At 41.3% G+C, this 144,179-nt stretch overlaps 1 protein-coding gene across 1 annotated transcript; it reads left to right on the forward strand.

The window, feature by feature from the left end:
• Positions 1-7,578: 7,578 nt before the first annotated feature.
• On the forward strand, positions 7,579-94,606 carry LOC310849383 (uncharacterized protein; the record flags this gene model as incomplete). Its single annotated transcript, XM_083749548.1, has 11 exons — positions 7,579-7,839; positions 7,970-8,033; positions 15,784-15,872; positions 19,821-19,942; positions 51,164-51,382; positions 52,663-52,915; positions 57,237-57,400; positions 60,381-60,540; positions 86,792-86,998; positions 92,427-92,563; positions 94,006-94,606. 11 exons carry the CDS (start codon positions 7,579-7,581, stop codon positions 94,007-94,009), a joined length of 1,680 nt encoding a protein of 559 aa, XP_083605674.1. The 3' UTR covers positions 94,010-94,606.
• Positions 94,607-144,179: the final 49,573 nt, after the last annotated feature.

The following is a 144,179-nucleotide window of genomic DNA, read 5'->3' on the forward strand; positions in this document are numbered from 1 at the left end:
GGTCCCCACCTCCCCACAGAAATCTACGTACCTGCCTCTCCAGGGTTTCCCCCAAGCAATCTGAGACTGCTCCTGCATGAAGCTCACCTCTTCCACCCTCTGCACGCCTCTTCTGAGTCTGGGAGACTGAGGAGGAGGGGAGCTTGTCACAGCAGGAGAGGGAGACACACATACTTTTTCACCAGCCGGACTCATCTCTGCCTTTTGGCATCCCCCTCTCCTGCTTCTGATTCTGGACTACCCCCTGCCACAGGCTTCCCTCAGTCACTAAGCCCTGTTACCTCCTCAGGTTCCAACACACCCTCTTCCCAGTCTTCTCCCTCTGACCACTCATTGTCATCCCACCACCAGAAGGCTCTGAGCCTTCTTCCCTTGGGAGTTCCCCTGCTGGTTCCTCCCACTATTCCTCTGTATCCAACCAGTCCATGATACCTAGGTACACCTCTGTCAATGTGCAGTAGCTTAGTGGTAGCACACCTGTTTTGCATGCGGGGGCCCTAGATTTAATCCCCCGCATCTTCAGTGTTGCCCTTCTGAAGCCCCAGAGAACTGCTGTCAGTCAATGCAGACATTATTGAGCTAGATCAGGCTTCCTCAACCTCACCCCTCCAGATGTTTTGGCCTACAACTCCCACGATCCCTAGCTAGCAGGACCAGTGGTCAGGAATGATGGGAATTGTAGTCTCAAAACATCTGGAGGGCCGAGGTTGAGGAAGCCTGCGCTAGATGGACCAATTGTCTGACTGGGTGTAAGAGAGCTTCTTTTTTCAATGCCATGGAATAATTAAGCCACACACTTCCATGCCCCTTGCACATGTGGACAATTTCTTGAAAGGGAAGGCAGCTCCTGCTTGCACCAAGCACTTTGAAGCTGCTGTTTTAGGTTCTTTTGACTGAAAGAGGCAGGGGGAAGGGAAGAGAAGCAACATAATGTGCCATTTAGAGGTGAAACAAAATGTCTGTTCATCAGTATTGCTATCAAATGATTTCTGATAACTGCCCTGTCAATATTTTTAGGCATTTCTGCAATATCCACAATTGAAAACATTCAGAAATAATGAATAATTATTCATTATTATTCGAAGAACAAACTTAGTTGGTCTCTAAGGTGCTACTGGATCTTTTTTAAAAAAATTATATATTTCATTCAGAAATAAAATAGAATTAAAATGGTTTAATGATGGCCCCTTCCAGAGAACCTGCTGATTAATAATTCATCCTGATTTGTTTACAGCGAGGCTAGGTGATGCTAGCTGTTTAGTGAGCATTCATCCCAATTCGTTCGTGGGGAGTTAGACAATGTTGTGTCCAGCAAGTGTTATCCTACACTTTTCAATGCAACTCCATCACTTATGGCAAAAATCTGAATCTATTTTGGGGGAAGTGGGTTTGTTGCACAAGAGCTCCCAATCAACTCAAATTGCATGGCCTGAATTTACTTTCATCTGATGAAATCCTACCTGGAAACAGCATCAGTTTGGAAGCTCCTTGAGAATGTTTTCAGGATTTGCTTCAGAAGAGCTTGCTTACATTTACCCTCTGAGATTTATGCCTGCTATTATCTGACATTGTTTGCAAAACCTTTCTTAAACTATGTTGGCATTCTTCCAAATATGCATATCATTGATCCTTCCTCTTTCCAATAGGAGGTTCCAGCCAGAAAGGATGGGAAGCCTGGAGAGATACTTCTGTTTGAACTCTTTCTCCTTCGCGGAAGCAATACTTGCATTGACCGAGTTGTGGGCTGGGGAGCATTTCCTTTGTGTAATAACAATTTGGACACAGTGGATGGGAAGTTTAAATGTCCTTTCCTCAGAGGCCACTACAACTCTAAAATTGATAGGTTCCAAAAAATTGAAAAATGGATTTCTTCTGACTTGGATCACTGGCTGTGCAACCTCTATTTCCAGGTTGGTAGGAAACAGCATTCCTAATCTGCATCCACCCTTACAGCAAATCTCTCTACCTATTTGTTATAATATAGCTTTAATGTTATTTTAAGGTTAAAAAGCAACATTCATGTGAAACAGTTTCCTTCTTACAGCAATGATGGAAGGGATATGCTTTAGCAGTGCACCTTGAGGGAAGCCCGTCTTTCTCAGCCTTTACACCAGAGGCAGTCAACTTGTTCAGAAACCAAAGCCCTGTTGAAAATATGTTGTGGCTATATTAGGCTGTAATGCAATATTTAAAACTGTAAGACTTGGAAATTGCTTTCATACTTGAACTTCAAAGTCGGTTTTAAAGGACCCATTGAGGCTTGTGGCTGTGGGGGAATAATTGGATCGTTGGATTCGCAAATTGACGGACAGTTGTGTCTTTAAATTATTGCACTGCACACTGAGAGCATTTAGAACAGGAATTATGTGAATTAAGAAGAAACTAATGACTGGCGGACCCCTGCAGTGGGTGTTTCCACAGAATTGTAGATCAACCTTTTTGATTGAAAGTTTGAGAATATTAGAAGAATAATTTTGCATATGGCTGACCTATTCATATAACAGGGTTTTCTCTTATCAGATAATTAAACTACCGCGGTATTCAGATGAGCAGAACAAATATGAGGCAGCCCTACAGTTCTCTTCAGACCTTGCATATTCAAGCATTGCTGAGGATAGAGTCTTGAAGAAGGAAACAACAGGCGGACTACAAGATAATGGACTAAAAAGTTCATGCCTACCACACTGCCATTCAATATGTTCTTTTGCCTCACTTCAAGGTTAGATACTCTTTGTTTTTTTTTGTTTTTAAATAAATCAATATCTCTCAGGAAACAGGAGACATATCAGGTATCCTTTATTGTGAGGGACACGTCACCTTGGTTTTCATATTTTAAAAATTCTCTTCCACCTTCACTCAGTGTTGGGTGTTAGAAAATTTGACCGACTCCAGCTTTTCACTTATTTAGTGCTCAGAGAGTAATGAAGTCATGGATAATTGTCTGCACTATAAAGGCAGTTATAATGCAGTCTCTCCTTTTCCATGGCTAGCGCCTCAGCCATGCAAAGAAGGGAGCCACATCTGCTGTGGTAGAAAGCACCATTCTCAGTTGAGTGACAAGCTTCATCCAAGTGGTAAGATGATCAAGGATGGGAATGGGGAACCTGATGTCCTTGAGATGTTGCTGAAGTCCAGCTACCATCAACCCAGCCAGTACAGGCAGTGGCTGGTGAAAGTTCAAGGCCACCAACATCTGGAGAGCACCAGGTTCCCTTTCTTGATTGAGGTCAGCCTTCCCCAACTTGGTTCCTTCCAGGGACTACAACTTCCCTCAGCCCCCACCAGCATGTCAATCGTCTGGGATGATGGGAGTTGTAGTCCAACCATCTGGAGGACATCAGGTTGAGGAAATCATTGGACACGAAGGCCATGATGTGTCCATGGATTTGAGAGTGGGAGAGGGGTGATTGCCACCATAAAATACCCAAGGGCAGTTTCAGTAGGCATCAGGGTCTTCATGCTTTATTATGTCTACATTAGCCTGTAAATGCCCTAGTTTTGAAACTCATGTACTTATGCTGTATGATATTTGTTTAAGTGTCAGCTCTCAGCCTCCCATCTGTCAAACTCTGAATGCTCATGCTCAGAGTGTACTCCAAGAATACCAGGAACCAGACAGGGATAGTCGAAAATGAGGTTGTGTGTGTGAGAGAGGGGGTTCTTGCTGTTTTCTACTCTAACCCAGGAGCTGGCTTTCAAAGACCTTTAATCAGTATATTTTCCCAGTTAGATATATAATCCTTCCCTGAAAGTACATGTGTATGTATTGCATATGTTATGCTACGCCATGTAAATGTGCAGATATAGATGCACAGCACCGTAAGATAATTCTGCGACTGACATCCATGTGCAGTTGTGCATAACAAAAGATGTGCTGAACATTGAAGCCTTACACCCCCCAGCTTGCAACCACTGACACAACAGAAATCCTTCAGAATAATAATCATTTGTATTTATTTATTTACTTGGAGCCTTCTTTAAAGATATTATTAGCTGTTAATATCTCCCTGTGGGTTTGTTTTCTAATATATATCAGTGCCGTGCTACAGTATGCTGTTTCTGCTGGTGATATGTTGCTAAGAGATTTAATAATGGGCAAACAAACACAACATGTGGTAATCCATTTCAAATTAAAAGTTTATTAAACACCAGCTTGATGACTTTCTGGCTATTTACAATTAAAGGAGCAAACCTTAGGGAACTAGGGACCACGTGACGAAATGTACAGCGTTGCCATTTCCAACAGAACAAATGCATTTATGATCTGCAGCAAGCTGTTGCCCATTGATAGATCTTATAAATACCATCTTTAATCTATTAGGACACAACATAAAACTTTGCTAATTCTAAGATGCAAGTCAGAAAATGTACCCAGTAAGAAAAGTCTTTTGCAAATCAGGAGGGTACTTATAGTCTTTAACAAGATTCTCTGAGGTGTTAGAACAGTCCAGTGCTTTTTTTGGAAAAAAGTTTAGGGGTACTCTCATTTTCCTACTCATATTGAAATACTGCCCCTCAATGAGGCCAAACTTAGATTCACAAAATGTTTAGGGGTATGCGTGCCCCTGCACCCCCCCCCAAGAAAAAAGCACTGGAACAGTCTTATAAGAGACTAATCACTATATAATTTGCTTCATAATGCTGGCGGAAAACATATTTCGATACCTACATAATCTTATTTTTATGCTGCCTTTCCACAGTTCAAACCATGCTCAAGGAGGTTTACAATGTGAAAAAGTACATAACAAAATAGTCATAAACAATAAATAAAACATCAGAAAGCTATCATGTTTAAAGAGAAGTGAAGCAGATCCTTCAGGAAAATGATTTTTAAAAAACAACAACACAGGGTAATGTTTAATGTAAGGAGTGGGGTGGTGATTATTCATTTCTTATCAAGACACAACACAATCTGAAGGCAGCCTTTTTGTGAAATTCAACATGGGCTCCAGACTAGATTCTAATAGCAGGTGTCTTAGTTGTGAAAAAGACATTGACAGCTCATTCACACTTGAAAGTTGGCAGTGGGGGGGGTGGGGGTGGAAAGAGATTCTATACCTGAAAAGTAATGTGGTGTTTTGCAAGGAGGAAGACGTTCGAATAATCCACTTTGCCTGTGTTCTCAAGTCTGAGCACCTTTTGATCTCTGATTCAAATTCCGTCAGGTGATGCATTTATCATAACATGAGTAATGTCATTGTCAGATGCATCTCCCTGTTGTTCCTTCCTGTTGAAATCTGAAAGCATGTCTATCCAATTAAACTGCAAGCAAGTAGCAGGGAAAATAGAGAACCAACACAAAAGCAAGGAGGTGATTTAGCAGAAGCTGATTTCTCTCACCTCGTGTTTAATAAACTAACAGACACAAATCCAGCCCAACAATTTATGCTGGAGAAATATATGTCATTAGGTTGAGTGTGACATGCGTAGGAAATAGGAGTGGACACAGTTTCGGTCAGTTTCTGTTTGGTACAGCTTCTCTCTCTCTTTTTTTGGTCTGATGGCTTATGAACACATTTGTATGCAATTTCTTTTTTAAAAAAAATAATATTTATTAACAGTTTAAAGACTATAAAAGAAAAAAAAATCCACAAAACAATACAACACAATACAAAAACAAAAACACTACATAACACTAACACAAAACATTGAATTAACAAAACAAAACAAACACAATTTAGAACACATCCAATAATTTCAATATCTTAACTTTCATTCACTTGTTTCCACGACCTCCTCACACCTCCCTTTTTGTATTCCACTTCTATTAACTGTTTCAGCAATTCCTTTCCATCTTCCTCTGTTTTCTGTCCTGTAATTTATCTTAACTTATTCTAACCTTATTTTTCCCCTTTAATACATTAAAAATCTATTTGTACTTAATTCCTTATAACATTTCTGCTAAAGCCATATAACTTCATTCCTGCATTTTTCTAACATTCATTAATTTTACAGTATTTCTGTAAATAATCTTTAAATTTTTTCCAATCTTCTTCCACCAACTTTTCTCCCTGGTCTCGGATTCTGCCAGTCATTTCCGCCAGTTCCATATAGTCCATCAACTTCATCTGCCATTCTTCCCAAGTGGGTAAATCTTGTGTCTTCCAATACTTCGCGATGAGTATTCTTGCTGCTGTTGTTGCATACATAAAAAAAGTTCTGTCCTTCTTTGGCACCAATTGGCCGACCATGTCCAGGAGAAACACATTTGTATGCAATTTCACTAATACATGCAAGAATGCATATACTCTAGTACACATTATTGGACACATTTTTTTTGGATGGAGAACCGTATCACACTGTTGGGAGACATGCTGATTTCAAAGGCTATCTGTGTTGTGGGTTCACATATTGCTTCAGGATGCATGTATTAGGTAGATCTGTCTTTAAACAGATTTCCCTCCCACCCCTTGTGTTTTTTGTTGCAAGGACCTGCTAATGTGCAAGTTCTGTCATTTTAAATTGATAATAGAAACAAAACAATAACAGTAAACATTTTTTTTTAATTGTTTATACCCCACCCATCTAGTTTGGTTTCCCCAGCCACTCTGGGTGGCTTCTAGCACATATAAAACATAATAAAACATCAGCCATTAAAAACTTCCCTAAACAGGGCTGCCTTCAGATGTTTTCTAAATGTCAGTTGTTTATTTCCTTGACATCTGATGGGAGGGCCTTCCACAGGGAAGGCGCCACTACTGAGAAGGCCCTCTGGCTGGTTCCCTGTAACCTCACTTCTCCCAGTGAAGGCCCTCGGAGCCATAGCTTTCAACTGTTCCCTTTTCTTGCAAGGAATACTATTTGGAATAAGGGAATTTCCCTTAAAAAAAGGAAAACATTGACAGCTATGCTCGGAGCTGGACTTCGGTGTCCAGGCTGGAATGTGTCTTGGATTGCAGAACTGACAGATGACAGAAATAGACTGGTAACATTTGTTTTTGTGATCTTGGGCACTTCTGGTGATTTTTTTTTTTTTTTGTAAAGGTGTGTGCATAAAGGTGCAGAAATACCAACTTGCATGCTGAAAATGGGAGAAGGAAGTGGAAGGTGGGGGAGGAGTGACTATGGAAAAGGGAAGACAAGCACAGCAGAGATAAAACCTTCCATCAAGCTCCACGCACTGGAGTGGATGGCAAGTGGCAAGAATAGCAACGAAGATCCATGATGGGGGAAAATGGAAACTATGGAAGCTAATCACATACACAGAAACATTGGATCTGAACAACCCTTTTGTGGGATAAAGCCCCCATGTGGAAACTTCCTATGACATGTCATTGTTTTTTGAGCAATCAAACCAGCCAAAGTGTTCCATTTTAAGGGAAGCACACACTGCCCATTGCAAATTAAAACAATGCATTCACATCCATGTGTACACACACCTCTTTCGCTTTAGCTGGACCACGCCAGGCTCATCTTTCTCTGGTGTCGTCGCTTTTAATGCACCCCATTTGGTTTCAGTGAACAACGTTCTCATCTACTGAAGGGGTAGTAAAAAGCTTTAAACAGTTGCGCGGGTCTTTTAATGATAAATTTGTTTTGACAGAGCTGTTTTGCAAGGGCCTGGGCCATCCCGAAGAGATGGAGGCTGACAGTGCTTTGCTGTTCTCGGAGCGAGGAAACATGTGGAAGGAATTGTTCTTTTACATTTCACAGCTTGTTATTTCCTCCGCAGGGCAACCTTTGACCTCTCCGAGAGATTCTGACACCCATAAGGGAAGTATTCCCACTGTTGAAAAGGAAGTGGGAAAGCAGTTTAATGGTGCAGAAGGTTGGGAACGGTGCGTGTCAAAAGAAACTCGGACGAAAAGAAAGGACCAGCTCTTGAAATGTTTCCAGCAGGTCAGAGCTTTTATCGCTCCGGATAATTTGCTAACACTTTGAAAATAGATTTGCTTTGCATATGTCTTTCGATTACGAAAACACACATCTCCACACCCCCAACGATACCGTCTGTCAATTATTTCACTAGGCAGGCGAAGCCACGGACAAGTTTAAATCAAATGTGAAGGATCAAACAGAGCCCTGCAGAAAAGGTACAGAAAAGACGTGCCGCTCTCTAAAACACTGTGTGTGTGTGTGTGTGTGTGTGTGTGTGTAGGCTCAATATGTTTGCAATTACAAGGTGTGTGTGGAGTGTACTGACAACATCAGATTAGAGGTGGTGTTTCTCCGACATTTTTACACCCCTTTGCATTTTATTTGGCGGTTTATATTTGCAGATCATGATGTCTCCTGCTCTCCCCTTTCTCTCCTCACACCAGTATTATTAGCAGCATCTCTTTGCTAACAGAGGCCTCCTTCCCCACATGGCTTGCCTAATTCATGATCTTAAAATCATTTTGCAGCTCAGATGAACGGAATAAACTCTCATCTTCCAGCAGCCATGGGAAAATACATTTTCAAACTATTGTGCTGTTTCTGTGTGTGTGGATCAGAACACAAATTTGCAGATTACGCCGCCTAATCCATAAACTGATCCATGCCTTTAGGCCTGTCCTGTACTTATGAGGAGTGGTCTGAGGGCTTCCTTCTGCTAACCTTTTACAGCTGCTTAGAGCAGCTAATACTTCCTCCGTGGCTTAAAAAAATATATGCTCCCAGGAAGTGACACTCCACATTATGATGTATGGTTACTTCCAATGAGCATTTTTTTAAAAGTTTCTTTTAACTGTGCGACCATGGTGGATTTACTAGCTATTCCAAGTAGCTGTAAAATGTTGAAAGAACGAAAGAACGAAAGAACGAAAGAAAGAAAGAAAGAAAAGCACAACTCAGACCTCCTTGTAATTTTTTTGGGAAGTGAGCGAGTGAGGGAAATGAGGGTAAAACCCAGTGGATTTTTGAGGATCCCCCCCAAAAAAAACAATTCACCCACAAATGGAACAAGACAGAGCTGGTTTTATGCACATACAGTGGTACCTCGGGTTAAGTACTTAATTTGTTCCAGAGGTCCGTTCTTAACCTGAAACTGTTCTTAACCTGAAGCACCACTTTAGCTAATGGGGCCTCCCACCACTACCGCACGATTTCTGTTCTCACCCCGAAGCAAAGTTCTTTACCTGAGGTACTATTTATGGGTTAGCGGAGTCTGTAACCTGAAGCGTATGTAACCTGAAGCGTATGTAACCCGAGGTACCACTGTACGTGAAATTAGCAAGGGACTGAAATAGGTTGACAACTGATCCACTGAGCCACCAGACATGGCTTGTGGGCTTCATTCAGGACGTTGGGTGACATTGCTGGTTCTGGGATGGATCTCATGTTCAAAGGGAGCTAAGAGGGGAGTATGAAGCTTGTATCAGCTGGAAAGGTCCTAGGAGAGATGACATTTATGCTCCCTAGCTGACTTATGAAGCCATTGCTGTGGCAATGCAGCAGGCTTTTCCTTATTCCACTTCCCATTCTATACAACTTCAAGGGGCCTATGGCTTCCAGCATGCAGCATGCTTCTCTGTGTCTGCTGTATATATAAGATGTAAACGTAATTACTTGATAAAACGCCAGAAGCTGCTCCTATCAATAATTCCTTATAGGCAGTGTTTCAAAGGGGTCAGTGACATTTGCTGAAATAAAGGAGTTTGCGTCCTCCATTTCCCCATGCCTAGATAGATTGTGCATGGGTAGGGTCTTGGGTTCGGGCAGATAATATCATTTTATTTATGTCGCAAAAGAAATTGGTGTCTTGTCATTTCAGTTGCTCTAGCCTGTTTTCTAGAAACTGTTCTCTAATAAGAGCCCGGTGTACACATCACATAACAAAATCCCCACCACAGGAAACAGCAGCAGAAGCAGCAGCAGCAACAATTATTGTTATTATTTTAAAATGTGTGGGTCACCTTGAGCTCCTAGGCGAATTGCAACATACAAAATAGGAAATACAATAAAAACAATCCATAAATAGAATTACATAAGAACACCAGTGGTTTGTCTGGTGCCTTCATTATATATTTTTAGGTGCCAGGCGAAAAAGTTCTTCAACCAGGTCTTTGGCTGATTAATATTCTATAGCCTTTTAAATGTGTCTGTGGGAAGGAGGGGGGGTATTGTTTTGCTGTTTTGTATTACTTATTTGGGACGCAGGTGGCGCTGTGGGTTAAACCACAGAGCCTAGGACTTGCTGATCAGAGGGCTGGTGGTTCGAATTCCTGTGATGGAGTGAGCTCCTGTTGCTCGGCCCCTGCTCCTGCCAACCTAGCAGTTCGAAAGGGCATCAAAGTGCAAGCAGATAAATAGGTAAACGGGAAGGTAAACGGCGTTTCCGTGCGCTGCTCTGGTTCGCCAGAAGCGACTTAGTCATGCTGGCCACATGACCCTGAAACTGTACGCCGGCTCCCTTGGCCAATAAAGCGAGATGAGCGCTGCAACCACAGAGTCAGTCACGACTGGACCTAATGGTCAGGGGTCCCTTTACCTTTATTACTTATTTGCTTGTTTTTAGCCTGTATTTTATTCTGTGAACTGCCCTGAGATCTTATGATGATGGACAGTATATAAATCTAATAAATAATAATAATTATATGTTTCCCCATCCAAATTACAACTCCAAGAAGCAACATTTAAAAACTGTCAGCAGAAGAAAAATGTTGACTCCAAAGCCCTTAAAAAGTGTCACTGTTAAAACTAATGAAACTGCTAAAAAACCCCAAAAAGACTAAGCCGGGGGAGACTTTGCTTGGTACCAAAAAACTGCCACAGAAGGCACCAGGTGAGCTTCCCTGGGGAGAGCATTATGTAGTCAGGGAGCCACCACTGAAAAGGTCCTTTTTCCTCACTACCATCCTCCACTCTTCCAATGGAAGACGCCTCCTAAGAAAGGCCTCTGTATATGATCTTGATATCTAAGTAGGCTTATATGGGAAGAGGCGTTCCTTCAGGTACTTTGGTCCTGAAGCTGCGTTAGATCTATAGGTTAATGTTAGCACCTGGAATTTGGCTTGGAAATGTACTGGCAGTCAGGGCATGCAAGGACAGGTGTGGAAAGTTGTGAATGCCTGGTCTTTGGTAGTAAATATGCAGCCAGATTCTGCAACTGCTGAACTTTCTGGACCACCTTCAAAGGCAACCTCACATATAAAACATTGCAGTAATCCAGACAGGAGGTTTCCAGAACATAGTTTACTGATACTAAGATATCCCTATCCAGATAGGGATGTACCTGGGGCACCAGACTAAGGTGGCAAAGTGAATTCCATGCAACATAGGCCACTTTTGCCTCCAGGGACAATGGTGGATGTAGCTCCAAATGTGATCCTCTTGGGTGAGTGCAACCCTCTGTAGATCCGATCTGGACCAAGGGAACCATCTACAAGCAGCATCTTCATCTTGTTTGGCTTTGGCCTCAGCTTGTTGGTGCTCAACCAGTCCATTTCTGGAGACAGGCACCTGCCTTAGAACATCCACCACTGTATCTGCTGAGGAAAAAAAGGGAGAAATAGAGTTGTGTGTTATCCACATATTGATGACAGCATGCTTCAAACTCCAGGTGTCCCCCACCCAGCAGGTTCTTGTGGATATTAAATAGGATTGAGAATAAGATTGTCCTCGTGGAACCCCAAGGGACCAAACATAAATCCCCGGCACCATTTTCTGGGGCCAACTGTTCAGGTAAGAATGGAGCCACAGCAAAGCAGTGCCCCAACTCCCAAATTGGATAGCTGTTCCAGAAGGATGTATGGGTCAATTGTATCAAAAGACACTAAGATGTCCAGGAGAAAAGGGTCATTCCCTTGTCTCCCATCATACTTCAAGACGTAGTCCCTTAGCTGCATTCTGGAATGTATTCAGAGGACTGTACCATGCCCTTTTACCTGATAATCTGAAATCTGCTTTTAATCTTGTAAAATCAGTGGTTTTAAGAAAATGCAGGAGGCCAAAGAATGTAATGATTTTGGAGCTGATTTACTAAAATAATTACAGCAAAGTGGCAATGTTGGATCTTTCCCCCCCATTGTTTTTCTAAGAAAGCAGAAATATTTTTGTTTGGGTATGGTTTATAATTGTCCCTAGACTTGTCAGTGGGATTTTCATTTTAATTACAATTTCTAGTGCAGCTGTTCTACTCCTTCCATCATCTCATAGTTGATAGGGCATCTAATTAGCACTTTATAGCATTTTGCGGTCAATTATAAAATGTTATAAAAAAAGAGAGAATGCAGTTTAGCAGAGACGAAGTGTGCAATTCTCGTTTTTGTTTTCATGGGGCTAATTTGCTGAGTAGTAGTGTGTATATGAGAGGGAATTTTTACATAGAATTTTATAAGCCACATTTCCTCTCTAGCAACTATGAAAAACTCCTATGATTAAAAAAAAAGTAGTCTGGAGCCGTTAGATGTCTTTCTGATTGCTGGCCCTATTAAAATCTTCTTAAAGTAATAGATAGGTTTAATTCCTCAAGCCAAAGAAAAATTATAGCATCTTAAGTATTTTCCACATTTATTATACTGATGTGCCTGTAGTAAGAACAGAAAGAAAAATCCGAGAAAGAAGCAAAATCTCTTGTATTGCAAGTTTTAAATGTACCAAGCTAAGGTTTACTTAATTAGAACCTTCAGGCAATAAAGGAAGCCTTTTTTAAATTCTGTGAATCTTAATATGCTAAATAATGCAAAGCTTCAACTCTTCAAGCATGAGACACACATCTGGCCGCTTAACATTTAAATTACGTGGGGAGGGGGAGGGGAAGAGAAATCCCTTCCACTTCTGAGGTAATTTTCTTGAAGAAAAGAATGGGAAATGTATTACAACAAAATTTAATTTCATTTCAGATTTTCATTGTGTTTAATTGCACAGCTTTTTTTTTTAGAGCATCTCTCTTTTTTTATTTATGACACATTTTCTTTTCTCCTCCTGTAATTTTTTTATTGATCTTTAATTTAAGCAGCTCCTCACAGTTTATGGCTGCTGAAGAAGTACATTGTGTTTTACCAGGAAATCTATCTAGAGTTAAAAGTAATGAGCTCAGTGATACAGAAAATAAAGGGAAGAATACAAGCTCAAAAAAAAACCTCCACCAACCAAAGCACAACCGCCCACAGGAAAATCATTCAGCAACAGTATATTCAATTTGTTTTCCTCTCCAACGTCTCACTCAGGCATACCAATCCTGTCTTTCCCCTTTCCCCCTTCATCTCCAGGCTCTCTGTATTTTGTGGAAACTCATATGAGAAATTTAGGTTTACTCAATGAATATGGATTAAACCACCCTATCATGCTGGTGCCACAAATACATTTTTAAAAAACATGTATTTGTGGTTGGGAGAGTGATGGAGAAAACACACTGAAAAGTTTGGGATGAACAAATGATTAACGGGAAGATGTACAACAACCACTGCAAAACAAATCAGGATGAATTCGGGATCAATGCTGGTTGTCATATAACGTCCCTGCAAACAAATGAGAATGAATGTTGAGTAAAGACCATGGTCTAACCTTCAAGCAAGCATTGTGCAAGCAAATCGGATTATTTATTTATTGCATTTGTACCCCACCTTTTCCTCAAAAGAGCTCAAGGTGGCATACATGGAGTGGCTGGGGCAACAAATATTATTTTTGTCCTCCTCAGTGAATCCCCACAGCTACTCTGTGAGGTAGGTTAGACTGAGAGACAGTAACTGGCCAAAGGTCACGCAATGAGCTTCATGTCAAGTGGAGATTTGAACCCTGGTTTCCCAGGTCCTAGTCCAACACTCTAACCAGTACACCACACTGGCTCAATAAATAGGTCATCTGGAAGAGTGCTCTCTCTCTCTCTCTCTCTCTCTCTCTCTCTCTCTCTCTCTCTCTCTCTCTCTCTCTTCTGTTGCTGGAGAGGCAGAAGCACACAGCAATGCTTACTAACCATGGAAGCTATGTTCTACCTCACTGTCCGAGACATTAGGCCATTGTCCTGATCCAGCAGACTAGCCTTAGGTTCTTAAGTTCTCTAAGACCTAGCTCTTTAATTAATATTTTACAGACTGACCTAATTTTCTTTGAAGAAGGAAGGAAGTGTTATAAAATGGTGGCACAACAGCACAGGTGGTGGAGGGGTTTCCCTCCTGTCAGTTGCCGCCGCCACCAGTGTCGTCCAGCAATGGTTGCTCAGTTTCTAAAACAGGAAAAACAAAGCAGGGGGAAGGAAACTCTCAAACAAAAAGGCCCCTTTCTGGGTTCTGATCTGTAGGTTTGCCTTTCAGAACTTGGGAGCCTCCTTTAGAAGTTCTTATTGAGGTAACCCGATGGTGAACAGTAATGGTGGGTGACTACTAGGCCTTTTCTGTTGTGTGGTCACAGTTATGGAAAACTCTCCTCAAGGAAGCTCACCCACCCAAGACGTTTCACTACCTAAGGCAAAGCAGTAACTGGCACCCCCCCCTTCCAAATCAAGGTGTTAGTACCCGTTACCCATCCAATGATTCTGTCACCTGAGGCAATAAATCAATAAATATGACACAGTGGAAATATGGCAATAATAGATTAAATGACTAACAATTGGCTGTCATTTCACGATACCCATGATACTTAGATGTGCACTAAGAGCTGCTTATGATGTACATTGAAAGCATCTGCCCAGTGCCAGATTTACATACAGTGGTACCTCGAGTTAAGAACTTAATTCGTTCTGGAGGTCTCTTCTTAACCTGAAACTGTTCTTAACCCGAGGTACCACTTTACCTAATGGGGCCTCCTGCTGCTGCCGTGCCGCCTCCACACGATTTCTGTTCTCATCCTGAAGCAAAGTTCTTAACCTGAGGTACCATTTCTGGGTTAGCAGAGTCTGTAACCTGAAGCATCTGTAACCTGAAGCATCTGTAACCCAAGGTACCACTGTATAAGCTAAATAAGGTATAGCTTAGGGCCCCACTCTCTTCGGGGCCCCAAAGAAATTAAAGAACAAAAGACTGGATATACATGAATAAAAAAATCATTTTAAGTTAGAGCTTAATAATTATTTCACAATTAATATACTTCTTCTTAATTGTATTTCACTATAAATATACTTCTTAATTGTATTTCAGTTCAACAATTACTTTGATAAAATACATATTTTGTTATGTGCAAATGGCTTTAGATACCTATTAGGTCCATAAATTACCATATAGCATATATTCAACACAAAAAACAGTACAATTTGTTTCTGACAAAGGACAGCTGGACATATAAAGGGTCCCATTACCTTCAGTAGCTTAGAGCCTCATCAAATCCGGCCCTGCATCTGCCCTGGGTTTGGTGGGGTAAGGAGAGGGCTAGCCTGCACAGCCTCGCCATTCCCCTCCTGTGTACTTTGAATGCATGAGAGGGGAGTTATCTGAGTTCTACTTATTCATCATCAGCAATGTCATGGGCACCAGAAACAAAACAGAAGAGAAACAAAACAGAACAGACACATGAATTTTACTACTGAAATTTGGGTCCCTTGCTAACCCTATGCCTTTGAAAAAGCATCTCATGCAATAGTTGGTTAAGTGCTGCATGTTTCTTCCCAAAACAAGCAACCAGCAAACAAACAAGCAAGCAAGCACATAATTTTGATGGGTTTAATACCTGAATCTGTTTTCTTGCATTTGTTCCAGCTCATGGACATCAGCGATAGTAGGCTGCTGTGCCTGTATTTTTGTTGTTGTCATTACTAGTTTCAGTTTGTGAACATTATAAGCAAGTGATTGAGAATTATACAGGCGGCATACTTGAGGCTAAATATATAAATCTTAAATTATTTAAAATTTGCTAATGCTGATATGATTATGGAAACAAGTATATTTTCAGCCATTTGAATTACATATTTGTTGTGCTTTCTCTGCTTAGGAAATGAGCCATATCCAATCAACTCTGGTTCGTCTGATAAGAATTGTGATCTGGTCCCAGTGAAGGAAGCTCATGGTATATATAGCAAAGTAAGAATCTATCTATCTTCTTCCTTCCTATCATCTATCTATCTATCTATCTATCTATCTATCTATCTATCTATCTATCTATCTCTATCTATCTATCTATCTATCTATCTATCTATCTATCTATCTATCATCTATCTATCTATCATCTATCTATCTATCATCTATCATCTATCATCTATCTATCTATCTATCTCTATCTATCTATCTATCTATCTATCTATCTATCTATCTATCTATCATCTATCTATCATCTATCTACCTATCTATCTATCTATCTATCTATCTATCTATCTATCTATCATCTATCTATCATCTATCTATCTATCTATCATCTATCATCTATCTATCTCTATCTATCTATCTATCTATCTATCTATCATCTATCTATCTATCTATCTATCTATCTATCTATCTATCTATCTATCATCTATCTATCTATCTATCTATCTATCTATCTATCTATCTATCATCTATCTATCTATCTATATCTATCTATCTATCATCTATCTATCTATCTATCTCTATCTATCTATCTATCTATCATCTATCTATCATCTATCTATCTATCTATCTATCTATCTATCTATCATCTATCTATCTGTCTATCATCTATATCTACAATTGCCTTATAAATTGCAGTGATTTCAAAAGGCATCCTTGACTTGCAGTGGAGTTTTTTTTTTGTGCATCTGGAGGAAAACTGCTGACATTTTGTGAACTCAGCAATGCCAGTAAAACTTTTTTATGGCTCAGAACACACCTTTTCCCCACTCTGCCAAAGACTTTGGCTAAATAAATCCCTTAACAGCTCACCAATACCTGCCAATCTTTGAAGTGGTAATTAGCTGGTTATTTTCTTTGCTGAACTTTTATGGTTTATTGGGTATTCTCACTTCTGTTTCTACCTGCTCCCTTCAAAAGGGTGTTTGGGTTTTAGAGTCCATCATAAGATGATAGTGAAACTGAGCAATTCTCTTTTGGAAAAAGGACCAACCCATCAAAAACCATTTTTAAATTCTTGTACTTTCTTTTTGCATTCCCCTCCCCCCCAAAATCGCTGGAATTTCATCACTAAACAAATACTTGTAGGCATGGTTTTCTTCCTCCTCCTCTTCTTTGACAATCACTTGTAGTCAAGTAAGATTGTCTTCCATAAACATGGTCTTAACAGTGAGTCTGTACATGACTGTGGAGGCCAATTCTGGATCCACACGTCCTTGCACAGTGTGGACATAGGTTTCCGGGTGGGAGTTGACACGGTGAGGGTTTCCAAAATGTGCCTTCCTCTCAGCTCGTTTCTCCTTTTCGCCCTGAGTTCATGCTTCTTCAAAGTCTGTAGGCATGGTAGCAAACACCTAATATTTAATATGCTACCAGATCAAAGACAAGGGACTAGGGATGACCTGTAAAGTCCTATAAACCTTGGGAAGTTAATATTTGAAGGGCTATCTTCATAAGAACATAAGACAGTCCTGCTGGATCAAGTCAATGGCCCATTTCATCCAAATCTTGTTCTCAAAATAGCCAACCAGATGCCTATGAGAAGCCTGCATGCAGAACCTGATAAGAACACCCCCTTCTTCTCCATTAGGAAAGTTCCATCCAATACAAGTCTCAAACCAACCCATTGCTTGTATGAGCAATAAACCCATTATTTATGATAATGCAGTATTATTTCATGAAGTGAAATAGTTCCAGAGCAATAGTCGTAAGTGGATGTATACTACATTATTTTTCTTCTGTTAGCTGCTCCAGGAATATGATTGAAGGGTGGTATAAACTTGAAATGAATTAATAAGTTGGTCTAAGTTAACTTATTAAATTTGGATTGTTTATATTGGCATTTGTTAGGTACCTCCAGCATTTGGAGAGAAAGCTTCATAAATAAGCATGCACATAGCTAAGCAGTTAAGTGGTGTTTATTTCAATGGGGTTTAAGTGCACCTCATTTTCCCTCTGAGTCACGTCCACTGTACTTTTAAAACAAAACCCAGAAAACAAAAGCACCCTTGCTGCAGGAAAATGTAAGAAGTTACATTTGGAGAAGGAGAGATGTTCAGAGCCTTCTAAGGGACTTCCATGCCTCAGCCTAATTACTGCTATTTTTGTTCTTCTGATGTTTTGTTGGCCTAAAGAGCAATACAGTGACATCTTATTTGATGTTGTTCAGAGCATTGCACTGTGTGTAATTAAGTTATTAACGTATTGTTATTAAAGGGCACAAAGTGCTTATGCCCATGCAATCATTGTGAGAAAGTAAAAGCTTCCTGGAGCCACACCCTCATGCCTTTGACATAAGATCTGGTTCTGAGTCATGTGCATGATCAAACACAACCCAGTGAAGTTCACGTATAATCCGTTTTAATGCCTTTTTGCTTTGCATCTTGAACGCTGTAATTCTGACTCATAAGCTTGCAGAGAGTGTGTCAACGCTTTGCACAGGCAACTAGTTTTGAAATCTCAGACTTCTTGTAGACCGGCATGTGCAACACCATGCTGCATTCAGATGACTTTGCCAAAACCTCTGATTGCCGCAGGCTCACATGCTCCCTCACATAGGTGCCAACTCCCTGGGGCCCTGGGTGCTGAGCACCCACAAAATTTCAGTGCTAGGGCCATGCACGCTGCATGGCACCCACGACCCCAGGCACCCACAGTTGCAATACCAAGTTGGCACTCCTGCTCCCTCTTCCCCTCCCCTCTTCCTCTGCAATACAAGGGAAGATACAGGATGAGGTACATCCACTTCTAACCAGAGGCAAACCATAATTTGCTGTTGCATCTGAACGTAGTAATCTATGGCTCACCCAAACTGTCGGATTATAATGAGAATTTGTTGTTGTTGTTTAGTCGTGTCCGACTCTTCGTGACCCCATGGACCAGAGCACGCCAGGATTAGGATGTGTCATTAACTAGAAGTCCTGTTTTTCTTGTATGTTAATGATATCCCATTCAAGAGGCAAAAAGGGGCAGTAGTAACTTGGAATATCTAAAACAGGAGTGAGGCTACAAAACCAAGAGTACCTGATAGAGGGTCCCACTTTCCTGTTTATATACCGTCCAACAGTGGTAGCTTGCATGGGCGTAGCCAGGATTTGGGGGGGGGCAGGACTTTTTTCGGGGGGGGGGCGAACTGATGTGATTGGTCAGTTAAGTATTTCTATTGTTCTACTTGCTCTAAAGGCAGGCAGCAAATTGTTGTAATGCTGTGCTGGTTAGGGCAGAGGTGGGGTGAGTTGGGATGGGGGCAGTCCCACAGGTGCACCTGCAAGGGCACCGCTGCCTAACCAAAGTTCCCCTGGCCTCACTTCTGCCTCACCTCATCCACAGGGCAGCAAATGCAGCACTGCTGTTGCTGAGAGAACATGACTGCCTCCACTCCCTGCTCCCAAATGAGCCACTACTGTTGTCTAGAACCAATCCCCAAACATCGCTGGACTACAGCTCCAAGCAACCCTGAGCATTGCCCAAGCTGGCTGGGGGATGATGGGCTTGCAGTTCAAGAATATTAAGACATTATTAACCAACTCCAGGGTTGCAGGTGGTTGCACTGTGGCCTAGACCAATGTCTAATGGTCTCAGCAATTATGTTATATGCCAGTCGTTTCGCAGAGAAAAATCCAGTTTCATCACTGTGCAAAGCCACTTTGTATCCTATCTGCTCTAAAGATCTATTGCCCGGGCTGAACATTTAGGGTTTTATTCCCCATTTCTTAAGGACCAAGTGACAAATTGGGTGCACTTACAAAGATGAAAGTGTGTGAGTCAATGCTAACCAAATTCCTTTGCTATTTGTGTGTTAAAACCATGGTGCTGCACTGCAGAGTTCGCTAGATTATTTCAAATATAAAGTAGTTCCCAAACAAGGCCGTTCAAACAGGAGTTGTAAAATCTCTAGTGCATTGTTTTGGCCACTTAATCTCCCTTATTTATGACTGTTATTTTTAGACGAGCCAGAATGATCCGAGCAACGTGTGTGGCCAAGGAAGTCCTGGGATCGGACTAAATGAACCAGCTTTCCGTGTAACATCTTATCTGGAGGAGTTGGAGAAACACAGATTCTCCGTATGGTGAGCAAACTGATTTTTCAGTTTGTTTTTGGTTTACTCCTGCAGAACTATGCATAACATGTTGGTTTCCCCCCTCTTTAGGTCAGGGTGGGGCGGGGGCAATAGAAGCAAAACTATCTAAGGAAACATGACAGTTGAAATAAGTGGTGATTTAGTACCGGGGCTGTTCATTATTTCTGGAATCAGAAAATACATTTCATTTCTTCTGTTGCTGGAAGTGATGCCGTTTGAATCAGCCATAAAAATGAGTTCCTGGCTATTTGTGGTTTATTAAAGACCCCTGGGCATTTCTTTTTAAAAGAGTAGCTGCACAAGTAGCTGCTCTAACCACAAGATTCTTGCCAAATCCTTATTTTATATTCTGCCAGCCTTAGTGTTTTGCCTGGAGTTTTCAGTTAGACAAAACATGCTGCCTCCTCTCTCTCTCTCTCTCTCTCTCTCTCTCTCTCTCTCTCGCCCTCTTTCCTCCTGGCTTCAGAGTTCCTGCTCCACCTTATGAGAAGCATCTTACAAGAACTCCTAGTCTCTTCAACGCTAACAATTTGTGCAGAAACATTTCCTAGACACTGTTTTTTTATTTAAGAGAGAGAGTGAAAGAGAGGAAAGGACCACTACGAGTAGGTGATGACATGCATAATAATGCCAGTGTAATAAGGCGTGCATATCTATTTCCCCAACCCAAACCCATGTTGCAAGTTTCAAAACAGAAGTGACTGAAGTGGCAAAATGCTGCCAGCCCCTTTTTCCGACTGATTTATTAGACGTGAGGTACATGCTTGCCTTGGCAGTTATGATTTCAAACAATCCCCACTGGCCCCGTGTGGAGCACTTAAGAGCACAATTAAGGCTATTGCTTTCGGAATCTGATTATGAAATGATGAGCGGGCAGGAGGAAGTTTAATAAGGAAGTAGGAGTGGGCGAATCTGTCAATTCCTGTTTCTCATTTTGTTCCAATCTTAAATTCAGATCTCCACATTTCTACATCATTATTTGTGATTTTTATCATAAAAAGATCATCGTGAAAATTCTGCAGTATTTTAGTGCAAATTTCTCTTGATATACATAATTTCCCTAATATTTATTTATTTATGCAAATCCGTTTCCCCTGATAGAATGGATTTTTGTAGACACGACTTGCCTGGAAAACTGCATTGCAAAATTCGGTGTGAATGTCAAAGGATGGCTTTGTTTCAGTTTGCGCATTGAAAGTGCTAATTATGTACATTCACTTTTAAATTCGAATGGGATCAAATCTCTGTTCCATCCCTTATAAGAAAGGATTGATCTTTGCAAATAATATTTGTTTGATAATCAAATATTATTATTTCTTATTTATGTGATTCGCCCTGCTCTAACCACTCTCTTACTTGCTCTACCCTAAATCCCACTGTTTGTCTATTGACTACTGGCCCACCTTAGATTCACCAGCTGCCAGGAAGATTGCTATCAAATCAAAAATTGGGAACTCTATTCAGTGGCCCACCCATACCCTGCTCCATCTGAGTGGCTTGTTGAATTGTCACTCAGAGCTGTTGCTTATAGAGCAGGAAGTTTCCAGTTCTAGCCCTAGCAGGAAAGCAGGGACCAGTGGCTTTGTGGGGAGGGAATGATAGCTTAGCAAAAGAGCATTGCGTGTGTCACATGTGGAAAGCTGCAGGTTTGGTCCCTGGCATTTCCAGTTACCAAAAGTTTGAGCAGCATGTGATAGCCAAATGATTCTCTGTCAAAGACCCTGGGGAGCTACTGCCAGCCAGAGCAGATAATGATGGGCTATATCAGGGTTCCTCAAACTTGGCTTTCCAGCTTTTTTTGGACTATAACTCCCATCATCCCTAGTTGCAGGACCAGTGGTCAGGGATGATGGAAACTGTAGTGCAATAACATCTCTGCACCCTAGAGACAGAGGCTTAGCAAATTGGTGTGTTGCTGCACAAAAATTCTACGCAATGCTGGGTAGCAATGAGATCAACAAAGGGCAGGCTCTAAGCTGTCTATTGTTTATCTTCTTCATTTCTCTGCTCCCGCACTGTCTCCCCAACTTGTCTCTGAAGGGCTGCTCCCTTTCTCTGATCCCAGACCTTCCTCTACTAGTTCTTTAACAATATATTATGTTAGATGATTAGAGACAAAAATAAAAATAAAAAATAATGGGGCTTTAGGTCTAGGAGCTTTTTAGGTTTCCATAAACATCAGAGTTTTAGATACTCTGAGATGCAATCTGAGCAATTTCCTTGATCTTTTACTGGAGCTGGTAAATCATTTATTGGGGTAGCCTTTTTACAAAATCCTGCTTTTAAAAAAAACCCCATAAAGTCTATTTATCATAAAATGTTGTACTACCAGCCATCTTCAAAGTGATACATGTACTGCATTAATTATCAGCTAACAATGGCCTTGAAAATGGTTTGGGCTTTTTCAGTATCCTGGCGCCCCATTATCTTTGCCTTGTAAAAAAATAAAATTGAAAATAACATAAAATTGGAATACAGGAGCCAAGAAGTGTGTATTTTAAGACAGGATTTCCCTCAAACTTTTTTTTTTATGTGATTGCAAAAACTGCTACTCTTATCACTGCCAATATTTGTCTCCATAATGCTATAATTCATAGCATACTTCAATAATATGTGAAGCCCTAAGTGGACAAGCCTTGAAATCTTTATAAAATGAGTCTGCAAACCCCAAAGGACATACAGGGCCCAATCTATTGCTCACTTACTTCACGGGCACATTGAGCTGGATCTGAAGATGAGCTCAGTGGAGTTCAGGGCCGGTACAACCATCAGGTAGGTGAAGCAACCACCTTGGGTGGCAGGAACCACAGGGGCAGCAGATTCCGGTGTAGATATTTACTCCCCCCTTGTTCCTGGTTTCATTCTTCATACCGCTTTTTGTCCCTAACAGTGAGGAGGGGCACAATTTTGTGGTTTGTCTCAGGTACCAAAATGTCTTGGGCTGCCCCTGGTGGAGTTCCACTCGCAGTGAAGAAGGTGATCTATATCTATATCTATATCTATATCTATATCTATCTATATCATCTAGCCAATTCTGCCGTCCCTCTGCAGCCCCCTGAAAAAGTGCACCAGATGACTGAGGAACTTTCCAGAACAGTGCAGGAGGTGGCTGTGGACAGTGGTGGAGGAAGGGGGTGTGAGGGATGCGGGTGTCATCGCTGAGGGGGGGGGTGACAAAATGACAAAAATATGAGTTTAAAATAATAATAATAAAAAAATTGGGCTCATGAAACTTTATAGTTCAGTCAACAAACGTAACGAAACACGGCTGGCATTGGGCGCCACACCACGGGGGCCGGCACTTACTGTGGGGCCTGCAGTGTGCCCGAGCCACACGTCTCTCCTGGGAGTGATGTGGTGGTTTGGGTGCCTGCAGGTTCCACACTCCCTGAAATGGCAGCGTGGGACTTGTGCCTGCCCTCCGCCTCTCCAACTGCCCTACAGCTGAGGAAGAGGTGGCAGAGAGGCTCCATGCAGCGCGCCCTGCCCCTGGCTGCAGGATGTATGGGCCGCACCTGGCACCCGAGTGTTTAGCTATGCCGCTGGCTGTGGAGGAGGCTGCAGGGGAGTGGGGAGCTGGTGGAAATTGCCGAACTATCCCTGTCCTCCAGTGCGGAACCTCTGCTGGGTTCCAGTTCCCTCCATGAGCAGGAGGCCTTATGCTCATGTAGGAGACAAGAGTCTTTGGTGCCCAGAAAACTCTCACCACCTCCTAGCAGAAACTCAATTCTTTCCCCATTCTCAGTGATACAGTTTATGTTTAAAAAGGTAAAAATACAGTTCAGCTATGATTGTCCCCTATATTTTCCCGGTCATAATATTTTTTTTTGAATTTTGTTCAGTTGTGTTTCTCTTTTACGCTGCCTGTGGCCAATGGGAATTGCCAGCTTGCAGCTCAGTAGCAGGTTGTGGGGGCAGCAAAACTTACCTGACCTCCCATCACTGGTGCAAGAGGGCAGGGAGGTCTGCACAGTGCAAATGCATACACGGCACCTCCTATGGCAAATAGAAGGGGAAGAAATGGAGGCAGTGAGAGATTTTAATTTCTTGGACTCCATGATCACTGCAGATGGTGACAGCAGTCATGAAATTAAAAGACGCCTGCTTCTTGGGAGAAAAGAAATGACAAACCTAGACAGCATCTTAAAAAGCAGAGACATCACCTTGCCAACAAAGGTCAGTATAGTTAAAGCTATGGTTTTCCCAGTAGTGATGTATGGAAGTGAGAGCTGGACCATAAAGAAGGCTGATCGCCGAAGAATTGATGCTTTTGAATTATGGTGCTGGAGGAGACTCTTGAGAGTCCCATGGACTGCAAGAAGATCAAACCTATCCATTCTTAAGGAAATCAGCCCTGAGTGCTCACTGGAAGGACAGTTTGTGAAGCTGAGGCTTCAATACTTTGGCCACCTCATGAGAAGAGAAGACTCCCTGGAAAAGACCCTGATGTTGGGAAAGATGGAGGGCACAAGGAGAAGGGGACGACAGAGGACGAGATGGTTGGACAGTGTTCTCGAAGCTACCAGCATGAGTTTGACCAAACTGCAGGAGGCAGGGGAAGACAGGAGTGCCTGGCATGCTCTGGTCCATGGTGTTATGAAGAGTCGGACAAGACTAAACGACTAAATAACAACATGGGTGCATTTGCACTGTGCCAACTTTGCTGCAGTTTTACCCCTCTCCCTCTCAATAAGCCACAGTGACATTGGTGATGGTTAGCTCTGCCGACTGCTCCTGCCAGAACCTCCAGAGGGGTGCCAGGTTGGGGAGGCTGGGTTAGCCATTGTCAGTGACGCAGTTCCATTAAACCATAATGTACTCAGCAGTGTATGAAATCAGTCTTGAAACTGGCACTGAAATCACAGTGCTTAAAAACCATCAGGTTTATTTCCACCTGCTTCCCATAGGGGACACATGAATCTGAGAGATTGAAGGAAAGCAAGAGTTAATTGTAAGCGCTGCAGTGCCATGGTGACATTGTTTTTAGCAAAAACAATAAACTTTCATTTTTTATAACACACAAGTGATTTGACATTGAAATAAATGCAGATGCTTCTTTGCACAGTGTATTCCCTGTTGTGTTTTCTTAAACACCTTCACATATGGTTTGCCTCATTCTTGTGAAACTGCTTGTTGTTTATGTCATACAAACAGAACAGATTGATTTTACACTGAGTAAGTAGGGAGCAGAATGAATTATCCATTGGAAGCAAATGATTGCCTGTGTGTTCAAAATATTTGAAATTAATCTTGGCTGTTTGAAAAAAAAATAATTCTTAGGATTCTTCCTGAGATCTATTTTACATTTTATTTAGGCTATGTGATGTTTTGTTTTCTTCTTTAAAAGGGGAAAAGTTTCAGTGTTTCAGCTTCGCTTCTGGCCAATTTGTTACCATTTCTGCAGATGTCCGAATCATAGGTAAAACTGCCTGAACAAGAATAAGCAGTCAGATTTGGTTTTAGTCTTGTGTAAATGCCTGTAAAGCATGTCACACTCTTAAAGAACTCTTTTTCCTGGCTGTACCTTTGACTCCCCTACAAAATTCATTCATTTTTTCATTCATTCACTTATATCAAATTCTTCCCTTGCCTTAACTTTGCTCCTCACCTCTGTATGCATGTAAACTTTATAGATGATCTCATGCACAGAATTAAGGTAGTTTTGTCAGCAATCGTAGGTTAGTAGGATAGTGATAAGAATGGTGATGGTCACTTTTTCCCCTGGCATGCACACCTAAATTTTCTTTTCCAGAAACTGCCTACACAGGACATGTGCCCTGTTCCCTATCTGCTTTATGAAGCTCTCACATGTAAAACACATTTTGATAAAAGAGCTTTTTTTAGAGAGAGAAAAAAGGGTGGGAAATAGTGTTTCCCATTGAAAAGGGCCTTATACCACAAGTCCTTTCTGCCCTTAACATTCCATAAACAAATGGGATATTTTTTTTTGCTTACACCAGTTAATGAACATATTCAGGTCTATTGGAGTTTAGTTTATGAGTTGAGTTTCTGCCATATGAACCTGGTTTATGCGCCTCTGTTTAAATAATATGCCTCAATGAACCTGTATATTCTTCTCCTTCTCCTTCTTCAATAAACAAAAAAGGGACACCCCCATTTTCCCATTGAAATGGATACTCTGAGTAGAGGGGGTCTTGGTGAGAACACAAGCAAACTCAGTCTGAGTATCTTACCAAGGCAGTTGGGGAGATGAGGATTGAGATGACCAAAATTTATAGAACTGACTGTCTGTGATCCAACATGACACAACGGATAAGGTTTCAGATATCTTGCAACTGGGAGAGATGGAGGGAGAGTGATTCTGTTGTGCAGGTGCCATATATATATAATTTATATGATGAAAGGACACATTTACCAAACGAGTTAAAGGAGATCCACAATTTTCAAATGAACAATAAAGCAGATAAGCGGCATATTTTAGTTGTGGTTCATTTTCATGGCTGAAACTATTGCTTAGGTGCATTTCAAGGAAACAAACGAATGGAACTAAGTGCCATAACTATTGTTCATGCTTGTTGCTTAATATGTACACAAAGCATATTGGGAAATAATTTGGTACCTAAAACTTTCTGCAATTCATTCTTCCCTTTGGCGGCTCCCTCCTCCCCATTCAAATTTTAACAAAGAAATATATACACTGAGTCAGCCTCAAACCGCAGTTGAAGTATTGGTGAACATGCTCCAGAGTTACCTAGACTCTCATTCCATTTCAGCTATGGACATTCTTAGGGGCCCTGGGTATGCGGAAGGTAATTATTCAGCCATCGCTTTGAGACCCTATGGATTTAAGGGGAGGGTTGTTCCTCAAGTGCATCTATGTGACCATGGAGTAAGGAGCTGACTTAGAGATGGTAGTGTCTGTCCTTAGGATGCCCCAAATGCACAGTCTGTCTTGCCAGTATGACAACAGATCATTTCGTTTACCAAAGCTAGTTCTCTGCAGTTTGTTCATGAATAACTATCCAAATTCAATGACTTCTGGTATCCCTGAAGGTTGACTTCACTCTCTCAGATCCACCAGTTAGCCACAACACTAAGTGGTACACAGCATGACCAATGGCAGATCAAGCCTGTATGAAGCTGCCATATACCAAGTCAGACCATTGGTCCACCTAGTGCAGTATAGTCTACACCGAATGGTGGCAGCTCTCCAGGGTTTCAGGCAGTGTCCTCACAAAGCCCTACCTGAAGATGCTGGGGATTGAACCTGGGACCTTCATGCAAAGCAGATGCTCTACCACTGAGCTATGGCCCTTCTCCAATTTCCTGAAGTCAGTGGATGGGACTGTAACCATCTTTAGGTGCATGGGATGGGATTAGACCTCACAAGTTCCATGCAAGTAAGTGAATCATTGTAATGAATAAATTGCTGCGCACCATCCTCAGCTTTTCATCCCCAAATTGGCAACAACTATCTGTTTCAAAGGCCCGCTGAGAGGATGGTTGACATGAGGGTTGTGATGCATTTCAGGTGAAACCAAATAAGTGATGCAAATAAACAATAAGGAACAAGAAAAATCATGTTAAGCCTAACATTTCCCTTTTAAGAGAACTACAAAACAAAAGTGCTGTAAGGAGCTTCTGGCTCTTATTAAGGGGTACAAGATTAAGCTGCAGCACTGCAAATATTTGGGGAATATTAATTTGCATGTGAGTCAGAGTTGTAGCTCAGAGTCTATTCATTATGAAGAAATCCCATTTACTGTAATAGGATTATTCCAGAGGATATGCTAGTACCTGTAGAATCATAGAACAACAGAGATGAAAGAGGCTTCAAAGTCATTTATTCCAGCTTGAGGGAGGTTTCTATTAGTACAAACATTCCTATCGGTTCAATATCATCCAGATGTTCTGCAATGTCCCATTTCACCCAGGTTAGTATGAGCTGTAAGAAGAGAGACCACGAGGAGCTTGGGGCTGATATCACCGCTCAACAGCAGATCACACAGTTTGTATGCAGATGGCTCCTGGCATCTCTATTCAAAAAGAACACAGATAGTAGAATTGGCCAGGCTGTCTACATGAGATCTTGGAGACCTGCAGAGAAGACAGCTAGATGAACCAATGGCCTGATTCAGTATAAGGGAATTTCATATATTCATGAATACTAGAAGTGCCTCCAGGATAAGTGTCTTAGAATTCACTTCCCACCAACCACCCAGACAATAGCCAATGGTCAGTTCAAGCAAGCAAGCAAACATTCACATGCTACAATGGAAGGTGAGAAGACCCCCAAAATCATCAAAGAGAACCCCTTCTTCATCTTAAATATGGCAGTGTGTTGGCAAAGAATAGGGATCCATCAAGCTGTGCTCCCCCACCAAACGCCCCCCTTGTGGTGCAGTGGGTCAGTGCACCTGCCAGTTAACCAGAAAGTTGGTGGTTCGAACCCACACAGGGACAGTTGAGGACAGGATTCCTACATTGCAGGGTGTTGGACCAGAGGACCCCTGGGGTAGGGATCCAGCTCTACCAGTCTATGATTCCAAGGGATGTGCTTTTGTACATTATCATTAGTATATCTCATACAACACCATCAGCACTCAGAGCCATCTAAATAATCCTGCAGGATCAAGAAACACCTTAGGGGCTTTTAGCTTTTTTTTTGTTTTACACCATCCCTACAGGATGATGGGCATTTCCTGAGACCAGTTGCTCTGGGCTGTGGGTTCTGTGGGCTGGATATGGAACATCTACCTGATCAGAATTGTGGACCCTCAGGAGGGAAGGGGCTTCCCTACAATCCTTAATTGGCTCTTGAAGTGCAGGTCAACAGATTTCCTTTACATTAGCTACCCATCCCATATTGTTATTTCCCCCTCTGCAGAGAGTCTTGCAATTCCTAAATATGCCCCAGGTTCAACCCATACCTCACTCCTTTCATCTTTATTTTCAGTTCTGGTCCAAAACTGATCTTGGAACACCTGACTACTTGGGGTTAGCAGGGAGCAGGAAATGTTGTTGTTGTTTTTGGTCTTTGCAGATCATCTTGAAATGGCTCTGGCAGGCAGAAGAGAAACTGGGAAGAGGGAAAGAGGATAGGCAAATGGATTATACGTACAGGATGTGTTTAAAGGCCTGCTTGTTCAATTGTGAATAAAACTATACTTTATCTGTCTCTTGATTTAACAGGAAGCCCTGCAAACTGGGAATTTGCAGCAGTTGTTCATGAATGTTACAGAGGTGTGAATTACATTCTCTAGCTGAGCTTTAAAGAGACGAGGGAGCGCACTGGTGTGATTTAGGCAGGCGGCCGGTCAGGGGGCGGAGGAGGCTCCTAGTGCTCATTCCTAGATCTTGCCCACTTTTGATTTTTAGTTTTCCACTGAGGTATAATGATTGAAAACACTCTGTGCAGTTTGCTTTTGCAGGATTTAGCTTGGCCACGTGAGAGACAAAATCCTCTGGTTCAATCATCCTTGCTTGCAGCATGCCTGAGTGCTGTTTTTTAAAAGTTGTTTTTTCTCTGAGAAACAACCGCTTCCCCCTTTAACTTTTCAATCAAAGTGTAAAAACTAATGTCTCCCTATCAGATATACTGTACATGGTGGAGCATTTTTTATAGAGCTTTAAATTAGCCTCTGATGTTTATCCTAGGCATTGCTTGCCTGTAAAGCCAGTCCCCTTTGAAATTCCCTTTACATTAAGGAAGTGCAAGCACCTTGAGCAGCTATGTATACCATATGAGATGGAAATGGTTCCCTAATTTTATTTGTTTTGGCTCTCAACTCAAAATGTACTGTCTGAGTGTTCTGTTGTGTTTTGGCACTGTTGTTTTTTTTCCTGATTGAAGTGCCCACATTCAAAATATTCTAATTTGAAGAAGCATACTACCAAATGGCTAAAAAAAAACCAGCAAAACCTTTTAATACAGAAAACAGGATGTTCGTATTGCAGTACAGTGGTATCTCGGGTTACAGATGCTTCAGGTTACAGATGCTTCAGGTTACAGACTCCGCTAACCCAGAAATAGTACCTCGGGTTGAGAACTTTGCTTCAGGATGACAACAGAAATCGTGTGGCGGTAGCACTGTGGCAGCGGGAGGCCCCATTAGCTAAAGTGGTACCTCAGGTTAAGAACAGTTTCAGGTTAAGAATGGACCTCCACAATGAATTAAGTTCTTAACCTGAGGTACCACTGTAATGATACTGGACAGAAACTAAAAGGAACTAGAAGATAAAGTTCAAGTGTGGACCCTGAGACATTCACCAAGTCCACACATAATGCTAAGCCATGCTTTATTAAACTATGGTTTATTAAACATTATGTTCTAACCTTGCCCAGCAGCTTAACTGTAGCTTGTTTACTGCCCTCAAATGATGATCTGAAGCCATGGTTTGTTCAGAGACGGATTTAGAGCAGCACGACTGATTCTGCTGACCTGAGCACGAAGCCTAGGGGGTGCCACATGGAAAAAGAACTATGACGTAGTGAATTGAGCAGAACAGAAAGCAAGAGGCTGGGTGAGGGTGCCAAACTATGGCCTCACATAGTGTGCTGCTGAAATTTGAAAGACCAACATTCGTCCCTGGTTTGTTGTTGGCTAGTGAACCTTGACTTAACTATTGCATGTTGTTATGTGTGAACTCAGTGCCTTTCCTTAACCATAGTTTGTTTCTCTTCCCAATCCCAGATGCATTCAGGCTTCCTCTTCCCCTTTCCCACCACACAGTCCACTACTGTTAGGAAAGCTCCTTATGGATATGGTTAAAAATAGGCAAAGGTTTCCTGCGTGGGTCTTGACTAATCTGAACAAAACCAAGAAACACAGTTTAAAATCATGGGGACAGGGAGATGAAGAAAGGGAATGGAACTAGGTAAAGCTGAAAAAGTTTGGCTCCTGCAGCAATTCAGAGGGTTGGAGCATCTGGGGGCGGGGAGAGTAGACCAAAGGTCACAGCTATAGGGAAAAGACTTTCTGGTGGGCATGATATATAATACAGAAGATGATCTTATTAAGGACAGGGGTGGGAAGAGTGGGCATTACCTGAAAAAGGATTCAGGTGATGAGTTACACTTGTTCTACCCCACCCTTCTAGTGCATTCACGTTACTCAGGGCAGCTTACGGTGATTAAAATCTAAGCAATCCCACAAAAGGAATACAGCAGCAGCTTAAAAATAGAAGCCGGCTCAGCAGGTAAAAGCATTTTTAAATGTGCTGTCCACTTGATGGAGTTTCAGATGTGAATTTTGGCTCCTTTGCAGATGGATCCTATGATTCAGTGCTCCAGGGGGAAGACACATCCCAGAACTGACTCAGGAGTCGTAAGGGAGATAGTTATTGAATATTGGTTAAAAGTGTTGAACATGGGACTGGAGGACCAGGTTTACACACAAGCCCATCCCCACTGCTACCTATGCAAAGCCTATGCACAACAGCCATTCCATTTCTTGCTTGAGAGATGGTCATACAGAATCTTTGCCTATGAGGTGCATGGTACCCACATGAGACCTGACATTTCCTCAATTCATCCCACCCATTTATGGAAGAACATTACTTTCAACTAAGAATGCATATTTATTCTTTTTTTCTTAACCTCTGCTTCAGTGCATTCATGACAAGATCGTATGGGTATGTAGCTGCGTTTTAACAGTTTTTTAATTTCAGTTGTTGCTTGAAGCACTGTGCTGGAAATTAGACACTTTTAGTACTTCAATTATTGTTGATTTATGCCTCGTTCTTGTAGATACAGTGAATGTAGTTACTCAAGGAAGGTTATCTAATTTTGAATGCCAAGCACCAAATCTCAGTGTACATCTTGGCAACAGCAAGAAAGACTTATTGACTTGAAATTTGTCATGCCAGCATGAGTGCCTTGTAGCATTTTCGTTTACTGCTTTGCATTAAATGGGAGAAGACAGGAAAGAAAGAAAAAGCCATTTCTTTTCCAGTCTGACACTGGACTTATCTGGGGTGCTAAATTATGTCAAGTCTTGGTTCCCAAATGGTGACCTTTGCTGAGCCCTATCTCGCCTGAGGTGAGCAGGATCTCAAGGGATCTTTCTTGAGGTGAATATGATATTTCTCTTTGTCTTTTACTTTACCTCTTTGGGTTAAATGGATTTGAATTTAGATCAAGTTCAAGCCTCCAAAAAGGAAAGCAGCTTGTTTTTCACTCTGAATTAGTTCACAGAAGTTTGCATTACACTAAAAGACACCCATCCTTTGGCACATGATTGCATATATAACCATCACTCACAGTGCAGTTCCTATGTAGTTGCAGCTTCCTGTCACTCAGCTGTCATAAAGAGCTCTGGGCTTGGGCAGGTCCATGCTATGAACTGTCCAGCTGTGTGATGTAGCCTGCCTAAATAGTTTCCCCCAATCCTAGTTTCTGTATGTCCTTTTCTTCCCCATCCTATCTCCAGGCCACAGAGGACTGATTCAAAATATTACACTAAACAGTGATATGTGTGTCAGGATAGATGAATCCGCCAATTTTGGATTTTGGATTCCCTCAATTTCCTTTTCCCCCAGTCCTTTCCACATCAGTTTGACATTTACTCTCCCCCCTTTAAGTCCTCATGAAAATTAATCATCAAATTTCTCATGATAAACATATGCTTGTATGCAATTCCTCCCAACATAACGTATTTTTAAATGTTATTTTCACCAATATATGCATTTCTACGCACACTTTGCCCTAGTATATGCATTTTTTTTGGTACACACATCTTGGCTGGAGGATTGCATTGCAAAATTAAGAGAAGCACGGCTTTTGAAAGATGAATGTGTTTTTGCCCACACATTGTTTTAGTCCATATTCACACTTCACATTTAAAGCACTATGATACCACTTTAAACAGTCATGGCCTTCCCTCAAAGAATTCTGGGAGCTGCCATTTGTTAAGCATGGTGAGAGTTTTTAGGAGACCTCCACATTCCCCTCACGGAGCTACAGTTCCCAGAGTTCTCTGAGAAGAGGGATTGACCATTAAACCACTATTGGAATTGCAGCTCTGTAAGGGAATTGTGGCATCTCTTAACAACTCTCAGCACGCTTAACCAACCGCAGCTCCCATAATTCTTTGAGGGAAGCCATGACAGTTTAAAGTGGTATCATAGTGCTTTAAATGTACAGTCATACCTCGGGTTACGAATGCTGCGGGTTGTGCGTTTTCGGTTTGCGGACCGTACCGAACCTGGAAATACCGGAATGGGTTACTTCTGGGTTTCGGCGCTCACGCATGCACAAATCCACAAAATGACATCATGTGCATGCGCAGAAGACTAAATCATGTCAAGCGCATGCGCTGTGGGTTGTGAATGCTGCGAGTTGCGAACGTGCCTCAGAAAATGCGGCCTCAGAAAATGTGAGTTAGAAAGGCCTGCCTCTGAATGTGAACTGGAACAATTTTTCCCTTATCCTCACATGTGTGGCAGATAGAAAATATATGTGCACATGTACCAAGCCACCTAAATGAACATCTCTCATTTGAGGGACATTTATTGCTCTCATCATCCTGAACATATTCCAATGTCTGTTTCCTAGCAGCGCATTTGTTTTCACTGACCTACCAAAAAGCATCCTACAGCTTTGCTAAATCATCCCCCAACCTCCAAATCTGGCTTCTTTGTATATGCCACATGTTTTTCATTAGCTTTTTTACTGTTTTCCCCTTCCTTTTCTGTAATAGCTGACACAAATTTTTCAATTGCCTGGGAAACAACAGCAACAACAACAACCCTGTTAGCTGTTGCAGGACACTATTAATAGGTTTGCCTCCAACTGAATTATATATGGGTGGCATGGCACGTTTAGTCTTTCATCCTTATCTGTTTGATCATTACTTCCAATCTGCTGTCTGAGAAATGTGACTGGCATGTTGTCTGGAGTAAATAGATGCTGCAGGTTGAGATCATTTATGCATGGCTTGAATTTTGATGAAATTTTATACTGCCTTCTGGGCTAAATATTTAACCTAAGCGATTGTCCCAATAATTTGGATGAATCAAGCCTTTTGAGATGGAAATTTTACCTTTCATTATCTCCCGTGCTGTTTACTATAAAACCTTCTGTGAGTGATAGGGAGCAAATTTAAAAAAACAACACCTAAATTTGTTTTGGGTATTTTCCTCTCTCTTTTAGTTCTATGAGTTATGAAAAATAGAGTCAAGCGGAAATATGGAATGGAAGGCTGCTCACTGATTCCTGTTGAAACAGAGGTCTCCAGCTGTTTTTGACTACAACTCCCATCATCCCTAGCTAGCACAACCAGTGGGAATTGTAGTCCAAAACAGCTGAAGACCCAAGTTATGGAAACCCTTCTCTACATGAAACATTCCCCACAAGGAAAAGCAAGCTAGAAAATTTTGCCCTGATGTGCTCGCTTTCTGTTTGCAAGTGTGTTGGTTAGTGGGAGAACATTAGAATGTTATAATTCCCAGCCAGAAGTAGGGTCTTATTTCCACTTCATTCTGCTGCGTGTACAGATCCAACCTAAGAGAATGTTACTCCTGTTCTACACCAAATGAATTTGACCCAGAACACTCTCCCATGGCTATATATTGCAGAGAAAACCAGGACACAAACAGACTCTTGTGTCCACCATTCCCAAATGCCTTAGTCACGATGCTCTGATAGGTTTCTGGCGGATATTAAATCCCTGAGGAAATATTTTTTGAAAACCGCTGTCTTAAATGGGATTTCAATGTCCATTGCAATTCTTATCTGATCCATCCTCATGGTAACCCTGTGAGATAGTTCATTAGCTGCCCCAGTCTCTTGCTGAAGAAGTCAAGGACAGGCCTGGATCTGAGCCACAGTTTCTCATGCTTTCTCTCAGCAACACTCTGTCAATTATGCTCTCTTTTCCAAGCTGTTCTCTACATTTATGCAAGCTCACAATTGGTTCTGCATGCAAATTGGGATTTACATAAGAAGCAAAGCCCCTTTTACATGTGTCGACACACAAAATATCAGACACAGACGTGCATGCAGGTCATTGATTTTTTCACCTACCATTCACTGCTAGAGATGCTTTTTGGAATACGTGGGCATAGTTGCTTTGCTATTTAATTAATTGGCAGTGTGTCTGCTTCTTTCCTTTCTTTTTTTTTTAATAGGAAGTCTTTACGCCAGAAGCAATGTTTGAGATACTGGGAACATAAGCAATTAGCAAATTATGGTATGTTTAAATGAAAATAGTTTCCTGGCCTAGCACAATGAAGAAGGCTTGCAGCCATGTTGTTTCTTCATTAAACAAAACGACAAGGTAGCAATAAGTATCTCCTATAGTATAGACAAAATTAATGACACAGCAATCATATGATAAATCATCACAGTTGGTGTGTTCTGCAGCAGAAAAACACAGTTTTGTGTCCCCATCACACAACCACATATTGAATTTCACAGCAGGTTTGAAGCAAATCAATGTCGGCATTGACTACAATTAGAGTGACTTTTCTTTTTTAAAGCATTACTAAAAGGAATCCTAGAAGATTCCTTTAATGAGTGTGGGGTTGGGCGGGGGAATACATTCACTATACAATATTTTTAAAAAACTTTTTCATTTCTCACCACTTTATGGAATAGGCAGTGCTCCTAGGCTTATTCTGGTATTCTTATTCATTCATTCATTCCAGGGACACTTTTATTAGGAAAAACTGTGGAGTAGTTGCTCCAGGCAGCAGATTCCAAAAGGGACACAATTTTCCTGTCCCAACCTCTTCCATTTTAAAAATGAGCAGAAGCCTGGGGAGGGTTTTATTTCGGCTTTTCACTTCTGGTATTGTTGTTGTTGTTATTGCAGGCAACTCCCCATTTGCAAGGGGGTTGCATTCCTGGCCCCCATGCATCAGCAGAACATGCATAAACCTGCCCTACCTTGTTACGCCCCCCAACCGCTTCCATAAACTCCAGCCCCATTCTGCCCCATTTTCCAGTTACTTCAGAGTCTGCGGTGATGAGCGTGTCTGTGGTAGTCAATCGCATGCATGTAAAATGGTCTCTGCCTGTATTAGTAATAGTAAAAAAAGATAAAGGTAAAGGACCCCTGGATGGTTAAGTCCAGTCAAAGGCGACTATGGTGTTGCGGCACTCATCTCTCTTTCAGGCTGCGGGAGCCAGCGTTTGTCCACAGACAGTTTTCTGAGTTATGTGGCCAGTGCGACTAAACCACTACTGGTGTACGGAGGACCGTGACGAGTGCCAGAGCGCATGGAAACGCCGTTTGCCTAGTAGTAGTAAAAAGTGGTGAAACTTACCTAGCCCCAGGTCAAAGCATTTAAAGCAGGCTTCTTCAAACTTGGCCCTCCATATGTTTTTGGCCTACAACTCCCATGATCCCTAGCTAGCAGGACCAGTGGTCAGGGATGATGGGAATTGTAGTCTCAAAACATCTGGAGGGCCGAGGTTCAGGAAGCCTGATTTAAAGCATGAGGATGGGCAAGACAGGTAGGTGTAGACCCTGACAGAGTGCTGGTCCACAGGGACTGTTGGCAGTGCACACCTGGCATTTTCACATCAGCTTATGAGGAAAGGGAAAGGAACATGGCACGGAGGTCAGTGCTGTGCAGCTGCATTGGCAGACCCAGTCTTGTGTTCCCTCTGACACATCCACACAGCGCTAACCTTTTTGCTGCTCCTCCCTCTCTGTCCAAGTGCAGTGATTCTGGTGTGGTGCTTAGATTTCCATCCTCCACTATGTGCAAGTTTGGTATTAATCAGTGCTCGTAAGATTAACTTTCCTTTATATTTGTTAACTGTGATTATTCTGAGGGAGACAGCATGCCCAATCGATCATTAGTCATTTTTAGTACACTGTTCTGCCGGACTCTTTCTCCCTGTGTGAATTTTTATGTCCATTAAAACATGTCTATATGTAACTTTATTGTTTCTGACACCTAAGTGTGTAGAATTTATTCTTATGAGCTGGAAGCGGTCGTTCAGCTCTGACATTTTAAGTATGACAATAATCCAAGTAATTGTCACTCATTCACTTAACTGGAGACATGTTTACTTCCTGAGAGAACTAATTAGAGTACAGTGTTACTATCTTTTAATTGCAAAAAGTGTTTGCTTTTGTTTTCAGTTTTGCATTATGCCACTGTTCTTCACAGCTCACGAACCTTAAAGAATGTTTTCGTAAATGACACTCTACTGCCACCTTCTTTGTCCCTAGAACTCTTTGATATCTGGTGGAATCTCAGTATTCAAACATCGTTCATCCAATTAGCTGAGCTTCCTCTGTTTGCCAGCTAGTCTGAGATGTTTGAAAAATTCAGTCTTTCCGAATTCTTATATGAAATGACCTCATCTGCACTGCTCGCATTAAACTGTGGATCAGAACTTCAACATCCACTGGATGTCACACTTCTCCAAATGTTGTGATGCAATTGTTGTCAGTTTAAATATATCAAAATATGTATTTAAGTAAAAATGATGAGAGAGAAAAACACATTTAGATGCTATTTTGAGAGAAAACAAATATAAATACATATTTTGTGAGGATTTTTTTAAATATAAAATGGCTGAATAATGAAGACCAGAATTTTGAGTAAAAGGATGCAAAAAGTGATATTGACTAGAAATAGGTATATCCACTCATCCCAGATCTAGTCTCACAGCAACATCACTCTGTGGAAGCAGTATCATAGCTCTCCTAGACAGTATCCAATGTATACTTACTCAGTAAATCCTATTAAACTTTTCTAAGTAAATAGCACAGGCTGTTGAAATTCCTGATGTTTGGCACATTGCTCACACCCAATGCAGGGTTTTTTTGGGGTGTGTGTGTTTCTGTTGGGCTTAATATGTTTTAGTGATGTGCCCCTCAAATTATTATTTTTTTGCATCCTGGAACAGAATCTTTCATAAATCATTCAATGGGGCTATGACTATTAGAGTCCAGAACTGTGGAAATAATGACACTTTGTTTATTACCACATTTTTTGGTTCCATCCTTCTTTCAAGGAACGGTAGTGTTCAAGTCCTAAATGACTTAGGCCCCAAATACCTGAAATACTTCCTTACTTTCAGACCCCCTTGTGTATTAAGATAGGCAGGGGGGCTCTGTTGGTAGTTCCTACAGCCTCAGAAGCTTGGTGTGTGTGTGTGTGTGCATGCAACCCAGGGCTGTAGCTAGGGGGTGATGAGGTGGGCCCCTGCCTGGGGCACAGGCAAGGGGGGGCACAAAATTGGCTAAGAATATGTCTATAAATAAAAATATCAAGGTGAAGTGCATGAGGAATTGAATGGGTGGAGGGGGGTTGGAGGAGAGGCAGAAAGAGCTAATTTGTCCATGGTTAGGGGCGCAATCTGGACGGTTCTGCCAGGGGTGCAAGATCACCTAGATACAGCTCTGATGCAATCTGGGAGAGGGCATTATTTGTGGCAGAGGTGTGCCTGGCATCTTCATCATGCAGTTTTCCGCAAAATACAGAAGGCACTCCTTTTTACCCTGGCTTTTGACACTTTTAAGATTTACAGTTTTATGTCCCACCTTATATGAGTGATCTTACGTTGTTTTAAACTGTTTTAACATTGTGTTTTAATTGTTGTCACCTGCCCTGGGACCTTAGGTTGAAGGTAAATAGTAATCATAGTAATACCCTGGGTTTTCCCCAAAACTGCTGTGTGGTCGAGCTAGTGAGAGGCCCAAAGTCATCCAATGAGCTTTGTAGTTGAGGAGGGATTTGAAACCGAGTCTCTACAGATCCAATTCAATTCTCTGTCCACTGCATGGCACTGGTTGCTGGAAGCTGGTGAATCTGCCCCTTGCAGGAACCTCTTAACAATACATGTTCCTTGAAAGCATTTCATGAGAATGCAAACACACTCCTGAAATGCAAGATTAATATCTCGTAATCAGGCTCGATTCTCCAACCTCGAGGAAGATATTTTCCCAAACAAACTATGAGAGCTGCCGGCATTTATTTCACTGAAACTTGTGTGGGTGTACTGCTTGAAGAGATGGGCTGCTGGAGTGATTATTTTTACAGCCCTCTAACTCACTCTACACTTCCTCCCTACTATTAAGAGGTCAGCAATTTGGAGACAATATGAAAAGCACATGGAAAGATTCCAGCAAGCATAAATGGGTTTGCTTCAGTTTCTGTGGAACAAGCCCTTTAAAATAAAATAAAAAGAGCACGATTAAAAGGCAATTGGCACATCAAAGCATGGAAGATACAGTGAATACACTATTAAACATCATGAATTAAGTTTTCTTTGTATCATTATGCATATCTAAGCTGCTTGGCTCTAGCTAATTCAATAAGGAGTCAAATGTCCTGATTTCGTTCCAAAAGCGGCCAACGAACTATCGCTAGGATAGATCCTAATGCCCTAACAGGGCAATGAAATCCTATTAATGTTTATTCAGACGTAAAGCCCGCAGTGATTAATGGGCTTTACCACCTAGTAAGTTTGTTTAGGACTGGAATATTCCCGATTTTTTAATATATAACTTTGAAGAGAAGGAAATAGGAGTGCTGGCTTCCCATACCTGGCACCCTCCAAGATGTTACTGGATTGTGGCTCCATCTACTTTCCTGACCATTAGCCATGCGGTTTAGACCTGATGGCAACTGGAGTTGCGGATGGAGGAAGCAGTCAGTTTTAGTTTCTCTCAGTTTCTCATTTTTTCCAGATTTAAGTTCAGTCCTCTACATTTGCAGATCAGTTTGCGGATCATTTTAAAGAAGGTCTCATGAATTAGCATTTTACTGCAAATTTCTCCTAAGATGCACGTTTACCCCTAATATAATTTCAGTTTCATGAATATATGCATATTTAGGCACACTTTCCCTTAGTATAAGCTTTTTTGGTGCACATTACTGGCTGGAGAACTGCATTACAAAATGTTTTTTAAAAAATAATATTTTCATTACATTTTCAAATTTTACCAATTCTTTTAAAATACAATCTGGACAAATCTCTCATATCTGTTGACCCCTCCAAGGTGCTCTTTTATTCCCTTATAAAGCTGCTATGTTACTTACATTTTATCCATTACAGTGGTACCTTGGTTCTCAAACACCTTGGTACTCAAACAACTTGGAACCCAAACACGGCAGACCCAGAAGTAAGTGTTCCAGTTTGCGAACTTGAGTGCCATGCTTCCATTTTGAGTGTTACACTGAGGTCTGTCTGTCATTGCTAGTTGTTTTGCATTTTTGTTTTTGCGGTTCTTTTTGTTTTGTTTTTATGACTGTGTGGAACCCAGTTCAGTCACTGATTGATTGATTGTGTGACTGCAGTACCTTGTTTATTGCTTTCATTTTATGGATCAATGATCTCATTAGAGAGTAAAATTCATGTTAAATTGCTGGTTTAGGGGTTGTTTTTAAAAGTCTGGAACGGATTAATCCATTTTGCATTACTTTCTATGGGAAAGCGCACCTTGGTTTGGAACGCTTTGGTTTTGAAACGGACTTCCGGAATGGATTAAGTTTGAGAACCAAGGTACCACTGTATAGACATTAATTCTAAATTATTAAAATATAAATTCTCACTTCTTGCTATACTTCAAATCCTGCATACGTTTTAACATAACCATGATATATTTTTTTCAATTATTCCACAAAATATTTCCATTCTTCAAGAATTTTCTCTCTCGTTTTTTTCTCTAATTCTCACAGTTAGTCCAGTTATCTCAGCATACTCCATCGTGCATTACAAAACTCAAAGAAGTGCCAGTTTCAAGCGGGAGCTGTGCTTTCGTTTGAGTATTGTTTCAAAAGGCACAAATTTAGGCCGTTTCAGCTTTAAATGCAAAACGGAATTGCATCTCTCTCCCCATTTCTAGTTAGGAGTCCAAAGGCATCTGCAGAGCAGGAGGTTGGGAAAGGCTCTATCAGCATATCACAATTCACAGGATTCATTCAACAGTTCTTGCCTTATCTTCCTGCAATGATTGTTCTTAGGGCAATCTGAACTTATTCTTTTCAAGTCCCTCCACTTTTCTTCTTTGCACTGGGAAATTTGGTGTCACATCTGACCTCCAATAAATGCCACGAGGAACTCTTGACATGTGCAGTGGTACATTTCATGACCCCTCCCACAGAAAGATGTATAAATCACCAAGGGAGTGTTCCCCCCCCCCTTTCCTCTGTATTTCTTCTTCCACTTCAAGAATGTGCTGAATCAAAAGCTCTGCAAGGGAAAAAAAAGTGTTCTATGGCTTTGCTGAATGAAAATGGAATGTATATTGGCAGCAAAATAAAAATAAAATATAGTGCCCCCCTTTTAAAAAAAAGGAATGCATTTTTTGGGGGGAAAGGGCTCTGGGAACCAAGTCTGAAGGGCAAGGGCAAATAGTTTTTGTAAGCTCCTTAGAATCAAATTCATAGCTGAGCTTCCTTTTCATTACTTTCTTTTTGAAAGAAATATTTCAAAAAACAAATAAACTCAAAAACCCACCTCTTTTATAGGATATTATAGCCCAGTTTGCATGATGGTGTCTTAACAAATAGATATCATAGAATCATAGAATCATAGAGTTGGAAGAGACCACAAGGGCCATCGAGTCCAACCCCCTGCCAAGCAGGAAACACCATCAGAGCACTCCTGACATATGGTTGTCAAGCCTCTGCTTAAAGACCTCCAAAGAAGGAGACTGCACCACACTCCTTGGCAGCAAATTCCACTGTTGAACAGCTCTTACTGTCAGGAAGTTCTTCCTAATGTTTAGGTGGAATCTTCTTTCTTGTAGTTTGGATCCATTGCTCCGTGTCCGCTTCTCTGGAGCAGCAGAAAACAACCTTTCTCCCTCCTCTATGTGAGGGAGAATATATTATATATTTGAACATGGCTATCATATCACCCCTTAACCTCCTCTTCTCCAGGCTAAACATGCCCAGCTCCCTTAGCCATTCCTCATAAGGAATTGTTTCCAGGCCTTTGATCATTTTGGTTGCCCTCCTCTAGACACGTTCCAGTTTGTCAGTGTCCTTCTTGAACTGTGGTGCCCAGAACTGGACACAGTACTCCAGGTGAGGTCTGACCAGAGCAGAATACAGTGGCACTATTACTTCCCTTGATCTAGATGCTATACTCCTATTGATGCAGCCCAGAATTGCATTGGCTTTTTTAGCTGCCGCGTCACACTGTTGGCTCATGTCAAGTTTATGGTCAACCAAGACTCCTAGATCCTTTTCACATGTACTGCTCTCAAGCCAGGTGTCACCCATCTTGTATTTGTGCCTCTCATTTTTTTTGCCCAAGTGCAATACTTTACATTTCTCTCTGTTAAAATTCATCTTGTTTGTTTTGGCCCAGTTCTCTAATCTGTCAAGGTCATTTTGAAGTGTGATCCTGCCCTCTGGGGTGTTAGCCACCCCTCCCAGCTTCTTTACAAGAATATCATGGGGCACCTTGTCAAATGCCTTGCTGAAATCAAGGTAGGCTATATAAGAAATATCAACTCTAATATTAATAATATTACTTAATATGTACTATTTTAGACTGCCATCTACATGGGCACATGTAGATGATTAATACAAGACTGCTGTATATCATAACCATAAAATGCATATTTCCATGAAATAACAAACAGATTGATATTTCTTGCATTTGCCACTGCTACGATATGTTAACATTTCCAGAAGATACAAGAGAATGTTCCCATAATCTGCCTATGTGCTTCCAGGCCAAATTCAAGGAGTTGATGTTTGAAGTCAAATCCAGTTGAGTTCAACAAACTAGCACTTAATGTGATTATAGACTAGACTGTAGGTGACTTGCTCTTTGCCACACACCAATCAGAACTCCGCTTCAGAAAACCGTGCCAGGTAAAGAGGTGATTGCATCTAATACCAGATGTCCCATCTGGGCAGGAAGATCTGAATTGAAGAAATGTTTTCCTAGATTGGTCATTGATGCCAGGGTCATATAAATGCAGTTAGAGACACTAAAATGGAAATGGGGAATTTTTGAACTACATTTCCCATCATCCCTGACCAGCCAAAGGAGGTGATTGGGATTAGAATTCAGCAACATCTGGAGGGCAAATGACTGTATATATCTTTCGAAGGGAGAATGCGACAATCAGAATCTGCAACAAACTATTTCAGGTAGGGGTGGGAGAGAGATTTGATTCAGTTCACATTAAAGGCCAAATTTATGAAAGCCACACTCCCCAACACAATATAAGAACAAAAATACAGTCATCCTTTGAAATTATCTGAATTTTGTGATGCAGTTCCCCAACGAACCAGTGTTTACAAAAATTCACATTCTAGCTAAAATGAACATATTAATGAAAACAGCATACCAAAATGTGTTGTATCGGGAGCAATTACTTGCAAAAATGTGTACAATAGCCGAAACACAAAAATGCATTTATTAAGGGAAATTTGCACTGAAACACTGATGAATTTTCATGGGGGGGTTAAGAATAAAATTTGCAAATTGCTGTGGAAATGTGGAGAATTGAATTTAAGACTGAAAAAAATGAAAAACTGGCAGAACCAAAATGGGCAGATCCTTTCACCCCTCAGCCACTTGAATTGGCTAATGAAACAAGCAGGAACTGCAACCAAATGTTGCATTCTGGAGTACTGGGGGTCGGGATTCCAGCCACTCCTTTCTGTCCTCCCTGCGCCAAGTTTTCTGTTTTTCCCCAGTCAGCATTGCATGGCCATTGTGTATATTCAGTGCAGAGTCAGCTGTTTAGGAGGGACCCCCAATACATTTCCCCAAATCCTTTTTGTTCTGCAAATCTTGGGGTTCCTCCAAGGCCACTGATACCCCCCTCTTCTGTACTGAGGTAGCATTCTGGCTACATGATCGAAAAGGCACTAATAGTCTGAGAATTGGAAACAGAGAATTGGAAACAGAGGAAGTGGTGATGCTATTCGTTTCTAAACTTCCCGGGTAATATTGTATTGAAGCACAGGACAAAGTTCTGGGCTTTGAGGCTTTGTTTCTAAGGAGGCAACACCCCAAGAGCAGTCGAGCAAGCTTGTGCATTGTCTGAATACCATAAATACAGCCAGTATCTATTGTGTCATATAACAAGCAAACAAAAAGAACACTGCATAAAGGCTTACACAGTTTCTTTGCCTTTAATGCAGGAGACCTGATTTCTGTAAACAACCCCCTAAAGGTACTCTCTACCAATCACAGCCCACTGCAAAATAGATAAGGTTCTCATTATGTATCCACCATGTCTTGATCGTAATTTCTATCATGGGTGACATTCTGGTCCAGTTCTATCAGGTACATTCTGTGTGAGTCCTTTAGAATACTGTGATAAAACCCTGCTGAATATAGGATCATTTTGCCTTAGGGAAAGAGAGAGAGAGAGAGAGAGAGAGAGAGAGAGAGAGAGAGAGATTGTGTGTCAAAGTGCGCACAGTTCAAGGTGGATTTCTCATCAGATTTTGCAGTGCTGGGACATGTTAAAAAGATTTTTTTTAAAAAAAAATCAGAGTGGTTCAAAAGGAATTAAATCTAGTTTTCAATGGCTGGATTTTCTTCAGAGCCATCAGCCCAAATTACACTCTGAAAGAGTTGACTAACTACAATAGCTCGCTATAAAATGGAGAAGAAAAACTTAATGCTGGCATTCCATGATGCATTTTAGTTTACTGAAATTTTTCCAAGCCCATTTATCTTCCTCTTACCAATTGAACTTTCCCCACTAAAGAGATACATTGAAAAGAGTTTTAAGTATAGCAAAATCTGTCATTATTCAATTGATTCTTAATAACATTTGTATCTCCTCTGATAGAGGCTCCCTCTTTACTTATTGAATACTTTAATAAAATAGCACTATTGTCTCCATTTTGAGAGACACGTCACAAGAAACATGGATAAGATTTGCATTTAAAAGCTTGCAAAATTTGCTCAAATAAATTATTCCCCCTGAACATTTGTTTCTCCCACCTACCAACAGCAAAATATTATGTTCAGTGTGGGTGAAACCAGTGTTAATGTATCTGACAATGGTTAGAGTTCAATACAAGTAGAAGAATAATGCCATGGACTCTAGGTCCTTTGGCATTTCTCCAGTATTAGAACACCAAATCATTTAAATGTACTTGGAAAGGTGTCTGGTTTTGATTTCAAGGCTGCTAATTAGGCAGAACCAAACTCATTGAGTATTCTGCTCCAATATTTAATTGCATTCACTATTTTTATTTTATTTTACAAACTTTACAATCTAAACTTTATGCTTAAAAATGAGAGCTGCTGTAGCATAGTGGCCTGGAAAGTGAGCTAAGAAATGCCAGTTCAAATCTTTCATCAGCCACCAACTCATGGGGTGACTTGAAGCAAGTCAGTTTCTCAGCCTTAGCCCCTCAGTTGCAACAGAGTATTGACAATTGTGACCTATCTGATAAGGTTGTTGTGAGAATTTATCTGATCTAATATTTATCTGTTTGCTTGTTTTATTATCTGTTAAAGGAATATATATGCTGCCTTTCATTTCAAGAAGAAATACCACAAACGCATAAAAGCAAACAGCAAAATAGGAAGTGAAACTTAATTAGGGGCTGCCACACAAACTGCAGCATGGTGGCATCCTTACAGTTTTATTATATAGTAAGCTATATTAAAAATGCTGTGGAAATATATGCAGTCTCCAGAGTTGGAAGCAACCTTTCAACAGCCATCTCATAAGTTCCAGATAGGATAGTAGAGACATAATTCCCTAGTAGGTGAGCAGCCACAAATCAGGAGAACTTATTGAAGCAACTAGGCAGAAACTACCAAAAAGAACATAGGAGGCAGGGGATAACATTATTCTACACAAGCAATGTGGCTATATTACAGTAGAAAAGGGAATGTCGACTGTAGTGAGACTTGCTAAGTTCAGTGGCTTCTTCTGCCTTTGTTATTTATTTGTTTCAATTTTTAAAAACATTTATTCAAAAGTTACAATACAGCATTCTCAGTGAATATATCCCCAAATAAGTATTTTTTAAAAATGGTTTCTTTTTCCATCTTGGAAGTTAACAAAGGTGACCAGAATTCTGGCTGTCATGGCCTAGCTAGCTATCCCAGTGATGTTTTCTTCACAGAATTGCTCTATTTTGCTGTAAAGTTCCAACTAATACTGAGGGGATCTTTCATGACAAGCAATTCCAGAGTCTCTTCCCCTGCAAGCAAAGATGTGCTTTTCCTTCACGTTGCAGCTGGTGTTTGAGTGAATAATCATTTCAGGATTTCAAACAGTATTTAGTCTAGAGGAAGATGGAAACCCCGCCCCCCAGATAAAGCAAATGTCCTTGGGGAGATAGTCTGTGTCAAAGGTAGGGAAGGTACAACATACCATATTCAAGGGATTCTCAGAGCAGAAGCAAGTCTGCTTATTGTTGTTCTTTTCCCTTCTTTTCTACAGAATGTTTCACTGTAATTTTTTAAAAAAGGAAAACGGGGAAATTCTGTAGATGGTTTACCCCCCCTAGGATATTTCATTTTGTGTGTGTCTGGTTGCCTTAAATTGGAAACGTGTTTATTGCTTTGTTGCATCTACAAGCCTCTTTCCTAGTACTCGGTACTACTTTAATTCCCTAAATAATATGTTTACCATTAGAGGTGTTTCCTGATCAAGGTCAAAACCATCTGGCCACTTAAGTACATTGCATGCAACCTTCTTGCATCCAATATCTGGTGGACTCAGTCTTAAAGAGAATTTGAAAAACAAAAAAAGGAGAGAATTTAAAATGGATTCTATAATGTGAATTTTTGTGCTGTGTGTGCGCTCACACATGCACACATTGATACATGGTTCATTGTATCCTACAGCATTCAAACATGGGTGCAAATGTTTCAGCTGCCATCTTTATTCAAAATGACACCCAACACCAAAACATCAAAGAAGACAGTCACCTTCACTTCATGCTGAGTCGGGTGGCAATATTTCAAGAGGCATTCAGGTTGGTGCAGTTGCGACTCATCACATCAAATTGGGCAACAGTGTCTTCAGGGCCATTCAGATTGGAGCAGGCTGGACCCACGATGCCACATTTAGTGAAGGCCTTCCAAATGGTGTAACAATATCTTCAGTGGCTTCCAAATCAGAACACGTTGGACCTGGTGTGCCAAAAGTCATGCCAAAGTCACATCTTGGTCTGCCATCTTTATTCAAAATGGCACCCATGATTCAAACACTCCCACTGCAGAAACCCTTGTGCTAATTTTGACAACAAAATCTTAAGAGGCAGCTGAATCTATCAAAAATGGACAAAGCACTTTCTGAAATATATAGTAGAAGATTATACCAGGTTTTCTCCAAAGTTGGTAGGGAAATATATTTTTATTTAGACAGGCCTTCAAATCAGAGCATAAGCTGATTTGAAACTGTGTTGCAATTGGTTTCTACTGCCTGTTTTATTGTTTCTAATTATGCTTTACCTGACTTGTTTTTATTGTTTTTTTACTTGTATTTTTATTGCTTTTTGAGGGAACTCCCTGGGAGGGTATGCTGACGGACTGCTGGGTGCTGAAAACTGCCCTTTCCACCTGTACAGGCCTGCCTGCTAAGACAGAAAATCACTTGTTCTCTAGGGAAGGGAGAGAAAATTGGTTCAGTTTGCTTTTTAATGAGAACCCTACCTAATTTGCACTTCCTCCCAAAAATTCATGAACAATGGCTTTTAATTCAGTCTATGACTGATTTCATCACTGTTCTATGAAAATCAGGAGAGTTGTCAGCCATCACTATTATCTCGTGGACATCAATAAACTTCTAGCCTTTCCGGTCTTTCATTTTAGAAAAGGGGAGGTAGAGAAGAGCTAGCTAGCATCATATGCCTGCCATTGCACCTTGGAAATGTTTCAGCTACAAAAAATAAATAAAAAATCTCCCATTTTAGGTCCACAGGTGCAAGCATCCCTCCCCCACCATGTTCTCAGTTGTTCCTGTATAATTCCACTTTAAGATAATTGAGTTGCCCAAGTGTAACTGAGGGCAGAATTTCTCCTTCAGGATCTTTAACAGAGTTGATGAAATATGAGCTAGAAATAACACAGCTTGAGTTTTAGATTCCATGCTGAGTTTACATGCCTAGCATTTAGGGCGGGGTGGGGGGGAGATATATACTCATAAATTGAGAAAATGCACTCTGGAACTCATTGGGATTCGGTATATATTGTGCTCTGTGATATCAGTTTAACAGGCAATGGTTTTTTCCCCAAAGTCCATTTGCACTTGAAGCATTATTTGGTGACTTGACTCTTCTGTTTTTCAGCTCAGCTTGATTTGCATTCTATCAGGGCATCTTTAGATCCTTCTTCAAGTTAACAGATGTAAGCCTTTTAAAGAAATTTGGCATAGTCCATGTCATAGCAGTCTCTAGGTCATAATCAGCAATCTGCCTTGGGCAACTAAGGAATCATGCATTCCTGATACCCAGCACCAGTTCAGGAGCTTAACCACAGTGCTCTGGATCAAATGAAGTTTCCCAACACTTCTCAAAGACAACTCAATACACATACAGCATAGAGGGATGCGGGTGGTGCTGTGGTCAAAACCACTGAGCCTCTTGGGCTTGCCGATCGGAAGGTTGGTGGTTCAAATCCCTGCAACGGAGTGAGCTCCCGTTGCTCTGTCCCAGCTCCTGCCAACCTAGCCATTCAAAAGCACGCCAAAGTGCAAGTAGATAAATAGGTACCACTGCGGCAGGAAGGTAAACAGTGTTTTCGTGAGCTCTGGCTTTCATCACATTGTTCTGTTGCACCAGAAGCTGTTTAGTCACGCTGGCCACATGACCCAGAAAGCTGTCTACGGACAAACACCAGCTCCGTCGGCCTGAAAGTGAGATGAGCGTTGCAACCCCATAGTCACCTTTGACTGGACTTACCCATCCAGGCATCCTTCACCTTTACCTTTTACATGCAACTAAGTCATGCTGTGGCAGATATGACGTATCAAGGGATGGACAAAGTATCCACAGCAGCCTAAGTCATGCAAAGGCCACCTGCACTTATACCTGTTACTACCTTGCTTCATCCAGGTAAACAGCAGTGACCCCATTATCAAGAGGATGACTCTGGGCTACTTCTATGTGCACTTAGAAGTCCCCTCTCCCTGCATCTGGTGCTTCCCTTTAACTCCCCCAACTCCTTCCTCTATCATCTGACAGCTGCTGTTCTCTGGCCCATCCAGCTGTGGTGCAGGATCAGTTCCTCTCCTGACCAGCCAGCATGCACTGGTGATGCTATCTCAGGTCAGCCATAGCCAGGCTACTTGATGGGAGTGGTGCTCATTTTCCAAGCTTGCGTTGGCAGTATTCACCCTGTGATATGAGAAGCCCTCTGTTGCGAACCAAAGTCAGAAGGGACAGAGCACACCATTGTTCTTTTTTTTAGGGGGAAAGATTTGTGCAAGTCAAGAAATTGGGTTAAATAAATAGGGATCAGTGTGTAGAAAGCACTGGTTATTGCGTGTCTTCATAGGATACTTTTAAAAACAGTAACAACAGCAACAGCAGCATTCCCCGCATGCTTCAATAGCAAGACCTTTAGGCTTTTTGTATGTTCAAAGTACAGCACCAATATAAAAATAATGCTACAAGTGTGTTGACATCCTGCTTGGCAGCCTGAGCTGCTTAGTCATTTTAATCAATGGAGATATGCACAACAGTTAGAAGTTTCCAAAGGTCAAAGAAGCGACTGTCTTTTCAGCTTTGAATCAGCAAAGATTTTCCAGTTTCTTGCAGACATAATGCCAAGCTTGCATCTGTGCGCCTGCCTTTTTTCTTTGCTTTGAAGAAACAGAGTAATTAACTAAAGGGCAGATCACACCACATTGAGCAGTAAATGATTGCACAGTGCAACTTCCTTTCTGCTTTCTCTCTCCTATGACAGCCAGTTTCAGAGCAGCTCTCAGGCTGGTTTATATATAAAAATGGGCCAATGAGCATCATAGAACCATTAAACACTTAACTCATTGATTGTGAAACAAAAATCTATACAATAGCGCTGGCACAATTATTCCCTTCTGAAATGGGCCTTATTGCTAATACAGAGAAGAAATAAGCTTTGTAATTAAAGAGCTCCTGAACTCTTCCAAAAGGTTTTTTTGTGTGTGTGCTTCTGCATCATTATCAGCATTAATTAATTTGTTTCGGGGTTTTAAAACTGTGGTGGCTTAATTTTTAACCAACGGCAAATTTTGTTGTGAGAGTGCCACTTAAAACCTTTAAAAGATCAAACAACAGCTGACTAGCCAAAGCTTCCCAATGTTATCTCTCGTTTTATGATGAACAATCTTCTATCGACTGATTTTTATAAGTGCCCTTTTATAACTGGCTTGCATTTGTGAAATCCTCATTCATTTATTTTATTACTACCATTAATTATAATTTTGAATGTTAGTTTTGGAGGCATGGAGCTCTGTATGTATTGATGGGGCCTCTGTTCCCCTCTTCAATAGCAAGCAGCATGGCTCTCCTGACCTCCCTCCAGCTGCATTGCTGCTTCACACCATGAAAGAACAAGCTGTATGGGCAAGGTGGCAGTGAGGTTAGCATGATGCAAGTGCACCAACAGGAACACAGGATTGGCTCTGTCAGCACACTTGCCCCATGCAACCTTGCTGCCACCTCTCCTTCCCCTTCTCTGTCCCAGTCTACAGCTGCATTGCAGCCAGATGGAGGTCAGCTGAGCAGCATAGCCTCATTATACCAGTTCCTCTTCCTCTTGATGGTTTCCTTCTGTCACACAATGCATTTTCAGGCTTAGTTACATACCCATTCATTCCTCACCCACTGCCATCCTTGGCAGCCACCTTTGTCAGTCGCCTAAGAACAGGCAAAGGGCGTCTCAGATGCAGAGTTTACCTTCCATGTAGGCGAGACCCTTGACACCTCTCTTTCTGTAATTAGCAACTGCTTGTTCTGTTCTGTGCCCTAAATACACCTGAATACAATTGAGCAGACTACTTCAAATACAAAGCAATGCTGGATTGTCAAATAGGTAGAGTTGGCACTTGCCTATGGGCCCCATGCTATTTAGGGGCTCCACGACAACAGATCAAAATAATATTGATTTGATATTGAAAGAAAATTACAATTAAGCTTTCTTAGTTCAATGTTCTCTCACTAGAGTGTGTGCAGAAGCCCACCTCACCCACTTCCAAGACTGCCTAGGGACCTCCACAGGGTTTAATCCAGCACTGATACAAAGTATATAAGGCATTGACAAATAATGTGCGCATTGATATTTATGGTAAGAGTCCATTGTGTTTGACTATGTTCATTGCATTGTCTTTCCTATCTCTGTCATTGCAGCTGCCATCCTGCGGTTGAAACCAGAGTGTCCACAAGCATCACAAAGCATCTCTACTTTGGTGTATATGCCATCATTTCTGAACTTGGAACGGGACACTGGTATTCCTGGGATCTGTGGTCTATTATGCTGCTAGTAGTTTTGCTCTGGTTTGCCCGACTGTATCTTCATTATTTCAGCCAGTGGGTCTTACTTCACACTATTTCAGTTCCTGTCACGAAGTAAGTATGGAAATGGAGTTACGTTTTGGAAAACATAGCACTATGCTACATAATGTCACAAAAAGAGAGGCGCAATAACGTTTGCATCACCTTTGGGTCTATAGGCAACCAGCCTCTTACTTACTTCCCATTCACTTGGTTAATTGTGAAGATTGGAATGGTGTTGTGGACTATCTGTGAAAGCTGACAGCAGAAGTATCTTATAGGCATCTCATTCAGTCTCTGTCTTCTTCCCACACTACTGAAAGGAAGACTAGCCAATAGGCAAAGAGCTTAAAACCAAGCCCTTATGGTCTGTTCTGAAACACACATTCAGGCAGCAAATCCTATGCTTGATGTTTTGATATCTTTCACAGTTCTGGATTTTTTCTCTCTTTGGTCATGACTTTTGGTAAGTGTCATGACCTTGGGGCCTCTGACTCCAGCTTAGAAGCGCTAGTGGAACCACAGTCTCCCCCACTATGTCAGAATCAATGACTGCTAAAGTAGCTGGGTCCCGTTAGTTCCTTTCATGGAAGATGAATCTGGCTACTGAGATAAAGCTGCAGCTCCTACTTAAAGTTCAGTTTGACGATGACTGCTGCTAAAGCAGTATTTCAACTCTGCAGTCTAAGACTTGCATGGAGCTGTCCAGGGTTTCCACTGAAACCTTGCCTTGCAGGGTCACAACATACCACTGCTCAAAACAGAACAATAGGACCACAGCTCCCATAGATCAGAATGTGATCTATGTGATCCCATAGATCAGAAAGATGTGCCTTCTGAAAAAGGCACTAGATACCTACATGGCCCCCACTGATTTCCAGGACATTTTTTCTGAATGTGCCTTAAGAGGCACATTGTGTGTGTGTGTGTGTGTGTGTGTTAAAAAACCCCCAACCAAATTCTGTTCTGTTATGATTGCATAACAAATCCAGAGTTGTATCGTTATTCCTCCACCTACAGGAGGTTCTTTGTTCCTGAGGATGCATGGAGTGAAACCACAGAGATGTGATTTCTGTAACATTCCCATTCACCTGTGTCACTTTCAATGTCATTCTCAAGCTCCCCCAGCCCTCATAAGCAGATAAGAGGCCTGCAGAGGGAGAAATCACATCCCCCTTCCACTCTGCTGGATCAAAGCAACCTTTCATCACTGGAGAGGCACAATGAGATACATCTTTTGGCTGCTTTCTTTCTTATTAAAATGCCAACATAAATAATTGTGTAAGTGAAGTATACCCATCAAGTAAGATAACCTACCTGTCTCTTGAACCCTCTGCTCCCTCTTTTATTTCCAGATTCCAGTTCTATCCTCATACGGTGGATTTGTGCTACCAGAACTCTTTGGTACGCACTAGTGAAGAGTTGGCCATGATTGTGGTGGGACCTTTGACCTTGAACACAGTGATGCTTCTTATGGTTCTGATGAGATGGGGCTGTCAGCTGTTGTTTGGCTCATTCCCTTCTTACTTGTCAAAGCTGATCATTGCTTGGGGACTGTGGACAATGCTAGACCCTTTGGCAGTGTTTGTAGTGGATGCCTTCCTGGGGGTAAGTCACTTAAAATAACTTTGATATGAGTCCTTGATGTAAAAGTTTGTTTTCTTCAATGACTCATCAAATGATATGAAATTCCACCCCTGGCGACAGCATACAAAAGTCGTCTTCTTTTTCCCCAAAAAATAAAAAAATAGAAAATTTTATGTTATTAATCACAGTTTTGATGGTAAGACATATGATCTCCCTTCTCCCCACTGCTCCCCAATAAATAAAACTACAACCAAAAAGATAGATTTTTAAAAAACTTTAAAGTGAAATGCTCCAATGATTGCAGCAACCTTAGAGATGACGGCAATATCATACGAAAGCTAAGGGGGGGGGGTTGTTTTTAATAAAAACTTTGACAGTTGTGATGCCAAACCTTTGCTCTCATTCATGTCTACAGCTTTTTCAGGCATTATATTGGTACTGCCTTTTTGCAAGTGGGGAAGTAAGGTTCTATGCACAATGCCACTGGATGGTTGTATGGAGGTTGTGCTATTTCTCCCCTCTCTTTTAAGGGAGAAGGAGCATAGAAGTGGGCACTAATTGCATGAGGTTGTGGGTGCATCTGCTCCTCTCCTATACAAAAAGGAGGCGCTCCCAAGGCAATCTGTGAACTGAAGCAAAAGTAGCCCTTTCCAATGCTTTCGGGAGGAAGAGAATTGACCAGTGGAATGGACCAAGCTTGGATGGTTTTAGCCCTAATCCACACATTATTCATGTGCAAAGCACCCACAGTTTCAAGCTGCATCAAGGCTGCTCTTTTCACATGCACAACCATTGTTGTCCTAGACACTGGTGCCCTTTTGGGATCGGTATGGTGGGAGGCAAGGAGACCAACAGTAAGCGGAGGCAGCTAATTCTAGTTTGCTCCCCATCCTCCTCCCTGCTCAGTTTTAAAAGAAGAAGAAGAAGAAGAAGAAGAAGAAGAAGAAGAAGAAGAAGAAGAAGAAGAAGAGGAGGAGGAGTAGTTTGGATTTGATATCCCGCCTTTCACTCCCTTTAAGGAGTCTCAAAGCGGCTAACATTCTCCTTCCCCTTCCTCCCCCACAACAAACACTCTGTGAGGTGAGTGGGGCTGAGAGACTTCAAAGAAGTGTGACTGGCCCAAGGTCACCCAGCAGCTGCGTGTGGAGGAGCGGAGACACGAACCCGGTTCCCCAGATTACGAGTTTACTGCTCTTAACCACTACACCACACTGGCAACCCTGAGACTAAGAAGGAGGAAGCTGACTTGCTGTCTCACCCCCTGGCCTGGTTTCAAGTAAGAAGGCAGGCAGATGGAGGTTGGCTTAGTGCAGGCTGAGGTTGGTGGGGCAGTGATCCAGTCACCTTAATGGACCAGCTTCCATGGGCACCAGCACTTTCCTCCAATGACTGCAAGTTGTTGGTTTCTTTGCATCTCACTTCACAAAGTGGCTTGAAGTATGAAGTCCATTGAAACAATAAAAAGGTCACCTAAAACAGCATGGAGTGTCCATGCCTTCCACATAGAATGAACATCAAGAGCATCAGCACTGTCCATCAGCACCTGACCATCAGCACTGTCCAAATGTCCAGGAGGACATGTATCTGCATGATGGCACCTGGAAGATGCTGAAGCAGGCCTTTCTATTCCACATGGAAAGGGCTACCACGGAAAAGACCCATTCTCTTGTTGAGCATGGTTGTCAGTCTGGGGACACCAACCTTTGTGCAAACAGTTGCTCATGCACAGATGCTCCACATGACTGGAACACCTAACCATGGTTATTTTTGAATATTGGCTGGCACAAAGGAGTTTGCATGCACCAGCAGCTACTCAAAGGGCAGAACTAGCACAGTAGTTTGGGGTCAGGGGTGGGATGTGAGCGCAGCCCTGCTTCAGCTTGAAACTGGATGTATTCTGCATGCAGTTAATGTATGAATAGTGCTTTCAGGATAGTCAAGGAATCAGAAACAAAAAATTGGGGGGGGGGGTCAGATTTCCCCCAGGACTCTCAGCTCAGCTTGCCAGTTGCCTCCCTCCACTAACTGCCTGGGGTCTGTGGTGGAGCCTTAGCAATGCACATCTTAAACCAGGCAGTCAGGACAGAGCAGCAGCACCCTATACCCTGGGAACCAGGTTTAGCTAGCAGATTCTTGAGCTGCTAAGACCTACACATGTTGGTAATAAGCGCCATCAAAAAACCCCAAAACATTCTTTGCCGAATTACTTGGGGAAATACTGGGCCACATCTTTTCAAATTGCTGTTGATGTCAACAGACCAGGTTTCACCCTATAGATATTGTATTTGCTCGAACATGCATTAAACACTTAGCAGAACATCAGAGCCCCTCTTCTGGTTAAAGAAAATGATGAGATGAATTTGAATAAATTGCCATCCTCTGGAGCAAGTTCAGGCAGAAACAGATCTGAGCATGGAATGTCCGTGACCACTTCTAATTTGACTTTGATAAGAGAAGTTCTGAAAAATACATCATGCTCTGCGTTGAAAGTTGCCAATATTTTCCACCAAAACTACCCGCACAAGGAACGCATTTGACTGAATGCCACGCGAAAGGGGCATATCCCATTTCAGAATGAAACCGAATCCCTTACATGTGTTTTCCATATTTGTACTTGCAATTTTGCTTCCCGCCGTTGGCATTCCTTCAGCTGCTATTTCAGATTTACTTGCCAATCAATTTATTTTAGATCAAGCATTTTAAAATGTTATGTTGTGGTAATGTGACATGAGTTATTTTAATGATCTAATATCTTTTTTAAAATTCTAAGTGGACTCAGCGCTTATGAAAGTTGACAGATTGATAGCCCTGGAAAATAGGGACCCATGTTGACTCACTTTCATTTTTAAAAAATTATTATTAAAGGGGAAAGTACAGATCACTTGACAGTGCACTCAAAAAACAAAACAAAGAAAAGCAATGACATGTGATAATAAACAGTATGAAGCGGAAACCCTTTCCTGCAAATATCTGAGGTTCTGTTTCCTCCATAAATAATTAGGCGCCAATGTGATTATATAATATTCCTTGGCTTTATTCTATATATTCTGTTTTATAGATTATGTTGGAAAGCATTCTGGGACTGTTATGTAAAATCAAGGGTGGCCCATAAATAATAAAATAAAGAGAATGATTGGTTTTGAAATGCAAGGCAAAACTTGGCAGGTCAGGAATACACCTAAGATAGAATCTAGTGATTCAGAGGCTGAGCCTGACAGAATCTGTACTGGCTTTTTAGGAGGACTGGGGCAAAAGTTCTCAAATCAGTACAATGGTACCTCTGGATGTGAAGGGGATAGGTTCCGGAGCCCTGTTCGCATCATGAGCAGAACTCAATCCGCGTTTGCGCATCTGCGCGTGTCATGATTTGCCGTGTCTGTGCATGCGCGTGATGTCATTCTGAGCATCAGTGCATGCGCAAGCGCGAAACCCGGAAGTAACCCATTCCTTTACTTCCGGGTCGCCGCGGGATGCAACCTGAAAAGATTCAACCTGAAGCAAACATAACAAGAGGTATGACTGTATTTGCAGTGGTTAAAGAGAGGGTGAAATTGCTCCCCCCCTTTTTGTATGTTTGTAGTGTGATTTGTGACACTCTCCCAGGAGTGGGGTGGAGCTGCAGTAACAGCCTCCCAGCAAGGGTGTCGCTGCTGCTTACAGGGAGGGGGAGGCGCAAGCTCAGGGTGCACTTCCGGAGCCAACTGTGTACTCCTGCCCGTGCACCTGGACACACCTGCAAGCCACTCCTGCAGTCACTGCAACTCCTCTGGTCTCCATTTGGCTGCTATTGACATTTCCCCTCCTGAGTGCCATGCAGCGATGCTATATCACATCGGCGTGTCAGTATTTGGGGACAGTGAAATGGCACATGCCAGCAAAATGAGGCTAAAAGACGGCTGGTGGGGGTCACCACCTGACCACACTGAAAATCACTGAAAGGGCCCTTCTTTTTGAGTGGCCCACAGGGGGGAGATGGGGTTGTTTCGGCCTTTGGGCCATAGTATTGGTTATCAGACAGAATATAGTTTCTTTTCAAGTCAGACCATTGAAACACTGACTGGTCAAGCTCATAGCAATTGCACAGCTTTTCAGTCCTAAATATGGACAACTCCTCCAGCAACAGGTGAGAGAAACCACTTACTACAGTGTCATGTCGCTTTAGTGTTGCTGCCAGACTTTAACTATCCCTGTGAACCACCATGCACAATGAAGTAGAAATTATAACACCACGATTACCATTGACTGACTGACTGACTGACTGACCTTCTTACTATGCTCTCTCTCTCTCTCGCGCTCTCTCTCTCTCTCTCTCTCTCTGTGTGTGTGTGTGTGTGTTTCTCAGCGTCTTCACTATGCTCCAGGCAAACCCATTGCTGACTGTGCCAAGATGTACTGGCTTTTTTTAAGAATCGAAGAATCTGGCATTCTGGGCATATTGATCACCCTACTGCTTTACACAATGCTGTTTCTCATTTCGTCTACATCCCTGTACCTGTATTTAATGAGGTAAGCTCTTCTTCCTTTTCCACTATTTCAAAATGTAAGATTCTTCCCTCTGTACCCAAATGGCCTGCCACGATTTCATCAAACAAAATGCCACAAGATGCCGGATTTGGTGTAGCAAATGTACCGAGAGAGAGAGAGATTCTTAAACTTGCTTTAAGATCAAATTCAGGCCTGTAAACAGCTGTTTACCTGGAGTGATTAAGAATAACAGCCACAATGTGCTTTTCCCCACTGCCCCATTTCAGGCTACTGATGGCCTGCAGGAGGGCTGTGAAACATGTTGTAGTCTAATACTTTTGGGGGCTAATTTAGGGGACTATCCAAACCCCAGCCATCAGCCAGCTGGGGCAGAAGGTGGGGGTCAGGATAATTGCTGAACCAGCTTGGAACTGGGATAGCAGTGAGGCCCAATGACATCATGTGAGGGTACGGGGACTAGCTCAATATCCAGTAGATCTCTACCCAATTCCAGAATGCCACATTTCATGATCATGCTAGCAGCACTTCCACCTGCCTGCACATTTAGTAGACAGTAGGGGAAGCTCTGCACTAGCTCTGCCCAATCCACCTCTCCTCCACCTCGCTGCAAGGGGGCGGGTTGGATTTATAGACTGCTGGACACAGAACTAGTTACGAATACTATTTGGGTTGTACCTGGCTAAGTCACATTCCCAGGAGACTCACTGAAATCAACTGACTAGTTGCATCCACTGATTTCAGGGGATCCTCTCTGTTTATGACTCAACTGGATCCAACCCTTTGTCCATTTGTATGCATGAAATACAAACAGAGCCCAGGTAGCGAATCAACCGTGATCCAGTTGTAAACCAACGGGCATAATATCAGTGCAATTGATGAGTAAGGTCTGTTCGCCAAAGCTTACGGCAAGTGATTTGGTGCCTAGATTTTGCTCATAAATAACAGTCCTAAATTGTCCTTAGAATGCTAATCCACTCTATTAGGTTCCCATTGACCTGAACTTCCTTTTTTAAGGTGGGTGTGGAACTGTGCATGGTTTAACATTACATGAATGTTTCTCTCTCTTTCTCTTCATTGAAAGTAGAATGGGGAGAATCAAGAGTGGAACCCTTGCACAGATCAGCTCTGGTGGGGGGGGGGGATGAAGCTAATGCTAATATCAACACAAATGTGTGTTCTAGCTAAACAATATGGATATATATATTTTTTCAGACTGGCAAATGAGATTGCTAGAGATGGATAGTTTGCACACAAGTAAATCATTTCTGTCTTTATATTATCAGAAGCGCCATTGTATCAAGCGGGGAGGAGGGAGGGAATACGCAATTTAAAACCCTACAAAGGGAATTCAAATCTTCTACATTCCTGCAAGCTGTACACAAGTCCAATGTACTGGTAGTCTAGTTAATTAGTTTTTGAGATGTTAATGCCTTCTTAATCATTGACTTAATAGTTTCGAATGGCTTCATAAGTTTTAGCTGCTGTCGTTTATTACTCAGGAAAATTAATTTAAATTAAAACATTTGTAAGGCAGATTTTTATGAGAATATTATGAACATCTTCATTGTCTGGGGAACAGGTGTGGGATCATCAAAGATTCTTTCCCTTCTGGATCAATCTTTGCATAATGTTTTACAATAAAGGGAAAAAGGTACTTCATTGGGACAATGCATCTTTTAAAATTCTTCATAACAAAATAATAAACCAAAGCATGCATGACAAAACTGGTTACATTACAGAAGCTTTCCCAAGCATTTCGCTCCGTGGAAGATACAAAGCACACAATATAATTATACCTGGATTTTTTAAAAGAAACACTTTTGTTTTATTGTGCACGGAAATGTCTATTGATAAATGCATTTCTGAGTGGCTACGGAAGTATCTTGTTGCACATTAAGATATTTAGGCTTAATGTGCACATAGACATTTTTGTATGCCTCAACTTTGCATCTTTTGCCCATTTACACTTCAACACAAATCTCACTGAAATGCTTTTTATACATGAAATTAAATCAGGACTTGCAAACTTTACCTGTTTTAGATGGCAAACAACCAACTGTGGAACTGATCCGTCAAAACTACTTCTGTTGATTATTTACCAGATTTGCCTCCCACAGGCTAGAATGAAGCTGATAATTAAGGCTGCAATCCTATGTGTAGTTTCTCAGGAGAAAGTTCCATTGAACTCAATGGAAGTTACATCCAAGTATCTATATACAAAATTGTGCCATAAGATAATTAGAACAAAGCCAAGATCCTTCCAAGAGTTTAGTTCCTCTACAGGTCTAGCTAATCTTGACAAAGGTTAGCTGCAAATCAATTAGGATATCAAGGATCAAATGGAGGAGAATGAAAGACATATGCAGATATGGTTCAACCTAATGAAAAGGGTTCAACATTTCTGCTTTCAACCATAATGATGTGAGTGAGTGAGTGAATGAATGAATGAATACATATATCTGCCTGACTTAGGAACTTTAGTCATGTTTCCCCACTCCAGTATTCAGGGAATGGAGATCCAGTTCTCTGCATGACTTATTGACTCTCCTTACAACTAGAAAAATAACAAAAAAATTCAGATTTGGCATTTGTATAATTTTGATGTGATTCATTCCACAGAGATGATAGGTTTTAGCTAATGGTGGCATCAGGCAGAACTCACTGGGGAGACCATTCTCCAATCTGGGAGCCACAACTAAAAAGGCTCCCTGAGAGATTTTGTGAGTTATCATCCCAGTCCTTGCCAGAGACAGACAGGACTCATCACCATCATAAGCTTCATGAGTGGTTTTGTTGGTCATACATTTTTTTTAATTGAATTTAAATAAAAGGAATGAGAAAAATAATAATATTGGAACTAGGTATTTCTCTTCTTTTGTTTGATGTGGTTTCTACTTCCTGTTTAAACTATAATATTGCTTCCTTATTTTCTTTTTTATTTGTCTAGATTTTGGCAGTATAACTTTTACAGTAATGAAGGGTTCTTTTTTCTGCATTTCAGGATGCACAATGAAGGCTGGTTAATGGATATATTCAAAAGGATTCAGAGTGATGAGGCAACTTTATTTGTTCCATTCGACTTGGAAATCTCCAACCAAGAGTTGAGCTACATTGTGAAAAAGGCAGAACAGTGGAGAGGAATCAATGGTGAAAAACGAAAAGTGAGTAGAATAGTATACCATCAGAGCTTTGCCACATGTTGGTTCAGGGGTATCTTTAACTTCTTTTTTCATTAAAAGTTGATTCATCTTTGAATGATATAGGGATGTTTGAGGAATTCATTTGTTAATTCTGGTATGAACTGACCCGATCCACATACCGTATTTACTCGAATGTAATGCACATCTTTCTTGGCCAAACTACATTGCAAAAATTAGGATGCACATTAGATTTGATGGTGCCAGCAAATACTTTTTTGGTTTCAAGGTTTTGAATGTTGAAGTGCACATTAGATTTGATGGCATATTAGATTTGCATAAATACAGTAGTATATCATGAAAGTTCAGAAACTGGGTTTATAAATTAGTCAGTGAAATGTCCAGTATTAAGACCAGCTGCATTAAAAGGCATGATGAGGACAAGCTGACGACTGAACTGACTCTGGGATCTGGTCAGGGAGAATCACCTAAAGGCATTTATCAGGACATGGGAGAGCAAACTGCCTCAAGGAGGCCACTTCATAGTCCACTTACTATAAATCAACACACACTTACCTGGTAGTAAGTCTAACTCACCTCAGTTGGATTTTTATCTGAGATGCACTGGGCCACAATGTTAAAGTAGTTAAGTGAACCTGTGAAAGGTTTCAGTTTTCAGGAAATCCCCTAAACATGTATACCAGCCCAGAAATTTGTTGGTGGGTTAGGTGGGACAGTGGCATTTCCATTATTTGGCTGGTTAATATGGAGGCAGTAGGAGTGAAAAACTAGTAAATGTGGGGATTCTGTCTAATAAAATAGCACTGCAGCTAAAAGGATGCAAAGTCTGTAAAGCTTTAACTGAGAAAGATCAGCAGTTTGTATAAATATATGGCCTCACTTGTCACTGCTATAAACATCTGGTGCTGTTCTAATTATTTTCCAGTTTCTTTCTCAATGAGAGTTTTGACCCTGGAAAACATAATAAAATAAAAAGGTGAATGTGTCAATTGAACAAGCAGATACTGTACACTTAGCCGTTTGTAAAGTCATTAGTGCCTGAAATTCTCCTTTGTGAATTTGGGTGCTTAATATTCTCTGGATGCTCTCTCAATGCTCAAATATTCGGTGAATATTTTAGTATTTGGAATTTGAAGGCCATTGATACCTGGTTTAAATGTTTAATATCTGACCATCAACATTTGTAGAAATCAGCATTTGTCAGTATTTAGCACCTGGTATGTAACAGGAGATTGTGGTAGTTTTCAAACTTTCTACCTTCAGGGGAAATTTTATCTTTAGGAAATGCTTTCCACACATATTTGCCTGACAAAGGACTTCAACCTCTTTCAGAATAAACTCAGTATGCACTCAAAACAAAAAAAAAATTCCTTCCAGTAGCACCTTAAAGACCAACTAAGTCAGTTCTTGGTATGAGCTTTCGTGTGCATGCACACTTCTTCAGATACAGAAAGTACATCAGTATGCACTCAGTTCACCATAAGAGCTTTCTAGGAAAGATCTAGGAGATTACAGGAGAGTTCAAGGATGTCCATATTTTTAAGAGAGGAGCAAAATGAAGCCAGGAAATTCAAGCCCAGTCAGCCAACTTCAGTTTAGATCACAATACAACCACTGGGTTGCATCCAACTATGGATGTTCATTAATTTCAATGGATCTACTCTGAGTAGGACTAGCATTAGCTACAGTTCAGCATCTGTCATCTGAAGGGCAACAAAATCCCCAATAAGAACCATCTTCTCTTATTAAACCAATCATATTAAACCTTCTTTCTACTTTGCATGTAATTATAGTTCTGTGAGTGGTATATATTAGTGATGGGCAAACTTACCTTGTCACAATCCAATGGTGCAAATTAACATGAAAACTTATTTAGTTCAAGTATTTAATGAATTCACATGCCATTGTTCAAATATGCAGTCTTCCCATAGTGGCTTACAGCATACACAAATAATATATGTATAAGATACCCCAAAATGCACTAATAATAATAATAATAGCAGGATCAATTTTTTAAAAAAATTCTTCTATTTAGCCCGAAGCTTTCCAAGTACTTTGGATGACACCAAATAATATCTTGGAAAGTAGTATGTGTACTATAGCATATGGCAGGACTTGTTCATTTCCATCTCACTGTCCCAGGACCTTAGAGTGACAGGCAGGTAATGAATGAATGAGGAAACATCTGAGCATGTGCAAAGATGGCAGAGACTAGCTGCTTTGTCATTCAGGCTATATCAATTAACTTGCAATCCAGCTAAATTTTAAATTACAAAAAGTTCATTGAATCAAAGTCAAGAATGATAAACTTTCGATATACAGCTTACAAACTGACTTAATATTGACTTTTGGCATAGCTTATAACAGATTCCAGAAAGTACATACATACATAATTTTATTTGTATGCTGCATTTCCTTAGTTAAAATCATGCTCAAGGAGACTTACAATGTGACAAAAAAAATGCTTCATTAAAAACATAAAATTGTCATAAACAATAAGTAAAACATAAAAAGTACTCAACCAAATTAAACAATTTCACAAAAATATTAATAAGATCTAAAATAAAGATACAAAAATTAATATCATAAAACAACAACAACCCAATGTCCCCTAAACAATACCCCACCAAACATTCTGTTCAGTTGCTTCAGCTTTTCGCAGCCAGGATGGTCTCTGGCCTTGCATCAGCCTCAGCTTTTGCAGCTGGAGTAAGTCAGGGTCCTGCCACTCAAGGCCAGTTGGAAAAAGCCTGCAAAGAAGGCATCATGACTTTGAGGACTCACAACCAAGATGGAAATTTGAAATAAATTCTGTTAGAAAATCCATCTCAGATGAACTTTCCCCAGAACAGAGCACAGCTCTGGAACCTTCTCTAGTTTGAAGGACGAATCTATTTACATCATTACAAATCTATGGACACTGATCTTGACCTTTTCTGTTCCTTCCTTGTATTTATTTTATTGATTTATATCCCATCCTTCACAGCTTCCCAGGGCAGCTTGATTATTGTGCTCAATAATGCATGACTAGGTCTTATTTGGAAGCAATCCATTGCGTGATGTTCCTGAACAGACACTGTGGAAATCTGTGTTTCTGGAGCACTGGAAAGCACCGAGGTGAAATCAGGAAGCAAAGCTCCATCATCATCCACAGTATTCTCCCTTTTGTTCACATTCCTTCTTTGGATCCTTCCCTTCTCTGTACCTTGTGACCCTCCCCTAATACCAATGCAATTCTTGCCATGCTGAAACAACAGCTTGTTTTGGAAACCTTCCATTGCTGTTGCTGCAGCATCTTGTGCCTCCCATAATAAGGTTCCCAGGGCAGCTTCTTAAGGACAGAAAGCCCCTCCCTATTTTGGACATCCTTGTTTACATACAACACCTTTATTCTTGCACCAAAGTAAACTTCATGAGACACACAAAACACTCCACATCACTGCTGGCATCAGGAGGAGGACTTGCCCAGCACTGCACAACTTCAATGGCCGCAGCTCTTCCTCTTTTGCCCTCAGGAGGAGTCTGCCTTTGATTCTATGCCTCACTTGGCTTGTTGGTTTGGCCTCCTCTGCCCTCTCAAACATGGGCCCCCTGATAAGGAATATTGATGGTGCTGATGACACCTTCGCCCCCTAGAATTGGTGCACCTGTCTACAGGTAACAAAAGAGGCCACTTCCTTCCATGAGAAACAGTGGGCTCTGGAGTGCTGAACCAAGGCTGGTGGATTTTAAACCAAGGAAACACCAGTAAGGGGACTGTGGGTGTCGTGTGGACAAGACCAACTTAATTTATATATTAAATTTTGGGATTTGGCTGAGAGTGAGGCGAATAACTGCCAAATCTGAAATTAACTCTGTTAAGGTAAAGGGACCCCTGACCATTAGGTCCAGTCGTGACCGACTCTGGGGTTGCGGCGCTCATCTCGTTTTACTGGCTGAGGGTGCCGGCGTACAGCTTCCGGGTCATGTGGCCAGCATGACTAAGCCGCTTCTGGCGAACCAGAGGAGCGCACGGAAACACCGTTTACCTTCCCACCGGAGCAGTACCTATTTATCTACTTGTACTTTGACATGCTTTCGAACTGCTAGGTTGGCAGGAGCAGGGACCGAGCAATGGGAGCTCACCCTGTCGCCGGGATTCGAACCGCCGACCTTCTGATCAGCAAGTCCTAGGCTCTGTGGTTTAACCCACAGCACCACCTGCGTCCCTGAAATAGAGTTAGGCAAGGACTAATCAGTGGAATATGAGCAAATAATTAAGTAGTTCAGGCTGCAATCCTGTGCACACTTACCTGGAAGTCAGTCCTATTTGATCCAATTGGACTTCTGTATAGGGTTACACGTCATGCCTTGTTGATTTCAGTGGGATTTTACTGTGTCTCTGGATTATTTCTTATCCTTATCTGCTTGCTTCTGATTTTTATTCTCTAGATTTAAAAAATTGCCTTGTAATGGCATACTTTAAAATATGCTTAATTTCCTTTTATTAAACTGATAAATGCAGCAGTCGAGGATACATTTACAGTATAATGAGAATTTAAGGCTTTTCTATTTCATAATTTTTACATTGTTCAGACAAGCAATTTGTCATTGGCAGAAAGACAGCCATACCATAATTTTCAAAAGTATTTTTAGCCATCCATTAAATAGGAAAAAAGGTCACTTTCTGTAGTCAAGAATCACTCTATTAAAGTAATTTGCCAACATGCAAATGTTGTCACATTCCCATCATTAAGTATTTATCAAAAGGGTTTTTTTTATTTTTAAGAGAATATATATTAATAAAAGGGCAGCTAGCAGCTGGAACTGGAAGTCATATTTTGCAACTCTAATGTTTTTTACATCCTTAATTAGATAGCATAAGGTTGATATGATTAGGTCAGGATGAAGTGTTTTTCATTAAACCAAATTTTAGAAGTTGTATTCATGATTCACCCTTGCAATTAAATAATGGGACAATGAATTTTATATCATTCATTGATCTAATTATTCCCCCATGGAAATGTATACATTTAATCAATGTGTGCCTTAGGACCTTCATTAGCAACAATGGGATAATAATATTTTGAAGTACATAGATTGCATGTCTACAAATGTATTTGTGTTCTAATTGTTGGTGAATGAGGTGAATATCGAATGGGATTTCAGTTCGAGACCAAATTCATTAACACTGTAATTGTCCTCATGCCTACTCAGATGTAAGTCCCACTGAGTTCAATGGAACTTAGTCCCAGGTAAGTGTCTGTAGGATTGCAGTCTCACTGTGATGCATATCATGGAGTAACCCTAAACATATATGACCTTCATTTGTCAGTATGCCTGAACTGTGGCATTTAATTCCCCATTCATACATCTTCATGTCACATGAGAAGTAGCTAGGTTGTCTACCAGTTCCCAAGGCTGTTACAGGTATCGACACCTTGAACAGTGATGGGGAAGCTGCGCCCCTCCTAATGTTTTTGTTGTTTAGTCATGTCCGACTCTTCGTGACCCCATGGACCAGAGCACGCCAGGCACTCCTGTCTTCCACTGCCTCCTGCAGTTTGGTCAAACTCATTTTGGTAGCTTCAAGAACACTGTCCAACCATCTCATCCTGTGTCGTCCCCTTCTCCATGTGCCCTCCATCTTTCCAAACATCAGGGTCTTTTCCAGGGAGTCTTCTCTTCTCATGAGGTGGCCAAAGTATTGGAGCCTCAGCTTCACGATCTGTCCTTCCAGTGAGCACTCAGGGCTGATTTCCTTCAGAATGGATCGGTTTGATCTTCTTGCAGTCCATGGGACTCTCAAGAATCTCCTTCAGCACCGTAATTCAAAAGCATCCCATTATCCCAAAATACTGGCAAAGTTGGCTGGGACTGATAAGTGCTGAAGTCCAGCAACATTTGGACTTGCTGCAAATGCACTGGTAGTGTCAATCCAGTGCTCCTGCTGGTATGTTTGCACCATGCCAAACCTTGCTGCCATCTTGACTTCTCCCCGTCTCCATTCTCATATGCAGTTGCACCTTGGCTGAAGGGAAGTCAGGCCAGTGCATGCAGCTGGATCCTAAGCACTTTTGTTGGAACTGAATCTCATTTGGTTCCACAGAGTTCCTAGTAAGTCTTATCATATAATTTTCTTGGGAGTAACTTTGTCCAATGAAAACACTGAGATGAACCTGAAAATATCAGTGCCTCAATTCAAAGCATAAGCTCTTCATGTATGCAGAATTTCCAACTGAGTTTCTTTGAAATCCTTGAACGATATGGCTTGAACGTTGCCTCCTCAAAGTTAACAGGACAATTGCTCCTGGAAATGAGACTGATTCATGAGACTAGGGCTAATTTTCTAATTCTAAAATGATATTATAGCAAACCATAAAAAATTAGCCGGCAGTAATTTTTTTGAAAAGAAAATATATTTGTAATTAGGTTGAACACACAAAATTACTTGGGGGCCTATTATCGACACAATTTTTGGCACTTTACACTAATTTGCATTTATTACTCTCAGGCCAACTTGTTAATATGTTAATAAATAAGTCATTAATATATGTTATTTAATTGCCACCTATTTATTCCTCCTCCATAATGCATTAATTACCTGTTAATAGTTAAGGGCAAAATCCTTGCATTGGAAAGGATCTAATGTTGCCTTCCATCATTCATTTGCAAGAGATATCCTTGTGATAATCAAGTCCAATAAATTCAATATTGCTTTTCAAGGATTTGGAGAACTTAATAAATGGGTCCTCCAAATCTACGTTGGGCATGTTCCATGCAAGTATCCAGACAGGGTACTAATTTTTCTATTGCATTTTTTCCTCCTTTGCTGCCAATGGTGCACTCCAGCTTTTGTTTAAGAGAGGGAGGGAGGGAGGGAGGGAGGGAGGGAGGGAGGGAGGGAGAGAGCACACCAGACTCCTAGCAGTGATATTTGCAGAGAAAAACCGAAACCCTAAAAATAAAGAATGCAATGCTTTGCCAAGTGCAGTCAATCTTTATTTATGGATTTCACCACTTTGCAAAAAGAAATTAGAAAAGGAATGCCATCACAACTGAATAAAGTATTACAAATAATTTAGAATCAAAAATTAAAGCTATGCAAAAATAATGTACAGCAAAAAATATTACCCTTTTTTAAAAAATAAATCATTTGTTTATTTTCATTTAATTTTTGCATCAGCGTAGGAAATGTATTTGCTGAATATGCAACCTTATAGAAAAACCATATGATTTTCTTGTTAGCTGAACTAGATGGTTTCCCTTTTCAATCATGGGACATAGGCGTGGGGCAAAGGCAGTTTGATCCAAGCAAAGCAACGAAAGCCACACACCAACATGGTGCCAGGCACAATGTAGAGAAGGGTTTGCCCTTTGGGTTCCCTCAAGCATGCTGCCATCTTTGCTATATAAACAGTGACACTCACCTCTTAAAAGTAAGAAAGGGGAGGAAGGGCGAGGAAAAGAAAAGAAAAACCATGATTATAAACAATCAGCCACTAATATTAGCTTTCATTTCCCTGTGGCCCAGTAATCAGAAAAAGTGAATATCTTTAAGAGGTGGGAGAGTAGCTTTGAGTGGCACCTGGAATTAACTAGACCGGTGTGGCAAAGATCTCTGCCATTAAATTCTTGGTTCAAAATCTACAAACACTTCTCCTTTTTTTTTTTTACATCTGTGTATAAGGGAAAATAGAGATTAGGAGAAGAAAATTAAATGCAGGCTGGACAAAAAACAAGATTCATTTGCCCATAAAACATGTTAGGAAGTTTAAAAAACATTTTAACAGATGTGCACACACAAAGGACTACTTTAATCAATTATCATAATGAAGAATGAATGTTGCCCACCAGTAACCTAATGGAAACAGTCTTGCAGAATGCAGCTGCTGTTTGACTCTGCACAGTCCTATGTTGGTGGCATGATTTCCTATTTTATGAATAATAAGGAAGGGAACAGAATAAAACATGGCTTAAAAATTGGTATATAAAATACTCCAAGCCATGGATTCCTGCATCCACAGATCAGATGATTGCACGGTAGTATGTCTGTGGAAGAAAAATAAATATGAGAGAGAGAGAGAGTCAGCAAGCAACAGCTCTCAGGAGCAGCTGACAGCATCCTTCACTTTGCCACATGATATCCAATACAATGTGCAGCCGTTCCACACTACAAACTCTGGCAAAATGAAATGTCATGGTGAAACACAACAGGGTTTTGTTTAGGGGAAAAAAAAAACATTTGTGAACTTGATGTCGATGGAGACATTTTCATTGCTTGCCACTCATTTAAATTAAGGAAAACTATGAAAATGTTAGGAACATTTAGGTTTCTAAAATTTGCTGGTGATCCTTGAAAAAAAAAAAGATACTTGAAAATCCATAATGAGCACATTAATTATGTAGAAGCAGTGATGCAGAAGAACCTAATTAATTGTCGTCTTGTCAGCCTTCTGATTCCCATACCTGGAAGGGAGGTGTTAATTTCCACAATACTTAGGCATATATGCAAACTGTTTCACCAGAGCACTTTGAGTGGTGGCAAAGGAGAAATGCACTCTTCTGTCATTTTTTCTCTCCTCTGCAGTAATTAATGGGACGTTCTGTTGACATGAGCTAATAGCTTTTGATCAGGGCCTGCCTGTCTGTTGGGCAAATGAGAGATTTGTTCCAGTGGTGGAGGCTGCAAGCATACATGGGAGAACAAGTAGCTGTTGCCAGTGCTGATGCCAAAGGCAGCCAAGCCCAAAGAAGGGGAGACCCATTGATTGCATCTACTGGTCAACAATTATATGCTAAATTGTTTCCCCTATTTCTGGGTTAGAAGATGAGGCATTGTGCATACTCAGATCAAGGTGATAAAAGGATAGGGCACTGGTGGGACATGGATCTAGGGAAAAATGGGAAGGGGGCAATATATGCTACTGAAGGCTGAATAGGTATGAAAGAAAACATTAGTGCAAAGTTACAACAGGAACAGCATGCCAGTAAACTATTCAGTGTCAGCCTTCAGGGAATCCGATCCCTCCTATGGTGGGCAGCCAAGAAGTCGATAACAAGAAGAGTTCTTACCAAGTCAATATTCACAGATAGAGGCTTTGAAAAGTGCCTCTCCATTGCAGTAATGGCGTTGCTCCGAGTAATCTCCTCCACCACTCATACGGTGGTTGCGTAAGGCCCTTTGTCTGCTTGCTTTCTGCTCTCACACTTTCACAGCCCTCCTGTCTGAAAGGGGGGGGTCTGGAATTCCTTCTAATGATAACATGTCAGCCAGCTGTTCAGGCTCTGCTGCTTCCCTCTCCTCTCTCTGCACTATCTCCCAGCTTTGTCCTTTTTCTGTCTCAGAGTCATGACCTTCTGCAAACCACCGTTGTAATTATACTGTCCTCCTCTTCTTGGGAAGGTTCAGGAGGAGGGGGTGGTGGCCTCCACCATTCCTCTTCAGTCCAATCCCTGACAGACAGGATGCTTCACCTATTTGGGCTGCATGAGGTGTGACCCAATGGCTACTCATTCCATTCCATTTCTCAAGGTTGAATTGGATACGTATGATAGAAGCAAACCTGAGGGAGATGACATGCATAGAAACACGACATATTAAAGGTTTTGATCATGCCCCCTTCATGCTGGAATATAGGGGTTCAGGCAATCCCTGAGGTATCCCAGAGCTAAGTTGTTCAGGGCTTTGTAAATCAATGCAGGACCCTTGAACCTTGCTTGGTAGCAGACGGGCAGCCAGTGCAGCTGTTTTAACAATGGTGTCTCATATTCTTGATCAGAAACTCCCATTGGAAATCTGGTTCCAGCACCAGCTGGAGCTTCCAAACCAAGCCAAAGGGCAGCCCCACATAGAGTGTGTTACAGTAATCTAGCCTCAAGGTAACCAATGCATGGACTACAGCAGGGCTGAGCCAAGACATTTTAGCACCTGAGGTGAACCACAAAATGGCACCCCCTCCATGCCAAAGAAGAAAGAATGAGAGAAGTTCTGCATCAGGCACAAGGGAGCAATAAAGATTGACATCAGGATCTGCTGCTGTTGTGGATCCTGGTGCCTGAAGCAGTTGTCTCACCTTGTCTCATGAGTGGGCCAGCCCTGGACTACAGTGGCCAGGCTATCCCTCTCTAGGAATAGTCATAGTTGGCAAACCAGACAAAGCTGGTAAAAGGCACTCCTGGCCATAGAGGACACTTGAGCCCTATTGATAAAGTATCCAAGAGTACCCCCCCCCCAAACTATGCCCTTGCTGCTTCAAAGGGAGTGCAACCAGAACAGGTGACTTGCTAATTTCCCAAACATGGGAACCACCAACCCAAAGAGCCTCCATCTCCCCAGGATTAAAACACAGTTTATTGGCCCTCATCCAGTCCACCCCTGCATCCAGACACCAGTTCTCAGAGGTCATGAATTTGATTTTGAGTATCTTCTTCACGATGAACTACTGATCTCCCCAGGCTTTAAGATGTGCTAGTAAAGTCCTGCTCTGAATTTCAGCACTTACTGACTTTAGGTTGATTTTTAAAAGGAACAGGCCTTTTAGTGTGTGAGATCCAGAATGATGGAATTCCCTTCTCCCAGAGTGTTGGATAGCATGCTCTTTTTCTTTTTCCTTCCTTGTTTAAGAAAGGAAAACACATATGTTCAGGCTGTGGGTGTACAAGCACCCAACAGCTCGCCCTGAGAGCGAATCCAGCCTTCCATGTGCTTCGAAAGTTAAGATAGCTGTCCCAGCATGACGATTCTGCCAACATATTTTCCTACTGGGATTTATGGAGTGGGGATGAAGTAGAAGAATCCCAATGATCCCTAGTGGTAAAAGATGTTGGCAGCATTACCACACTAATAGCATCTTCTCCCCAGAATATTGCATGGGAAGGAGAGATGCCTCCTTGCTTGTCCATCATAAGCTCTAAGACACATTTCCCCCCCTGGTTGGGAAAGGGATGGGATATAAAGGCCAGTGGAAGTGGAACTGAAGTAGGGAGCCCACTCAAAGTAAACTACACATGTCTTGATTCTGCTCACAAGAATTACACCAGGGCTGCTCAAATTAGTTTAGGCACACTTCTGGAAAAACATACCCCTTTTATATTTATGTCTAGCCTTTGTGAGCTTGGCGTACGTTGTTAGGGTTACTTATTGTGGATTTCAGCACTGCTATCCTAATAGCTTTTCTAAACTGTTTAGCCACCTTGAGAATCGTTGGTTGAATGGTGGTCTAGAAATAAATAAATGGGTTTCTGGTCTTGTATGAAGACCCCTTGTGATCATGGACAAACATTGAAAATCCGCATTGAAAAACATTTAGTCACAATTCCTATTTAATCACAATTTTTTCAGGTGTGCCTGCCATCAGATACTTGGAAGAAATAGCTCAGTGAAAATCAGGGTTTTGCTTGCTTGCTGTCAAGGCTATAGAAAACAATCCATTGCATTTGCTCTCAGGGTGGGGCACTGAACACATTTCATCCAATATCATCTTACTTACATTAATATTTGATTCATAGGCATCCTGTCCACAGAGATTAATTAGCAAGCAGGTCTGAAGTGTGCAAGTGAAAATATGATAATTAGTTTTCTGACAATGCTAACATTTCAACACTTCAGATTGCATGATGGTTTTGCATTTAAGGAAGGCAAGCAAATCCCTCCCCAAGCAGACTTCTGTTGGTTTGACATATACAGTGGTACCTCGGTTTACCAACTTAATCCATTCTGGAAGCCTGTTCTTAAACCGAAACCGTTCTTAAACCAAGGCACGCTTTCCTTAATGCGCTGGTGCCCTTCCACCGTTCGGATTCCGTTCTTAGACTGAGGTAAAGTTCGCAAACCGGGACACTACTTCCGGTTTTGTGGAGTTCATAAACTGAATTGTTTGTAAACAGGGCTGTTCTCAAACCGAGGTACCACTGTAGACATGGAGGCTCAGCCTGGCAGGGAGGCTCAGCCTGCCTCCTAGGCCCACTGAAGAAGAAGAAATGCCCCTCAGTAATTGTGCTCATTGTCAATATTAACTTTCTTAGGTCTAATAATGTTCTTCTTTAAGGCTGCAACCCTGTGCATATCTACATGGGAATAAGACCACTGAACATGGTGAGACTTACTTCCAAGTAAACTTGCTTAGGGATCATGTAATATTATAATTCTGTATATTATTTTCTCTCCTTTCTGTACTAATCTCCAGTAAACAGGGAAATCCCTCAGGATATTTTCTGTTTAAAACAAAATATGGATGGAACTTCAGAATCTAAGTATAAAAATAGCTAGTCTCCCACTTTTAATAGATGCAACTTTTGGAATTGATTGTTCTAGCAGCTGAAAAGCCAGTCCAGGGTCCATTAGGTCAATGGTTCAAGTATTACATCATGGACTATTATAATTTTATATATTACATTGTTTCCCTTCTGTGTCACAAAACCACCAATGAACAATTCTTAAATCCTTTAGGATATTTTGTTTCTAATTGTTTTACCAATGTTTTAAACACTTTGGAATCCTTATATAAAGATAGCTAATGCATATGTGTTTCTGCACATGCCAATCTATCATTAAGAATGCTTGGAATCCTGCCTTGCCTGCCTTTTCAGAACCTGAGTTGGTAACAGAACAACCAGAATCTCTTAAATTTGATCAAAGACCCAAAGAGAAGCATATCGTGGGTCTTAAGAATTCCACCACGTTCTTTGAAAGACAATTGGTACTAGAGCCACTTGTTATTTATTTCCATTAATAAATCACAACCTGTAAATCTCAAAGTGATACACACACACATGTTCAAATGTAATTCAGATAAATTTGAGATTAAAAAATCTCGCTAAAGGCTTGATGAAAAAAAGAAGGTGCTCAATAGTTGTGAAAAAGGCAATCTAGATGGAACTTATTTGATCTGTGATGGGAGGGAGTTCCAAAGGTACGATTCCTACATCGTAGAAACAGGCTTCCTGAAAAGATGCTACCTGCACGAGTGTGGTGTTTAGCTGAACCATTAGAAACAAGATTGTAAAAAGAGGAATATTTAGCTCCCTCTGAGTTATGGCTATATCCTGATGAGATTGAGAACAACTGTTCATCTCCTTTAAAATGTTTCTGGCCATAATACAGGATGGCATCATAAATAGATTGAGCAAGCTGCAAAGTAAATTATTTGAGAGTTTGGAACAGGCAACTCTAAAATCCAGTGAATCCCAAATTCTTGAATTTAAACAGATTTAGGGCCGTTGAAGTAAATCAGAATGCATACTAGCATTCCAGGCAAATGGGGTTATGGATTGGGCTGTCAGAAGCTTTGGAAAATATTAGCCATGTACAAAGCAGCATTAGTGATATACACAGCAGCATTTAACTGAAAGATCTGGAGCACATTCTAAGTTTTCAGATAGCTAGATGTTTCGATAAACAGAAATGCTGATTACCTGAGATGGGAGACATAGAGATGGATGGGCGGCAAAACCCGAATTCGGATAATGATTACACATCCAAGATCAAGATTTGCATGAAAGAATAATTTGTAGAAAAGTGAAATATTCATTTGAAGTGAAAGGCACGAGGAATTCTGTTTGTTTGCAAAAATAAAGACAGCTCCAGGAATGTGTATTGTCCATAAGAATGAGTGAATCTGTCAGTTTCATCTGCTCTACGTTTCTCATTTTTCTAATCTAAAATTCAGTTCTCCACATTTCACAGTTTGTGACTTTTTTAAGAGTTCTCATTTTTTAAAAAAATGTGTGAATTTTTAAAATGCACACATTTTATATGCAGTTTTACATATGTACACACAGCAATTTCACCTGATATCATGCATCTCTATTATTTTCACCAATGTATGCATTTTTAATGGATATCTTACCCTGGCATATGCATTTTTGCACCTATTACTTGCATCAAGAGCTGCTTTGCAAAATTTGGAGAAGTGCAGATTTCGAAGGAGAACTGTCTTTCTGTTTACATAATGTTTCCGAAAGTATGAATTAGGCAGTTTGGCCCTTAAATGCAAATTAAATCAAATGTCTCCCCCATCCCACTTTGATTTCCACTCTGAATTATAGTCCTTCATACAAAGATGAGAGTATGAAGCAAAAAGAGGGGGGCACTTTGTAATAATGAAAAGTCACATTAGGATTTTAGCTTCCAGTTTCAACCTTATCTTTTAGCCTGCTTAACCATTGCATTAGACTGCATTTGTTCTTCTGACAATTTCACCGTGACAATATTTCAGAGGAAGTTACCTGGGTAAGCAAGCTCCCATATTTGCATTGAAACAAGCAAGGAGAATACACAGTGTAAGATCTCATTCAGGAGCATTATTCAGATTAGTGACTACATTCCACGCGTCTAACCTTGCAGCTGTCCAAAGGGTTAGGTGGGCTTAACATGAGTCTGCAGGTTTTGTCTGTGGTCTGGTTTTAATGAACCTTGAAAAAGTTGCCTGAGGTTGGTAGGTCCCCTGACAAATATTAAACAGCTGGAATAAACAAGCTGTTCTACTCGAATGCATAAAACACCCCACATTTTGTTCTGCAAGAAAAATAAAACAAGCAAATGGGTGATACACCGTATTCTGACAGGCTTGGCAGTAAATTCAAAGTAGAACTCTTGCCTTTCCAGGGCAGGAAAACTTTATTTCACTCAAAGCTCATCAGCTTCATTTAAATGAATGAATGAGTTGAATTGGTACCGTTCCCCTTTAATTTACCTTGTTCCTAGAGAATTTAATAAGGGCATTAGACTATGGCAAGTGGAGTGCAGTTCTGTGTAGGTTGCCTCAGAAGTAAGTCCATTCTGTTTAATGAGGCTTCCTCCTTAGCTAAGTGCAACCCTGAACATTATTAAGGACCCCTGAACATTATTAATAGAGAGTAAATCCCGCTGGGTTCTGTGGGATTCACTTCGATGCAAACATGCCTAGAACAAACATGCCATCTCGTCCAATGTCATCTAGTCCAACCCCCTGCGATGCAGGCATCTCAGCTAAAGTATCCATGACAGATGGCCATCCAACCTCTGCTTAAAAACCTCCAAAGAAGGAGAATCCACAACCTCCTGAGGAAGACTGATCCACTGTTGAACAGCTCCTACTGTCAGAAAGTTCTTCATGAGGTTTAGTTGGAATCTCCTTTCTTGTAACTTGAAGCCATTGGTTCAAGTCCTACCCCCCCCAAGAGCAGGAGAAAACAAGCTTGCTCCAACTTCTATGGGACAGCCCTGCAAATGAGATTTGGTGAGCTTTATGGAAGGCCTTAGAGTTGATTGAGAACTGTAGGCCACCAGCTTTCTTCTTGTCCAGGCTGTTAAATGCTTGTAGTCAACTGGTTACGCCTGGATTCTACCACAGTTCCAAAACTGGGTAAGGAATGTGTATATATCAGGCATCCCCAAACTCGGCCCTCCAGCTATATTGGGACTACAACTCCCACCATCCCTTGCTAACAGGACCAGTGGTCAGGGATGATGGGAATTGTAGTTCCAAAACAGCTAGAGGGCTGAGTTTGGGGGTGCCTGGTATACATTATATGTGTGTATGTATGTACCTGTTACCTTTATATTGTGCCATTCCTCCAAAGAGCTCAAGGCAGAATACATTCTGCCTTCTCATCTTATTCCCCAAAACAACCCTATGAAGTTGGTCAGGCCGAGGCCCAAGCCCTTCCCAGCCTTCACATTCTAACCACTATGCCAAACTTGCTGCCACAAAAAGCTTTATGAAAAGGAATGGAAAGAACCGTTTCGGAAACAATTGTGTGAATCAGATATCCATGAACATTGTCCCGGACATGTGATGCCAGTGTTTGAGAAGACAAAATGGTGAAGCTGAGGGGGAGGTCCAAGTGGAAGCCTTTTTATCCCCACCCTCCCCAAACATGGTTTCCCCTTGAGCTTTGGGTCCTCGGTTTGTTCCTATCTGTTCCCTCGATTCCCCCCTATTATCGGCCACATTTTAGCCCCCTTCCTGAACACATGCCATCGATCAAGGGTCTTGTTAGTAAGCCCAGCAACTAGTGCGGTGTGCATACTTGTAAATTACCCCAGGAGTTAATTAAGGCCTAGTTTCCCCATCACTGTAGCCTCCACAACACTTGAGCCCATGTAGTTTGTGAATGTTTCGTATAAGAGTCTCGAACAATTAACACTTGAAGTTATGCCTTTTGCCTTCTTTAGCTCCGCGGCTATGGTTTGGTTCTCCAGTGGATGCCCAGATGCAAACATTAACAGTTACATTGGATTATGTTACTAGCATCACACCTAGGGGTGAAAGACCCTCATAAATCCTCACTCCTGCAAGCCTGAGATTGATTAAAAGGATCTGTCTTGAAGTGATTTTCAGTTCCTTCCTGAATTTGCTAGCCCCTTTCCAAAATCAAGCCAACGTACCAACAACCGCTTTAATAAGACACCTCAAATAAATGGTACGAGCAGGAGAAGCTGTGCATGTATAATTATCTGCTAAAAGAATATTATTCAAATTCATGCAACTGGTAAGGAAAGATATTCATCAGTAAGAGGTTTTTTTTTTTTAAAAAAATTGCTTTTATGACTCCTATCGCTGCAACATATCTAACGGCATTTTTGCTTGCCAAAGCTGACACTAATTTGTTTGTACCAATTGCAGGTAATGTACAGTGGTACCTCTAGATATGAACGGGATCCATTCCGGAGCCCCGTTCGCATCTAAAGGTAAACATAACTAGCGATGGCACGTCTGCGCATGTGCATGTCGCTTTTCGCTGCTTCTGCGCATGCGCGTGACGTCATTTTCAGCGTCTGCGCATGCGCAAGTGGCGAAACCCGAAAGTAATGCGCTCTGTTACTTCTGGGTTGCCCAGGAGCGCAAGTCAAATGTGCTCAACTCAAAGCATATTTAACCCGAGGTATGACTGTACAGGCCAAGGAAATAAGCATGTATACAGGTAACTCCTGGTTTAGACATGACTGATTGATGCGCTAACGCACACACGTGCATGGCGCCAAACCTCAAAGTGACCCCCAAAGTCACTAAAACACCACTGAAAAGGGTGGGATGGAGGCAGAACAGAGGTGGGGTGCAACACTTTTCATGGGCTGTGCCAACAGGCACAGGGTCTAGAATGTAACCCCTGTGCAAAACAAGGATCACTTGTATTTGTTGTCATTGGTGCAGCTAGGGCTATTTTAGCCATGCTATGACCCCTGCCATACCTGTGTGGGACAGGTAAATATTCAACTAGGCCAAAGCAGATTTGCAGGCACTAGGTTGTCAGGGATTGCAAGGTGCCATGCAGCTACTGAGCCCTGAAGATCAGATGATCATCCATGTGGGCAGAAACAGCTCACCTGCCATTATTGTGACAGCAGGTGATTGACAGATGGAGGCTTTATATTAGATGCTTATTTAAGAATGGTTATTTTTAGAAGTGTCCTTTGATTTCATATATTTTAACATACGGAAACTTTGAGTTAGAAGTGAAAACTGCATGCGAGGAAAAAACTGGTACTGGCTAAAAGAAATAGCTTCAAAACAGAGAGCCTGGTGAGCAAGACAATTTCAAGGAATTCCATTTTGCTTTTGAAAGGGTTATATATCTCACAGAACATTGATCCACAAAAGGTCCACGCCTTCCCTCACATTGCAGTTGATCTCCAACATTTTAATTAATCCTGCAAAATGAAATTGCTCTTTTCTACAGGAATTGGCTGCTGTTCTTCCTTCTTTTTCTAATTTCTCCCTCTTTATGTTCAAAGCCAGGTGTCCAAATAGCATGGCCAAGGAAAGACCTGTGATGAATCAGCTCTGAAAACTGCAAGATGACACATTGCGAGGCCATTTCCCCCCAATAGCTAGCACCCACAATGTCCTGACATTGATTGAACCATTGTAGCTGAGTTCAGGCAGTAGAGCCGCTGGGTTGATAATGATTTTGATGGGGAGCAGAGGCACAAAGTGATGTATTTGGACTCAGTTGCCCTCTGAATTCTTGTTGTTGGTTGCTGTTGCTATTCATCTCAATGCTATTCATTTTCAAATGAATTTTAAACGTCACCCATTGGATAAACACTGTCCCGCCATAGCGTGTCCTAAGTTTGCGAATCGTGATTAAGAAATAAGAAAGAATGCTCCAAATGTTTTGGGACTACAACTCCCATCATCGCTAGCTAATAGGACCAGTGGTCAGGGATGATGGGAGTTGTAGTCCCAAAACATATGGAGGGCCGAGTTTCCCTATGCCTGCTCCAAAAGGATTATTTTACTAAATAAATTGTAATGAGGAGTGGTGGAGGCACACATCGGTGTCACTGCCTCCTAGCAGAATGGGGATGGACGAGTCAAAACAGCATCACCTGTTAGGAAGCAGCCTTACACTATATCAGTTTATTGTCCATCTAGCCTAATATTGTCTTCTCCAACTGGAAGCAGCTCTCCGGGGTCTTAGCAAAGACCTTTCTTATTGCCTCCTACCTGATCCTTTTGAGCTGTAGATGTCTCCTTCATAATCCACCCCCAATTTCCCAGTTGTGCATGGATCGACCCGAGTTATTCAGCTCTTCTTTCTGCATTCACTTCCAGTGTTTGAACTGGAGCCTTACAATGCAAACCAGCATTGCTCGCCTTTTGAGTCGAGAGGGAGGGGTGCAGTGTGATGGGCACCTGCCGTGCTAAGGATTGGAGATGAATAGAGCCCATATTGATTTGGGTATAATGGAGTGTATAAGAAAAATGGACCAGTTTTGTCTCAGGTATTTTCCTGGGGTATTAAATTGGTGGATTAGTTGCAAACAACAGTCCTGATAAAGTCTCCTGTCCATCTTGATGGTTGGGCCTTTCTATTAAAATGACACATAAATAACCTATTATGTCCCCCACCCTCGGAAATTCAAATGCACCTGTCAACTTGATAAAGTGCTTGCCTGGAGGGAAGCATTGTTTACATTTTCACTCCATTCTTCAAAAAAAAAAAAAATTAAAAATGGGGTAGATTCTAATTATTTTTCCTACTGTAAATTAATGCTGACTATGATACTTAGCAACTCTCTTTATTGTTATATCTTTGGGAAAGTTACATAATAGAACTGATCCATCATGTATTATGCAACAAGCATTTTATGACAGGCTTCCTTGGGATCTTATTTTGCCACTCTTCATAAATAATCACTTTTGTTTCCTTCTTCTCCAGCAGCTGGAGGAGACTCTGTTGGCTGGTGGCTCAGAATGGGTTTTGTTTGCAGTGGGAAATGGAATTCACAGACATTTACCAGCCAGTGATCTTTTGCTGTCTTGTATAGAGTCATTACTGAAAGTGCACTCCACTAATAAAGGGCATTGCTCTAACAGGCAGTTGGTTAGAATAATGCTAGAACAGTTATGTGTGTGTGTTTCCCTGCAAATCAAGCATATTGAATACAGAGATAACATTTTCTCCCCTCCAGCGTATATTGGAGATAGCAGTTGCAAAGTGGATAAAGCAGTTTAGACTCAGAAAGCACAAACAGACTCGCCTCATTCACAAAACCTAAAGGTACTCTTGCGGCAAATTTTGCTGTCTGTATTAGCACAAATGGGCATATCACTATGGCTTCACTTAGCAGGCTAATAGGAAGCCAGGGTCTTCACAAAAGGATATTCCGTACCCTCCAACATTTCTCCAATGAAAATAGGGATTTTCTATTCTATTATTATTATTATTATTATTATTATTATTATTATTATTATTATTATCCCACCCATCTCACTAGGTTGCCCCAGCCACTCTGGGTGGCTTCCAACACATATAAAAACATAATTAAACATTAAACATTTTTTAAAAACTTCCCTATACAGGGCTGTCTTCAGATGTTTTCTAAAGGTTGCATAGTTACTTATCTCCTTGGCTTGGGGGTCGTATCCATACTCTCCAACATGAAAATAGGGACATCCTACTATACCCTCGAATATGAGCTCCCATTGCTCGGTCCCTGCTCCTGCCAACCTAGCAGTTTGAAAGCACGTCAAAGTGCAAGTAGATAAAGAGGTACCGCTCCAGCGGGAAGGTAAATGGCGTTTCCGTGCGCTGCTCTGGTTCGCCAGAAGCGGCTTAGTCATGCTGGCCACATGACTTGGAAGCTGTACGCCAGCTCCCTCAGCCAATAAAGCGAGATGAGCCCCGCAACCCCAGAGTCGTCCACGACTGGACCTAATGGTCAGGGGTCCCTTTACCTTTACCTTTACCATACCCTCAAATATTTTTCCAATGAAAATAGGGACGTCCTAAGGAAAAATGAGACATTCCAAGATCAAATCAGAAACTGAGACAGCTTCTGTAATTCAGGGACTGTCCCTGGAAAATAAGGACACTTGGAGGGTCTAATATTCCTGGTTGATGGATGGTTTCTTAATAGCCTGAAAATCTTACTTCTCGGTTTTTTAGAATGTGGCATTGATCAGAGCTGGTAGGGCAGGGAAACATTTGGGCTCAGTGTGAATTTGGACACAGGTCAAGGCCAAGAAAATGGAGAAGCAGCATGGCTTCTGCAAGTCCTGCCTAAAAATTTTTTTTAGAGTTCTTTGAGAGTGTATGGATAAGGGTGAGCCCGTCAACATGGTGTACTTAGACTTTCAGAAAGGTTTTGAGACAATCTCCCACCCAAGATTCGTGATTAACCTTAGCAGTCACTGGATAAGGGAGAGGATAAGTGGCAAAATAATGAGAAATAGAATAGGAATAAAAGGACAGTTCTAACAGTGCAGTGGTGTAAGAAATGGGGTTCCTGAAGGATCACTCTTAGAAATGGTACTTTTTAACTTGTTCATAAATAACCTGGTGTTGGGGTGGAGGGGTGAGCAATGAAGTGGGATGTAGAAAGATTCAGGACACACAAAAGGAAATGTTTCTTCACACAGCACATAGTTAAAGTACGGAACTGAGTACACAAATTGCAAAAGCTCATTTGCCCTGCATCACGCACCACCCACGTTTCGTAATTTTAGGCCTACATTAGTGAGGTTGTACTTCTGATCATTGGGAATGTGACTGAAACTTTTAAAGTTACGAATAAATAAATATTATCAAATAAGCACACATTTTTATTTGCCTGTGGCTAAACCTGAGAGCTTGGAACCTGCAGAGAAATTTCCTGCAGAAAAATTGTGCCGTTTCTCAGATATGTGTATGCTGTTTGCATGAGTACCTATCTGTAGTGAGTAGAAGGGATTCAAACGCTGAACTCTTGCTTGGGATTGATAAAGGTATCTGGCAATACACGATTTATTTATTTCACACAGGGAAATGTTTTCCCTGGCCTTCAAATAAGTTCCCAAGGTGACTATGTCAAGCGAATCCAGAATAAGTAGCATCAGGAAGCTCATTTGCTCAAAGCCACCATGTTCTGCTTTTTATGCTTCAAGGGGAAATACAGTCGTACCTTCCAGTTCTTGAATGTTTTTCAGAAGCCAAACATCCAGTGCAGTTTCCACTTGAGTGCAGGAAGCTCCTGCAGCCAATCAGAAGCTGTGCCTCGGTTTTCGAACAGTTTTGGGAGTCGAATGGACTCCTGGAATGGAGTAAATTCGAGAACCAAGATTCCACTGTAAGTGGATCTTGGCTTTGAGACCAAGTGGAGCAACAATGGAGCAGGGGTGTGTGGCCAGAGAACACTATTCTGCCACCATTTGGTAGCTTCTCCTTGGTTTAAACCTTGATAAAACACCTTGGTTTAAAAGGTCATATGGTGCGTGTGGAAATTTCAGGTGGTCTGGAAAGAATCTAGTAAACTAGGACAAAGAGCACTTGAAGGCTTCCCACCAGAACTCTCTCTTGGAATGGAGAAGGGAACCCACTTTCTACTCTGCCATAGGACCTTCTGAAACTGCTAAATGCTCTCTAGTATTTAGCATGCATGGAATGAAATCTCCCAACCTTTTATGTATACCCTAAATGACTTTTTCTCCACATCATGAAAGAAAACAATGACTACCCAAATATTATTGGTGTGGGAAAATGCATCACATTCGCGAGCTGAAATTTAAATCCATGTGAGGCTTGCTAAAGAATGTGGGCAGGTTGACATTTACGATCCTTTCTCTCACCTCTTCCCTCACAAATTGGCACAGAGCTGAGAAGAGAAGATTTGCACTAGAAAGCCCCATTCGAGTGTTATCTTGGTGTTCATTCCTTGTAATATTTTGCAATTATAACAACTTAAATCAACTGCAAGTGCATTCACATCAGGCTTAATTTCAGGCTGAACTGCTGCAGAGCAATTAAAAGCATCATGCTTCTGTTTTAATTAAACAACCCTGTGAAATATTCAGCGTTTTGAACCTGTTCTGGCCTGCCTCTTATCACCGAATTATTGCCCTTAATTTGTTTTTCTGCTGAAAGATGGATTTCACTTTAGGATTACGGGATGCTGTACTGGCATTTTGTGGTCTCTTGTCAGCTCTTGTGAATCTAGATCATAGCTGTCTTCAATGCCTCTGACATGTCCTATATGCACTGTCTCTTGACTAGTCTGTCTCAGCAGATTTATGAAGCCACATTTGGCCTATGAGGAGATGAATGGACGTTTTTGATTAACTTCACGACAGAGATTTCAGATGACAGCAGAGTCTTCTGCTTGGCACTTACTTCAGGTTATTCAGGGCACATTAGAGATAAAGCATTCTACTCCTTAACAGATATGCATTCTGAATTATTCAATACTGAATGGACATATCACTTTAAATATATTCCGAAAGACACATTTCTCAGTTTACAGTGGATTTCATACTCCTGTTTAGAAAAGGAAGGTTGTTTGAAATGAATAGTTGTGCCCTTTCTGGAAAATAAATGTTTTCTTTTTCTTCCTACCTATTCTGTGTTCTGCAGCTGCAAGGATATTCGCAATGTAAACCTATGCAGTTCTGCTAAGTAAATCCTATTGAGTTCAATGGGGCTTGCTCTTATGCAGGAATGTGTGGGATCTCAACCTATGGACTACACAGTTAAAGCAGTACCATACTACTTTAAACAATCATGGATTCTCCCAAAGAATCAATTCCTCTTCTGGTGAGGGAACTGTGAGGGAATGTGGCCTGAGGAGAGGAAGCATAGTTGGGAAGGGGATGTGACTTGGGGAGAGTCACATGGGCCAAATAGATAGGTCATAGGGTGTTGCATTTGACCCTCATGCCTGAGGCTCCCTACCCCTCCTCTAAGCAAACTACTCTTACTCTTCCAGCTCCAATATAGAGATAATACCATATTGGCCCGAATATAAGCCGCACCTAAATGTAAGCCACACCTTTAAAACTGGAGTGGGAAAGAGAAAATAAGCCACTCCAATTCTTACTGCTTCTGGCTGCATACTGGGCAAGGGGTGGGGAGCTGCACTGTGTTGCCAATGGCCCTTCCCCTTCCTTGCTCTCTCCCTTCCCAGCCTTGGGGGAGAGGATGGGGGACTACACACAGGGCTGCCACCACTTTGCCATGCTCCTAGTGCTGTTTGCCCCATGCTCCTGGTTGCATACCGTAAGGTTGTGAATATAAGCCACACTTTAACTTTTCATGGTTGGAATTTGGGGGGAAAGTGAGACTTATATTCAGGCAAATATGGCAATACTAGGTTGCTTCCGAGGGTTGTTGTAAAGAGTGCAACAACAGAATGCTCAGTAATATCATTACATATAATTGAGTGGGCAAAATGGATATCCCAAAATGCACTTCAAGTGAAATGTATATTTAGAAACCAGAGCTTCAAGGTTATATTTTTAACCACAATTTCCAGGCATCTAAAACATTATCACTAACAGATTTGTATGCAGTTACAGATAGGTAGCCGTGTTGGTCTGCCATAGTCAAAACAAAAAAAATTCCTTCCAGTAGCACCTTAAAGACCAACTAAGTCAGTTCTTGGTATGAGCTTTCGTGTGCATGCACACTTCTTCAGATACACTGAAACAGAAGTTTCCAGACCCTTCTATATAGTGAGAAGGTGGGGAGGGGTATTACTCAGAAGGCTGGTGGGAATGGGTGATTGGCAGATAGCTGTGATGAGCCTGTTGACGACTCTTAACGACTGCAATAGGTCTTACAGGAAGAAGCAAGGGGTGAAAAGGTGAAAAATGGCTTTGTCATACAATCTTTAAATAATCTTCCCAACAATACTATACTAGCTACTATGGATGTGGAATCTCTGTATACCAACATCCCACACAACGATGGTTTACAAGTTATAAGGAACACCATTTCAGATAAAACCACAGCGGACTTTGCCACCAAACTCTGCCAATTTGTCCTTACCCACAACAACTTCAAATTCGGTGATGACCTGTTCCTTCAGATCAGCGGCACAGCAATGGGCACCCGCATGGCCCCACAGTATGCCAACATCTTCATGGCAGATTTAGAACAACGTTTCCTAAACTCCTACCCACTCAAACCTCTCTTGTACCTACAATACATTGACGATATTTTTATCATCTGGACACATGGTCAACAGACCCTGAACACCTTCCACCAGAAATTCAATGATTTTCACCCCACAATCAACCTAACTATGAACCAATCTATGCAAGAAATACATATTTTGGACACTACTATAAAAATACAGGATGGGCACATAGACACCACCTTATACCGTAAACCAACTGACCGACAAACATATCTACATGCCTCTAGCTACCATCCCAAACATACCAAACAGTCCATTGTATATAGCCAGGCACTACGTTACAGCCGCATCTGTTCCAATTCTACAGACAGAGACTCTCACCTAAGAGATCTACAGCAAACCTTTTTAGAACTAAAATACCCAACAGATGAAGTTAGACAACAGATCAACAGAGCCAGACTGATACCCAGAGAGAACTTGCTGCAAGACAGACCCAAAAAAGAAAATAACAGAACACCTCTAGTCATCACATACAGCTCCCAAGTTAAAACAGTACAACGCATCATCAGAGATCTACAACCTCTCCTGGACAATGACAGTTCTCTTTCTCAAGCTCTGGGAGGAAGACCTTTCATTGCCTACAGACAGCCACCCAGTCTTAAACAACTCCTAACCCACAATAATACTACAACCAGACCTAACACGGACACTGGCACCAGAGCCTGCAATAAACCCAGATGCCAACTTTGCTGCCACATACACCCGGCAACACCATTACTGGCCCCAACAACATCACACATACCATCTCGGGACTATTTAATTGCTCATCGTCTAACATTGTGTATGCCATCAAATGCCAACAGTGTCCTTCAGCTCTCTAAATTGGACAAACAGGCCAGACCTTACGCCAAAGAATAAACGGACATAAATCGGACATCAGGAATCACAAGACAGAGAAACCAGTAGGAGAACACTTCAATCTCCCAGGACATTCTATACAAGATCTCAAAGTAGCTGTTTTACTACAAAGGAATTTCAGAAATAGACTGGAAAGAGAAGCTGCTGAATTACAACTTATCACCAAACTTAAAACCATGGAGAAACCTGGCCTGAACAAAGACCTTGGATTCTTATCTCATTATACATGACAAAGCCATTTTTACCTTTTCACCCCTTGCTTCTTCCTGTAAGACCTATTGCAGTCGTTAAGAGTCGTCAACAGGCTCATCACAGCTATCTGCCAATCACCCATTCCCACCAGCCTTCTGAGTAATACCCCTTCCCACCTTCTCACTATATAGAAGGGTCTGGAAACTTCTGTTTCAGTGTATCTGAAGAAGTGTGCATGCACACGAAAGCTCATACCAAGAACTGACTTAGTTGGTCTTTAAGGTGCTACTGGAAGGAATTTTTTTTAGATTTGTATGCATCGTGTCTTCAAAATCCAACTATCAATGCAAAGTGGACAATTTTCGTTCTTATGCTTGATACTTTGAGAAATAAAGTTTGGCAGCCTTAGAAACCGAGATCCTGCAAGTTTTCTGATTACTCATATGCAAAGCTGATTATGAGATTTACAGCTTTGCTAAAATTATCACATTTCAATTCCCTGCTGTAATGTATTTCAGCATTAAAACACAGCTAGGCAACTTGTATTAACTTCAAAAATAAATAAAGAAATAAATAAATGAGATGCCTGACTCCAGTCAATCTATAATGTTTGCTAATATCGTATATCACATTTATTTATTTGCCTTGACAGGCATGTATACTTTGCAATTTCAAGTATAATGAATATGATTAATTTTGCCTGTGGTATGTCTTTTGTAGGATGAATCTTATTGATCCCAAGTTTCTTTTAAAAATTAAGTTGATTTGAATAAGGTAAAATAGCTGAATAGGGACCAAGCTCATGGCAGAAATGAAATAACCATATGATCTCTCATTCACTAGGTCATTGTCTGTGATTATATCTGGAAAGACCATGCCAATAAGTCTGGTGTCTCCAGTACCGGCCTCCAGCTCCCCAATGAAATCTTGAAATCTATTGGAAGCTCAGGAGTAGTCACTGTTCATGTATCTATATACACAGTTCATCTTGGGGGCTTCCAAGAACTGTACAGGCACTTCCTTAGACTGCCTAGTGGTGCTATTGTAGAGGTAAGTCCCAACATTCTGGTTTTTAATGTGATGTAATTGTTACAACCAAATGCAACCATAGGCCATTGTACAGTGTATTCAGGATCATTCTGCACTGGGATCTCTAAACTGGTCACTTGATAGCATTCTACACAAATCAGACTCCATAGTAAAGAATTCATATACCGCCCTATACCCGGAGGTCTCAGGCTGGTTCACAGAATAAAATCAAGATATAAAACCACAAAAGACATATTAAAAATAAATGTTAGGGGACCTTTTGGAGCAGATCTGGGAGAAAGAGAATTGTTGCTGTGTTAGGAGAAATATGGTCATGTTCTGCTTGATGTCACTTGTGTGTTTGTGCTCCTACCACACATATAGTAAGAAAGTTGTCTATTCATTATTTTCTATTTATTGTCTGCGTGAACAATTTCAGTTTGGGATTAGGATGGAGCAATGTGTTCCGTGGGAAAATTGTTCTTTTGAGGGGGCATCTGAATTCTGAGAGAAAGAGGGAGGGAAGAGGTGAGGAATATATAGTGGTGTGTGCTTGAGAAAAGGGGGGAAGGAAGGAAGGAGGGAGGGAGGAAGTTGCTAATTCAGTTTCCCATGGGTTGGCAGTGGCCTTCTGGGGTTTTAGCCTCTCTCAGGATTGCATCAAGCACATTCTGCATGCAAAATTGCCACCTCCCTAAAACAAGTCATTGTTTCATTCACAGTTCTTCCTTTTTAAATTGTCCTTTGAGTTTTAGCATTTTAAATGCATTTAGAAGCCATGCACAGAGCATTTAATACTGGTGATACATTGTGATAACACAAATATGGCGATTTTTGTTTTGTTTTGTTATTATCTTGGCTTCTGCTGCCTTCGGTTGATTTCTTATTAAGAGGGCAACGATAAGCCACTTTTAACTCAAGAAGAAATCAGTTTCTTATTAAAGGGTAAGTAAAGCTTAATGTTGCACAGAAACTTTTTTCTTTCTTTTTTTGGGACAGCCTGCTTTTTATCTAGTTTTTAAAAAAGCAAAACAAAACCACCCTTAAGATTGAATCACTGTAAACACAGAGAAGATGAAAGGGAGATCTTCCCTACCCTCCACAATTGTTTGAAATGAAGCAAGCGGTAATAAGATCAGACAGTCTGGGTAACTAGCCTATTACTTCATGAAGCCGTTTACATCCATCCATATGCTGCACATGATGCTTAAGCTCTTGTGTCTGCCTTGGAAAGTGAATAAAATCATCTGGGCTTATTTGGAATGCAAGATCAGATACGGTATGCTGAGTGACACTTAAAAAGAATGAAGCGGTAACTGTAGCTTATTTTCCGAAACAATCTTGACACTAATGCTAAATTATAGCTTGGAATCATCTAGCATTTTTACCTTTATGAGGAAAGGCTTTTTACATATTTAACATAATTCTAGGGAAAATATACTGGCATTATGTATAAAGATATGTATACTGTAACCAAAGGGCATGTATATTCCCCAGTAGAACACTTTCCTCAATGTTATTGCCATTTGGTGTCATTTCCTAACAAATATAAAATACGATTGGTAAACAAACTAGACTTTAGATTTAAGCTGACAGCTGTTCCTTCAGAAGCAATATTCAGATATTTAATCTAAGGAACACCGAATGTGTTGTGGCTGTTTGAGAAAACTGTACTTTTATAAAAATGAAGGGCTGCACAGTTTGGCGCATTGTTCTTGGAACTGGTAAGGACATATCAAACAGCTCTCAAATCGCTTACACATTTGTGGCTGGTGAGTGCTTCCTGGGGAAATAAACAGATTACCTAATGCTTTATTTTGAAAGCAATTCACTGTATTTAGATTTGAACTCTTACTCCGAGTACCACGAATGAGATACCCCATGAACAAGGCCATTGATTATACTGAAATGTTGTACGTAGTGAAAGCAAGCCCAAATGTGTTGGTGGTTATGTTTGCTCACATGCAGTGGAGCCCCAAGTTAAATGCTTTCTGCACCAGAAGACTGCACATTCATGGGAGGGAGGGAGGGAGGGAGGGCTTCTACTGCAATCCAAATCAGAGAACATCAGGGATGATTCGATAACCTAATGCAGGAGCTAATTGACCCTTACTTGGATCAATTCATTGACATATGAATGGCTGAAATCTTCACAGAGAGGATACCTTGAACAATTTCAAGGCATAAATGCAAATTATATGTAAGTCTGTAAGTCATAAATGAAGAGCTGTGGACCCAGTAAAGAAAAGGTGAGGCATCACTTTCTGATGAAAGTCAGATGACATTGAAGATGGCCACAAGTATGCACTAGCTGTGATATTCAGGGATGGCCACACATCTGTATTTTGGTGCTTGTAGCATTTCTGATCAAGATGGATGATCCTTGCTCCGAAAAGCATGGTCAAAATTAAATTAAAGCGTTCAAGAAAGCTTAGATACATGGTGTCACTTTCAGTAGACGCTAGTCTGCAGTATTTTTTTTTAATGCCTGAATCACCAAGGTGCCACAAACTGCTTCAGGGGTCCCTGCTTCAACTCACGCAGCCGTATACAGAGGGAGTGTATGTTCACTTTACCTCAGACAAGCCAAAATCCTTCTGATGCACTCTACTTCTGCTCGGCATTCAGGATTCACTTCAACCAAATGCACACACCTAATTTAAATCAGCTCCAAATCTCTGGAACTAGAGATCTATGAAGGGACTAGGCCTCTCCAATAGACTATTATTCACATCCCAATCATCCACTGACATTGTTGTGGTTAAAGCAGGGCTGACTTATAATGATGAATTATGAAGTCTCTCATTCACAGTGATGCAGAGAGCAGAAAGGTGAGACACACCTTTTGGCAAGGAAGTTGTAGTATTTGTTTTAAAAATTCAGATGATGTCTCACGTAGGGTTTCACCTCCCTGTCTCCTCCCTGGTACTGTGGGAAAGGGTTTGATATGTAGAAACAAGTGGACTAAAGACATGCCTGCATGGCAATTTTGAAGACAGGTGGGATGCTCATCTAATAGTAATCCAAATCGCTGAAGCCTCTTTTGGCTTAAACTATACTGTGCTTTATGGGCACTACCTAGGGAAGACGGGGGGGGCAATGACCCCCCCAAAAAAAAATTTCAAGGAGTTGGATGGGCCCCCTCAAAATTCTGTAGCGGCCATGCACACACAGCACATGGTGGTACTCAATTCACATGCGTATGCCACAGGGCTTGCGCACAACACACACTGACTTCACACAGTCCCGGCACCCTTGATTGTGGAGGCAAGGTGGCATGCTTGCTGTTGTTTCTAGCTGTTTGGAACAGTTCCTAGCTGTCAAATAAGAAAGCAAACCTTTTAAAAAGTTAGTCCTTGGTACCTTCTTATGAGGTGGCATAAGGGCTGCCTTTTAAAAATGTATGCCTTCTTGCTTCAGGCCTGGCTGCTATCAGACAACCTGGCCACCACCACAACCAGCAAACAAGTGTTCAACATGACCCCAAAATTGATGGGGCGGAGTCATGTGTCGTCCCTCCCAGAGAGGTTGTTGGAGGAAAACAAAACAGGCTGCCCACTTGGTTTTGGTGACACAATGTGTTGTGACATCTGTTCATTTGGAACAACTTGAAATGTAGCTGATTCTTGTACACTTTGTGCATTTTCCAACATGTGTGCATGCAAGTTAACATATGCAAAAGTAACTGCTACATTTATTTTTCTACTTAAAACTTCTGCTCTAATGGGAAATACAAAATGGATGCACTTCTGAAGCGATTTCATTCCATTTGATAAATGGCTCCTGAGTGAGGAGGAGCCTCGACCTGATGCTATGTCTGTTCCAGAAAGCAAACATAAATTGTGATAGTAAAAGTCAATGTGCCAGGATATTTAATTCCAAATGGGCCTTTTACGGATGAGGAGAAAACTTTGCTTAGACTTTGTGGTTCATTCCAAGTTTGCTCCAGCATATATCCACAATCCACATTCTTAATGTTTAAATGCTTCAAATATTTATTTAGCATATCTTATTGCTGATTCACGTTTGTTTTTGTGTTTTTTTAGAAAAAGCAAAAAAAAAAAGTCAAAGATAATTACCAAGGCAATATTAGCTCAGCTTACCTAAACAAAAATATAACCTTTTCAAAAAGTACCTTGCAGCTACATAGATTGACAAAAACACATCAATTATAATTTTTACTCACTTTTATAATTACACTGTGAAGTGAACTTTTGGGCGAAGTTGATTAATTAAAAGGTTACTGCCACTGAGTCACTTTCAGAAGCAATGACTTGGCCTTTAATTAATTCAGTATTGAGACTATGTCCAATATTTATGTATATGTTTGTTTATATTTGTATACATGCTACAGTTTATTATATGCAAATTTGTTAACAGCTTATAAAATGTGAAGTGATTACTATTATTATAGTTCTTAACATTTAATATGTGAGTTATATATAATTATTAAGTTAATTAAATTAAATATAATTAGTAAGTAATATATAATTATGAATTTTGAATAATTTTTTTGACACCAATTGATTTCAATGCAGCATTAAGTACAAGCTTATTCTCATTTAATTTTTTTAAAGAGATGTGGTAGAGTTTGTGAATTTGCTGAATCTATTAAGAGATCTAGCCCATGTCACCAACTCCAACACAGTTTGTTCATTTCTTCCATCAGAATGGTGCATTCACCTTAATTGCTCATTGTCTTATATGTCCAGTCTCTACACCTGTTTGACCATCCATGAAAGATCACTCCCGTTTGCTTATCTTTATATAGGTAATGAGGACACCAATTGTGTTTGTCTTGACATACCCCATCAGTCACTCTCCAGCAAAGCCTGTAGCCCTAAATGATCCTTGATGTAGATTCTAGGTGATCCTAGATGCAGCATGACAATGGGTCACGACAATATTATTCTATATTTGAATCACTCATCTGCGATATTTTTCCTACATCCAGTGTATTCCCAAAGCCAGTAGCTTCCCCCTTTATTTCGTATACTTTTCTTACTCACTTCCCAACGGTATCCTACAGAAAGAAAATAGCTGAGCATGAGAAATGCAGTTCTATTCTACTATATTTATTTCTTAGAGCTGAAGCAAAACCTAGGTGGATTCACCTTTCATGTGGAATTAAGTCTTCATTTGCCACTGTACATGTTATTAGTGACTCTCTCTGTACGCACACTCCCTCTATAGTGTTTTGGCAGGGCTGTTAAAAAAATTGCTACAAAACACAGGAGCGGAATTCAACCATGAAACCCAAATTGTACATTAGAAGGGAATCTGAGTTATTGCCATGACAGTACCAAATTTCACACACAAAAGAGCTGCTAATCTGTAATTTAAACAAATAAATAAACTGTGCCCAGAGTCTGCTTACTTTTGTTTCTTTTAACTTGATATCACACTGGACTGTGCCACAACCAATGAGCCTGCACACTGTATTTTTCAGGCATTTGGTGACATTAGTGGAATAAATTTCATATGCAATGAAGGGGATGCATTCGTTCAGGAGCACATAAGTGAAACGGATAATGCACTGGGAATTTCTTCTGAGAACAAGCTAAGGGAAAGAAGAAAAGAATACAGGTATTACTTTCAGTGACTGCCGCTTTCTTGTAAACATGGAACAGAGTGCATCAAAAGTGATAGCGCTGAGCAAAAGCCCTCTGTAAGAAAAGTCCTCCTCCTGTTTTGACAAACTATCTGGTTTATGAACAAAAGCATCTACAGCCCTGTCATTCATGGTGGCCACAGTGGAAGGGGAGGAGGGCCGGATGATGGGTCCAATCCAGACCTGATGACTTTGAGGTTGGCTTAGCATCCAGTGGTGGCTTTAAGTCCATGGCCAGGGAACATATGTGAAATTTGTAAACACCATGACCAAGGCTGGATTATGTGGAATATGCTGTATTCTGCAGAACACAGGAAGTCAGACCAGTGGTCCTTCTAACTCGGTATCTAGCAGGGCTCTCCAGGTTCCAGACAGGTCTTTCTTGGAGATACAATGGATCAAACTTGGGGCTGCAAAACAAGTATTCTACCACTGGCTATGACCCTCCTAGAGTAAGACTCCAGCTAAACTGACCTCCTGCACTAGCTGTGATATATGAGAGCACCTCCATTGCAAAACATGTCAATTCAGCTACCTGTGATTTATAGCATTCTCCAAAGATGGAGCCTACAGTCTCTTCATTTTTTAAGGATCTACAACAGATATGTGAGGGTCTGAGATAAATGAGATAAATGGAATTGTAATACAGAGTTAGAACTTTATTCACAGTACTACACAGGGACCTTGTAGCTCCTCTAGTACAACACCCTAATCAATGTAGAATCTTACAGCGATCCATGGCATATAGATGTCCATCTTAGGGATAAGGAAGCAATTCAGTTCAGCTCACATTTTATAGTGAATTTATCTAATCTGCACTTTCCCAAACAGCTATCATCTGAAATTTGCACTTCTCAATATTTGCGTGCATCTCTCCAGTCAAAAAACATGTACGAGATGCACATTTTCCAAGCGTTTTCCCCAACCTAATGTATTTTTTTTCCTACGTTATTTTCACTAATGTATGCATTTTAATGTGCACGAATGTGTTAAATATGGGGAAAATGCTTACAAAATGGGCCTATTAGGCAAATTGCATGCAAAAGCGTGTCTGTTAGGAAATGTGCACTGAAATACTTACAATCTTTTGTAAGGACTTTTAAAAAACCGATGTGGAAATGTTGCAAGTGGAATTCAGTTGGAAAAATGAGAAACAGAGAAGCTAAAATGGGCCAACTGGCCTGACCGTAGTGTACTCACTCCTTAAATGCTTCCAGCAAAGAAGCGCCCACTCTTGGCAGTCCAGCAGGGAATTATGTGAAGGGTATCTGTACACTCCATACACAGAGAGCCAAAACAACTGGAAATTATAGGGTAAATTTTACTAGTGAAAATGTTAGAAGAACTGTAAATTGGTGGGACAATGGTGGTTGGCAACTGTTATGGTCTAAACAACTCATTTCCTTTTCATTTTTAGGTGAACCTGTTGTCTTCAGTAGCTAATTAATCAAGAAGAGCGCTGCAAATGCATCTTGATTCATATGACAATCTTCATTGCAGTCTACTAATACTTTTTTTTTTTACTGTGTACATTTATTATTGTATTGTATGATGCAGAAGGTAGTGCCCTCCAATCTTGTGACTGACTGCAGTCCAGATTTGGAGTGCTTTCTTATTGTGTTTTTATTGCAAGGGCTTTTCCCCTATTTTAGAATTCATTATATTGACCCTTGGAACCACAGAATGTACTTCAAATTTATTTCAGGGTTTTCCACAATGTACATGGGGAGCTGTTAAGCCTCAAAACACATGACAGCATGGTTTGGTTCTGAAAAGTAAGCATGCAAGCAAATAAATGTGGCAACTGCAAGGAAATCTTCCCAGATCCTCAGTAATAGGAATAAGCTGATTATTTTGCCCAGAAAAAGAAATAGAAGGGAATAATGTGAAAATGTCTGTGAACTTGTATTTTGGCAAAACATTTCAATGTTTGCTTTAAGAACTTGACCTTGGAGGTTATTTTAAAAAGCATTGCATTTTGGATTTATTTGCTGGATTTTAACTTAAACTTAACCAATATAAGCACCCACCTGTGGGCCTAGGACTTGTCGATCAGAAGGTCGGCGGTTCGAATCCCTGCGATGGGGTGAGCTCCCATTGTTCGGTCCCTGCTCCTGCCAACCTAGCAGTTCGAAAGCACAAAGTGCAAGTAGATAAATAGGTACCGCTCCAGCAGGAAGGTAAACGGTGTTTCCGTGTGCTGCTCTGGTTCACCAGAAGCAGCTTAGTCATGCTGGCCACATGACCTGGAAGCTGCCTGTGGACAAACGCCAGCTCCCTCGGCCAATAAAGCGAGATGAGCACCGGAACCAGAGAGTTGGTCACGACTGGACCTGATGGTCAGGGGTCCCTTTACCTTTAACTCTATTTCAGATTTGGCAGTTATTCGCCCCACTCTCAGCCAAATCCCAATATTTAATATATAAATTAAGCTGGTCTTGTCCCAGTGACACCCACAGTCCCCTTACTGGTGTTGCCCAAGTAATGACCCAGGTCAGATCAAGTCAGGGAGGAATCAAGTGGCTGCCTAGATGAGTGCAGCTATATCAGAGCATGGTAGGATAATCCAAATGTTCCAGCTTTTTCCAGGGGGCGTGCCCCATGCGACTGGCACAAGCACAAATCAGAAAGCTCCTTCGTCTAGTCCCTGTTGCTCCTGGAAAAAAAGGAGCTCAATTCAGTGGGAAGAAAGGGCATTTGGATCATTGGAAGAATCTTTTAAATGGGAGCAGGGACCTCCCCCAAATCCTTGGAATGACTGTTTCATGATTTAGTTCTGTGTTATTGTTTCCTAAATCCTGCATGAATCCCATGGAGGTGAGGTGGGGGTGGGGAGTCACTGATACGATATGAACAAAATAGAATTTGGCTCGTAACTTGTACAGATTGTATTCTCCTCTGTAGTTATTAGCAACCTCATCCATATCACTTAGTTATAGTCACATAGTAATTGCCTGCCTATGGTGGCATTCCTTTTTACAATTTCCTCCTGTATAACTGAATATATGTAGTCATTACTGAAAAGTGTAAATAAAGAACCCTTTTAGTGCCATAGTTTCCCTAGGTACCCACTGTGCTCTTATTGTCTACAACATACTCCCGCATCTGTAGTTCTGGTCTATTATAGGATAAAGTCATAAGTATGAATTAAAAATTAAAATGCTTGTTGTAGACTGGAGAGCAAGGTCTATTAAAAGATTTCCAGGAGAAAAGCTCCCACTGCACCTAGATGGATGGCAGTGAGCACCAGTTAAAGCAAGTGGATGAAAAATTAGAGATTTTCATCATTCAGTTAAATATAGTGCTAAGTGGTATGTGCTAGCATTAAAAGCAAATTACTTACCACTTCACCAATCACAGCATGGGAGAGTTCTATTGGAAGCAGTATTTTTCAGGAATGCTAAGGCATTGGTTTTATTAAATAAATCAGCTGGTTACACTGATGGAGTGAGCTGAAGGAGTAGCAGGATGGAAAAGATGTATGTGGATTATAATCTAAGAGGGAGAGAAGGAAGGAGAAGGAAATACCTAATTAATTGGTGCTCAGCCAATTAAGTGTCATTATACCTATATCACTCTCAGCAACGCAACCCCTAGACACCAACAATGGTGTGTAATGTCTACCTTTTTGTGTTTTCATCAAGAGTTTTGATATTGTGCTTGATCTGCAAGTCCCAAACCACACATTTTTTGTTTAGCATTCTGTTTGGATGCGATCCACACATCCGTGAGCACAATTGTAATTTATGAGCAGGCGGCTGAGGAAGAAGATCATCATCTGTGTGCTCACCAAATATGAGATCAGCATGATCAGCACTGACAGCAAATATCAACTTTGGAGCTAGGGAGAGGGCAAAATAGAGTCTGGTTTGAGTCCTCCCCCGCTCTAAGCCCACCCAAAATTGACCGGGCACAGACAAAACTGACACAGCCAGCCGTCTACTAGTAGGAGATGTACTCACAAAGCTGATCCAGTAAGGCAGGGATACCATTTCAACAAAGGAGCGCAAGATTTCAAGCAGGGTTGAAAGGCTGACTCATACAAAAGTAAGCTATATTCACTAGGACTGTGCCTCAGATTGCCTGAATCCTGAACCTCATAGGACCAGTTTGGTGGGATCTCAGCTTGGGCCATGTTGGGTTGCCTAGAGTGAACCTGGACTGTCAGGGAGTAATGTGTCAGGTGGGAAGACTTCATTTCTTGTTTTGCCAGTGCACAGGGCACACACTGGAGAAACAGATCCCAGCAAGATTGAATCCTCTGCTTACCAGCTGATTAGGGTTAAAAAAAGCCTAATTAAATATTAATCCCACCCCCAAATTGATTCAGGGCCAGATCCAGGCTGTCAGGTGTTCCTCGGGGGAGGGGGGTGCAGGGCTGTGCACATTCCTAATATTTAATTACCATTTTGCATGGTGGAATTTTAACCACCCCAAACTGCCATACCTCTTAAGCCAGGTTTGTGTGGGTCCATTCTCCATCGCTACCAGGCTTTATCCCCACCAGGCTCCATCCCTACCAGGGTGCTCCAACCCTCTTAGGAGCAATGCTCAACACACACACACACACACACACACACACACACACACACACACCACCATCACCATCACATATCTGTCTGTGTCTGTCTAAAGCTTCTCAGAAGAATGCTCTCTATCAGTGTGTGAGACCAAGAATCTGTGTGGATAGGAGCTGTTTTTTTCTCAATGCAACAGAGGTAGGAAGTGTTATAAGCGTCTCTCATATCAGTTAATAGTTGACATCCAGTCTGCAATTGTTTTGGGGTTGCCTGAATTTAAGATTTTTCATATATATATATATATATATATATATATATATATATATATATATATATATAAAATATATATATATAGAGAGAGAGAGAGTGTGTTCTGCAATCCTTGGGGTTCCTACAAGTCTGCTGATCTGTGGATGGTACTATTTCAATCACATATGAATCCATGCTCAGAGAATGTAGTTGCTTTTCATATATAAAAGTGTATATGGGAAAGATTCCATGGGGTAGACATTTTATACAACACTGCTTTAGACAACCATGTATATAGGAAGGGAGAAAATTGTATTTGTTATTTTTATTACCATGTAGTGTAGCCATTCCTCGTCCTTCCTTCCTTCCTTCCTTCCTTCCTTCCTTCCTTCCTTCCTTCCTATCTTCCTTCCTTTCTCTTTCTTTCTCGAAGACTCATGTCTGGTTATGCCAATCCTGTGACTTACACTAATAGGAAATAATGACACAAGGCTGACTTAACAAGACATAATAGGCTACCTTAAAAGATCGTTCAATAGGAATGTGCACAAACCTGGCTACTTGTTAAGGAAGCATTTGATGTCCCTTTCCTGCATTGTCTTAACTACTGTCGTACTCGTGCACATAGCTGCTTCTTACGTGGAAAGGATGATAGGGCTATTCTAGCCATTTCTCACACAACCTAAGAAGATCAAAAACAGATTTCTGACCATTTGCAGGATGTTAACACTTGCAACCAGAGAACTTTTTGTTCTGAGGGAACAGATACCAAGTACTTTTTTAAAAAAACACACACAACTCAATCAATACTATTATTATTATTATAGTAAAATTATTACCCTCCCCCTTACCAGCAGGTCCTAGACTGGGTTACAACAACTTAAAATTAGAAAGGAGTTAAGACATTGATGCTTCTCAGAGCGGCTTACAACAATGAAGATACAATTTGGTGAAAAAACACTATAAAACCTGGTAATGTTATGCCTCCTATTATGTAAGGATTCCCCAACTGTGAATGGTCCAGGACAGAAATGGGAAACCCAAGACCCTGTATGACAACCTTAGTTCCCTTCAGACCCTCTATATCCTTCTGGACCAGTGGTGGCTGGTGTCCATTGGGACAGAAGGTAAGGAGACCAACAGTAGATGGAGGCAGAGCTAATAAGACGCAGAGCCACCTTCTGACTGGTAGGAAGAAAGAAGGTGGGCAGGTGAGGGCTATCTGATAGTGGGTTGAGGTTTGTGAGCCCTAATGGTCTCCACTGCTTTGGACTTTCCACAGGCCAGAGGCAGTTTTAGAGTGTTTGGATTTGATATCCCGCCTTTCACTTCCCTTAAGGAGTCTCAAAGCGGCTAACAATCTCCTTTCCCTTCCTCCCCACAACAAACACTCTGTGAAGTAAGTGAGGCTAAGAGACTTCAGAGAAGTGTGACCGGCCCAAGGTCATCCAGCAGCTGCATGTGAAGGAGTGGGGAAGCGAACCCAGTTCACCGGATTACGTCCACCACTCTTAACCACTACACCACACTGGTTTTAGGGTTGCATTACCGGTTTGTTTTGGCTTCACTGGTGCCATGCTGCAGGGGACGCCACAACAATGCTGTAGAACAGAGTACAAGAGGCAGGGGCGCCAAATTTTAGCCCAAAGTCCACCACTGCAAAGGTCACCTACCTTCTTGAGCCACAACAATGCTGTAGAACAGAGTACAAGAGGCAGGGGTGCCAAATTTTAGCCCAAAGTCCACCACTGCAAAGGTCACCTACCTTCTTGAGCCACACCTGCTTTGCATACCTGCTCACTACCCACGCCTCCACCCTACATGTCCTTACAGTAGGAATGCCTGAAGAGGACTAAGGTTGTCCGTTAACAGGTACCTTGCGAATCTTCACCTGGCGCTTTCTAAATGAGGATTTCATTGAGCTTTTATGAAGCCTGAGGAGGAAAATGGCTTTTGTGGAAATCTTCAAACTAGACCAGGAGCACCAGATGAGGGACTACGTTGTCTGGTACAATGTGATTGAATTTAAATTCATTCTCCTAGTACTGAAATGGGAGCTTGTGTGTCATTAGGTTGTTACAATGGTAATAGTTTGGATTTCCTTTTATCGTCTTTATGGGGATGGCACAGATTTATTTTCCCTCATCTGCAAACTCAGTTGTGCAATTTCAAAACTGACATGGCGCTTATCAGAAGTTAATAATTGGCTAGCACAAACCATTTGTTTGATAACACAGAACTGTTCGTTTTGGGTTTCGAGAAGCTAATAGGCACAGCTCTTTCTCTGACATTTGATTTTAATGGTTGTATTGTTGCTCCTGTCTCTGCAGTTAAACGTCTTGGTTGTTTTGCTTGACTCCAGGTTTTCTCTAAAGAAACACAATTTTAACTCCTCGGCTGCTGGCACAGTGCATTGCCTTTGTAATTCGTTCATGTGATGTTCTGTTAAATATTCCCAGCATAGAAAAACATTGATTTGCGATTCCAGATCAATGGCATGGGAAACCATTCAAGCCACTGGGAAACCATTCAAGGGATTCTGTATAATTCATGACACAATGCTATGTAGCCAGTCATAACTGACTGTGTGATGATGTCATTCAGAGCAAGGAATAACAATTTAATATACTTTTTTTAAAAAAAAGTTGAAAAAGAAATATATTATTTTTCAGAACTGCCCAAGCTGTTAAAAAAAAATAGTGGGATTTTCTTGGTTCAGTCCCAGTGATAACCAGTGCTATTTTTCCAGGGCTGGAACTCACCACGAACACCTCCCTTGTTCTCTTATAATGTCAGTGGCACCCACCTGAGAGGTGCTGGAACTGAGTGCTGGTGAATTCTGGCAGTGTGTCGGAAGATATGGAAGCAGACCCAGATTAGCTGAAGTTTTTATTTTCTGTATTAATGATGTATCAAAAGGTGAGACAAGAATCAGTAAAAGAATACATCTTCCATTCAATGATACAGAATTTATATACATACACAGGGCAGCTTCTCACATCTTACACTGCACTCTTATAAAGGTCTACTCGGTGGTAAATTTCATTCAGTTCAACAGATGAACAGGTTAAATATGAAAAGGACTGCAGCCTAAATTCCAGCTATTAAAGGCAGTGGGCTCTGCATTTATTTCAAACATTTCATTCCACTGAAAGCTATTGTTAGTCATGTTCTTCCTTCACACACTTTTGTTTCATTGCTCAAGTCGTCTTTGCGCAACAGCTTGCTCTTTTCTCTCTCTCGCCAAACAAGACTTTCCTTTGTAGAATGCTCACCTCGTCATAAATGGCCATAGAGCAATTATGCATAATATGCTGCTAGCTGCAAGATACTAAACCTGATTAAACAATAATAATTCAGTGCAATGTACCATTTTCTGACATCCAAGTTAATGTGCATAAGGCAGACAAACCATTGTTCTCTTGTAATGTTTTAGACCACGACTGACAACAATTTATACAGAAACAGGCAACTGAAATAGGGCAAACGGATAATAGTAAAGAGAGATTAGTTTAGGATGGACATTAAGGGATTGTCTTGTCCCTATATAAACAAAAAATTTAATATAATTCTGTTGTCACTTCCTTTCTGCATATTTATTGGCTCAGCTTTGGAGCCTTCCAAGTGGAAAAACGTTCTAATAATCTTTCTCCTTCTTTGAAAGTAATTAAGACTGAATAAATAGTGCTCTATATTTACCACTATGCAGTTAAACATGCTTACGATCATGCCAAGTGAATTAGTTAAGGCTTCAGTGTTTTATGGCTACCATTTTGTTCACAATTGGAGTGTTCCACTCCCGCAATGTCTCCTGATGAGAAGGCCATCCTAATCTTGGGTTAATCCCCTATGCTGTTTTATTTTGAGACTGAGAGAAAATTCCAGTAACAAGCAATCAAACAGCAATTTGGATTAGAATTTCCTTTCCCACATTTTAGAGAAAAAAGGACACAGTACTTGCTTTTGCCACTCTCTATTTCCCTTAAATTGGATTCTATTATTGTTTAATGCATTTCTAACCCACCCTATTGCTTTCGCAAGTCAGTTTACAGATTATATAAATATAAAAAACACTGAAACCATCAAAACACAATTGACATCATTTTCAGTAAAATGCAATTTCAAAGTGAAAATAACGGCAGCAAGATTAAAAGCCAGCACTGGGGATCCGAATAAAATATGAAATACAATTGAAAATTGAAAACTTCCAGCATTTTTTCCCCCAGCGCAGATAAGGACTTAAAAAAAAAAAGAAGTTACAAAAAATATTTTAAAACCTACCAATAAAAAGGCATGTTGATTGCTCCACCCAATTTTGTCTCTGTCCCCACCCACTGTGGGTAGGTGGGTCTCAGAAGGTTCCCCCGCTTTGCAATAGAACATAAATTCAATCTGGGCATTCTGATTAGGATTTAAATTAGCACATGAGATGGGGAGAGTATGTGTGAGTCCTTTAGCTCTGCACCTCCATCCCTGTCAGGCTCCCCCATGTATCTGAAATGGGGAAGAAACTTCAAGTATTCATAGAAGTGCCCACATATCTCAGAACGTTGATTTTCCAGGGTTTCAAAAACGTGCAGGCATCTCCATTAGACAAAGAGGTATTCCTTTGTAGCCAATAGGTCTGCAACATGTGTATGCAAAAATAAACGTATTTGTGAAAATACAGCCCGTTAATAGAAATTGCTTGCAAGAATTTGCACATTAGTCAAAATGGCATACACAAATGTCTCTATTAGGAGGAGTTTGCACTAAAATGCTGAAGAATGTTCTCTTTTTTTTTGTTTTAATCTGCAAAGTGCTGAAGAAATGTAGAGAGCTGAATTTGAGATTGGAAAAAATGAGAAAGTGAAAGAAATGAAACTGACAGATTCTTCCATCCCTACTAGCTGCAAACGATCTTGCGGAGTGTACTTATATTATCAGTGTGTTTTTGCACACCTGTTTATCACATTCATACTTTATCAGAAGTATAATGTGCCTTTAGAGTCTTTATACACATTTTATGGTCACCATGGAGACCCCTGAAAATTACTGTTCTCATCTTGATCATTAATGCAGATTTTGCCGCATCATACTGGGTCTTCCCTCAACCATGTGCCTAAATCAAGAGACAATTGACAAGAATTATTGGTGGAAATTCCAAGATAATAACCAGATATGATTTGCTTATTTGAAAAGACATGATGTCAGATATTATCAGTGCTGGAAAACCACTTTTTTTTAGTGCGTGAGAGAGTCCTATTATGTCATGTCTTTGGAAATCCATATGGACCTTTTAAAATTCATTGGTTTATCAATGCCATGTATATTGTCTCTGTACCAGTTTGCTGATTTTGCTACATACACAGAAAGCTTATATTATAGAAAAATGATTAACTCTGTGAGTAATTGTCAGCTACAGGTAAATAATGCAGATGGATAGCTTCATTAAGGAATCAACATGGGGTCATTAGAAGGTTCTGGTCTCTGCCCCCAATCTTATAGAAAATATAGTTCTCTAAGCCACCATTGTGAAGGGGCGATAAAATATCACAAGTAGACTCACATTAAGCTGGATAATATGCAGGCTGCTTGATTTGTATTGAATATGTGTCTGGTGGCTGAAACCCACTGTAATGAACTTGCCCACAAATCACAGCTTAATGGGAATCTACTTATACATATTGCTTAATTAAAAGTTGTGAGCTTATTAACATGTGTCTTTGGCACTGAGCTTTGGGGATGTAATCTCTGTGCAAATAAGACTAGGTTGTAAAAGTTTTATAGATTGACAATGATATTAAATTCCACACCCCAATAAGCCGTTATTTTCCCAAAGAACGGTTCAAAATCTGTAAATGTACACAGTTCCAGTGTGTTGGTTGACTAGTGTCTGTAGTACGTAGGACCCAGGGTCATGTATGACTCAGATATCAGCGTTACCCAGCTTTGCTGCACCTTTGCTTGGTACTCAGGCTGCAATCCTATCCCTGCTTACCTAAGAGTAAGGTCCATTGAACACAGTAGGACCTACTTCTGAGTAAGGATTTATAGGATTGCTCTGCTCTTGTCTATTACTTTACACTGCATTTGGTAATTCTGCTGGAACTCTCATCATAGTGTCCACTAGTAGCAACAGCAGTGAACATTTTCATAAAACCTTATTTTCCCAAGTTTATAACAAAACTTAAAATGGAGGGAGGTGAATATATGTGTTTTGAAGTCTCACACTGCTTTTATGGGTTATGAAGCCATAATTTCAATTTTCCTTTGTGTGGGAGGGGAGTATAAACAGAAACAGTTGGCTCCAGAGGACACTGAATGACGATTTAGTCTTCATTGAAACCCATGGGACAAGTTAGTTCCACTCCTACAGGAGGTAATCAAGTCATGATCAAGGCATCTTCCCTTCCAGGAAAGTAGTTATGTCCACCAACGTGAATGGGTTAAAAGGGGTTTAGGTGAATTGATGGGCAGCAAGGCTATCAATGGCTACTGCTAGCCACAAAGGCCATGTATTGCATCCAGCATCGGGGGCAAGATGCCTCTGAATATCAGTTACTTGGAATCACAAGTGGTTGTTGCACTCAGGTCCTGCTTGCAGGCTTCTCATAGGCACCTGATTGGTCACTGTGAGAGCAGGATGGCGGACAAGATAAACCTTTCACCTGATCCAGCAGGGCTCTTCTTATGATCTTATGACTTAAATAAGTTTTGTCTTATTTAAAGACCAAAGGGTGACTAACTTCCTCTGGATCCACTTCTTCCTATGAGGACAATTTGGAATGACTCATATTTGGGCAACAGATTGGTTTCAGCAGATGTTACAATTTTACAGATGTGGTTCAAACACTTTGTACTCTTTAGATTGATGTTTCCAGTGGCTGTGTCAATTAAGGAACTCCATCTCTTCGAAACTCTCCGGAGTCCAAGCCGAAGCATCTTTTGAAAGCACAGTATGGCCTTTCTGTTTCTATTGGCATTGCAAGATCTGGGTGAGATCAGTGGCTGCTTGAATTTACAGCACAATTCTAATTTGGTTAATTTAATTGCACACAGTTTGTACATTGACAATAAAGATATTATTATTATTATTATTATTATTATTATTATTATTATTATTATCACATTTACACAGATGTAAGCCTCACTGAAGTGGGACGGGGGTGGCGCTGTGGGTTAAACCACAGAGCCTAGGACTTGCCAATCAGAAGGTTGGTGGTTCGAATCCCCGCAACGGGGTGAGCTCCCGTTGCTCAGTCCCTGCTCCTGCCAACCTAGCAGTTTGAAAGCACATAAAAGTGCAAGTAGATAAATTCCAGCGGGAAGGTAAACGGCGTTTCTGTGCGCTGCTCTGGTTCGCCAGAAGCGACTTAGTCATGCTGGCCACATGACCCGGAAGCTGTACGCCGGCTCCCTCGGCCAATAAAGCGAGATGAGCACCACAACCCCAGAGTCGGTCACGACTGGACCTAATTGCCAGGGGTCCCTTTGCCCTTTACCTTTTTAAGCCTCATTGAGTTCAATTATGAAATGCGAGCTTTCTAGTAACTACAGCCATAACCTGCTTATATGTTACTCTGATGCTATTTTAATGGATTTATCTTGCTCTTTTTCATTTGTGATCCACCACAAGCCTCATGAACGTGTGATACTCCTAAGGAGTGACAAAGCAGCCCTCTTGCTTTTCACGGGCATGGTATTTCTTCAGCTGTTTCCCCTTGTTGGATGTAAAGCATATTATGGGGAACCTGATGCTGGGGAACTCAACTTTCATCAGCTCCAGAGAGCATAACCAGGAATGATGGTAACTGTAGTCCTGTAATATCTGGAGGGCCACTGGCTGCCAATCCCAGGGAGCTGATACAGCCACCCACTCCTGCTCTTTGGAACTGACCCTGCATGTAGGAGTGAAACCAACAAGAGGATACCATGGTGAATAGTATCAAATGCCATTGAGACATGCAAGAGAATCAACAGGATTGCTTGCGCGTGCACACACACACACACACACACACACACACATCATTATCTAGAAGAACATCATCTATCAGGGCAAACAAGGTCCAGTCTTTGTGCAATCTACCTTTCCCACTTCTTTTAACATCTATACTTCTTCTTGAATATTCACACTTCTTCTTGAATATTTAGTGCAAAACACCCAATGGTCCCAATTTAAGTGAAGTGAATCATGGCTTCTGTTTGTATCCTGGAATGTCCCATTTTTTGGTCCAGCGCTCTGGCGCTAGTCCTCACAGCAAAGCACCGGATGAAAAGATGCTCATTCTGGCACAAGTCAGTCTCTGCTGACGTCCCAATTTTGGGTGCAAAAATATTGGAGGGTATGTTAGTGTGCTTTTAAAGCCAAAGGGGTGGGGGAGATGTGGTTTACAGAGACACTGATAGCTTGAGAAGAAAGAAAGAAAGAAAGAAAGAAAGAAAGAAAGAAAGAAAGAAAGATTTTGTCCTTAATATTTTTCTTTCATTTTAACTTTGAAGGTTGCGGCTTGTCATTCCTTTTCCAGCATCTCCCTTCCTTGCAGCAGCTGGATTCATTCTTAAGATAGGAGCTTCTTTAGCCAGACAGATGTAGCACTCATCAGAAGTTAATTTGCAGGGATATTCACATATGCAAATCATGTCACAATCCTGAAATGCAACCACGTAATGAGTGGAAAATATTATACCCATAAATCATACGACCACAATCAACAACATTTCCATTGAGCCAGGAGAAATTTGACAGTCTTTATAACTTCTGCCGCTTTTAGCCAGTGAAAACCTCTGCGTTTTTGGAGACTGTGTTACACTGGTGATCTTAAAAAAACTCCTCAAGTCTGGCATAATGAGTCCTCAAGTGCATTATAACTTACCAGTAATTACATTTCAACATTTCTGCTTTCAGCAGTTGCTGTTTTATTCATAAACATTTAAACACTGCATCAGGTATAAAATAAGAATGTTGGCAACAACAAGGCTTAATTTCATTAACTATTAGGTAAACTCCGTCTTGCTTCTTCAAATAATCCTTGGTTTGAATGCTAAAGATGTAATGAACTTCACGGTTCATAGCATCTGACATTGCTTAATTAATGGGTGCATTTATAGTACATAGGCCTTGGTAATTGATTTATATGCATGATTTGCCCATACAGCTGTTAGTTCCTGTAGGAAAGTCATAATTCAAATGTAGACATATTTTCTAGATATGACGAAGACAGACAACAACAACAACAGCGACCAAGTACTTTCAACCTGACAAACTCCTTTCAAAAGCATACTAGACAATTAATAGCATAGAGAAAGAGTGACTATCACAGGGGGTGGGGGAAACCATCTGAATCATCCATGTACTGGTTTTAAGTTATTGCAGAAAATTCATCTCAAATAGAAGCCGTTTCATCATTGAAGCAAAGATAATTCGCTTTATGGAGCCAAAATTATATTGAGACCATCAGCACCCAAAGCACAGATAAATATAACCTGAATCCCAATTACTTATATCGAATGTGGGTCACAAATACTAAATTTATTTATCTATCACAGTTATTTATTTATTAAATTTGTATACTGCCCTTCATCCAAAGATCAGAAGGCAGTTCGCAACATTTAAATTTAGTGATAGGCCAAATAATCCCCAAGCCAAGTTAAAGCTAACACCTCAAAATGTAATGTGCATGCGTACAAACATTTTTCAACACTTGATTCAGTGATTCAGTGTCAGAAAGAAATGACGCCATGGATATGAAAAAAACGAACCAAAGACACCAGTTAAATCAACAATAAGTATGTTAGTTCCTGAAAGGCAACCCATGAAATTTAAGCCGTGGATTGCACACAGTTCAGGGAATTCAATAGATCCTACGGGTTACATGTTTGAATTCCCAAATTGTGTGTGTGTTGAAAAGTTGATTCCTAAAAATAATGGGAATCAGAGTGGGAGGAGGTCATCTGTGACTTTTTTTAAAAAAAGGATGGAGAAGAAAAACAGCTGCTTCTGGATTAACCATTATGGCTAAGCTAATACTACACTTTTCCTGGTTCTTTCTAGGTTCTACCTAGTAATCACTTGCTGGATAACAACCAGCAATTGCATGAGACATAATCCCTTCACAGAACCTTTCCTCTCCTCAGACACCTGACACTGTTAAACTTATTTTGAAGCTGTTTAAAGGAAGCATTCGCTAGTTGGGGGCTAGAGGAATCAGCTATCAAAGCACTTACAACACAGACAGTTTGATGGCATTCACAATGTTGGTTCAGTTTCCTGATGCTCCCAGGCAGTACTTAAGCCTTTCCCTTGCTAACGCCTTTGCTTGCTACAGCTGCATTTTGAATGCTTTCATTAATCAGTCTGTTAGCAACAATAAATCGTCACCTTCCATACTTTCATGAGAGCTTCTGCATTGAACTCTCCCTGGGAGATACAGCATGGCAAAGGAGACAGTCTGTGGATAGTATTTCCATTACAAGCTACAATCCGGTTCCTGTCTTGTTTTCTTCATGTGTGGGTCTACCACACGTGCTCTTTCTGCTGATCGTAAATTGTCCACAAGTTATCTGACTCCTTTGGTTCTAGGGGAAGGGCCATGGATCAGTGTTAGAGAGCAGACTTTTCCAGGCAGAAGTCCCAGGCATCTCCAGGTAAATTGGGGAATATGCTTGTCTGAAACCCCGGAGAGCCATTGCCAGTCAGTGTAGGCAAAGCTGAGGTAGATGGTCTCACCACAAGGCCGCTTCCTATCTTCCTATTGTGTGGGGAGTAAATCAAAAATAAATGAATGAAGAATTCCCTTGGGCAGCAACATTCCATCACTCTCAGAGAGAACTGGACAGAAAAAAACAACATGGCTGCTCCCAAACAAACACTTGCTCTACTCCAGCTTTGGCCAAGCTGGTACCCTCCAGATGTTCCCACCAGCCTCAGCCAGCAGAGCGATGGGAGTTGTAGTCCATTGACATCTGGAGGGCACCAGCTTGGTGTACTCTATTCAAAGCACTTATGAGAGAAAATTAACCTGGGGAGATATTGTTAAGCAAATACTCCTAATTAGGTTTTGCTTACAGCAATATGGATCTGTATTCTCCAATTCTCAATGACTTTATACTTGTCCTTCCTCACAAAGGCAGGACACCCTTTATGAAATATTTCATTTCAGGCCCCTTTATCATTTCTGGCAGCTCTTCTGTCTCCAAAACAATTTATAGCCAGTGTTGACCAGAAATGTCTTCATCTTCTTCTTCTTTGTCTGTTTAAATCTCTCTTCTAACTTTATGCCTTCCTTCTGCCCTTAATGGATGAGAAGTTATGAAAGTGTCTCTGTGTTTGGGGGGAATCTGGTTCTATTCTTTTGTTCCCTTCATAGCTGAAATAAATTTAATTGCTTTGGACCCATGGGGCAAGGTGGGCAACAAACACTGAAATTGTCCTGTTTCGTTTCCATTTCCCAAGCGTTTGTGTTGTGCCTTCTTTACAGAGCAGCCATTCTGGCATTTTCCTTTGGGATCCTCCACATTGTCATTCAGGGCTTCTGCATCAAGTAAACTGGTTTCTAGGGAAGAATTCTTCTGCCCTGTAAAGGAATTACAGCTAATTCTGTATACAGCATATTTAAAAACTATTAAAAGGCAATCATATTAGTAATCCTACAGATGATTAAAAAGCCATTTTCTAACATTCTTACTGGAGGGTCCTTTAAAAATAATAATTGCAGCAATCAGTCACAGCTACCTTTTGCTTATTTGTTGTGTCATTCGTATACTCTGAGTACAAGTCGCAGGATGCTCTCTCACAATTTTTTGGAATGTATGCATGTGACTGTTTCAAAGAACAAGGAAAACATCTTAGAATTAAATAGTATTGAATAATTGTTTATTGTTCTGCTCTTTTTATAATAATTCACTCCAGAGGTTTTCAACCTTTTTGAGCCCACGGCTCCCTTGACCAACTACATTCTTTCTGTGACACCCCTGTGGGGCTCAGGAGCCCAGTTATGTCTCCCCTTCCCTGCAGAGCTGGCAGTCTCTCACCCATCTTCAAACAACCTCCTTTGTGGTGTGTTCCCTCAGCCTCCTCTCCTCTTCCCTCTCCTTGGGAGTCCTCTGGGCAGCCACTGCTACTGCCCCAATCTATGAGATGCCCTGCCCCCCAACCCAAAGAGAGGTGCCTCGCAGAGGCACCATTCACCTGGGGAGCTTATAGCCAGGGGTGCTGCAACAAACAGCTGTGCAAGCCTTTGGGAGGCAGAGATGTGTGATAGGGCATCAGAGGAGGGAAGGGAGGAAAGAGAGACAGAGGCCAATGTTGCCTGCAGCACCCCTGACCTTCATTCAAGGCACCCCAGGGTGCCATGACACATGGTTGAAAGCCACTGATTTCCTCCATTTGTGATTCTATTGCTTGCTTTTCATTTTTTTGATTTCTGAGCCAGTCTAGGAACACTTGGGTTTGAAAATGTGTGTGTGTTTGTGTGCCTTTACCAAAGGTGTCATGGGCTTTGAAGACACTCAAACTCAGGACACAAGGGAGAAACATGCTAAGAGGAAGGCACACTTGGCAAATCCACACCGTAATCAACTCCCACCCGGGAACCAATGCCCCCACTGTGGAAGGATGTGTGAGTCCAGAATTGGCCTCTGCAGTCACTCACGGACTCATTGTTAAAACCGTGTTTATGGAAGACAATCTTACTCAGCTATGAGTGATCGCCAAAGAAGAAGAAGAAGTGTGTGTGTGTGTGTGTGTGTGTGTGTGTGTGAGAGAGAGAGAGAGAGAGAGAGAGAGAGAGAGAGAGAGAGAGACTAAAATGCAGAAATGAAGAGTAAGGGCATTAATGAAGTTGAACATTTACCTGAAAGTTAGGTACCTCCAAAAAGTCAAACTTAGAAATGAAAAGCACACAGAATAATATCAGCGGTATTAATTTACATATAAAATCTCCAAATCTGACCTTTAAAAAATTAATTCATTTGAATTTTGAACTTTAAGAACTTTGTTTTGCCCTTCCATAATGAAGGGTTTTAGAATACAAAACAAATTGTGTGTTTTTTTGTTACAGTATTTTATGTACATTTGCTCTGAGCCGCTCTGAATATGACTGTTGAAGACGAGGTTTGCAGCAGAAGCAGCAGTCCATCAGGAGCTGTGATCTACAGGAACTCTATAAAGTCGGCTCAAAACAAATCATCTTTGAAACATCAGCCTACAGTTAGATATTTTATTCAGTGCTGTCTATGATAATAGAACAAATGAATTTAAGCTGCCAGGTGAATTCTGAGGACTGCATGTAACCTTGCGAGGGACTGTGCAGAACAATTAAACAAGAACTTGCTTAGCAAAACAAGCAAATAAGACTGCATTTCCTTAGATCTAAGCAAGATTCCTACATCCTCCTGTTCTAGGTGTGGGATCTCGAGCAGAGATTCTCAACTTCTGCATTCTGTGCTTTGTCCAGGCCCCAATCGTCAACAGAGAAGAATGCAACTTACAGATGGCCAAGAGATTTTCATGGGACTAGAATTCATGGCCTGAGTTCATTGATGGTGGCCTAGGAAGAAAATAAGAGACAGATTAGCTGTAGTCCTTTATCTTTCTGGAAAGCACTTGAGATAGCAGTGTGGTAAGATACCCATGCACTCTGATCCAACAGGAGGAAAACCCTGAAAATCACTACTCAGGCTCTACAGAGGAACATGCAGCGTCCCCGTTAGAATCTCTGCCACAGTGCACTCCACACCCATACAACTCTTCTAGGGGTGGGAGGATTGAATCTAGAAAATTATGCATCTAAGGAAACCTCCAAATCTGTTCTGGAGGGCTGGGGGAGCCTGCTAAAATCTTTATCCCAGCTGGTACCTCCCTCAAATTTCGAATGATTTTATGCACGTGCCTTTGTTGTTTTGAACCATTTTTGTTTAGAATTGTTTTTAGGTCTATAAATGCTTAGTCAGAGATTCCGACTAAACGTCAGGAAGAACTTCTGATAGTAAGAACTGTTTGACAGTGCAATAAATTTCAAACTGTTTGACAGTGCAACAAACCTTGGGAGGTTGCGGGATCTCCTTTCTTTGAGGTTTTTAAAGCAGAGGATGGGTGGCCAGTGGCGTAGCATGGTGGGTGCAGGGGGCGGGACGGCCGCACCGGGCGCAACATCTGGGGGGGCGCTTACACTCACAGTTCTCTGCCCCTACCTGGCTCACTCACTCACTCTCACTGCAGTGCTGGCTGTGCGAATCCGATCCGAGCCGCCGGGTCACCACCCACTGTGGAGGGGGGTGCCAGGCGTGTGGGTTAGGGGGTGCAAATTACTTGCCTTGCCCCGGGTGCTGACAACCCACGCTACGCCACTGTGGGTGGCCATTTGTCATGGATGCTTTAGCTGAGATTCCTACATTACAGGAGATAGGACTAGATGACCCTTGGGGTCATTTCCAACTCTACAATTCTATGAGTCTATGATATATGCAATTGCCTCCACTCTTTTCATATATGCAACAGTTTTATATATGCGATTATGCTGTAAATTGCTTCAGGATGCCCCATGAGCACAAAAATGAAATTCATCATCATCATCATCATCATCATCATGAGTTTGGCCTCTTTGGTGGTTTTTTTTTTTTAAGTACCAGATAAGTTTCTCTTACCAAGTCCAGAAGACTTCCTTAACCTTAAAAAGGTATCAATTCAAGCTAGGCATTGCATGCTATGCTCCCATGCACTGGCCAGCCTTGTTTCTGCATACAAGAATTCTGTAGGTATCTGCTGAAGTTTTGAGTGATCATGTATAATGGAAACAATAGCCCTGGCCCTCCTATGATTTCATTTCCCAAGCTAGATAATTTTACCCCTCCTCCTCCTCCTCTCCTGTGTTATTCCTAAAGAAGAGGCATGCCCTTGATAATCACATCACAAATATGAAACCATGATTGCTACAATTAAAGTAAAACACAGAAAGAGAGAAATGAGTAACAAAACAGCAATAACATGCCGAGCAAATCGTATTTATCCAGTCGAAGAGCTCCCACGTATCTGAGAAGGAGCAGAAGACTGTAATGAGCAGTCTAGTGCTAAACATCACATAGAGTTGAGTTTTTGCCATTACAGTAGCAATATTATTATGGCTTTATTTTTTAATTTCAAACATGAACATATTTCTCAATCTTTTCTAAAAATGACCTTTGGGAATAACAGAAGTCTAGCAATTTTCTTATTTATCGTGCTGCATCAGCTTATGCTTCCAATTAAGAAGAAACTATATTGGAGAATATGAGGAAGCTCTTCCAAGGCACCTTGTTTAGATGCCTTATTAAAGTCTCTAGAAAGGAGAAAATCAAAAGCTCAGGCCACGATATGACTTGCGGTGCTATCGCTGGAGTATAAGTACCAGGGCCTTCCATTTGATAGAACAACTTTGTGTTGTATTTTCCCAGGCAACTTGACTTCCTTTGGTTCTGCTTTTGAATTTGATGTCTCAGTCAACATTTAAGGCTAGCATCCTTGAGAGCTCCCGGATAGCAGATGGGAGCTTGTTAATGTAGCAACAGCGAGGAAAGGTGAGCACCACTAGTTAAAAATTCGCAGCCAAGTACTAAGACTGCAACAGGGATTCACTCCTTCAGCCTGAATATCACCATGCCTATCAGTTAGAGGTAGATGAACTTAACTGATTTCAGTTTTTTCAGTTTATCCTTTTTCTAATCTTAAGTTTGGTCCACCACGTATCTACATCAGTTTGCCTTTTTTTAAAAAAAAAAAAGTCCTTGGGAAAATTCATTAATATTTTAGTGCCCATTTCAGCTAGTATACATATTTTTGAATGCAAGTTTCCCCTAATCAATAAAATTTTGTATATTATTTTCACTATATGCTTTCTTAGGCATGCTTTCTCCTAATACATGCTTCTTTGGCTGGGGATCTGTATTGCAAAATTCAGAGAAGTGCATGTTTTGGGGAGTGCAATGAGGTAAGTTTGCATTAAAAGGTGAAATGAGCCAAATTTCTCCTCCAACCCTACTGTTAGCTAACAGTGAGGGATCTCAGACAACTGGTTCGGTTACAGTGTCAGTTGTGTTCAGTTCAGTATCCTGCTTCTTCTCATTGGCTCTAAGCATCTGAGCTCACTCTCATTTGTCTTCTTGAAGATACCTTTCCTGTCCATGTGTTCACTTACCTAGGAGTAAGTCTCATTGAATCCAGTGGGACTTATTTCACAGCAGACATGGATAGAATTGCATGGTTAGATAATTCTGGGGCTGTGATAATCACACACACAAAATTGTGGAGAATATGACTTGCCATTGTGAAAAAGAGGATGTTGGATTTAGATGGGCCTAAATCTGGCAAGACTCTTCTTATATTCCTAATATTTTGAGAACATTATGAACAGCGGTCTTCTTTTTCAAGGATGCATGTGGACAAGCAACTGAAAAACATCAGAAATAGTAACAGAAATATGGTCTCTGATGAGAAAAATGCCATATTTCTGCTCATTTGTGGTTGCAGATCCATAAGATGCCCTTGAGATCTACTGAGTTTATTGTGATTTCAGGCAAATTCCCTGCAAGGAAAGCAAACAAACAAAACCCAAAGTTAGGTCCTCCACTGTTGCTTTGCTAATGTGTGTTGAAACCTAATGGTTAAGTTTTGTTAACCCCACAGTGTACCCATTAAAAAGTTCTTGTGTGTCAATTTTTTTTTGCAAGGCTCTTCTAAGCCAAATCTGGTTCCAAAATAATACTTTCTGAAGAGGAGACCTTAGCCCTTCCTTGCTGCTCCTGCACCCCTATATCAAAGCAATCATGGCAAATGAAATTATAAGTAGCCCTCTTAAGTATCATGGCACCAGCAGGGCCTGCGAATATTGGAATGAATCTGACCTTTTACATACTAATGTTCCATAGCTGCTAATAATAAAAAAAGTTTTTTCCCAGAGATGGGAGCTGAAGAAATATTACTAATACTTTAGAAAGATGTATGTTTTCTGCCTGCAATGAAACAAGAAAGGTCAAATTCACTCATCTCTTTTTTTTATTGTCTAACTTCTCACCCCTTTGTTGTACTAATGAAATTTAAGATATCCTTCATGATATAACTGTGAGAAGAAAAGGGGGGGGGGGGACCTAAATTACCTTCATCTGGCTTCATTCCAGTATGCTATAAATGAGGTAATTGTCCTTGACTATAAAATCTGCATTTTCAAGACTTAATTGCTATCATTACATCTTTTTGTAATTCTATTAATTTAACTGAATGGAGCGTTTGGTTTTATGGTTAAAAATTTGCATTAAGGCATTGTACATCTAAATAGAATTTTAATATTTGCATCAAAACCTCGGTACAGTTATCCCTCAGGATCTACATAATTTCCAAAGAATAAAATAGCAAGCAGGAGTACTTTAGGTCAACAAACTGGTTTTCTTAGGTGAATATTAATAGAATTTGCTATTACTGGCAGCATGCAGTCATGTGATAAATGTTTTTGTGTTGGTTCCGAGAAATCGTTTGAGCATACCATTCTGGGCTTTTTCTTTTTTTAAAGGGCATAATAATTAGCGGAAAATGCATTACAGAAGCTGAGCTCAGAATTGGGTTGTTGCTTATTTTCCTGCTTAAATTTCAACATATATATAAATGATGCTTCAAAGAAGCCACTGGATTCTGTTTAGGAGGTTCATAGCACTCAGAAGTAGCCAGGAAGTTGAAAATACCATAGCAAACGAGAAGGGTGTTATTTTGTGCTCACCTACTAGTCAATCCCTGGCTCATTCTGCAAGCTACAAATATAATTCAAGGCTTGTTATTTTCTGTATCTATTATGGAAATGTTTCCCTCATGCTCTTGAATACCCTCTTGGCCATTGTAAAAACATGTGGCTTTTTTCTTAATTGACTTTTCTTTGAATGTGGAACCTTTCTGCAAGATTAACCAAAGTACATTGATGCAGTAAATGCCAGATAATCTTTCACCCAAGCAGCTCCACACTTCTTGCCAACATAAACTTTCCAGGCAAAGAATTGCCCTCCATTTCTTGTGTAGCAACATTAAGTGGCTAAATACAGTTTCACTTGGCCGAACCTGTGTACGATAAGACTGCGAGATATAGTCGTATTTAGTTGTGCTTTAGAACATGGATTCCTGCCCTGTAAACCAAAATGATTAAAAGGAATAATGAGGATTCTGCTATGGTGGGGGGGGGAATATAATCCCAGATATATAATTTATGAACTCTCCTCTCAAGCTGGGATCAACAGGTGAATGCTTTATGCTAGATTCCTCACCTTGTGAAGTAAAATTGTTGAAGCTATTTTCTGTTTTAGTGCTGCTGTTTAGACCTGTTCCATCATTATCTGCTACCCAGAAGGCAGTCACAACTTGTTTTGAATCAAAAGGCCATTAATGGATACCGTTCACATTTTCTCGGTCCTTTGGGGATGCCCCTCCATCTCCTGCTTTTTATTTTAAGGTTAGGGTTTAGATTTGTTTAATGTAATTTGTGTATTCATAAACTGCCTTAAGCCCAATAGAAATGGAAACTTTCTTTTTTGTAAATAAATACAAATAACTGTATCTGAAAAGCAAAGTAATCTATATACAAATAAAAAAAATGTGATCATACTGGATCACTTCAACTAACAAATTTCCAAGAAATAAACAAAAATAAAAATGTATGTGCTGCAGTCTAGGAAGAAATAAGAATAAGCGTGTCTTGTTGAAATAACAGAGGGTGGGAATAATATGTTTATGATCACACCCATTTACTTAATTAAACTGGAATAGCTACCACTTCCTGGTTCAGTACTCATCATCATTAAAGCAGATTAAAATTCCAACCTCACACATTAAACTGTCCATTTGTCTATCACTTTTTCTTGTAGGGGTATGTGTACTAAGAAGCCTTTTCCTGTGCGTACACCTCCCTAGGTGCATGCTGGAATCAGTGACAGTTTAATTTGCCCCACAGAATATTTATGAAGAATCTATAACATCATAACAGCTTGTTTGGGTGTTGCCAGACTTGTCATTGCTCCACATTTCAGCCAAGGATACGCTGCCATCAGTCTTTTCTCTTAAATTGTATTACCCTATTTTTCTGTGTATAACATGCCCCCATGTATAAGACACCCCATAATTTTGGGATCGCAAAATTAAGATAATTGGGGGAATTGCCCAGAGTTGAGCTTTTTTTGGGGGGCGACCCAGAGTTAGGGGGGATTGCCAAAAATCGCTCACCTGCAAGAAAGATCAAAATGCCGCTAGCATGCGTCACAAAAGGCACCTATCCGCTGTCTCCTCACCGACAAAAGCAGCAAATCGGCTGCCCAATTGCCAAAGCGACAGCCAATCAGCACCAGCCATTGCCACAGCCACCAATAACAATCTCCAACTCACGGCAGCAACCAATCCCACGTCCTCACAATGCACTATCCATGTATAAGATGCCCCCTCCCTTTTAACATTATTTTTTACTTAAAAAAACCCCTAGTATTATACATGGAAAAGTACAGTATTTTTGTTACGGCAGCTCAAAAACACTTACAATATTTTAAGCACAAGCAATCTGAAAGACGATTCTGTTTTGAAATAACTACATTAAACCATCCCACCCAATAGCCAAAGGCCTGATGAGAGAGGGATGATTTTGCATCCTTTCAACACTGGATCCTTTAAAGTTCAAGAAGCTTAAGAAGCCTCCACAGGGTTGTTGCAAGTAAATATTACAGGCTATACCACAAGCATCTGTGTATCAAACAGAACCAAGACATTTTTCACTCAAGGCGGATTTTTCAGTTGTATTTGAATTATTTCTCACAATTTCCTTCGTTCGTGGACAGACCCTGCTCCATCTCTTCTCAACCTGAGTGATCCTTTTCTGTGTGTGGTGGGAGCATGGTTCTCAACGAATGTGTTAACCTGAGTGGTTTGAGATGTGTAACCTTTCAAAAATACTAGAAAATGTATTTGCAGCTATCCAGAGTGACAAAGCATAGCTCGCATAACATAACGGCCCTCCAGAAATCTGAGCCTAGGTGTTGAAAAAGTGAAGGCATAATAGCTCTCACTGGAAATGTTATTTCTTTTGGTTACTTGTTCCGTACCAAAATCAACCACTGAAGGTTTGAGAACAAAGTGGGGTTTTTTTACTTTTTAAATATACCCTTATCTGAGAGTTTTGTTGCTTAAATATGTTAATGTGACATATAAATCTGTGTTCCTGGGCTCCTTTGGGAGAAAGGGTTGGATATAAATAAACTTTAAATAAACAGAACTGACAGTTTTCTTGCTTAAATGTATTACTATTTTACATTTCAACTTTTTTTGCAGGTAGCTTCTCAAGCCCTTGAAATTACTTATGAATGGCCTGTAGTAATCTGCTACAGGAGCCAACCAAAGCTTTCATTTCTTGCCTGTCAAAGTCAGAGAGCTATGAAAAGATGAGCCAAATCAGATTTTGGATGCTCTGTTCCTAGCTTCATTTTAGTAAAATACAATAAAGAAGCATGGGTTCATATTCCTTGTCTTAGGTCTACGTTCCAAGGTCTTTGAATTGCTTCACATCCCAAGTGGCATGTCTATGTTGTCCTTTAAATGCATTTTTCCTGTTTGCAGCTGTTCACTCCTCTGCCTCCCCTTCCCTGTGCCTCTATCCTCCCCAATTCTAGGGCATCCTCTTCTCTGTTTAGTGATTAAAAGGCAATAAAAGATCATGGTCCAAAGATTCTAAAGAGCAAACACGAGCATCACATATTTCTACTCCTGCCACTTCTGAGGGTTATTTCAGACGGAAGCTTAATATTTCAAATTGTCTATTGGCAACAGGTTCTTGTTGTGTTTTAAGCCTGTTGGGTTTTCACTGGAAAGGAAAGTAAAACTCCAGACTCAATGCAAAAATAACTGCCCCCCACCAAGATCTTACTTTGATGTCAGTAAGGTCAGGTGGATGCTGCAAAAAGTCTGCATGCATGAGCATCCTGCACTAAGCACCTGTCTGGAAACAGCCCGAGTCTCATGTAAAGGCAGAGAGTCAAAGTGGACATCTCCTTATGGAAATGTACACACCCTCCTATATGGAGACAGAATATGTGCACACGCACGCGCACACATACACACACTCACCCTTTTGCATGGAAATATGCAGGCTCACATGAAGGCACCCAGTGATAGCAGAAGAGAAAGCACAAGTGCCAAGCTGGAGATGATGTCTGGAATGGAGAGTCCTTCACCCCTCTGGTAGCATCAAAGGCAAGAATAGCAAGCAGTTTGTATTTTTATAGTACTTTTTAGTCAGTCATCCGGTTGCAAGACAAGAATCCATGTCTCCGTACAAAGAGGGACATTGGCTACTCTGAGACCCGCCTCTTCTGTTCCCAACATCCTGAGTGCCAACAGGAAGTCTCAGGAGTCCCACCCCTCTGCCTTCTCTGTTCTAGGATGAGGAGGGACCGATGGGCCTGTGGCGATGGAGGATCCCCCATACTCTCTAGGGAGGTCTCTGCCAAATGCACTCTCACCTCCCCTTCCTCCTCCACTATCTCATAGCTAGGCAATTCTTCCTCGAATGGTATTCTTCCTCTCTCTCGTTCCTCCTGAAACTACTGTAGGCAAGGGGGGACAAAACTTCCCCTTCCCCCTCCTCTTTGGAGAGAAGCTGATCAGACTGAGTGCACACTTCCTAGTCTTCCTGTTTCAGCCATTCCCTGACAGATGATATGGCAACCCCATTTTTTGAAATCTGTGTCTGCCCCAATCCCAGAAGGATGCCTTGTGGGAGTCCGATCTATAGAACAAAGGAGGATGCAGCTAAAGGGTTCTGAAATTGTCTAAAACCCCTTCATTATCTTCCTGTAATTTGCCCCTCCCCATGTTTCTCCACCCCTCATCCAAGTTTACTACCAGAACTGATGAAAAAAAAATCACCCAGGGTGTCATAGCATGGGAAATGAAGTTGTGGGCTCAGCATCACCACTCAGCTGTGCGCACAGATTTTGCTTTAGTAATCACCTACCTGTGTGGGCATAACAAATGTTTCATACATGATTAGAACAGATCTGGGTTTAAACCAATAGGTCTCCTGCCATCACATCTAATTTAACATTAGGGACGGATGACTCTGTTGATTCTGGCTTCTCTCAGTTTTCCAAACTTGAGTTCAGCAGGCCACATGTCTGCATCAGTTTGTGATTTTAAAGCAAAGTTCTCATGCAAATGTGCCAGCATGTTAGTGTACATTTCTCTTATTATACACATGTTATGTCATTTTGCCTAATATATGCTTTTTATGCACACTTGTTCCCTGATATATCCATTTTTGTACACGTACCGTATTTTTCGCTCCAAAAGACACACCAGACCATAAGGCGCACCTAGTTTTGGGAGGAGGAAAACAAGAAAAAATTATTCTGAATCCCAGAAGCCAGAACAGCAGGAGGGATCTGGCTTCTGGGATACTGTGTGGCTGTTCTGGCTTCTGGGATAACCGCACCAAGCCTCTTCAGGGCAGTGGGATGAAGGCTCCCCCTGCCCGAAGAGGCTGCGCAGGGCTAAGGCAGAAACTAGGACACTGAAGGGGCACTGCGCAGTTCTCTCTCTCTGCACAGCGCCTCTCCTTCGCAGGACATGGGGCTCCGTTCCGCCTCCTGCTTCGCTGAAGGGGCGCTGCGCAGCGCCATTCGCTCCATAAGACACACTCACATTTCCCCTTACATTTTAGGAGGAAAAAAAGTGTCTAATGGAGCAGAAAATACGGTATTTTGGCTGGAGATCTACATCGCAAAATTTGTATTTTAAAGGATAGCTGCGTTTCATTTTGTGTATTGTGCGCATTAGAGAGGAAATGCAAATCAAGCAGATTTATCCACCACCCCAGCTTTGAGTCAGTTCTACTTCCTCTGTTGTAATGCTTGAAGCAACTCTCAGTGTGCAAGGATTTAGGCGTCTGTAGCCTGCCAGTTTAACAAGGTAGAATTGTGGATATTCATGAATCTTTTGAAAAACTTGAATACCGTTGACTATCCACTATGCTACTGAGGAACAATGAAGTGAGACAGACACCAATGTAATGCAAAACATCTGTCAGGTTTAAGAAGACAGTCTCCGTTCAGATGGTATCTTCAGAAAGACATATAAACATGGTGGACTTTGGTATGCAAAAGTGATGAAATGCAATGTAACAACAATCGCTGCTCTTTGTTTAGAGTTCATGTCAGATTTGACACGACTATGAGCAAAATAAATCGGGCTTCCTCGCCTCCTTGCAGATGTTAAGTGTGCGATCAAATGCAGAAAGCAAGAAAATTGCTTCCAAATCTCATCGCACCACAGGAGTAGGAAATCACAAAGTAGCTAGAGCAAAATGTTGATGTTAACTGGCATATATTTTGTTACGAGCGACATGGTTTAAATGCATATCCACTATATTACGTTAGCGTTCCTCTCCATGACTGGAACTTTGGATGACTGAAATCATGTGGTAAGTGCGCATTGTGTGAGAAGCTCCCACTTCATGTCTCTACCTCACTGAGAGGGCTGATGAGATAATGTTCTACATCATCTGCACCCACCACATGATTTCAGTCATCCAAATGTTACACGGAAGGTGCCAGAACTAGCCAGCAATTTTGCTCTTGTTATATAACAATAGCCCCTGCAATGCCAATTTGAAAGGGCAACAAGGGGACTACTTTATTCTAGGTGGCCAAATACTAAGATTTGAGGAGAAATTCGATCCAGTTCTCATCTACAGTGGTACCTCGGGTTAAGAACTTAATTCGTTCTGGGACTTCCGGAGGCGGCGCGAAACAGCAATGGCGGTCCTCTTCGCGCTGTGAAGAGGGGCTCCGCGAAAAAGGGTCGTCCGCTGCGGCAAAGCGGAGACCCATTAAGAAAAACCGCAGGCAGAGCGAGCCTGCGGCCGTGGGACTCGGCGGGCGCCTGGAGCCCCCCCAGAAGTGGGGAAGGAGCCTCGTAAGAGGCTCCGGAACGTGAAAGGGGGAGCGGCGCTGTGAGTTCATCGCTCTTTTCGTGGAAGCAAAGCCGCGCTGCTGCTGCTGATGAGCGCTGACCTTTCTTCTTGAAATTATCGGAATTGGAGCAACATACCCGTGAGTAAGGGACCTAAATTTTTTAACTTAAATTGAAGAAATTCGGCTGAAAACGGGAGGCGAGTAACAGGAAGTCCGCCTCCCGACTCTGCTAATTAGATCAAAGCAAGGGCTCGGAAACGAGCTGAAGTATCTAAAAAGGGATTGTAAAAGTGGAAGAAAGGGTGCATTGATAGACTCTGTATTTTGAAGATAAAAAGGAAAGAACTGTGTGATTTATAGACTTTTATTCTTTGGAACTATCCTCCTATTTCTGGGCTAAACGGAGTTGAAAGAGATAACCCCGTCATCGGGCTGCCAGTGCATAGAAAAAGAACTGTCAAACTGCTGTCAAACTGACGACATTGTTGCAGAGATTGAAATTGTTGCATAGACTGAGATATTAACATTAAACATTGTCGCATGGACCTATATTGATACCTTGTGGCTGGATTTTAAGAGATCAGAAGTTCTGGAAACCTTCCTTTTGTGTTTGGGAATTACAAAACTCAACATGGGGAATTGAGGAACTTCAATGGCGGAAAATAGTTCCTTTCTTCTTTGAAACTTTGAAATACTCCCCCTATAGGACTGTGGAAATATAGTGGCATGGGAATTGAGCTTTATTGAAACTTTTTGTGGTTTTACTTGTTTATATTTGGGACTTGTTTTTCCATGGGACAAAAGACCATCTGACCTTGAACAGAGGCAGGTGTGGAATGAGCTGCACAGGGAGAACAAGAGCAGCTAAAGCTAAAGATAAAGAAAAAGAGAAAAAATCTGGGCAACTTTTGCAAACAACTTTAACTCATCACCGCAGATCATCTGTCCCAACTGTGCTGACAGCACAGGAGGTGGAACTAGTGCAGCCTGCTGCAGAAGATATGGCAACTGGAGGATCTGAAACAGTTTTAAAACAAATTTTGGAACAATTGGCAGTTTTAAACCAAAAAGTGGACAATCAAACATCAAAGATTGACCAAGCTACATCCTCTATTGGCAAATTAACTGAACAGGTTTCGCAGCACACTCAGGCAATTGAGAAATTGCAAGGAGCTATGGCAGAAAACTACAAATTAGCTGTGGAAGCCAACCAAAAAGCAGAACAGGCGAATTTAAAGGTTGATGAAATTAAAGGAGAGGTAAGACCTCTGAGAAGGCAGGTAGGGGAACAACAAGCCTACCTGGCATTGGTCGAATTGAAAAGTAAAGATAGTAATCTCAGGATAAGGGCTATCCCGGAACTGGAGCAAAATAATTTAGAGGGATTTTTGACACTTTTGTTCTCCAAATTCTGGGGAATTGAGGAAGAAAAGGACTTTAAAATTGTGACAGCCTTTAGACTGGGAAAATCAGTAAAGAAAGACAAGCCCAGAGACTGTTTGGTTGCTCTGAGATCAAGAGAAGAAAGGGATAAGATATTAGGCCTACATTTTAAGAAATCTTTGGAGATAGAAGGCAAAAGGGCCGAAATTTACAGAGATATACCCAAATATCTCTTGGAACTTAGGACTACCTATATAGATCTGACCAAATTGTTGAGACACAACGGAATTCCTTATAGGTGGGAGTTTCCACAAGGACTTTCATTTACTTACAAAGGAAGGAAAATAAAGATTAAATCACCTGAAGACCAGCAGAAGTTCCTACACGACCACGAGGAGGACCTGCAAAAAGGAGCTGCAGCTTCTTGGCCTCCACCACCACCGGGACCACCTCCAAGAGTTATACCACCTGGATCAGGACCAGCATTACCTCCCCCGGGATCGGGCGGAAGCTTAGATACCCCATTGTAGAACCCGTCAATTGATTCAGGATGTCTCTGCAGCTTCTTAGTTGGAACATAAATGGCGGAAACTCCCCGGAAAAAAGAAGAAAAGTCTTTCACATCTTGAAAAAGGAACAACTGGACGTTATCTGCCTACAGGAAACACGTGTGACAAGGCTCCATAGAAAAGTGTTAATTAACAAAAGACTAGGCCAAGAATTTATTTCTTCGGACAAAGTTAAGAAGAGAGGAGTGGTGATTTACGCAAAGGAGAGCCTGTCACCGAAACTTTTATTCAAAGATGAATATGGCCGAATTTTGGCGATTGAAATACAGACACAAGGAGAAAAATTTTTGATATTAGGAATATATGCTCCAAATGAGGGAAAGTCGGAATTTTTCAGGAAGCTGCATGAGACTATGCTGGATTATTTGGACTATAGTAACATCATCATGCTGGGTGATATGAATGGGGTTGTGTCTGTAAATATGGATAAGTCACAAAGTGCCAACATATCGAAAGACGGCAGACTACCTAAAACTTTTTTTGAAATGACAGACAATATGGACTTAGTTGACATTTGGAGGGTTAAGAACCCTCTAGGGAAAGAAGGGACTTTCTTTTCTGAAGCTCATCTGACATGGACACGAATCGACCAAATCTGGACAACTAGAGGACTGGCACCTAAGACTAGAAAAGTGGAAATCTGCCCAAAAACCTGCTCCGACCATAGTGCTTTGAAAGTGGAATTGAGACTTAATACAACCGGTTCCTTTAGATGGAAAATGAATGACACTTTATTAAGAGATCAGGAGATTGTGAAGAAGGCCCAAAAAACCTTAAAGGACTATTTTGAGATAAATTTGAATACTACCGTGGAAAAAAGAACAATCTGGGACGCAAGTAAGGCAGTCATGAGAGGGTTTCTAATACAACAAAACACGATTAAGAAAAGGCTCTGGAATGAAAAGAAGGAGAAGATATTGGAGAAAATAAGAGAAGGAGAGAAAAAATTAAGATCTAGGCCTAAGTCGAAGGATGTGTTAAGAGAAGTGAAATTTTTCCAGGCGCAATATTCAAAATTGATAAATCAAGAGGTGGAATGGAAAATTAAACAAATGAAACAAAGATCCTTCGAATCGGCGAATAAGTGTGGGAAACTGCTAGCCTGGCAGTTGAAAAAGAGACAAAAGCTTAATACGGTTACAAATCTAGAGATTGAAGGGAGAATGGTTCAGAAACCCGAGGAAATCAGAAAGTGCTTCCAGAGGTACTTCAAAGAACTTTATTCACAAGGGCCGCAAAAAGCCTCAGAGGTGGATCAATTTCTTAAAACTAATGGATTACAAAAAATACCCCTGGAAATGAGAACAAACCTGAACTGTAACATTACACAGCAAGAAATTGAAAGTGCCATTCAAAATCTTCAACTTGGCAAGTCCCCAGGCCCGGACGGCTAACCTCCAAATACTATAAAGTTTTAAAGGACTATTTGATACAACCTTTGATGGAGGTTTGCAACCAGATAATGGAGGGAAGGAAGGCACCGGAAACGTGGAAAGAAGCTTTCATCACATTGATACCTAAATTAGAGACTGAAAAGACCCAACTTAAGAATTACCGCCCCATTTCACTCCTAAATGTGGATTATAAAATTTTTGCTGATATTTTGGCAAATAGACTTAAAAAAGTATTAAATGAAGTGATTCACAAGGACCAGGCCGGCTTTCTCCCTGGTAGGCATTTGTTTGATAACACAAGAAACATTATTGACATTTTGGAACTTCTACAAACAAATCTGAACACCAGAGCGGTTTTGATTTTTGTTGATGCAGAGAAGGCCTTTGATAATATTTCTTGGATGTTTATGAAGAAAAATTTGGAAGGGATGGGAGTGGGGCGGGGGTTCGAAAATGGTATAGAAGCAATCTATACAGAACAAAAAGCTAAATTGATAGTAAACAATGTGGTGACAGAGGAGTTTAAAATTGAAAAAGGGACACGTCAGGGGTGCCCTCTATCCCCCCTATTGTTCATCTCAGTTCTGGAGGTGTTGCTAAATATGATTAGAAAGGACCGGTTGGTTCAGGGAATCGAGGTCGGAGTGAAACAATACAAATTGAAAGCATTTGCAGATGACTTGATATTAACACTTCAGGAACCAGTCTCCAGCACTAAAAGAGTGTTAGAATTAATTTCTGATTTTGGTCGGGTGGCGGGGTTTAAGTTAAATAAGCAAAAAACCAAGGTTTTAGCAAAAAATTTGACAGTTACAGAAACAGATGAGTTCTCCAAAGAAACGGAGCTGAATGTGGTTAAAAAAGTAAAATACCTAGGGGTGTACTTGACCTCCAAAAATTTGAATTTGTTTAAAGATAACTATGAGAAATGCTGGTCAGAAATCAAAAGAGACTTGGAAATATGGTCAAGATTGAAACTTTCCTTGTTAGGCCGAATAGCTGCTGTAAAGATGAATGTATTGCCAAAAATGTTATTTTTGTTTCAGGCCCTACAGATCGTGGACAAGGTGGAATGTTTTGGAAAGTGGCAGAAGGATATTTCTAAGTTTGTTTGGCAGGGCAAAAAGCCCCGAATAAAGTTTAAAATATTAACTGACGCGAAAGAAAGAGGGGGATTTGCCCTGCCAGACTTGAGGCTATATTATGAATCTGCAGCCTTCTGCTGGTTGAAAGATTGGATTTTATTGGAGAACACTGATGTCCTAGATCTGGAAGGGTTTGACAATGCGTTTGGGTGGCATGCATATTTGTGGTATGACAAGGTTAAAGTGCACAAATTGTTTAAAAACCATATTGTCAGAAGAGCAATTTGGAGGGTCTGGATAAAATACAAAGACTTATTGGAGAGTAAGACTCCGAGGTGGCTCTCACCGGTGGAGGCCAAGGCACGTAAGAGACTCAACATGGAGGCCCATTGGCCTAAATATTGGGAAATAATTGAAAAAATTGGAGACAATTGGAGGTTGTTAAGTTTGGAGAAATTGAAAACTAAGGTACGAGACTGGCTGCACTATGCGCAAATTCAAGAGGTATTTAAAATAGATAAAAAAGTTGGATTCCAGGTGGAAAAATCGAAACTAGAGACTGAATTGTTAGAGCCAAAAAGTAAACTACTTTCGAGAATGTATAATTTGCTGCTTAAGTGGAATACACAGGATGAGACAGTCAAATCCGCCATGATAAAATGGGCGCAGGATGTGGGGCACAACATTATGTTTGTAGACTGGGAAAGGTTATGGAACACCGGTTTGAAATTTACGGCATGTACTGCCCTGAAGGAAAATATTATGAAAATGGTATACCGGTGGTACATGACCCCAGTCAAGCTAGCTAAGATATACCATCTGTCTGACAACAAATGTTGGAAATGTGGAGAGGCGGAAGGGACATTCTTTCATCTCTGGTGGACCTGCCCGAAAGTGAAGGCCTTCTGGGAAATGATCCATAATGAACTAAAAAAGGTACTGAGATTTACCTTACCTAAGAAACCAGAGGCCTTCCTTCTGGGCATGGTGGACCAGAGAGTGCTTAAGAAGGACAGAACCTTTTTCATGTATGCTACCACAGCAGCAAGGATCCTGATTGCAAAATATTGGAAGACACAAGATTTACCCACGCTGGAGGAATGGCAATCGCAGTTGATGGACTATATGGAATTGGCTGAAATGACTGGCAGAATCCGAGACGTGGGAGAAGAAACAATTGAGGAGGACTGGGAAAAGTTTAAGGACTATTTGAAAAAACACTATAAGCTGTATGAATGTTAAAAAATGCACCTTTCAGGAAATTCTAGCTTCAGCAAATGTAAGTTAATGAAATGAAAATTAAGACACAAGAATTCAGAGGTAAAATAATGAAACAACTTTATTGTGTTTAATATAAAACATATAAGAATTGAGTTACAGTAAAATTGAAAATAGGGAACATGATAAAATGGAAGTTACAATAAGTTTTGAAATAAGTTAACAAATTGCTGATGCTTTATAAGACAGAGAACGCAGGATTCGGAGGATGTGGGGAAGTCCTATAGATTAGATGGAAAAAGAATATGGAAATTTGTTATTTTTCTACTTTACTTTCTTATAACCACTCTTTATTCTTTTTTCTGTATTTTTGTACTTCTAAAAAGCAATAAAAAATATTTTTTTAAAAAAAGAACTTAATTCGTTCTGGAGGTCCGTTCTTACCCTGAAACTGTTCTTAACCTGAAGCACCACTTTAGCTAATGGGGCCTCCTGCTGCCGCCGTGCCACTGGGGCACGATTTCTGTTCTCATCCTGAAGCAAAGTTCTTAACCTGAGGTAATATTTCTGGGTTAGCGGAGTCTGTAACCTGAAGCGTATGTAACCCGAGGTACCACTGTATAGGCAAACACACTAGATTTGCACTTTCAGAAGCAATATGCAAAACAAAACAAAACCAACCTTTGAAATTCAGATTATCATCTAGTTTTCCAGCTAAGAAATGTGTATAAAAGGGCATATACTAGGGTCAAAGTTTAGGGTGGTATTCAGTTTTTTAAAATGTGCAGGCAGAATGGCTTCCACTTGTACAACAGGACTTCTTGTCCCCCTCTACCCCCTGTGCATCCCCTAAGAAAGTGAGCTCTGCTGGGCGACAACACAACCTCTCTTTTTTGGGTAATTTGAGTCACTACATTTCCTCAACTCATCCTTGTTATACCTTTACCAAGCCCTATTGTTTTGATCTACTTCAGTTGCATTCCCACGGGGCAGAGTGTGGGCTCCATGGCTCTGTGGGGGCTTTGTTCTTTTTCTCCTTTTCTGTGGCCATCTCTCTACTGAGAATGCATACCAGAAAAGGAATGGAATGGGAGTATTTATAACCCGGAAAGCTTTTTGTCTCCAGAGACTAAAACAGCAATAATCTCTCTGGCACTCTGGGTGGACTCTTTTCTCCCTCTGTGGGCCCAGGATCTCTGGGTAGCCTTCACAGACCATTGTAGGCCCACCAGCTCACGGTTTCATGGAAGATGAAATAATGGCAGAAGCACTGCATTTCAGCTTCCAGGCAACCTCACGTTCCTCAGCTGTTTTAGTGCCTTCTCTGTAAGTCTGTTGGATGAAGTATCTCTGCCAACTGAGTTTCATGGGCTATAGGAGTTGAACTGTACACTATATAGGAGAACGTGATTCTACAGAATGGAGGGTGGGGCGGAAGGTTTGCTCTTGTTCCGCTCTTGCTACTGGAACACTCACAGCTGCTTGATTGTGGCAGCTGCCACTATTTCCATTCCAATCCTCGTATATAATCATCTTTATCATTTCCCGCCTCTTCATTGCATAGTCATTATTGTGCATGAAATAGCTGTTTTTATTGTACTGGTGGTGTTTTTTTTGTTTTTTGTTTTTGCAACAGTTTAAAAGTATCACATTCTGCCATACAAGCTAAAATGGAGCTGTGGTTCAGCACCTGCAGATGAGTTCATTTCAAATTCAAATTTCAGATTTATTTATTTTTAAAGGACAAAACTGAAATGCTTTTACTTGTTTGTTTACTGTTGTTGTTGTTGTTGTTGTTGTTGTTGTTGTTGTTACTAAGGTCAGTGTTTGTATATCACCCTTTTTCTTAAGGGAACCAGAGTCAGTCTGCAAAACAAAACAGCATACCACCATTTACAACTGCTTTGAGGTCTTTACCCACTTTGAGGTCTTTTCTTACAATCAAGCAGTATATTAATATTATGAAATAAGCAATAAATAAATACAACAATTGTAAAATCATCTAGAAAAAAAGTAAACCAGTATAGTGCACCAGAACATTACCACACTGCTGGACTCAAATCAAATTTATCTCCCTGCAGGCCATGTTCATAAATAGGTCTTCCACTGACACCTAAAAGTGAACAACAGTGAGGGGGGTGGACCATAATTCCATGCTGACTAAAAAGATTGTTCAAATTATTATATCTATATCTATATCATCTATATCTATATCTGTCTATATATCTATAAGTATCTTCATCTTTCTGTCTATGCTTTACTATATTTATAACTGTATACATCATAAATTAAGGGGACAAAATCCCCCACAAACAGTCCAATAGGGAAATAGAGCACTGTGGAATGTTGAGTGCCAATAGGAAAGGAAAAATGGAAAACACATGCTGAGATGTTTAGAACCCTGAACATGACCACTTCTGTTAGAAAAAGAATACACTTGCAACATTTTGTGGCAGATCTCCTAAGTATGGCTTTGTTGGTTCCAGGGGTGCCAACTTGAATAAAATATTTTGTCTTTAACGGTTCTGAATCATGCTGTCTCCTTCAGAGTCTGCTGAATCATAAATGCAAATCCACAGACATCGGGGCCAGCTATCATTTCACTCCTATACACCTTAAAAGTGCACAGTTGCCTTCTGCTTCTAGCCAGCACACAGATCCTCTACTAAAAGAGAATTAATAAATGATTATGATTTAAAATTGAATATTGCGAGAAAGTTGGTTTAGTTACTATTCCCTGCCTCCACTGGCCTCTGTTTAGTGCTGATCAATTCCCCTAATTCTCCCACTGCCATAAACTACACTCCTTGGCGCTGTATTTTCTGAAAGGAAACTGCTTACAATAGCCATTTACAACTGTATTCTCTTTAATTAGTCAGCGCTATGCTGCAGGCGCAGCTCCATTTGCTTTCAAGATTTGAGAATGTTAATAGTACAGTAGATCATTTTCATTATTATTGGGTTAATGCTGTGACTCAAAGACCACCGCATGCAAACCCCATAGAAATGGCCTGAAGTGACCCAAAGGTTGTGTTGTATTGTAAAAGCTATAGTCCTGTTGCTTCAGTTTAAGGTTTACCTTCTTCAGATGTCACTATCTGCTTTCCCCCCGTAGACCCCAAAATAAAGAGACAAGGCAATTCAGTGGAGTTAACAGAGGGCCACAACTTTATTGAATGCAGCTCTTGTACAGTGGTACCTCGGGTTACATACGCTTCAGGTTACATACGCTTCAGGTTACAGACTCCGCTAACCCAGAAATAGTACCTCGGGTTAAGAACGGACCTCCAGAACGAATTAAGTACTTAACCCGAGGTACCACTGTATTTGCAAATGGAATAATTAATCCATTTATTTTAAATCTCAGTGCCCCAATGAGGAGAAAGAATGGGAGGCATGAACAGCTCATTCAGAAACACCAGCACGAAAAGCAATTTCACCTTGGCTCAGAAGTGAGGATCAGATCAACCCGAGTTCCTCTTAAGCACATCTTCTAGGGTCTTCTGAGTTAGTTCTGTCTTTTTTTCTATGCCCAGCCCCTTTAGCAATTGGAGGTGGGGCAAGAGTTAAAGAACAGACTTCTAGGGAGTTCCATTCCCCCACTAGCCCTGGATTTAAAGAACCAGCCCCACCATTTAATGATGCCTTAAGGTGTTCATTGAAATCTCCTCTACCATCTTTTACCTCCAGAAATCTTGTCACTAGTGGCCAATCTGAGTTACATTTGTGATTTCATAACTGCCTGCCATGCCCCAACACCATGTGAAACATGTCTCCCGCCCACCACAAAGCTTCCTGAATTTCCCACAATGCCTCGGAGTGACGCTTTGCCAGTGACACTCCAGTACATTGTAGGAAGCAATGGCAACTCAGAGCTCATTTAAGTGATGCTGTTGCCTAATATCTCCATTCACCACCAGCTTGGCCCCCTGTAGAGAAGAAGGCTCAGCCAAGGGCATTATGAAGATGGTTCTGGTGCTAGACCTGACTTAAAGCATTTTCATTGTCACAGTCCAGGTCAAGCCTGCAGCTTCTTCTCTTTTTCACCAGTTGCGTGTCGAGGTCCCCAAGACACCCCCCAATAAAACACAAGTGACACATTATTTTTGTTTAAGGTTTTTGGCATAATTTTGGCCACAACCTTATTAAATTACAAGCAATGTGAGTGGTTGCTTAGGCATGGGTTGTGACTATCTGACCCTGCACAGGGACAGTCTAACATTCGCATGCCTGCGAAGTCAGAAAAGGGTAAAACACCCGGGGAGAGAGACGGGACTGGGAACCATGCCTCACCTCTCCCCAAATGCTCCCAGGGGCTCTTGCGTGGCCCTAGCCCCTTGACAGGGTTCGGACAAAAGCATGGGGAGCCCCTGGGTTCCTTTAATGGAAAACCCTTGCAGCAGCAGCACTTTTGGAGGGGCAGGCGCAGCCAAATCCATACCCCTCCACCAACCAATTCCCAAACCAATGCCTAACCTCAACCTTACAAGTTGCGACGATTTGCTATGCAGTAGGCATAAACCAAATGGCACCAGCCAATCAGCCAAATGGACAAAATTCCTACCGGGCCCCTGCCCCAAAAGCAGACGACCCCATGACAGGCATAGCAAGGTCAAGCGAACAGCCTAAAATAGGGAGGGAGGGTGATCCGATGCACACAGCGAAAAGAGGAAGCTCAACGTTGTGTGCAGGGTATTTAAAGACTAGGGCTATCAATAAAAAAAAAGCAATATATACCATATTTTTTGCTCTATAAGACTCACTTTTCCCCTCCTAAAAAGTAAGAGGAAATGTGTGTGCATCTTATGGAGTGAATGCAGGCTGTGCAGCTATCCCAGAAGCCAGAAGAGCAAGAGGGATCGCTGCTTTCACTGCGCAGCAATCCCACTTGCTGTTCTGGCTTCTGAGATTCAGAATATTTTTTTCTTGTTTTTCTCCTCCAAAAACTAGGTGCATCTTGTGGTCTGGTGCGTCTTACAGAGCGAAAAATATGGTAATTCTCTTCAGCAACAGCCAGCCCTCTGCTAATGGTGGCCAAACTCTTTCCCGCCTAGCAACAGGGGGGTGTCTTGCTAGCCCCCACCGCAACACCTGCTGTCCATGAAGGAGAACATGCTTTATAGGTTTAGGGCACATTCTGAAGTTTGTATTGCTGGAGTCACATTTTGAGCCCTCACTTCCAATTCTTCCCCACCACCCCACATGAGTTCCCAGAGTTTATCCAGCATTTTCAAGCATCCACATCACTTCCTGTATATTATCTCAGGCCTCCTTGCAACAACCCCATAATATATTTCACTATGATAGTCCCCCCAACAGTTGATGGGAGAACTAAGACTAAAAAGAAATCAAAAGGCCACCATAGTGCCTTTGTGAGATTTGAACTGCGAACCTTCTCACATACAACTTGCAAGGTTAGCTGCGTTGGCTCTCAAAATGGCATGGGTTGCAAAAAAATTAATTTTATTCCGCAGAATTCTTTTTAAAAATGAAGGATTTCCCTCTGTCTGTGCCTTCGGTCAATGCAGAAACTTGAATCAATGAAACCATAAAAGGATGTCAATGTGTGAGAGAAGGGAGAAATTGATGACAGTCTGAGCAAAAGTTATATATTTTTTACTCCCTTTGGTGATGAGTGGGGGCTGAGGGGAAAGGGGAGTGTTGTACAGCCATTCTGCTCAGCTCTAGGCTCATTAGTATCCAGCAAGTTTCTCCTCTAAATGACAAAGAGTTTCACTGTCACCAAAGAGAAATTGCTGCTGACCTTAGACCCCTTTTTGGAAAGTAAAATAATGGAGCGCAGGAGCAGGGTTTGATATTTGACCGAATCCTACACAATTATCATGCATGTGTATATAATAAAATTAATTCTGTGTCTCTGCCTTGTAGCCTGGGGCAAGCGACGTACAATCAGTTTTGTATGTATAATAGATCACAGAGTTGTTCATGAATAATACAAATGCACTGAGCAGATACTGGTGAGTGAGGATGTTTGTCTTTGCTTGGAATCGAAGTGAACATGTAATATTGTGATAATATATATTTGATGAATTCAGGTCTGACTTGCCTTTGCCATAGCCTGCTAATTCCTCGACAAGGGTTGCCACAATAATTGAGTTTCCAATAACATTATGATTATTTCCACATGATAATTTAATTGTGAATATTTTTTTAATATTGTAATATTGTAGATTTGTGATTATTATGCATTTGCATGCAGATCTTGGTGGTGACTCGGAGAACATCCCTACATTTATAACTTAATTTCCCATATTATTGCATATATTTTGGGGGGACAAACTCATTAATGCATACTAAAAAAAAGAGGTCTTTTTCGTCATTCTGCTTTTATTATAAATGTCTGAAATCCTTGCTCATTTTTTAGACTAGACTGTCGTAAGTAAACAAAAGGCAATCCTAATTCGTTGTTGGATTTGTTTAATGTAATAATGTAATTATCAAACACGGCAGATTTGTCTAATGTAATTGGGAGGCAATCAGGCACAAAAAAATTCTTTATAGGAAACCAAACTTATGAGCCACCAACTTTATCCTGTGTGCGTTTTGTTTCCTCTATGTGCAAACTCCTTCCTCTCTAAGGCCCATTCAAAACCATTTAAGATAATCAAATTCCTATGCCAGGTATAGAGACCGAGAGCTACATATCTGATAAGGCAAATGGATGGAAAGGTAACATTACGGGGCAACATTTAAATCTGAGACCGTGCAGCACTTAATAATTGGGCTCATGTCAGAGATTACTTTGAAGAACTGAGAGCAACTTGTTCATAAATGATGGAGGACCCACATTTTCAGACAGGTTTTGCCAGCCAGTTCATTTCCATATTTACAATGTAATCCTCCCCACCACCCAGAGTCCTCACATCTTTGGCTTGGCTGTCCCTTTGGATCCCAATCCCACTACTGCCCCTTCCAAAGAGAGCCAGTGTGGTGTAGTGGTTAAGAGCGGTAGACTCGTAATCTGGTGAACCAGGTTTGATTCCCCTCTCCTCCACATGCAGCTGCTGGGTGACATTGGGCTAGTCACACTTTTCTGAAGTCTCTCAGCCCCACTCACCTCACAGAGTGTTTGTTGTGGGGGAGGAAGGGGAAGGATAATGTTAGCTGCTTTGAGACTCCTTCGGGTAGTGATAAAGCGGGATATCAAATCCAAACTCCTCTTCTTCTTCTCTTACCCGTCCGTCCCCTTACTCTTCTCATCTGTAGCATCTGTAGTCTCTCTTCCTTACATGCATGTTTTTCCCCACGGCATCCCTTTTTCTTTAATCCTGCCTTTCATGAACTCAGTGCCTTCACTACCTTTCTGTCTATCTTTCTGGCCTCTGCATCTACTTCTCGTTCTTCTCTCAGAGCAGTGCCAGGGCTGCTGTGCTTCTAAAAACAGTGCTGCAGCATCATGCACTACCAAAAGCTCAGGCATGGTGCCGATAACATCAAGGCTGCCGATTCAGTGCCTATCTTGGCCACTTGCATATTCCTGTATTGGAGGGGGTTGGAGAGATGAACCTTGGGGTCAATTCTACAATTTTATGATTCCATGATTCTATGAATTATGCTATCATTATCACTTTCAACCAGGGATGGTCTCCATGTAATGGTACCTCTTCCTGGTGAAACGTCTCTGCTATAGTTTGGGCTCATCCGAAACTCTTGGACAATGCCATGCCTGCTGATAATGTGGAGGTGAGCTTGTCTCCACCATGTTTGAAGGAAGTGAGCACACCTCTCCTCCAGAATCAAGGGATGGCAGTTTTCCTTGGCTGCTCTGCAGCCAATAACTGGGAGCACTGCATTACCCTATTCAAGGGTGATGCCACCTGACAACTGCAGCTTCTTTGGGCAAGCCCAACCGCATGCTCTTGAGCAACATGGGATCAGCCAGTTGCCCTTGAGGGGGCTGAGTAGGATTATTAGTTTTTTGTGCCCCTTAATTAACCAATTGGGGAACCCTTTTTCACCTGCTCCATTCATCTATGGATTTGGGGTGCATAATGTGGGCCTATTTTTAATATGTCATATGTAATGTTTAATATTATTTTAATATCGTTGAAGTCAGAAGTGTGCTAGGCCCTACCCCTTCCAGTTCTCTTCTCTTAGGCTTCCTTCATGCATCAAAACGAATGGACAATAGAGTTCTGTTCAGCAACAAGCACGCTGAATTTCTCAGAAGAGATTTTTCTGAGGAGAAACCCTTGTGCGCTTGCCCTTTCAAGTGTACTTGGCAAAACCCTCTCCATTTTCATCACCCACAAATGATATGGAGAATTGTGGAAGGCTATTTTCACTTAGCCCTGCAATTCCCGTTTGAAAGGAGGAGATTTGAAAGGGTGCCCTAAAGGGGGGGGGGGCTTTGTTAATATGTGCAGGCAGTTCCCTTCCCTTTTTCCCTTCCACATTGCATGACTGCCAGCCCAGATATGAAAAGCTGCTGAAGACATTTGAGCTACAGGTGTTCTGTAAGTACAAGAAGATCTGTTGTGACATTAAACCTTCTTGAGTTGTTGTTTTTAAAGTAAGCTAACCTACTTGCTTCAGGACATGGGAAATGCATTTGGGCAAAGATGCTCCCTCAGTGACATGCAACAGTGGAGTGTGAGGTGGCCAATGGCTCTCAGATAGTGATCTTTGGAGTGAGAATAGAGGTATTCTAAGTAAGCATGACTGGATTTGATTTGTGAAATTTTGGAGGGTGCACCATGCCCTCCAGCTACCCTGCTTCTTGGCTCCCTGTCTTCAGGTGTCTTCCTACTTAGCTATCCAGCTTCCTTTCCTGACCAGCAACAGTCCTAACCTTGCCTGTTAGTTCCAACAGCTTACACTTCTGCCCAGCCTTGGATCATGTGTAAGGAATTCTCATCAACTGGGCTTGTATTTCTCAAAATGGCCTGTTTGTCAATATTCTATAGCAGTCGCTTGTGAATCACAAATCTACAAAATTGAAATTACAGTCCCGTTCTGCCACTGAACCACCTTATACCCAGAGTCAGAACAGTATTACTGAGATAATGTGCATGTAGTATTTTGAAAGCAAGCTAAAAAGCATTGTTTGTTTATTATCAGCAGTATTGGTAGTAGTATTACTTCTGAAAACAATACTCTGAGCGGGAGGGATATTGTGATATCACATCAACTTAATGGGATTCCAGTTTGGAGAGGTAAAACCCAATATTAAGACTTGTAAGGCTACCTCCCTTCACTGTAGATTCACTTCTATTTAGGTTGCTTCATCAGTGCTAGATCAAACACAAGGGGTAAATTCAACTGTGCTCCAGAAATGTACAAGTATTTTCTCCTTCCAGGCAAGAGCAAAACAAGAGTTCTGCCCCCTATGTTCCCATGTTTGTTTGGTAAGATGAAATTTGAATATATTGACAATGTCATACATCGGGATGCCACTGGAAGGAGTAACCATACTGGTGATATTTGGGAGGAAATAATTCAAATGTTATTACAGATCCTTGCCCAGTGAAAGAGTTGGGTGGGGGGAGATTCTTTTCCATTCCTTGCTAAGGGCAGAACATATTAATGAAGGAGGAGAAGGAGAGAGCGGGAGAGAGAGAGCAGGGGGAGAGGGAGAGAGCAAGACTATTTCCATTAGCTCAAGTGGGATTTCCACCCACTTTTTTTTCTAAAGCAACAGTCTCCTATTCAGCAAATTGCTTTTGTCACCAAGAGTCATTGCATTAGCTCTTTGGGATATGGCAATTTGGGGGTGGGGTCAGCTGTTCAAAGGGGAAAAGAAGGTCAAAAATTTCACTAGGCCAGCACAACCGCCTTGTGTGAGTCTAATGACTTATTTGGATCCCAGTCAATACATCTTATATGTCTTTAAAGTAACTCTAGGGGGCTGGGTGTGTCCCTCTCTGGCCAACAGAACCCTTTTATTTTGGCAGTAGGGACAATCCCTTAGGAAAGAACCTATTTGTGCTTATAGATCATTCTTGCTGGATTGGGACTTGCGTAGACATTTTAATACATATGGCAAAACTGCTGAAAGCATGAAACACAATTTAATTCAAGAGCTAACTTCACAAACAAACAAACTGCCCAATCAGCAGTCCTGTTGAAGAAAATAACACTACTGAAGAAGAAGTAAGTGGATTCATATTTTTTTTAATCGGCAAAACAAAACAACATAGCTGTTGCTGCAGAAAGGCTGATTTAAACCCTAGAACAATCTTCTGTTCCTCATGGATTGTTCTTCCAGATTTGATCCAACACATGCAAAAGGATAGTGCACTGGGAAGATGGAAAGCCCACCCCCCATAACTGAGGGAAGGTAGCCCATTTAGGAGAAGGAAAACTCTTCCACTGCCTTGCAGGACATCTTCAGGAAGGCTAAGGTGTATACCCTACACAAATCCAAAATGGGGTCCCTAAGACGTTTGGATGGCATCTTGTATGCCTCCTTCTGGCAACTCCTGCAGCCAAGCTGGTGCCAAACATATTGCTCTGCTTTCCTTTGGACCACATCAGCAAGGCCAAGGTCTTGCTATCTGAGCAACCCAGAACCTCCATACCCACTGCCCAGGTTTGCCCACTGGGAGGTCACTTTAGTGCTGCTAACACAGTAGTGTGACTTCACCCCTGTGCAGGCATTGGTTGACATAAAACGTACCTGGCTCAGTGGTAAGACAGTTCCAAGCATTCCCAGTGTTCACGTGGGTAATGCAACATGTTTGAGCCAGATCCAAGTGCTAGTGATGTGTATGTGCTTGAAGAGTGTTTAACATTTGAAGTTTCTTGTCACTTTGTTGGGAAATTCCCAAATGAAAACATGGGGTTCCTTGAAAAGCAAAAACAATGGTATCCTCTCTGTTGTGTATCCCCATTGTCCATCAGGGACAGAGGAGAAATTTGATTAAGTTTTCATTTAAAGATGAATCTGTGAAAATTGCATTTTATGAAACATAGCCATCCTTTGAAGCTCATATGTCTCTGAATTTTGCAATGCAGTTCGCCAACCAAGTAATAAATGCAAAGATGCATATAGCAGGGTAACATGTGCATTTTTATAGTGAGAATAATGTACAAAACATGTTATGTTAGGCAGATATTGTGTGCAAAATGTATATATTAGGCAAAATTGCTTACAAAAATGTGTATATTAGGAGAAATTTGCACCTTAAAGTCTTTGAATTTTCATGAGCAAACTGATGTGAAAATGTGGAGAAATGAAGATTGAAAAAAAAAGAGAAACTGAGCAAAACAATTTGGCATATTTGTCCATCACAGATAGGCAGAAGGTAGATCATGATCGACTGATAGATCACTGGGTGATTTGCAGTAGATCAACAATTGTTTAACAATGACAACAACAGGACTTTCCCTACCTAAAGTAGGTGCTGAAATGTAGAGCGCAAACCTGGACTATTTTGTGGAAGGACCAGGAGCCCATTTCAGTGCTGATGTTGAAAATTACTCCCTAGGCTCAAAGGCACGCTGTCCTTTAATTCTAATGGTGTGTCCTTTGCACTAGGCTCTGATTCAAGTTCTTGGGTTTCTTGCAAAAAACCAAATAGATCCAACAAACCTGATGTCCGTCCACTCCTGTGTTATAGTATTATGCTAGAGAAATAAGCAGACAAAAACAAAACACCCCAACCACATAAAATGAATGGCACAGCTCTGGAGCTGTGTCTCTAATTACTGGTTATCAATCATTGTCAGTTAATTATCATTAAAGCTGCTTTTTAAAACATTTCCCTCCTGAGAGCCAGGCATTTTGTGACCTTCACTTGATTTTTTTTTAAAAATGAAAACCCTAGTTCCTTTCGTTGCTCTGTTTGGAATTTCTGTGTGAAGAAGAGAGAGGGAGACAGGGAGACATCAGACGATGCTGGTCCTTTATAGCAGCAATTGCAATAAGAAACATTATGACTTCCAATACAAAATATTCACTTCACAGAATAACATCAATATGTTCAGTTGGTTCTCTGAACGAGGCCTCTCTCTGATCATCTTTGGCAACTGAAGGCAGTCAGAAGTTTTAAGGGGTACATTTTTTGTGGGGCCAGATGCCCTGCCTAGAAGGAGCACCCACACATACAGGGCTCGTGTCTAAAGCTACATCACAGCTTTCGTAAGCATACAGTATACAACACTTGCTGCTCTAGTGCTTCACCAGTCTGCTGCTAAATTCAAGGCTTCTATCATCTTTGCTGGGACGCGGGTGGCGCTGTGGGTTAAACCACAGAGCCTAGGACTTGCTGATCAGAACTTGGTGGTTTGAATCCCTGCGACGGGGTGAGCTCCCGTTGCTCGGTCCCTGCTCTTGCCAACCTAGCAGTTCGAAAGCACGTCAAAGTGCAAGTAGATAAATAGGTACCGCTCCGGCAGGAAGGTAAACAGTGTTTCCGTGCACTGCTCTGGTTCACCAGAAGTGGCTTTGTCATGCTGGCCACATGACCCGGAAGCTGTACGCCGGCTCCCTCGGCCAATAAAGCGAGATGAGCGCCGCAACTCCAGAGTCGGCCACGACTGGACTTAATGGTCAGGGGTCCCTTTACCTTTACTTTATCATCTTTGCTAGTTATGTTTCCCTCCAGCTTTGCCACTCTCGAAGGCGGGCTAGTAGCTGCCAGTCATTAAAAGTCGGTAGCCAAAGCACCTTGAGCGATCAGTCATATAAAAGTCTAGAGGTGGTTGTGTCTTCAGTTGATACCTCACAAAACAGTACTTCATCTGCTGTAGGTTCAAAGGCGCTTTAACTACATCTGGAGAGGTGACAGTCTGCAAGGTCACTTTCTGTCCCTCCATCATCCAAAAATGTACAGCCAGTTTCATCACAAATTCTTACATGGAGAAGGGGATTGTGAGGCCATAAGTAGAGCAGAATGGGAAGTGTATAGCTAAACTGACCGAGATTTTTCATTGAGGTGGAAATACTACTACTACTACTACTACTACTACTACTAATAATAAATTATTTATACCCCACCCATCTGGCAGGGCTTCCCCAGCCACTCAGGGCAGCTTCCAACAAAATATTAAAATACAGTAATGCATCAAACAGTAAAAGCTTCCCTAAACAGGGCTGCCTTCAGATGTCTTCTAAAAGTCTGGTAGTTGTTGTTCTCTTTGACATCTGGTGGGAGGGCATTCCACAGAGCGGGTGCCACTACTGAGAAGGCCCTCTGCCTGGTTTCCTGTAACTTGGCTTCTCGCATTGAGGGAACCGCCAGAATGCCCTCAGCGCTGGACCTCAGTTTCCGGGTAGAACGATGGGGTGAAGATGCTCCTTCAGATAATATTATTATTATTGCTGCCTCCAACTGCAGAGGCAGAGCATAGCCACCATGGCTTCGATAGTCCTCTTCTCCATTTTTAAACCATGGCTGGTGGCCATCAGTGCCTCCTGTGGGACCAGGTGCCATACTTTATGCATTGCATGAAGAAGGAATCTCTACGCTGAGTTATTCCCCTCTTTTTAAAAAACTGGATCAATTAAGTTGCATCATGACACCATCACATGTCCATAGATTCCCCACCATCTTCCCTCCAGACAATTTCTTTCCCAACAGAGAAAAATGTATATAATGACATCATACTCGCAAATTACTAAACGAGCAAAAGGCACAACCAGCCCACAATAAAAAAAGGATAACTCATCTTTTTTTAATTTTTTTTTTCAAAAAAGGCAGCTAAGGAGAAAACCGACCCTACTTCTCATTTACATATGGTGACATTTTACAGAAATATTGTAACATTAGCAGTGGCGTAATGAAATTCTGCCTATCAGCCATGGAAGGAATAATGTTACTGTAAAGGTAACCTGTTCGCAGTTTGTTATCAAGAAAATATTCATGCCAGGAAGCATACATTTTGGAAGGAGCATTAAGACTGTGCCTGTGTGTGTGTGTGTGTGTTTTCCCCTTCTCCTTTTAATTCTCTCCCCCCCCCCCCCGGGCTATCCATCTTCCCCTACAGATTTACTGCATGATCACTCCTTTTACATGCTAATTATGTGCAGGTCTGGTGAATTTGTTAGTGGTGACACTTCAGAGACCCTGTGGGACTGCAACTCATTATGTAGCAATGTCCAGATATATCAGATATTATTAGCTGTCATTAATCTGCTGTGGAAACATAGAGTGCTCAACCTGAGAGGGACCAGGAAATAGAGTACAAATGAAGTCTGGTGTGGCCCTGGCTCCCGAAAGGTCAAAGGGCAAAGCAGTGGGAGGGAGAGGCAGAGCCCTTTAAAGATCCCTTTGTGATCTTGCCTTATCAAAGAAAACCTCGAGGGAAATCCACAGAAGCACCGCTTAAGGAGGTGATGGGTGGAAATCTGCGGCGATCTGTAAAGAAATGCTGACAAAAAGATCATAGGGGCACAGGCTGCTGGGAACTTCTCTTGCACAAGCTCCATTGAAAGGAATGTTAGCCAGCAGAACTCATATTCCTTTCAATGGGGCTTGTATGCAGAAATTCTCAATGAATTTATGACCCTTATCTGCTGATGGGATGCGAAGTTGCGTTTTTTCTGTTTATACATCACTTCCCACACCCAGAGGCACCCTGAAACAATCTACGGTGATAAAAAAACTAAGCACAAAATACATATTAAAAACTTAATAAAAATTACAAATATTAAACACCGTAAGTGTTCTTCCGAAGAGTGATGGGGATCATCTAAAACAACACAAAATATCTACCCCCAGATGAAGACAGAATAAAGTGGATTTCAAAGATCATTTGCAGGGTTTCATCTCTGTTACTGAGCTATATTACGTATATATATAATAATCATTAAGCAGTGAGCCAGTGTGGTGTGGTGGTTAAGAGCGGTAGTCTCGTAATCTGGGGAACCGGGTTCGCATCTCCACTCCTCCACATGCAGCTGCTGGGTGACCTTGGGCCAGTCACACTTCTTTAAAGTCTCTCAGCCCCACTCACCTCACAGAGTGTTTGTTGTGGGGGAGGAAGGGAAAGGAGAATGTTAGCCGCTTTGAGACTCCTTAAAGGGAGTGAAAGGCAGGATATCAAATCCAAACTCTTCTTCTTCTTCTCATCCATGAGGAGTCAAACTTTCAGTGTGGCACCACCAAACATTAGGCAAACACATTCATTATACTCTTTTAGACACCTGCCAAAATCTTTCTTTATCACAGTAAGCCTAATCAGACATATAATTTAGTTATGCATACTTGTTTTTTTAAAATAATTCTGTCAATTTGGGGCATTATTCAATTAAACTATTATGCTAGCCATTGACTTTTAGTTGTGCAATGCAGCTTCCCTGCCCTCACCTCTCCCTGTGTGCCCCCACACCTCCCCTAAATCTGCTCCAGAGGGTCAGGGGGAAAACCCCAAAGCAAATTTAGGGGGCACAGGGGGTTGCACAGGAAGAGGAGAGGGTGGGAAAGTTATGTTGCACAGCTAAAAGTCACTGCACTAGTGGAACTGTTAAGGCAAATACCGCCCTTTACCTGTTTCGTATTGATAATTCTTTTACTGTTTTATGTGATTGATTATATATATATATATATATATATATATATATATATATATATATACTTCAGATCGACTCTTCGTCATATCCGAAGTAAAAGCAGGGTATAATACTCAAAACACAGTCATGTCAAAACAATCACAAGAAGCCTCTTGATGACAAGAGCGGGGGAAACTGACACACTTAAAATGGATAGAAAATTGGGAGTAAATAACTGCCAATGATTATTACAAAGTAAAAGGCAAAAAGAAACCCAATTGTAAACACCATCTTTGAAGCACAGAATAGGATGCAGCTTCCAGTCAAAAAGGTAACTAAAACAAATGCCCTGTCAATGCTATTGTAACAGTAAGCTATTCACAGTTTATCTCTGTTGTCTTTGTGCTTATGTATTTAGAGTTGATAAGGTGGCATGGTAACCCAGAGTTAAGACACAGTTCAAAGGTCTGCTTCCAGACCTTTATTCAGAATTAAATTGGGCAGTGATTCTTCAGTATTTCCAGGAGAGCGTATCTTATGGTGCTGTTATGTACTGAGTTGAATAGGATCCAAAATGCTGCAGTCTGATTGGTCCTAGACCAATAGGATACAAAATGCAGCAGTCTGATTGGTCCTAGAACAATAGGATTCAGAATGCAGAATGACTGGTCCGCAGGAGCCACCTAATCCAGCTCCAGGTGGAAGTGAATCCACAACCTGATTGGCCTACAGGAGAATCCCGGAAATAGCCAATCACGTGCAGCCCATTGTGTAAATAATGCAGCCCATTGTGTAAATAAAGCAGATATTTTGGGGAAACTTTCATCCCTCCTCACCACTATGAGCTGAATAAAGAGCATGAATCCACTCTCGACTCCGAGTATATTTCAGGTGCTAATTGTAGATTACTGGGATCTTCTGCATGCAGACCAGTTGCCCTGTCTCTTCGGTCCTTCTTGCATTTGCCCAGGGGCTACATGGCTCTCCAGAACTGATCCATTCACTTTGTTATGGGCAAGGAAAGCTTGTCCGATCAGCTTGGTAGAATGTGGCCATACACCCCAACACACCAAGTAGGCTTTCGACACGAGCTGCTAATAAAAATGCTCACAGATGTTGGGAATTACCCTATTCCCCGAGACTTCTTTTTCAGCCTGAAAATAATCTAAGCAACCTTTTGGCATGGGTATCTGGCACATTAATTAAGCTGGGTTCTCCTCCCACCTCAGACCTTGTGTTGAAACTTTGATTAACCACTCCTGCATTTAACAACTACAGCCATTAGGTAAGCATGTCTGCCTCGCAGGTGTGCAGTCCCTCAGTTGCTACGTTCAAAATTCTGGCATTAATCAAAGCTAATGTCGCCCGCCGATGCCAGAACACATGCCCATCTTCAATCACGAGCAATGGGGGAAAGCAATTCTGCCATGATGTATTACTGATTTTCTACGGCATGATGCTGAATTGCAGAATCTGGAGTTTAGGATATAATCCAGCCCCTTTGCATTTGGGTGTACGTGTGTGTTGTTTTCCTGGTGGCATGAAACCAAATAAATGTCCTTTCCACAAGGACTGGCAGTATTCCTTTTGCCATGGAATATTTGCAGGATTAATTTGAAAAATAAACATTCCCCAGTTCAATGCCACAATGCACATTTTCGCACTTGGACAACTCACATTTTTATATATCTCAATTCCAGGGGGGAAATAAACTAAGGCAGCAACAATATACATACGTATTTTGGAGTAACCTCAGCCTCAGCTGGGCAAAATGATACT

Source organism: Podarcis gaigeae (genome assembly GCF_964106915.1).
Source record: "Podarcis gaigeae genome assembly, chromosome: 7".
NCBI classification, from domain to species: Eukaryota; Metazoa; Chordata; class Lepidosauria; order Squamata; family Lacertidae; genus Podarcis; species Podarcis gaigeae.